Below are 141077 nucleotides of genomic sequence, written 5' to 3'. Positions count from 1 at the left end.
AGGGGATGATAGGATCTAAAACGATAAATATTGTGGGAGCCACAGGGAAGGAGGAAAACCGGCCATTCTCAAAACCGTTGAATTTACAAATTGGAAATAAAATCATAACACATGAATTTCTGTACATTCCAGAATGTCCGGTACCCTTAATGGGAAGAGATTTTCTATCCAAATTAAATGCCTAGATAGTTTTTGAAAATGGAGAATTGTTGTTAAAAATACTGGAATCAAAAGCAGGGGAAATTCTGATGATACAGGAAAAAATAAAGATACAAGAAATCCCCCCAGAAGTGAGTTATGCAGTAGTCCCCGTGGTAGGGGAAACTGATGTCCCTGGAAAATCCAAATTGGCACAGCCAGTGAAAATTGAATTAAAGGAAGGAGCAAAACCAGTTAGGATCAAACAATACCCAATTAAACCTGAGGCAAAACAGGGAATTAAAAAGCTGATTGACAAATTCTTGAAATATAAGATTTTAGAAGAATGTGAGTCAGAATATAATACCCCTATTTTACCAGTCCGAAAGCCCACAGGAGAGTATAGATTGGTACAGGAATTGAGAGCTATAAATCAAATTGTAAAAGACATTCACCCAGTAGTGGCAAATCCATATACCTTATTGACAGCCCTTAAAGAAAAATATCAGTGGTTTACAGTGCTTGATTTGAAAGATGCTTTCTTTTGCATACCCCTGGAACAGGAAAGTCGTAAGCTGTTTGCTTTTGAGTGGGAAAACCCACAAATAGGGCATAAAGTACAATTAACCTGGACACGACTACCCCAAGGATTTAAGAACAGCCCAACAGTCTTTGGTAGCCAACTTGCCAAAGAACTAGAGATATGGACAAATGAAAAGGCAGTGACTCCGCGACGAGAACATCTACTCTTACAATACGTGGATGACATCTTAATAGCTAAAAAAGAAAAGACAGCCTGTATACAGATAACCACTGAACTTTTAAATATTTTTGGACTTAATGGGTATAAGGTGTCTAAGAAAGCCCAAATAGCAAGCCAAACAGTGATATATTTGGGCTTTGAAATTTCAAAGGGGCAAAGAAGATTGGAGACTGATCGAAAGGAAGCAATCTGTGCTATTCCGGAACTTCGGACTGTACAGGTATTAAGAGCTTTCTTGGGAATGGCTGGGTGGTGTCATCTTTGGATTATGGATTATGGTCTCTTGGCCAAGCCATGATACGAGGCCCAAAAGTCCAGCCCCTTTCATATGGGGTCAACAACAACAACAGGAGGTCTTACAAAAGCTTAAGCGAGCTTTAATGACAGCACCAGCTCTAGGATTACCTGATTTAACTAAAGATTTCCAGTTGTTTGTTCATGAAAGGCAGAACCTTGCCCTGGGAGTCCTGACCCAGAGGATGGAAGCTGGAAGAGACCTGTCAGTACTTTTCTAAACAACTGGACACGGTGAGCAAAGGATGGCCTTCCTGCTTGCAGGCAGTACCGGCAACAGTAATATTGATACAAGAAGCCAGAAAACTCACCTTGGGAAGAACCATCACAGTCTATGTTCCACATATGGTTGCTACAGTGTTGGAACAAAAAGGGGGGTATTGGCTGTCCCCTAACAGAATGATGAAATATCAGGTAATCCTTACGGAGCAAGATGACGTGATTCTGAAAACAACTAATCTTGTAAATCCTGCAGTTTTTCTGAGTGCTTCACAGGAGAAAGAACAACCTGAACATGATTGTATAAAGACTACTGAACATACATACTCTCGTCAAGAAGATTTGAAGGATGTCCCTCTCGAAGATCCTGAATGGGAGCTGTTTACAGATGGCAGTAGCTTTGTACAGAATGGAACTTGCTACGCAGGATATGCAGTAACAACTGAAAGTACTGTGGTAGAGACAAAAGCACTGCCCAACACTACATCAACACAGAAAGCAGAATTAATTGCCTTAACACGAGCATTGGAATTAAGTAAGGGAAAGAAAGTGAACATCTGGACAGATTCAAAATATGCTTTTGGAGTGGGTCATGTCCATGGAGCATTATGGAAAGAACGAGGACTATTGTCTTCCCAGGGGGCAAATATTAAGCATCAGAAGGAAATTTTACAGTTGTTATTGGCAGTTCAGGAACCGGCCCAAACAGCGATCATGCACTGTAAAGCACATCAATCTGGAAATACAAAAATAGCAGGAGGGAACAGGTTAGCAGATCAAGCTGCCAAGGAAGCAGCTCAACGGCGAATGTTACAAATGGCAATAATTCCTACTAGAACTGTAACTCTCCCAAAGGAACCACCAGAATACTCAAAGGAAGATGAGAAATTAGGCCAATTTTTAAATGCAAAGAAAAATTTAGAAGGATGGTGGAAAACCTCTGAAGGCCAGGTGGTTGTGCCCCCATTAATTATGAGGGAAATACTACAAGGAAAACATCAGGAATGCCATTGGGGTGTAGAAGCCCTGGTGACATTCCTAAAGAGGCACATAGTATCAGTAAGGATGTTAGAGATGGTTAAATCAGTTGCTGCAAAATGCAATGTATGTTTAAAGAATAATCCAGTGGTACAGAAGAGAGTTCAAATGGGCAAATTGAAAGTAGGAGTAGAACCTGGTGACTATCGGCAAATTGATTTTACAGAATTACCCAAATGTAAAGGATATCGGTATGTTCTGGTTGGGGTTGATCCCTTTTCTGGATGGCTAGAAGCCCTTCCCTGTCGCACAAATCAAGCCAAAGAAACAGTTAAATGGCTTTTACAAGAGATAATTCCAAGATTTGGAGTGCCTACTGGAATATCATCAGATAGAGGTCCACATTTTGTAGCCACTGTGGTGCAGGACATAAGCAAAGCCCTAAGGATATCCTGGGATTTGCACGCTTCCTGGAGACCACAGTCCAGTGGAAAAGTATAAAAGATGAATCAGACTTTAAAAAGACAAATTAGAAAAATATGTCAAGAGACTAAATTGAAGTGGCCTCAGGCACTCCCATTAGCATTGTTGCACATTAGGGTAAAGCCCCGAAGTGGGATGTTAGTCAGCCCCTGTGAATTGATGTATGGAAAACCATATGAGACACCTGAACCTAATCCAAGTATGCATATAACAGGAAAACAAGATGTGTATAATTATTTGCTTTCTCTTGGAAAAACTTTAGCTAAACTCCGGAGTGCAGTAGTGTGGAATCGACACCTGGCTCTGGAAAAATCCAGTACATGACTTCCAACCTGGAGACTATGTCTACATAAAGACCTGGAAAACGGAACCCTTACAAGAGAAGTGGAAGGGACCCTACCAAGTTCTCCTAACCACATTCACTGCAAATAAGATTGCTGAATCAGATGCTTGGATCCATTACACCAGAGTGAAGAAAGCACATCTACAAAGTGGAGAGTGATCGGAAATCCAGAGACTTTAAAATTGACTTTGAAGCATGAATAATTGTCTGAAACTTGTCTTTCTGTTAGTCTTGCAGTCTGAGATGGTGGAAAAGTGGACAAAGGAAAAATCGTTGTCAGGCCAAGCACAGGTGACTAACGATACTCAGACTCAAATCCATAACATGAATGACTGGTGGGTAGGAATGGACAGACAGGTACAGGTAAGAGATGAAATTTTAATAAGAAAAGAACGGGCTGCAGAGGAAGAAAGGGACACGGAACAAGTAGTATCGGTAGCAGGTAAAACTCAGGAGGAGAATTCGATGATAGGTTTGATTAAGGAATTTGCAAATTTACAAAATGTATCACAAATTACTGCCTGTCTACCAATACCACGGGCAGCTGGAGAATCTATCCCATGGGAAATTTTGACACTGAACATGACTACTGTAGAAAAAAGGAATGAGACTACCCATTGTAGGCGGAAGCCTATAGTGGTATGGCAGGAGAAGGTAGAGACCGTTAAGAAACAGTGGAAATCCCCAGGGAACAAAGCAGATTGTGTAAAACTGTTGAATTATCAATACATTCCAGTAGGGAGATTTAAAAGTGTTGGGTGGTGCAGCTATGATGAGTCTGTAAAGTGAAATGTATCAAAAATGACCATGAAATGGGAATGTGAACAGGCAAAACAACTACCAAAGAAATAACAGGAATGGGATTCTACATGGTCTATGAGTATACTCCTACAGTTTCAATATATGGCAAAGGCCTCATGGTGTTTTGCATGGGAGGGATTAGAATTCACAGTAGATCCAACTGTAGTGGATAGAAGCACCACTACCAGAGAAAAAGAGGAAGTAGTCCCTTGGTGGCAGTGTGAGCAGATATACAATTGTAGTACAGTAAGCCAAGCGATCCAGCGTATACCTCCTTTGGCAGCAGCTTTAAAATTCAGTTGTTTATGCCGGGGATTGACAAATGTCTTAAATGTAACCAGACTTTGGAAAGTTAGCTGCCAAAGGTACGTGATCCCAAGTCCTGGACATTTAGTCTGGGCAATGAGTGACGGTACCTGGACATCTCATCTACCAATAGATGGAAAAGTTAAACAAATTACTCTAGGAGTGCCTACATTATGCCCAATTTGGAAGAAATCTCCTTTTAGAGGAAGTCAGGAAAATTTGCACTTGGCACGAGTGAAAAGATCGGAACTGGATGATGATGATGCTTGGAATGATCCAGGGATGGGAGTAAAAATTGGTTGGGTGCTGGAATCCCTCCTAAATCCCATAGCCTCCTACAGAAATAGAGCATGGTTATACCGATTGACTGGACAGATTGAACGACTGGCAAATGTGACACGTAGAGGATTTAGACAACTGAATATATAGCTGCAGGCTACATCAAGGATGGCCATACAGAACAGAATGACACTAGATATGTTATTGTTAAAAGAGCATGGTGTATGTGGAGTTCTGGAAGGCAAAGTAGATCATTGCTGTATACATATTCCAAATGTCACTGAAGATGTAGAGCATGATTTGGATTTGTTGGGAAAGATAGAAAAGGAAACACATAAAATTAGAGAAGATAGGTCGGAAAATTGGATAGGCAAAATTATCAGTGGAATGGGATTGAATCTGAGTTCATGGATAAAGTCACTAATTGAAACTTTACTCATTTTGACATTGGTTTTCATAGTGCTTGGTTTAACTTATCATTGTTTGAAACGAGAACTAACCGGGAAAACAGAGTTTAATCAAATGATTATGCAAGCAGAAGCAAGACAACGAAACAAGTCATTGAAGGATCCACCATCATATGACAATTTGGCATTCAATGAGACTACAATTTGAATATGTGAAAGTATTGAGTATGATTATCAATACTTTCAAAGGGGGGAAATGTTGCGAATACCTTAATAAAACAGTTTGAAGACCAGAATATTATTTTGATTTTAGTTTAAAAGTATGATTTTGATTTGACATGAAGTTACAGTAGCTATGAGAATATAAAGTACACTAAGGCCCTTAGGATTAAGCAACTAGTATGCTGTGTGCCTTGAACACTATGAGAATCATTATGGACTCTGAATTAACACAATAGGTAATGGTTATGGATTTTGACTTGAAACAATAGGTACCAGAAGAAACTGGTTGGGTTGTGAAGATCGGCCAAAGGAGAAATGAGCATTAGCCAAAGATGGAGTGAGCATGCGCAAGGATGGAGTTCAATCAGCAGACACAGTGAGAAAGACTATTGACAACCACCAGAGGACCCCCGTCCAATATAACCACGTATGCGCTAGAGACATTTGCATGTTATAATAATTTCCAGGAAATAACATGAATATGCTAATCAATGTCCTCCCCCCATTCTATTTAAATCAATCAGTAAAGATGACCAATGATTTCTGTAGACTAGGAATATAGGTAAGGTGAGGTAACTGAAAGCCAATCATTATTAAGGTCAACTTAAACTTTATGAATTTTGTTGATCTTATGTAACTATGATTCAGCTGAAAAAGTGTATAAATATGTTGTGCTTTGTACCTGTCGGCGAACATGTCTTAGGCGGAGTTATCCCCTGTGCTCCCCAGCACTGGAATAAAGAAGTGCCTGCTTATCTGCTGTGTGTAGATAAGTTCTTTCGCGATTGCGACCGCTAACGTGTAGCCCTGCGTTTCTGAGGTTCAGGTACCAAGGCTGTTCCCCATGATCCATTGGCTTCAGGAGAGGAGGGAGGCAGGAGGACACTTGCAGAGCAAGATCCTCTTCCTGTGAGGGGCTGGGGTTAGAAGCCTCATAGAAAAGGAGAAGGTGGTGAGAGAGCTTCTGCCACGGAACTATTCTTCCCCTGCACTCCAGGATTAGATTTCTCTTCCAGGAGCCGCAAAGAGAACGTGGGCTGTTGTGATCTGTTCTCTCTCTCCACATGACCACGGGAGGAACTGTCAGACGCTCATCTGTGTCATCTTGCAGCCCCATGTGAATAACCTATTTTGTCCTGGAGGTGACTCTCTGATGAGGGTTCCGGGGTGTGCAAGATACCTCGGCCCTGACGAACTGTGTAATGAACTACTGGGGCTGCACGGGACACTGTATGGGCGTGACAGAAGAATAGAGGACTTGCCCTATCAATCCTTGACCTTGGATGCGTGCCATGCCCCCTCCTTCTGGGGACGGGTTGGCACGGTGAGGAAGAGGTGGCTCTGGGCTCTAGCCAAGATAATTTCTCCTACCCATGTCAGCCTGGTTCCTCTGAAGACAAAGCGACAGGGTTGAGTCCTTCACTTGTCAACATGGTACATTAATTTCATGTTGTCAGAGATGAACTCATTGTTCCAGAAGGATGCTCAGCTTACTGGGTGTCTCACCATAGTTTATTCTCCCCTGGGCAAAGACATTGGCAGTGTTCTCTCCTCTTCTGAATCACACTTGATGACCTCTCCAACCACGGTCTACATTATTGAGGCAAAAGGGATTGCTTAGTCTGGAGAAAAGGAGGCTCAGGAGAGACCTTGTTGCTCTCAACAGCTACCTGAAAGGAGGTTGTAGCAGGTGGGTGTTGGTCTCTTTTCCCAAGTAACAAGTGATAAGATGAGAAGAACCAGCCTCAAGCTGTGCCGGGGGAGGTTTAGATTGGATATTAGGAAAGATCTCTTCCCTGAAAAGGTGTATTGCAGTCAAGACTAACATATTTTTCAGAGAAAATGGGATACAGCATGGCTAATAGCCTTTTCCTTTCTTAGACTCGATCACTGAGTGAGGCCCATACTGCAGGCAGGGACTGGCAAAGACTGCAGTGCTGGGAAGGGCCTGCATGTGAAGAGCAGTGGTGGTGTGAGCAGGGCTTGGGCTGTCCCTGCCTCAGAGGACTTGCGGAGCAAGGGAAGATGAGTGCAGGCAGGGTCATCCCCAGCGTTTGTGCTGTAGTTGGGTTGGTACCTGTCATGTACCACCGTGTTCTGGGGCCACAAGCGATGCTTGAGCCATGGGGCTGCCTGTAGGGGTCACACACACAGTGGAGAAACGTGGATACTGGCAACTGACCCTGGTGCTTGAGAAGCAGGTTTCGTTAGGAGGTGATGAAGCCTTGGTCCCTGGGCAAAACAAGAATGTGCCCAGTGAGAATTAGGAAGGTGGTGTCTAAGCCCAGAGTTGTGGGCAGAAGGAGCATGGGTGGAACCTCCCGTAGTTCACGGGGTGCTCTGTGTATGGGCCATAATTTTGAGCTCAGAAATGCCTACAGGAGTTCCTTTTCTGCAGCCAAGAGACCACAGACACCCGAGGAATGCCAGGATTTAGAGTATTACCCAGGGCTGAATGCCAAGTTCTAAAAAGAAGTTTTCAAGTATCACTGAAAAGCGTACCTAAATCTTGGCATTAATAGTGAAGCCACGAGTTGATTGCACAGTGAAGATGGACACCTGAAACAAGCCATGGGATTCTTTTGGGGGTATTTCGTTTATGAGGAGTGGGGAGTCCATTGCACAGCCTGAGCATGGCTGATCCCAGTACTAACTTGTGAATTACCTCAGCCCTGTCTGGACAGCAGCTGGTCCCTGCCGGGCGCTGAAGGACTGTATGAGGTACCGGTCTCACCTGCCTGTCCCCATGTGCTCTGCCCATGGAACCCAGATCACGTAATGGAGGGAAAGGGAAGGGGGAGATGAGTTTATGTGCCTGTCCCCAGGTCTGATTTTCTCTACATCTCCACTCCTGCCACCCTTTGGATACATGTTGTCACTCACGGCCATTGGCTATGGATTAGCAATGGATGTCTTCCTCAACTCCATGGAAAAGGGGACTGAAAGTGTCGCCTCAGAAGGAAGGAGGACTCAGAGGCCCAGGATTGGATGCAGCACAACTTTAATGAGTTTAAAGAAAGAAAGGAGGTGTCTCAACGGCAAACCCAGGAGCAGACAACACCGTGTGTTGGAACTTCTGCGGAATGTCTGTCTGCCTGTCCCACAAAAGGAGGGAGGCCAATAGGTCCCCACTAGGCAGGAGTTGGGAGACAGTGACAGCAAAGGAAAGAGCGAGAGAAGAGAGTGCAAGAAGGAAACAATGTCCTGAAGCTCTTAATGCAAGGCGATTGGCTCTCTATTCCAGCAGCATGTTCTGAAGTCTCAGAGGGTCGTGCCCAAGGACGCTGCCAGCAGCTTTAGCAGGGGGGGCACCTTCTGCCACAGTAGCGGCTGGTGATGCAGGAGAGGTCAAAGCCCCCCGAGTTGATGGGGACTCCGTCACAACTGAGGATGCTGCCAACGGCGGCGGAGGTGGAGGAGCCCACAACGGTGTTCTGTGGGAAGGAGCTGAGGATGGGGCCGGGCAGGGTCACCACCACGGGGGAGGGCTGGATGGCGACGATGGAGCTCTGGCACTGCCTGACACAGGGCTCATTGCAGCTGTTGGCCAGCGGGGTCGGGCCGCAGGGCTGGCAGCAGGGCACGCAGGGCTGGCACGGGCTGCAGCAGGACATGTCTCGGGGCCGGAGGTGCACCTGGGGGACAGGGCAGCGGGGAGCAGAAAACGGAGGCACGTGAGAAGCAGCAACGCACCCAACCACAGTGGAGCCGAGGCACCCCCGAGCTCAGCGTACGCTGCCCAGCTCAAAACCCCGGAGCCACCCCCACTCAGTCCCAGGCTCTCTCTGCAGAAGAATTTCTCCCCCCTTCCATGTCCCATGAGAAGCAGCTCCCAGCTCTGGCCTAGGACAGCCCGTGTCACCTGAGACATACACGGAGGAAAGACCTGATCTTGAAGGAGGAGCAGAAGAGGCTTCACACTCACCTGGTTCCCAAGGAGAAGGAGGCGAGAGAAGTGGATGAGAGAAGAGAGAGCTGGGCTGTCTTTTATAGTCGTCCTGCACCGCCTCGTGCCCAGAGGCACCCTGTGTGGAAGTAATAATTTTCTGAGAAGTTCATGCCAAATGCAAACCATCCCAGCTAATGGCATGGGCTGTGTCCTGGCTTCCTGCACTGCTGCCTTTTCATTTCCTGGCTTCTGTCACGCGCTTTCCCATATGAAGGCTTCTGTAAGTGCCGGGATGAGAGGCCCAATGGTTTCCGGGGCCTCAGCGCAGGCGGAAGACTCGACTCAAGTGCTAGTAGCATGCTGTGAAGTCAGGTGATATGCACCTGTGTCATTCGTGTGCTCTTGTTTGTGGCAAAGTTGTCAGGAAATGGGCACTGCTCTTGTGCTCCTTGTCGGAGTGTGCCCAAGGACCGCCATGAGAGAGGACACACTAAATGCTTTTTATCCTCCTGCTCCCATCCCTCTCTTAAGGTCTATCACTGTTGTACACAGGTGGGCTTCTGCTGGGTGGCTTTGACACTGTTGCAACACTAACAGTACACTGAGGAAAAATTTTCTGCACTCGTGTCCACCAGGAGCATGAGTGGGGCCTGCTCTCTTCCCGGGGTACTTGAGTCATGTTCTGCCAGTGTGGTCCCCAGCGTCTCCCCAACACGTTCCACAGCTGCCAATGGTTTCCTGGCTTTATTTGTGCATACAAATTTTTGCATGGCTCCATGCAGGCATGTGTGAGCACACGTGTGTCCCTCTGTACTTGTGTGACCCTCATCGTGAGGGCATGTGCAGGTCATAGCCTGGGCACTCTCCCTTGTTGTGTCCATGAGCACCGCAGAGTAGCAGGTTGCCTATGCCAGGGGGAGTCCATCTGCAGTTGGAGAGCGGCGCCTTCGATCTGGCAGAGAGGTGCCCAGAGAACTGAAGTGCAGTCTCTGCCTCCTGTGCCCGCCAGTTCTTGCTCTACATAGATGGAGGAAGGCCAAGAAAGCCTGCCCGCTTACGCAGGCTATTGTCCCTGAATCAATGCCCTTATGATGTAGTGTTGCTGGTGACTGGGACGGGGCACAGGCTTCTCATGTACCTGACAATGCCAATGCACTTCTGCATGTCTCCAGTTCCGTGCAGAGCGAGGCAGTGGACGAGACTTTGCACCAAAGGGATATTGGTCCAAAGGCACTGGGCTCCAGGTGTTGCTCGGTGGTGAGATATAGGACTGACCCTGGGTGCCACAGGGTGAGTCAAACAGCACTGTGTCAAGCTTCTTTGCTGTTCATGCAAGAGGACTTATGTAGCCCCCATAAAATCAGAAATTCTGACGGCCTAGCAACTGTGTCTGGGAAGGGAGGGACCTGTGATTTAGGAGTAACCACCTACACCTTGATGCTTGTTTAGGTTCAGCTCAGGCAAAGTCCATCTTTGTGCAGAAAGAGACTTGTGTACTGACCGCAACCCCACAATGCACATCCCCTGTGCTGTTTAATGTTGGAGGAAATAGAAGAACTTAAGTTGGAGGAAATAGAGGGAGTTACGAAGGAAGTTGTGTATGTGAAGAAGCTTTGGAGGTGGAGTGAAGGTATTTTGGAATCAGTCCAGTCTTCATTAAGGAACAGATGTAACTTTGGAAAATCGTATAATTTGTTGCATTTAAAGAGTTGGAATAAATCTTCCAAAAATACAGCCATCTAAAGTCCTTGGTAGATTCTTTTGGCAGTGAAATGGATTGAATTAATTATTGTGATTTCCTTAGTGTTATTATCATCATATCTTAACTGCTGTATTTCATGATCTCCCTAGGCCCCTTTGAACCCTCAGGGCACTTTCCCAAAGGAATCTGCCTCGTAGTTTCCTGAGGGGCAAAAACCTGCTCTTATGGAGTGCTTCTCTATTTTTCATTGGTAATAGGTTAAAGGAAATTTCCCCAAGTCTAGCCTGTTTTTCCTGTGTTGGTAACTGTTAAGTTATCCCCCTGTCTTTACATCGACCCATTATCTTTTTCAACTTATGTCCTGGGTTGAGTGAGTGGTGGAGTATTTTTGGTGGCAGGAGAGGGGGCTATGTGGGAGGGCCCCTGTGAGAAGCTTCTCGAAGATCTCCCAGCTCCAAGCCAACTCCAATTCTGTTTGGAAACCTGAGCCAATCATCTGAGCCTCTACAATAACGTATTTAAGAAGGGACATGGTGACGTGCCATCAGACTTGTGAGGAGGAGCTGCAGCAGCTGCGTGAACACCAAGTTCAGTGGAGGAACGGAGGAAGAAAGGAGGTGGGAGGTGTGCCAGAGCAGAGACCCCCCTGTATCCTGTGGTGAGACGACAGGGCGGCCCTGCCTGCCACCCGTGAAGTTCTACGGTAGAGCAGACACTGATTTATGGCCCGTGGCATCTGCCTGGAATAATCAATGTGCTGTGCCAAAAGAAGGACGGGGTCTTGTGGGAAAAGTTAGACCCCGCTTCTGTAATTCAGCACTGGGAGGATTGTAGCATGCGGGGGTGTCCCACGCCGGAGCAGCTCGGGAAGGGCTGCAGCCGTGGGAGAGGATCCAGTCGGAGAAAGTTAGTGACCCACGATGGAGCAGTGTGGGGAACGCTGCAGCCCATGGGAGTAACTCATGTTGGAGAAAGTTTGTGGAGGACCGTCTGCTGTGAGAGAGGGACCACGATGTAGCAGGGGGAAGAAGTTCCAGAAACTCCCATCACCGAAGATAAAGGAAGTGGCAGCACTGACTGCAACCCACATTCCCTGCCCCTGCGCTGCTGGGGGAGGTGGTAGAGATACCGGGAGCAGAACTGAGCCCAGGGAAAAAGGGAGGGGCGGGGGGAAGGTGTTATCAAGATGTGACAATGCTTCTCACTGTCCTACTCTGTTACGTGTTGTGTCTGTATTAAATGTATGTACTATTTTTTCTTCCCCTAACGAGTCTGCCTTTTGCTTGTGACCATAAAGGGGGGATTTTTTCCCTATTCCAATTCTGTCTTGAACCCCAAGTCTGGCTTTCTGTCCCTTCTCATTGCCAGAAGAGAAGGGAGAGAGAAAGCTGCTGTGTGGTGGTTGGCTGCCGACCAAGCCCAAACCACGACACCTTACTTTCTCCTACCGTCCTGTTGAGGAGGGAGAGGGAGTGAGCAAGCAGCTGGCTGGGTGTCTGGAAGTCAGGCAAAGTCTCTTTGCTTTTGCAAAACTATGGCAATCAGGAGCGCCATGAGTGTTTGTCATTTACACGCTTTTTTCCTGCTTTCTATCTGCGCCATCAGGAGCAGTCTCCTTCTCCCACTACTTTTCCCCTCTGAGGATGGTGGGCAATGATGTCAAATGGCTTTTGTGCTTGTGTACGTGGTGAGGTGGATGTACTCAATGCCCCATCACCAAACTAGCAGAAGGTTGGTACAGGCTCCAAAGGAGGTCAAGGCCTGAGCTATGGCCAGGACTTGTAATTTCCTGAGGGTAAAAAATCTGCTCTTATGGAGTGTAGGGCTGCAACTTTGCCTTCTGTTTTGCAGAGCTACGACACACTCCAGACATGAGAGTTGTCCCAGCTTTTCCAAAATGCCAATACAATCATAGGTCTGCAAGTGTGCACAGAGGTTTTAAGTTGTCCTGCTTCTGTTCTGGCTCAGGCTCTTGTCTTTCAGATGTCTGGGGTCAAGCTGGAAAGGGAAGTCAGTGAGTGTACTGGTTTTGCCTGGGATAGAGTTAAGTTCTTCCTAGTAGTCTGTATGGGGCTGTGTTTTGATTTGTGCTGAAAATAGTGTTGATAATATAGGGATATTTTAGTTGTTGCTGATCAGTGCTTACCCGGCATCATGGCCTTTTCTGCTCCTTAGACTGCCCGCCAGCAAGTAGGCCAAGGGTGCCGAAGAAACTGGGAAGGGTCAGAGCTGGGACAGCTGTCCCCAGCTGACTAAAGGGGATTCCATACCATATTGACGTCAGACTCTGCAATAAAACTGGGGGGTGAAGTTGGTGGGGGCTGCATTGCTTGCAGACTGGCTGAGCATCAATCAGTTGGTGGTGAGCAACTGATTTCTTTTGCATCACTTATTTTTGCTTGCTTCATTTTCCTTTCTGAGAAAAGGTCACATTTGTGCTTGTCGTGGTTGGAGCCTGGTCAACAGCCAAGCACCCCGCAGCCGCTCACCCACCCTCCCTACCACCTGGCAAAGGGGGAGGGAATTGGAGGGGTAAAGGGAGACTCACAGGTTGAGGTAGAAACAGTTTAATAATGGTAACGAAATGAAAACAATGACAGCAACAGAAAATATAAATGGGCAACGCCCAATGCAAATGCTCACCACCTGCTGACCAATACCCAGCCTGTTCCCAGCTAGCAATCCCAAAATACCAAGATCCCACAATCGCAGTCCCGGAAGAGAGAGTCCGCCCACCCCGCTTGCCGATCACCCCCTCCTCTATATAGTGAGCATGACGTTACATGATATGGAATATTTCATTGGCCAATTTGGGTCTGGTGCTCTGGCCGTGCTCCCTCCCTGCTTCTTGTGCACTTGCACATGGGAGGGGCATGGGGTGTTGGAGAGCCCTTGAAATCTCAGCAGCAGCTGAAAACATCAGTGTGCTATCAGCATTCTTCTCATACCACACCCAATGCTGAATCCAAAACACAGCACTACTCTAGTTACCTAAAAGAAACATTAACTCTATTCCAGCCCAAACCAGGACAATGCTATACATTATAAGGACAGTTTACACCACCTGTGTGCATTAATGATGGTTTTGGGATGTGTAAAAAATGACCCACGGTGTGTGGATGGAGCAGAACTTCCTCTCTTATGGGGATTACAAGATACTGTACACATGTATGCTATGTCAAAATGGAGGGGGCTTAGTCTGCGCAGCATCAATTCTGATGTCCCAGAATCAGCAATTGGAGGCGGTGGGGAGTCTGCTTGTCCCAGAAACACAGGCCTCTGCATTTGTGCGAGTACAGCAGTGAGGCATTGCTCCATAGAGAGGGGATAAGGCTGGTCCAAGAACGCCTAGGAAGATGACCACGCTACTAGAGAGCTTTAAGCATTTTGTAATTCTTGTTAATGTATGTGAGGACATCTCTAGCTGAGAAGGAGTTGTCAAATGCCCTCTCAAGGAGGATGTCTAACCCTTGAGAGACAGGGAAAATCACACCACTATGGCTGTAGAAATGGTGGTTTAGCCACACCCTGCCCCTACTCAGCTCACCTGACTCTCCAAGTGCTCTCAGCTCTGCTCACGCCACCACTGCAGTCCCTGGCTGCTGGAGATCTCTCCTTGCCCCTTGCCTGCTCCCCAAGGCTTCCTGTGATCAGAGAGCCTCTGTCCTCTTAGCAGCAGCTCTTTCAATAGCGGACTACTGTGCTGAGGTTCCCCTGAGCCTTTTGCTCTCCAGGGAGAAAAGACTTAACTCCGTCAGTCTTTCCTCATAGGAAAGGTACTCCAGCCCTTTGATCACCCTTGACGCGTGCAAGGAGGTGGCAGCAGGCAGCAGTTCAGGATCGGTGGAGGTTGAGTCTGGGCACTCACATCCCAGCAGTGGAAGCCCCTGTGGGATCGTTTTTGGAGGACAATGGACACATCAGACAAGAGCAAGACTTCAGGTACATCGCAAAAGGGATGTGAAAAGAGGAAGAAGAAAAGAAGAAGAGAGTGCTGTACAGCTGGTGAATGATGAGAACATTTTGACTTTCTTTGGCCAGAAGCCTTGGGAGCAGTAAGCGGGAATGCAGAAAAACAAGATAAGGATGCTGAGATCTGCCTGAAGAAAACATGCCAGGCTACGGTTGATGGGAAACATCTGGCCATTTCTTAAACAGTGGAAAGTTTTCTACCTTGAGCTAAAAGTGTATAGAAGATTGTGTTTGTACTTGTAAGATTTAATTAACCAATAGGCTTTTGGATAGCAGTAACTAAATTGCAGCCAATGAGTTGTCGGAAGTATTATGGACAGGGGGTAATAAACAATCAAAGGTTAGTCTTAGGCACGTAAACAGTGTGTGAAGAATGCATGTAACCAATCAAGCCTTCTGTTTATGAGTGATCAGTTGCTAGGAAGACTTATGAATGCACTTGTATCGGCAATAAGGGGATTTTGATTTCTGACTCATAGAGTTGCCAGAGTCCGTGATACTGCTCAAGCCCCCACCACCAGAACATCAGCAACCAGGTTTTCCCAGGCAATTTAGCCTTGGAATCTAATCCATCTGATCATCCCAGAGCGAGCACCATTTTCCTGCGCAAGTCTCCAGAAGAAGCGCCTAGAGAAGAGCCGGACTAACAACTGTGTTTCTCATGGGCAGCTTGCAAAAATATAGAGCTCGTGCTCAACAACATTCACAGATGATTGCGCAGTCACTCCACCTAATCCCAGAAGCACAATCAAATGCCACATTAGCAACATGCTACCACATCGAAAACAGGCACTCAGATGGTTGGGTATTTTTGAGGAAAAACCTCATCCTCGCACAAAGGAAGTAGACGGGATGTTTTGGCCACACTGGATCCAAATTACCTCCCCTTCCTGACAGGGGAGGTGGAGAAGCTGGACGGCAAGAGAAATTTAGAGGAACAGAAATGGGAGGTGGAGTGCCACCAGAGGGGCTCCAGTCCAAGAAACGTCAGGAGAAGGACAAGAGGGAGTGCCCGGGAAGTGCCTGGGAAAGAGAAGAGGAAGGGCTCAAAAGTAAAAATGACCCCAACAAAAAGGGCAGAAGGGCCTTGTTTGTAGACCACAGTGGGGCAAGCTCAAAGCGCAGGAGCCAAGGTAGTCAGCAGCTCTGAGGAGCAGCTCAGCAGTGACTGGAACGTAGACCCTTGGTGGGAAAATTCCCACCATGTCAGAGCCTTCTTATGCTCCTCACAGTGCGGCACTTTCAGCATGTCAACCAATGTGTTCTCAGCAAGCCAGACAAAGGGCCAGCCCTCAGCTACGCTAGCTCTAAGTTGGGTTGGTCCAACTATCCTACACCTCACAGCAGAGCAACGTCTGGACCCGTGTCCCTATAGTCCAATGCAGATTTATTGTGAGGTCCTTGCATTCTCTCTCTCTGTGCACACAAAGCAAGAAATGGAGGGTGCAGCAGGCAGAGAATGCATTTCAGTGCTCGCTTTCCAGGCACCTCTCTGCCAGGTCAAAGCTAGCACCATGCGGCTGTAACTTCCAGTCCAGCCACCGTACTTATATCAAAGGGAACCCGCTACTCTGTGCAGCTCGTGAATACACCGAGCAAGAGTCCCCTTGCACACACCCTCATGAGGGTCACACAAGCACAGAAGGACACACGGTTTCCCATGCACACCTGCATGGAATCTTGCCAAAATCTCTGTGCTCACCTCAGGCCAGCATACAGTCAAGCACAAACAACAAAGCATGTGCGGGAAACCATCAGCAGCTGGGGACTCTGTTGAGGAGACACTGGGGACCACCTCGGCAGAACCGTACTCAAGCACCCTGGGAAAGGACCGGGCCCCAAACGTGCTCCTGGTCTTGCCTGAGGACCTGCAGTGACTGCACCAAGAGGAGAGGAGCCAAATGAGCCCAGCAAACTTGTCCTCCGAACACTGCTAGTGTTGCAACGGGCTCAAAGCCTCCCAGCAGAAGCCCGCCTGTGTGAAACAGTGAGCGACCATCAGAGAGGGATGGGTCAGCAAGACAGAAGGCATGTGGCGTGTCCTCTCTCATGCGAGTCCTTGGGCACACTCGGACAAGGAGCACAAGAGCGGTGCACATTTCCTGACAACTTTGTCACAAACAAGCCCACAGGATGACCCAGGTGCAAAGCCCCGGCCTGCACGGGATGCCACCAGCACTTGAGTCGAGTCTTCCTCCTGCGCTGACGTATTTCTGCCCCCGAAACTCTTGGGCCTCTCATCCCGGTACTTGCAGAAGCCTTCATATGGGAAAGCGCGTGACATAAGCCAGGAAATGAAAAGGCAGCAGTGCAGGAAGCCAGGACACAGCCCATGCCATTAGCTGGGATGGTTTGCATTTGGCATGAGCTCGCCAGGAAATTATTACTTCCACAGAGGGTGCCTCTGGGCCCGAGGCAGTGCTGGACGACTATAAAAGACAGCCCAGCTCTCTCCTCTCTCATCCACTTCTCTCACCTCCTTCTCCTTGGGAACCAGGTGAATGTGAAGCCTCTTCTCCTTCTCCTTTAAGATCAGGTCTTTCCTCCGTGTATGTCTCAGGTGACACGGGCTGTCCTAGGCCAGAGCTGGGAGCTGCTTCTCATGAGAGATGGAAGGGGGGAGAAGTTCTTCTGCAGAGAGAGCCTGGGACTGAGTGGAGGTGGATCCGGGGCTTTAAGCTGGGCAGTGTATGCTGGGCTCAGGGGTGCCTCAGCTCCACTGTGGTTGGGTGCGTTGCTTCTTCTCACGTGCCTCTGTTTTCTGCTCCCCGCTGCCCTGTCCCCCAGGTGCACCTCCGGCCCCGAGACATGTCCTGCTGCAGCCCATGCCAGCCCTGCGTGCCCTGCTGCCAGCCCTGCGGCCCGACCCCGCTGGCCAACAGCTGCAATGAGCCCTGTGTCAGGCAGTGCCAGAGCTCCACCGTTGTCATCCAGCCCTCCCCCGTGGTGGTGACCCTGCCCGGCCCCATCCTCAGCTCCTTCCCACAGAACACCGTTGTGGGCTCCTCCACCTCCGCCGCCGTTGGCAGCATCCTCAGCTGTGAGGGAGTCCCCATCAACTCGGGGGGCTTTGACCTCTCCTGCATCACCAGCCGCTACTGTGGCAGAAGGTGCCCCCCCTGCTAAAGCTGCTGGCAGCGTCCTTGGGCACGACCCTCTGAGACTTCAGAATATGGTGCTGGACAGAAGATAGAGCTTTGGACCTGGCTTCTCCTGTGGAGGGTGGCAGGGAGTGGCCAGCCTGCGCTGGCTAGAAGCGTGCTCTATGTTTATTTTTCTTCTTGCACTCTCTCTCTCTCTCTTTCTTTTGCTGTAACTATCTCCTAACACCAGCCTACCGGGAACCTGTTGGCCTCCCTCCCTCTGCAAGGCAGGCAGACGGACACCCTGCCAGAGCTTCACTGCATTGTAGTGCCTGGCCCTGTTGCCCCCTGGGAGCCACCTCCTTTTCTTCTTCAGACTCATTAAAGTTGTGCTGCATCCAAGCCCACGCCTCCGAGTCCTCCTTCCTTCTGGGGCAACTCTTCCAGTCTGCTCAGGAACAAAAAGGGGCTTTTTGGAGAGGATGCGTTTGGGCGCAAAAGAGCACCCTTCCTCATTCCCAGGGGAAGGAGAGGGTAGGACTCACTGCACCGGGTTGTCTTTTGTGCCCTGTGCCCTGGAGCTGAAGGAAGACATCTCTGGCTGCGCCACAGCCAGTGGCTATCAGTCTCTGCAGCCTTGCTGCCTCCCTTCCCAGGTGGGCCTGGAGCACTGGGCCCTGGACCACGTTCTGTGAATGAGGAGCCCAGCAACTGCTGCCCTTGAGTGAGGAGCCCACGGCTGCTGAAGGCCAATGGATGAGGTCAGCAGCCCCTCCGGCTCGCGGAGAACAGCCCTCCTCACGCCCCGGATGCACCTCTGCTGGGGAAGGAGGTTCAAATAGATGTAGTCTCCAAGGGGCAGCAGGAGTTGCACTGGGAGAACAGTGTTGCCTGGGGACAGCCCACAGTCTCATCTCCCCCCTTTCCCTCCCCTCCATCACGCGATCTGTGTTCCATGGCCAGTGCACACTGGCACAGGCACATGAGATCGGTACCTCATACAGTCCTTCAACACCCGGCAGGGCCCAGCTGCTGTCCAGACATGCAGGGCTGAGGTAATTCACAAGTTAGTACTGGTATCAGCCACAGATTGGAGTCCCTGCTGACAGCCCCATAGGCCACTGCAGCTCCAGCAGAGCACCCACTGCCCAAAGACCCATGGCTGCTCTCTGCTACTTTGTCTCCTCCAAGTCTCGGGCAGCTTTTCTGGGCCCCTAAGGCTGCACCACTGTCAGGTCCCAGCTGTGCTCTGGAATGGCTCTGTGCAAGAGCTGTGGCCCCTCCATCCCCACTGGGCCATCGTGGCAACTCTGGGACACGCTTCTGTGCTCAGCATCTTCTCTGATCTGCCTCTGCTGGGCTATTCCCAGCCCTCCCGCGTTGGCTGGTGTTCTCAGTCACTGGCTGGACCAAAACACTTGGCATATTAGAAGCCTTGGTCAGGAGGAGGTGCCGAGGCAGGAGGACAGCCTTGCACATCTAGAACTCTGGAGACTGCCTTCGCCAGAGGAAGAAGGTGAAATCCAGGCAGAGGTTCTTTCTGCCTGGAGGCTCGGTTAGGAGAGCCTTCATCTGCTTCCTGGCCAACCAACTGCAAAGTGGGGTGAGGAAGGTGTCGAGGCACTGACCCCATCTTCCCTGCTGTCAGGGTCCCTGAAAGCCCAGCTCTGCAGGCCACAAGTGGCACGTAGCATCAGCTCCTTGAATATCCCTGCAGGAAATCCCCACTTTATGGCCATCGTCCCACCATTTACAGGCAGGAGGTGACTGGGTGGGCAGACAGCAGCAGTGCCCAGGGCATCCCCACAGCAACTTGGGCTCTCTGCAGCCCAGTGGACACCTGCCTTCTCATGGCTTGTTTCATGGGTCCGTCTTCCCCGAGTTTGTGCGAACAACTTGGGGCTTTGCTATTAATGCCAACATCCAGGTATGCTTTTCAGTCGTACTTGAAAATTTCCTTTTAGATGCCAGCCTGCCTTCAGCCCTGGGTAATGCTCCAAATCCTGGCATGCCCTGGTTATATGTGGTCTCCTGGGTGGAGAAAAAGAACTCCCAAAGGCACCGCTGCTCTCCAAAGAATGGCTCAGGCATGCAGTACCCAACGGAACACTTGTGGTCCCGCTCACACTCCTCCTGCCTGCAGTTCGGGCCAGAGACACTGTCTTTGTTCATCTCACTAAGCGCTGGGCAGCTTCTTGCTTTCTCCAGAGACCAAGGCTTCACCTCCTCCTCATAATGAGCCCTGCTGCCCAAGCACTGGGGTCAGCTGCCAGCACACATGCATCTCCAGTCCCTCTTCACTGTGTGCGAGACCCCCTATGGGCAGCCCTATGGGTCAAGCATTGGTTGTGTCCCAAGGAAATGGCGGTACACGACAGGTACCAACCCAACTGCAGCACAAACTCTGGGGATGACCCTGCCCCTACTCAGCTCACCTGACTCTCCAAGTGCTCTCAGCTCTGCTCACGCCACCACTGCTGCTCACACGCAGGCCAGGGTCTTCACAGCACTGCAGTCCCTGGCTGCTGGAGATCTCTCCTTGCCCCTTGCCTGCTCCCCAAGGCTTCCTGTGATCAGAGAGCCTCTGTCCTCTTTGCAGCAGATCTTTCAATAGGGGACCACTGTGCTGAGGTCCCCCTGAGCCTTTTGTTCTCCAGGGAGAAAAGACTTAACTCCGTCAGTCTTTCCTCATAGGACAGGTACTCCAGCCCTTCAATCATCTTTGACGCAAGGGGGTGGCAGCAGGCAGAAGTTCAGGGTCGGCGGAGCCCAAGTCGGGGCACTCACATCACAGCAATGGCAGCCCCCACCTACAGAACATCAGCAAACATAAACGGGCCATAAATCAGTGTCTGCTCTACCGTAGAACTTCATGGGTGGCAGGCAGGGCCGCCCTGTCGTCTCACCACAGGATACAGGGGGGTCTCTGCTCTGGCACACCTCCCACCTCCTTTCTATCTCCGTTCCTCCACTGAACTTGGTGTTCACGCAGCTGCTGCAGCTCCTCCTCACAAGTCTGATGGCACGTCACCATGTCCCTTCTTAAATACGTTATTGTAGAGGCTCAGATGATTGGCTCAGGTTTCCAAACAGAATTGGAGTTGGCTTGGAGCTGGGAGATCTTCGAGAAGCTTCTCACAGGGGGCCTCCCACATAGCCCCCTCTCCTGCCACCAAAAATACTCCACCGCTCACTCAACCCAGGACATAAGTTGAAAAAGATAATGGGTCGATGTAAAGACAGGGGGATAACTTAACAGTTACCAACACAGGAAAAACAGGCTAGACTTGGGGAAATTTCCTTTAACCTATTACCAATGAAAAATAGAGAAGCACTCCATAAGAGCAGGTTTTTGCCCCTCAGGAAACTACGAGGCAGATTCCTTTGGGAAAGTGCCCTGAGGGTTCAAAGGGGCCTAGGGAGATCATGAAATACAGCAGTTAAGATATGATGATAATAACACTAAGGAAATCACAATAATTAATTCAAACCATTTCACTGCCAAAAGAATCTACCAAGGACTTTAGATGGCTGTATTTTTGGAAGATTTTTTCCAACTCTTTAAATGCAACAAATTATACGATTTTCCAAAGTTACATCTGTTCCTTAATGAAGACTGGACTGATTCCAAAATACCTTCACTCCACCTCCAAAGCTTCTTCACATACACAACTTCCTTCGTAACTCCCTCTATTTCCTCCAACATTAAGCAGCACAGGGGATGTGCATTGTGGGGTTGCGGTCAGTACACAAGTCTCTTTCTGCACAAAGATGGACTTTGCCTGAGTTGATCCTGAACAAATATCAAGGTGTAGGTGGTTTCTTCTAAATCACAAGTCCCTGCCTTCCCAGACACAGTTGCTAGGCCATCAGAATTTGTGATTTTATGGGGGCTACATAAGTCCTTGTACTTGAAAATCAAAGAAGATTGACACAGTGCTGTTTGACTCACCCTGTGGCACCCAGGGTCAGTCCTATATCTCACCGCCGAGCAACACCTGGAGCCCAGTGCCTTTGGACCAATATCCCTTTGGTGCAAAGTCTCGTCCACTGCCTCGCTCTGCACGGGGCTGGAGACATGCAGAAGTGCATCTGGCATTGTCAGCTAAATGAGAAGCCTGTGCCCCGTCCCAGTCACCAGCAACACTACATCATAAGGGCATTGATTCAGGGACAATAGCCTGCGTAAGCGGGCAGGCTTTCTTGGCCTTCCTCCATCTATGTAGAGCAAGAACTGGCGGGCACAGGAGGCAGAGACTGCACTTCAGTTCTCTGGGCACCTCTCTGCCAGATCGAAGGCACCGCTCTCCAACTGCAGATGGATTCCCCTGGCATAGGCAACCTGCTACTCTGCGGTGCTCATGGACACAACAAGGGAGAGTGCCCAGGCTATGACCTGCACATGCCCTCACGATGAGGGTCACACAAGTACAGAGGGACACACGTGTGCTCACACATGCCTGCATGGAGCCATGAAAAACTTTGGGCGCTCACATAAAGCCAGGAAACCACCGGCAGCTGCAGACCCTGTTGTTGAGATGCTGGGGACCACACTGGCAGAACACAATTCGAGAACCCTGGGAAGAGAGCAGGCCCCACTCATGATCCTGGTGGACACGAGTGCAGCAAATTTGTCTTCAGAGTACTGTTAGTGTTGCAATAGTGCAATAGAGAGATGGGAGCAGGAGGTCAAAAAGCATTTGGCGTGTCATCTCTCATGGGCGTCCTTGGGAACACTCGGACAAGGAGCTCGAGAGCGGTGCCCATTTCCTGACAACTTTGCCACAAGCAATCCCACAGAAATGACGCAGGTGCATATCACCTGACTGCACATGATGCCAGAAGCACTTGAGTCGAGTCTTCCTCCTGAGCTGACGTATTTCTGCCCCGGAAACCATTGGGCCTCTCATCCCGGCACTTACAGAAGCCTTCATATGGGAAAGCGCGTGACAGAAGCCAGGAAATGAAAAGGCAGCAGTGCAGGAAGCCAGGACACAGCCCATGCCATTAGCTGGGATGGTTTGCATTTGGCATGAGCTCGCCAGGAAATTATTACTTCCACAGAGCGTGCGAGGCAGTTCAGGACGACTATAAAAGACAGCCCAGCTCTCTCCTCTCTCATCCACTTCTCTCGCCTCCTTCTCCTTGGGAACCAGGTGAGTGTGAAGACTCTTCTGCTCCTCCTTCAAGATCAGGTCTTTCCTCCGTGTATGTCTCAGGTGACACGGGCTGTCCTAGGCCAGAGCTGGGAGCTGCTTCTCATGGGATATGGAAGGGGGGAGAAATTCTTCTGCAGAGAGAGCCTGGGACTGAGTGGGGGTGGCTCCGGGGCTCTGAGCTGGGCAGCGTATGCTGGGCTCGGGGGTGCCTCGGCTCCACTGTGGTTGGGAGCGTTACTGCTTCTCACGTGCCTCCGTTTTCTGCTCACTGCTGCCCTCTCGCCAAGGTGCACCTCCGGCCCCAAAACATGTCCTGCTGCAGCCCGTGCCAGCCCTGCGTGCCCTGCTGCCAGCCCTGCGGCCCAACCCCGCTGGCCAACAGCTGCAATGAGCCCTGTGTCAGGCAGTGCCAGAGCTCCACCGTCGCCATCCAGCCCTCACCCGTGGTGGTGACCCTGCCCGGCCCCATCCTCAGCTCCTTCCCACAGAACACCGTTGTGGGCTCCTCCACCTCCGCCGCCGTTGGCAGCATCCTCAGCTGTGACGGAGTCCCCATCAACTCGGGGGGCTTTGACCTCTCCTGCATCACCAGCCGCTACTGTGGCAGAAGGTGCCCCCCCTGCTAAAGCTGCTGGCAGCGTCCTTGGGCAAGACCCTCTGAGACCTCAGAATATGGTGCTGCAATAGAGAGCCAATCGCCTTGCATTAAGAGCTTCAGGACATTGTTTCCTTCTTGCACTCTCTTCTCTCTCTCATTCCTTTGCTGTCACTATCTCCTAACACCAACCTAGCGGGGACCTGTTGGCCTCCCTCTCTCTGCAAGGCAGGCAGATGGACACCCTGCCTGAGCTTCACTGCATCTTAGTGCCTGGCACTGGTGCCCCCTGGGAGCCACCTCCTTTTCTTCTTCAGACTCATTAAAGTTGTGCTGCATCCAAGCCCACGCCTCCAAGTCCTCCTTCCTTCTGGGACAACTCTTCCAGTCTGCTCAGGAACAAAAAGGGCCTTTTGGAGGGGATGCATTTGAGCGCAAAAGAGGACCCTTCCTCATTCCCAGGGGAAGGAGAGGGTAGGACTCACTGCACTGGGTTGTCTTTTGTGCCCTGTGCCCTGGAGCTGAAGGAAGACATCTCTGGCTGCGTCACAGCCAGTGGTCATCAGTCTCTGCAACCTTGCTGCCTCCCTTCCCAGGTGGGCCTGGAGCACTGGGCCCTGGACCATGTTCTGTGAATGAGGAGCCCAGCAACTGCTGCCCTTGAGAGAGGAGCCCACGGCTGTGGGAGGCCAATGGATGAGGTCAGCAGCCCCTCCGGCTCTTGGAGAACAGCCCTCCTCTCGCCCTGGATGCACCTCTGCTGGGAAAGGAGGTTCAAATAGATGTTGGCTCCAAGGCGCAGCAGGAGTGGTGCTGGGGAAAGAGTGATGCCTGAGGACAGGCCACAGTCTTAGCTCCCCCCATTCCCTCCACTCCATTACTTGATCTGTGTTCCATGGCCAGCGCACACGGGCACAGGCAGGTGAGGCCAGTACCTCATACAGTCCTTCAACACCTGGCAGGGCCCAGCTGCTGTCCAGACATGCAGGGCTGAGGTAATTCACAAGTTAGTACTGGTATCAAACAGATAGGAGTCCCTGCTCCCTGGAAACACAACAGCCCCATAGGCCACTGCAGCTCCAGCAGAGCACGGTGAGGAAGAAGTGGCTCTGGGCTCTAGCCAAGATAATTTCTCCTACCCATGTCAACCTGGTTCCTCTGAAGACAAAGCGACAGGGTTGAGTCCTTCACTTGTCAACATGGTACATTAATTTCATGTTGTCAGAGATGAACTCATTGCTCCAGAAGGATGCTCAGCTTACTGGGTGTCTCACCATAGTTTATTCTCCCCTGGGCAAAGACACTGGCAGTGTTCTCTCCTCTTCTGAATCACACTTGATGACCTCTCCAACCACGGTCTACATTATTGAGGCAAAAGGGATTGCTTAGTCTGGAGAAAAGGAGGCTCAGGAGAGACCTTGTTGATCTCTACAGCTACCTGAAAAGAGGTTGTAGCAGGTGGGTGTTGGTCTCTTTTCCCAAGTAACAAGTGATAAGATGAGAAGAACCAGCCTCAAGCTGTGCCAGGGGAGGTTTAGATTGGATGTTAGGAAAGATCTCTTCCCTGAAAAGGTGTATTGCAGAGAAGACTAACATATTTTTCAGAGAAAATGTGATACAGCATGGCTAATAGCCTTTTTCTTTCTTAGACTCGATCACTGAGTGAGGCCCATACTGCAGGCAGGGACTGGCAAAGACTGCAGTGCTGGGAAGGGCCTGCATGTGAAGAGCAGTGGTGGTGTGAGCAGGGCTTGGGTTGTCCCTGCCTCAGAGGACTTGCGGAGCAAGGGAAGATGAGTGCAGGCAGGGTCATCCCCAGCGTTTGTGCTGTAGTTGGGTTGGTACCTGTCATGTACCACCGTGTTCTGGGGCCACAAGCGATGCTTGAGCCATGGGGCTGCCTGTAGGGGTCACGCACACAGTGGAGAAACGTGGATACTGGCAACTGACCCTGGTGCTTGAGAAGCAGGTTTCGTTAGGAGGTGATGAAGCCTTGGTCCCTGGGCAAAACAAGAATGTGCCCAGTGAGAATTAGGAAGGTGGTGTCTAAGCCCAGAGTTGTGGGCAGAAGGAGCATGGGTGGAACCTCCCATAGTTCACGGGGTGCTCTGTGTATGGGCCATAATTTTGAGCTCAGAAATGCCTACAGGAGTTCCTTTTCTGCAGCCAAGAGACCACGGACACTCGAGGAATGCCAGGATTTAGAGTATTACCCAGGGCTGAATGCCAAGATCTAAAAAGAAGATTTCAAGTATCACTGAAAAGCGTACCTAAATCTTGGCATTAATACTGAAGCCAAAAGTTGATAGCACAGGGAAGATGGACACCTGAAACAAGCCATGGGATTCTTTTGGGGGTGTTTCGTTTATGGGGAGTGGGGAGTCCATTGCACAGCCTGAGCATGGCTGATCCCAGTACTAACTTGTGAATTACCTCAACCCTGTCTGGACAGCGGCTGGTCCCTTCCAGGCGCTGAAGGACTGTATGAGGTACCGGTCTCACCTGCCTGTCCCCATGTGCTCTGCCCATGGAATCCAGATCACGTAATGGAGGGAAAGGGAAGGGGGAGATGAGTTTATGTGCCTGTCCCCAGGTCTGATTTTCTCTACATCTCCACTCCTGCCACCCTTTGGAGACATGTTGTCACTCACGGCCATTGGCTATGGAGTAGCTATGGATGTCTTCCTCAACTCCATGGAAAAGGGGACTGAAAGTGTCGCCTCAGAAGGAAGGAGGACTCGGAGGCCCAGGATTGGATGCAGCACAACTTTAATGAGTCTAAAGAAAGAAAGGAGGTTTCTCAACGGCAAACCCAGGAGCAGACAACACCGTGTGTTGGAACTTCTGCGGAATGTCTGTCTGCCTGTCCCACAAAAGGAGTGAGGACAATAGGTCCCCACTAGGCAGGAGTTGGGAGACAGTGACAGCAAAGGAAAGAGCGAGAGAAGAGAGTGCAAGAATGAAACAATGTCCTGAAGCTCTTAATGCAAGGCGATTGGCTCTCTATTCCAGCAGCATGTTCTGAAGTCTCAGAGGGTCGTGCCCAAGGACGCTGCCAGCAGCTTTAGCAGGGGGGGCATCTTCTGCCACAGTAGCGGCTGGTGATGCAGGAGAGGTCAAAGCCCCCCGAGTTGATGGGGACTCCGTCACAGCTGAGGATGCTGCCAACGGCGGCGGAGGTAGAGGAACCCACAACAGTGTTCTGTGGGAAGGAGCTGAGGATGGGGCCGGGCAGGGTCACCACCACGGGGGAGGGCTCGATGATGACGGTAGAGTCCTGGCACTGCCTGACACAGGGCTCATTGCAGCTATTGGCCAGCGGGGTCGGGCCGCAGGGCTGGCAGCAGGGCACGCAGGGCTGGCACGGGCTGCAGCAGGACATGTTTCGGGGCCGGAGGTGCACCTGGGGGAGAGGGCAGCAGGGGAGCAGAAAACAGAGGCATGTGAGAAGCAGCAACGCACCCAACCACAGTGGAGCCGAGGCACCCCTGATCCCAGCGTACGCTGCCCAGCTCAAAGCCCCGGAGCCACCCCCACTCAGTCCCAGGCTCTCTCTGCAGAAGAATTTCTCCCCCCTTCCATCTCCCATGAGAAGCAGCTCCCAGCTCTGGCCTAGGACAGCCCGTGTCACCTGAGACATACACGGAGGAAAGACCTGATCTTGAAGGAGGAGCAGAAGAGGCTTCACACTCACCTGGTTCCCAAGGAGAAGGAGGCGAGAGAAGTGGATGAGAGAGGAGAGAGCTGGGCTGTCTTTTATAGTCGTCCAGCACTGCCTCGGGCCCAGAGGCACCCTCTGTGGAAGTAATAATTTTCTGACGAGCTCATGCCAAATGCAAAACATCCCAGCTAATGGCATGGGCTGTGTCCTGGCTTCCTGCACTGCTGCCTTTTCATTTCCTGGCTTCTGTCACGCGCTTTCCCATATGAAGGTTTCTGTAAGTACCAGGATGAGAAGCCCAATGGTTTTCCGGGGCAGAAATACGTCAGCACAAGTGGAAGACTCAACTCAAGTGCTAGTAACACCCTTTGCAGTGTGTCATTCCTGTGGGCTTGTTTGTGGCAAAGTTGTCAGGAAATGGGCACCACTCATGTGCTCCTTGTCTGATTGTGTCCAAGGACCCACATGAGAGAGGACACCCCAAATGCTTTTTGTCCTCCTGCTCCCATTACTCTCATAAGGTCCATCACTGTTGCACACACGTGGTCTTCTGCTGGAAGGATTTGACACTATTGCAACACTAACAGTACTCTGAGGATAAATTTGCTGCACTCGTTTCCACCAGGAGCATGAGTAGGGCCCGCTCTCTTCCTGGGGTACTGTGTTGTGTTCTGCCAGTGTGGTCCCCAGCATCTCCCCAACACGTTCTACAGCTGCCGATGGATTCCTGGCTTTATATGTATGCTCAAATATTTGCATGGCTCCATGCAGGCTGTTGTGGTTTGGGCCTGGTTGGCAGCCAACCACAATGCAGCATCTCTCTCTCCGTTCCCCTCCGGCAATGAGAAGGGACAGAGAGAAGGCTTGGGGTTCAAGATAGGACTGGGATGGGGAAAAATTCCCCTTTATGATCACGAGCAAAAGGCAGACTCGTTAGTGGAAGAAAAAAACCCATACATTTGTTACAGACACTAACAACACATAACAGAGTAGGACAGTGAGAAGCATTGCCACATCTTGATAACACCTTCCCCCCACCCCTCCCTTTTTCCAGGGCTCAGTTCTGGTCCCGATATTTCTACCTACTCCCCCAGTGGCGCAGGGGCAAGGAATGGGGGGTGCAGTCAGCGCTGACACTTCCTTCATCTTCGGTGAGGGGATTGTCTGGAACTTGTTCCTCCTGCTCCATTGTGGTCACCCTCTCAAAGGAGGCAGTCCTCCACAAACTTTCTCCAACATTAATTCCTCCCACGGGCCGCAGCATTCCCCACACTGCTCCGTCATGGGTCACTAACTTCCTCCGACTGGGTTCCCTCCCACGGCTGCAGCCCTTCCCGAGCTGCTCCGGTGTGGGACTCCCCCGCATGCTGCAATCCTCCCAGCACTGAATTACAGCAGCAGGGCTACCTTTTCCCATGAGACCCCGGCCTTCTTCGGGCACAGAACCTTGATCAACTAGGTGATAAAAACAGGCCATAAATCAGTGTCTGCTCCACCGTAGATCTTCATGGGTGGCAGAGGGGGCCGCCCTGCCGTTTCACCACAGGATACAGGGGGGTCTCTGCTACAGCACACCTCACCCCTCCTTTCTTCCTTCTTTCCTCCACTGACCTTGGTGTTCATGCAGCTGTATCAACTGCTCCTCAGAAATCCGACTGCCCATCACCATCTCCCTTCTTAAATACGTTATCGCAGAGGCGCAGCTGATTGGCTCAATTTCCCAAACAGAACTAGAGCTGACTTGGAGCTGGGGGATCTTCGAGAAGTTTCTCACAGGGGCCACCTTGATAGCCCCGTCCCCTGCCACCAAAAAACTCCACCACTCACTCAAACCAGAACACAGGCAGGTGTGTGTGAGCACACGTGTGTCCCTCTGTACTTGTGTGACCCTCATCGTGAGGGCATGTGCAGGTCATAGCCTGGGCACTCTCCCTTGTGTTTGTGAGCACCGCAGAGTAACAGGTTGCCCATGCCGGGGGAGTCCATCTGCAACTGGATAGCAGTGCCTTCGATCTGGCAGAGAGGTGCCCAGAGAACTGAAGTGCAGTCTCTGCCTCCTGTGCCCGCCAGTTCTTGCTCTACATAGATGGAGGAAGGCCAAGAAAGCCTGCCCACTTACGCAGGCTATTGTCCCTGAATCAATGCCCTTATGATGTAGTGTTGCTGGTGACTGGGACGGGGCACAGGATTCCCATGTACCTGACAATGCCAGATGCACTTCTGCATGTCTCCAGCCCCGTGCAGAGCGAGGCAGTGGACGAGACCTTGCACCAAAGGGATATTGGTCCAAAGGCACTGGGCTCCAGGTGTTGCTTGGCAGTGAGATATAGGACAGACCCTGGGTGCCACAGGGTGAGTCAAAAAGCACTGTGTCAATCTTCTTTACTGTTCATGCACGAGGACTTCTGTAGCCCCCATAAAAACACAGAGTCTGATGGCCTAGCAACTGTGTCTGGAAAGGCAGAGACCTATGATTTTGTGGAAACCACCTACACCTTGCTGCCTGTTCAGAAGCAGGTCTGGCAAGGTCCATCTTTGCACAGAAAGAAACATGTGGACTGACCACAACCCCTCATTCCATATCCTACTGTGCTGATTAAGGATGGAGGAAATAGAAGAAAACAGAGTCTGTGAAAAAACGGTGGGGATGGAGTGAAGGTGTTTTTCCTTTTTTCCTGTTTCCCAGAATGCTGCTCTATTTTTCATTGGTAATAAGCTAAAGGAATATTCTCCAAGTCTAGCCTGTTTTGCCTGTGTTGGTAACTGTTAAGTAATCCCCCTGTCTTTACGTTGACCCGTAACCTTTTTCACCTTACTTTCTCCTCCCGTCCTGTTGAGGAGGGAGAGGGAGTGAGCAAGCATCTGGCTGGGTGTCTGGAAGTCAGGCAAAGTCTATGTGCTTTTCTAAAACGATGGTAATCAGGAGCGTCGTGAGTGTTTGTCATTTACACGCTTTTTTCCTGCTTTCTATCTGCGCCATCAGGAGCAGTCTCCTTCTCCCACTACTTTTCCCCTCTGAGGATATTGGGCAACGATGTCAAATGGCTTTTGTGCTTGTGTACCTGGTGTGGTGGATGCACTCGATGCCCCATCACCAAACTAGCAGGAGGTTGGTACAGGCTCCAAAGGAGGTCAAGGCCTGAGCTGTGGCCAGGCCAAGAACTCCTCTAGGAAACCCACAAAGGAGCAGAGGACAGTGAGTACCAGTGCATATGAGCCTGGCACACCCTGAATAGCGGGTGGATTTTCCAAGACTCATTTATCAAGGAACAAAGAAAGTTGTGGGTACAAGGAGTCTCCTGCATACCTTTCCCACTGTATGCAATTTGACTAGGAGCCAACCACTTTATCCCAGAAATATGACAGCCTAAGGGAGCCTTCGTTGAGCTCTCCCTGCTAGGCAGCATGGCTGCATGGCGGGCATCCCCCCTCGAGCTAGGATGCCTCTCAAGTTTGCTCCTCGAAGCAATGAGATCTTCCTCCAACAACAGATCATTGCATGAGCCCGATGTGATCTCTCCCTGTATGGCAACTGGACTGCACGCCAGGCAACTCTCCCCCTAAGCAGGGGTGCCTCTCACTGTGGAGAGATACTAGTCAATTAGCTTAAATAGCTAAGATTTAAATAGAATGAATCAGTTATGAAGTTGTTTGATTTAGTCTGCTGTTTGCTTAGCTTTTGTCACTTTGCATGAGTAGCTAGATTTGCCAAAGCCTCGGGCCACAAGCTGTAAACTTTCACCTAGATTTACTGAACGTGCACCTACCGAAGCAAAACAAGGCCTCCAGAGCCAGCGCAAACCAGAAGGAAAGGAGGCTACAACCGTCAACAACAGCTGCAGCTAGACAAGGAAGTGGCCTGTCTGGAGACAGTCAAGGAGTCCAATAAGGAGTCACAAGATCTCAGACCAGAATCACTATGGGACCAAAGGGAGGGCAAGTAGTCTGTAAGGGTATAAGTGCCCAGGGATTTTTTGTTCAGGGTCCCGCTCTGGCGGCACCCAGTTCAAGCTAATTCCGCTCCTGTACCACTCTACTATATTATTTAATTTTATAGGATTCGATGCCTGAGACTTTGCTTTGGAAAGCCTAGGGTTTGAACTACGGAGCGAAATAACACCGGACGCCTGGATGGCAGGTGCCTTCTTTAACATCAAGGTTTGAGATTTCTTACCTGAGACTGAGGGATCTTTCCTTCTCCAAGGCAGGGAGACCCTTTACTTGCAACAGATCCTCGGTAAGTGACTGATAGCATGTCAGATGAATGTCTGTTGAAATCCAGGTAGCTAGTTCCATTAGCCATAAAATGTTGACCAAGTCTGCGACTATCTCTGCATCCAGCCCCACCAAGACTCCTCTCTGAGAAGGAGTTAAAAAAACAAGGGAGACCATTCTGAAACTCCAGACTTAATGGGAGGGTCTCCCTTACTCTTTGGCATCTCCGGCCTCTCTGTAAACCATTCTAAACAGATTCTAACTCGATTTGTCTTTGTATCTTTGTTCCATGCAGTAAGTAATAGAGTGAATCTTGCCATCGAACTCTGTTAAGTTGCACTTCTACAGATTCAGGTTAAAATCACTGTTGCTAATACCTTTGATGGTGATGCCTGAAGCGGTTTAAAACACTTATCTGCAACACCTGGGAAGAAGGTTTAAAACCATGGGCAGCTTTAAAGCCTGCCTAAAGCTAGTAGCAGGTTTCAAGCCATGGGCAGAGCACAGCCCACCAACGTTCTTTACCTAGCCTCCAACGTAAAGTAGACCCTGAACGCCATGTGGGAGGAAAGCTGTGAATAGAAGTTTCTGTGCTGATGGCATCTTTTCTTCAGCTCTTTCTGAGCCTGCTAGCAAAGGTCCTGCATCAGAACTGATGACAGAGAAGAAACACCTGTTCCCTTGGTCATCTCAGACTCCCTTAACCTGTTTTTTTTTTTTTTTCCTCAACCGTCCATCCCTCTTTGCCTCTCTTTTCCAGCCCGTTCACTCTCAAGGTTTCACTTATAAGTCAGGGCAGAAGATCTTGGCTGTCTTTGTAGCCCTGAGTTTCTGAGGTTCAGGTACCAAGGCTGTTCCCCGTGATCCATTGGCTTCATGAGAGGAGGGAGGCCAGAGGACACGTGCAGACCAAGACCCTCTTCCTGTGAGGGGCTGGGGTTAGAAGCCTCATAGAAAAGGAGAAGGTGGTGAGAGAGCTTCTGCCACGGAACTATTCTTCCCCTGCACTCCAGGATGAGATTTCTCTTCCAGGAGCTGCAAAGAGAGCATGGGCTGTTGTGATCTGTGCTTTCTCTCCACATGACCATGGGAGGAACTGTCAGACGCTCATCTGTGTCATCTTGCAGCCCCATGTGAATAACCTTTGTTGTCCTGGAGGTGACTCTCTGATGAGAGTTGGGGGTGTGCAATCTGCAAGATACCTCGGCCCTGTCAAACTGTGTAATGAATGGCTGGGTCTGCATGGGGCACTGTATGGGTGTGACAGAAGAACAGAGGACTAGCCCTAGCAATCCTTGCTCTTGGATCAATGCCATACTCTTTCTTTCTGGAGATGGGTGGGATGGTGAGGAGGAGGTGGTTCTTGGCTCTAGCCGTGCCATCCTCCGTCCTTGTGGCCATCTTCTCTCTCAGCCTTCTCCCACAGCACAGCTCCATCCAGAGCAAGGGGAATTGCCTTGAGTGCTTGTGGGGCTGCTGATCTCCCAGGGCCTCCTGCAGCACTTTGGTCCACCCACAAAGACAGCACAAATTGGAACCACGATGCGCAGGGCATGCTCAGAGGAGAAGGGGAATATTTCTGGGCAGAGATGCAGCAAGGGAAGGGCTGATGGTCACTGGCTGTGGAGGAGCCCGAGATCTTGTCCTCAGCTGCAAGGGAGAGTGGCTGAAGGAGTCCAACAGACAGTGTGTCCTGCCCTCCGGGTCCTGTAAGAATGCGAAAGGATCCACTTGCTCACGCATTTGTTCCCTCCCAGCCTATCTCCTTTCTCCTTAGGCAGCTTTGAAGAACATCCAGAGAGGGAAGACCACACAGAGACAGATGCTGGGATGCAGCAGAGTTTAATGAGACCAGAGAGGGAAACTAGATGTCTCTGAGGGGAGGCCACAGCAAACAGTTCACCATGGGCATCCAAGAGTCAGTGCCCCATGATCAAGAGGGAGTTTCCACAGGGCACTCCTCTGGCTGCCCCACAGAGGGAGAGGGGCAGGCAAGTCCCCCCTAGGCTGGGTTTGGTGGTCCTCATTGCCCAGGGGAACAGAAAACAACAAAGGAAAAAGAGGGAAAGGAGGCAACGGAGAAAGGGAACAAGAGGCGTTGGCCATGTTTTCAGAGAGCCCCGGCTGGCTCCTTCCAAAGACCCGACACCCTTTGCAGGAGAAGCGGGGCATGCCCAGACCTTCTCAAAGCAATGGTGATGATCTCTGTCATTCAGTGTGGCATCATCTTCTGGGCTGCCGAGGCTCCTTGTCTGGGCTGTCACCAGTGTCTTTAGCAGGGGGGGCACCTTCTGCCGCAGTAGCGGCTGGTGATGCAGGAGAGGTCAAAGCCCCCCGAGTTGATGGGGACTCCGTCACAGCTGAGGATGCTGCCAACGGCGGCGGAGGTGGAGGAGCCCACAACGGTGTTCTGTGGGAAGGAGCTGAGGATGGGGCCGGGCAGGGTCACCACCACTGGGGAGGGCTGGATGGCGACGGTGGAGCTCTGGCACTGCCTGACACAGGGCTCATTGCAGCTGTTGGCCAGCGGGGTCGGGCCGCAGGGCTGGCAGCAGGGCACGCAGGGCTCACACGGTTGACACTTGTCGGAGCAGGACATGTCTCAGGGCTGGCAATTCACCTGGGAGAGAGAGCATGGAGGAAGCAGAGCACAAGGACAAATGCAGAACAGCCTGCAACCCCACCAAAAGGAAGCCAAGGCACCTGCTCGGTGGGGAGGTAGAGGCTGTTTGGGGGGGAACAAGAGGCTCTTTTCCTGAGCCCAGCGAGGTCCTTCAGATAGCAACCAGGCGTAGGGATTCCCCTGCCTAGAGTGTCGCAACGAGGCACCTCAGCCCAGCCTCAACCCTTGTCCATGACAAACCGTCTCTCCTCTGCCCTCTTGAATTACCATGGTCTCAGAGCACTAACAGGAGACCATGGAGCAGGTGTCAGCTGAGTTGTCCTTGAAGCAAGACCCTGTCCTATAGGAGGAGGTGGAGGAGCAAAGGGGGTCCCGACTCACCTGGTTCCCAAGGAGAAGGAGGTGACAGAAGTGGCTGAGAGAGCGGTGAGTTGAACTGGCTTTTATATTGTCTTCACACTGCCTCAGGCCCAAAGGCAGCCGCTGCGTAAGCAACAATTTTCCTGCATGCTCCTGATGAACAGAAGCATGCCAGGTAATGACATGGAATGTGTTGCTGTTTACCTCTACACTGGCTTTGCACTTCCTGGTTTATGTCATGCCCACTCCTTCACGGACACTTCTTTTGAGTGCTGGGATGGGGGGTCCCAGGGTTCCCGGGGACAAAGGTGAGTCAGTACATGCAGAAGACACGTACTAAGTGCCAGAGGGGTCCGGTGGAGGCAAATGATGTCAGCCTGGAGCAATCTGGTTGGGGCTTTGTTTTTTATGATCCCGCTGACAGGAAGGGCTCCAGCTTCTCCCAACACTGCAAACCTCTGTTTGACCCCCAGGGGCTCTGGGAGTATGTGGCCCATCCTCCTCTTTCCTTCCCTCCCTGCTCACTATAAGAGTCAGCGGCTGCTCTCTTCCCAGACAGGCTGCGCTTCAGGTTTTCAGCTCTCTTTCACCTTAAGCTTCCCTCAGGAGGAAATTGCCAACCTCTTTGGTCTCCTCCTCTCTCCGGACAGTCCCCGAGACTCGTCTATCAAGTCTGCCTGCGCATCTGTCCTGCTTAGAGTCCCCTTTCCCTGCTCTGGCAGGGACGGCCCCAGCAGCTCCTCAGTCATGTCCCTTCTTACCACCTCTGCCCTCCATGTGTTCATCTGCCATAATGCGCATGGGAGCGTGACTGTGTACCAATCTGTGCACTTACTTCTGTGTGCTTGTTTGCTTCTGTGTACACATACCTGTGTGCCTCTGGTGAGATCATGTTTCCATGTGCCCGTGTTGGTTTTTTGCACAGGTGTGAGTACTTGTATGCAGGTACACGTGTCTATGTGCTGGTGCACATTTGCTTGTCTCTGCGCATCTGCGTCTATGTCTGTGCACATGTGTGCATGTTGGGTATGTGTTCATGCATGAGTGTGTGTACGTCGTTCTGCCTGACCTCAAGCCTGCACCCAACCATTCCAATTCTTGTAGTGACATCCCTCCACAACAGTGCTGGGCACTGACACGGTCTCAGCCCCTCGTTATGTGAGGGGACACAGACAGGGCCACAGCAGTCTATCTCACTGAGGAGATCCCTGAACCCTGACCAACTCTTTTCATTCTGCCTTCAGGCCACCTCAAGGGACTGTTTCTCAGGATCCTCGCTCCTGACTCATGTAAAAGCTCTGAGGTTACAGGATTTTTCTGACTCTGTGGGCATGTGGGAGCCCTTTGCCTCTGTTGGCCCTTGCCCAAAGCCAGAAGCTATGGGAAGAGGAATGAGAGCCTGGGGAAGCTGGGAGCAAGGTGTGGAACATCAGCCTGGTGCTAAGCCAGGCAGCAGCAGAGACCTCACACAAAACTGGTATTGGGCTAAAAACACTGGTCTCCTGTTGTTGGTCTGCTGTGAGATGTAAGATATTTGCACTGAACTAACTTAGATGTAGCATAGCTGAAGGCTGATTCCTTCCCTTTTTTTTTGCGCTTGCTGAGATCATTCCCACATGCTGCTGCTGGAAGTTTCAGGCGGAGCTGACGCCCCTTCTTATGGGAGCAGCTTTTAAGGTTAATTTATAGTTCTTGACAACATGAAATTAATGTACCATTTTCTCAAGCTGTTGTGGTTTGAGCTTGGTCGGCAGCCAAACACCACTCAGCTACTCTCTCTCCTTTCTCTTCTAGCAATAAGAAGGGATGGAGAAACAGACTTGGGATTCGAGATAGAACCAGGAGTTGCAGATCACCCATTCTGGTATCGAGCAAATGGCAGTCTCGTTAGGGGAAGAAAAAAAAGTACATACATTTATTACAGACACTAACAACACGTAACAGAGTACGACAGTTAGAAGCATTGCCACATCTTGAGAACACCTTCCCCCTATCCCTCCCTTCTTCCTGGGCTCAGTTCTGCTCCCGATATCTCTACCACCTCCCCTCAGTGGTGCAGGGGTAGGAAATGGGGGCTGCAGTCAGTGCTGCCTGTTCTTCCATCTTTGGTGAGGGAAGCTTCTGGAACTTGATCCCCCTGCTCCATCGTGGTTCCTCTCCCAGAGAAGACAATCCTCCACAAACTTTCTCCGACATGAGTTCATCCCACAGACTGCAACATTCCCCAAACTACTCCATCGTGGGTCACCAACATGCTCTAACTGGAGTCTATCACACGGGCTGCAGCCCTTGCTGACCTGCTACGGTGTGGGACACTCCCGCATGCTGCAATCCTCCCAGAACTGAATTACAACATCAGGGCTGACTTTTCCCACAAGACCCTGTCCTTCTTCGGGCACAGCTCCTTGATCAACTAGGTGAAAAAAACAGGCCATAAATCAGTGTCTGCTCCACCGTAGATCTTCATGGGTGGCAGATGGTGGCCACCCTGCCATCTCACCAGAGGATACAGGGGAGTCTCTGGTCTGGTACACCTCCCCCCTCCTTTCTTCCTCCTTTCCTCCACTGACCTTGGTGTTCACGCAGCTGCCACAACTCCTTCTTAAAAGTCCGACTGCTTGTCACCACGTCCCTTCTAAATGCGTTATCGCAGAGATGCAGCTGATTGGCTCATTTTTTGAGCATAGGTGGAGCTGCCTTGGAGCTGGTGAAGCTTCAAGAAGCTTCTTACAGGGGGACGCCCTTATAGTCCCCTCCCCTACTACCAAAAAACCCCACCACCTCAAACCAAGGACACAAGTGAAGGACTCAACCCTGTCTCTTTGTCTTCAGATGAACCAGGCTGACATGGGTAGGAGAAATTATCTTGGCTAGAGCCCAGAGCCACCTTTTCCTCACCGTGCCAACCCGTCTCCAGAAGGAGGGGGCATGGCACGCATCCAAGGGCAACGATTGCTAGGGCAAGTCCTCTGTTATTCTGTCACGCCCATACAGTGTCCCGTGCATCCCCAGCAGTTCATTACACAGTTTGTCAGGGCCGCGGTGTCTCGCAGAGTGCACACCCCCCACATCCCCCATCAGAGAGTCACCTGTAGGGCATCCCACAGATACCCTTCACTCGGACAAGGACTTCTCTAAAAGAACTGTCTCCCATGCAGGACCCATGTTACAGCAATGGAAACAAGTAAGAAGGGAAGAGAAGCAGTAGAGAATCACAAGGAAGAGAGAGAGTACAAAAGGAAGAAGGTGTTATGGCTTATGAAATGTCTTTTTCTAAGTGTGTTAAAAGTTTGTCATCTTTGTTTCCCAACACCGAAATCAGCATTTCAATTTTTAAAATTAAAGTCCCCAAGGGAAGTCTGTTTTGACTGCAACAGTAGCAGCTGAGTGATTTCCCTGTCTTCATAGTGACCCACAAGTGTTCTTGCTCTTGTTCGTCCTGTTTTCTGCCCCACCACTCTGAGGCAGGGGGAACTAATGAGCAGATGTGTGAGTGATGGACTGCTAGCTGGGGCCAGCCCAGCACTAGCACTGGGTGATATTCCCCAGGAGGGCACACTTGGCCGCAGGGCCCGTGAGCCCACCATGCATCTGCTGCCTTGAGCCCTCTGAGCAGGCACCTCAGCACACTGGTGAGGCTGCCTTAGTGCTCAGCAGCTCTGACATTTCAGGCTGGGAAGCATGGGGAAGGCACCTTCTGGAGTCTTTTTGTCACTTGCCTGAAGATATTGCAGACCTTTTGGCAAAGAAAGATGGTGGATTATCATGATGAGAGTGGAGCTGGACTAACAACCGTGTTTCTCATGGGAAGCTTACAAAAATATACAGCTAGTGCTCAACAACATTCACAGATGATTGAGCAGTCACTCCACCTAATCCCAGAACCACAATCAAATGCCACATTAGCAACATGTCACCACATCGAGAACAGGCATTCAGAGAGATGGTTGTGTATTTTTGAGGAAAAACTTCATCCTCGCACACAGGAAATTGGACAGGATGTTTTGGCCACACTGGATCCAAATTACCTCCCCTTCCTGACCGGGGAGGTGGAGAGGCTGGAGGGCATTGTGGTGGACTCACATCCGGCTCACTGCAAGAGCAATTTGGAGGAACAGGAATGGGAGGTGGAGTGCCACCAGAGGGGCTGCAGTCCAAGAAATGTCAGGAGAAGGACAAGAGGGAGTGCCCGGGAAGTGCCTGGGGAAGAGAAGAGGAAGGGCTCAAAAGTAAAAATGAGCCCAACAAAAAGGGAAGAAGGGCCTTGTTTGTAGAGCACGGTGGGGCAATTCCTTTTTGGGCAAGCTCAAAGCGCGGGTGCTAAATTCATCAGCAGCTCTGAGGAGCCGCTCAGCAGTGACTGGAACGTAGACCCCAGGTGTTGTGAAGGACATATACAAGGTTGAAGGAGATAACGAAGTTGGAGCTGTGAGAAACTGCCTGTGTTGCAAAGAAGTAAGAAGGTTGGAATGTAAATTCAAGATAACAAGATGCAGAAACAGAATCTAGGTATGGCAGAGCAAGACATGTGTACACCTCACCGAGACCAATCACTAGAAGGCAGAAGGTGCATGAACAAGCAGCTTTAACTTATTAGCAACCAAAATGTAACACATGTGCTTTGTGCTAGTGTATAAATTGCTGTGTATCATTCAATAAAGTGGCATTAACTTGATCACATTCATCATGTATGTTGTTACCAAGTGTTCCGTGTCAAGTGGCGCCCGAACAGGGACTCTGTTGTCGATGCTTGCCAGTGCAGAAGAGATGGCACAGAGGGTGTGGAAGCCATCTGTAGCAGGCACTGACCTGGTGCCTGGAAGACGCTAGTGCAATCGTTCTAATCTCGCCCTGATCAGGTGAGTGACTGGGGTGTAGATGGGGTCCACGCTAAGCAAAGAAGAAGAGGCAGTGTTTAGCTACTCCAACATATGACCTCTAAGAGAGGATTATCTTATGATGAAGGAAGCCTGAGGAAGTTGTTGTCATGGGCTCGACAGCGTGGATTAATCTCCGCAGTGACTGCGGCTTCCGAGCTGGCGACTTGGGACAAGATTGGTGCGGTACTTTGGGAGGACATTAGCTCAGTCTCCAAAGAGAGTGTGAAATTCTCCACATTGTGGAGGCTGATACTAGAAACTCTGAAAGAAATGAAAGTGGAACAGCAGGCCACCGCCTCCGCTTTTGCTGCCCTGTCAGTGGAGGCAGAAAGTTCTAAAGAATCTGCCACATCGATGATGTTTGCAGGGCCTATATTTCCAAAAGCATCCCCAGAAAAAGGGAGTGGGGCTGCTCTGCGTGCAGCGCCAGTGCTGTCACCTTCATCTAGAAAGGAGGACTGGGAGCAGGCATCCATGGCAGATCCTTCAAACCCCACCCCCCAAAGCCCCCAGTGAATTCACCACCACGCGAGTCCCCAATACCAAGCCCAGGGAACCTGTCACCAGAACGAATGGATCCGCCTCTACTCCCATCTTCGCCACCGTCACCCCGACCGCTGCATGAAAAACACTGTCATGGCTCAAGAGACCCACAGCAGAGAGAAATAACGAAAAAATTGACACAGATTGAACTGATAATGCAGAAACTGGCTCAGCCTGTTCCTACGGTGCCGCCGCCTCCTCCTCTTCCTACTAATCCCTTTTTCCGAGGCAGTGCGGGGGCGGTGGTCAAGCAGAAACATTAGCAATCGTGCCACCGCTGCCGGAGTGGGTAGTGGGAGGCACGGTTGGTAATGGCAATCCAGAACATCCATGGCGGGGAGTCATTCGGGATGCAATAATTGAGGGGCAATTTAATCACCTTGGGCCAATAGCATTCCCAGTGGTAATGACACCACAGGGCAATGCATGAGATGCCTTAGACTGGAAAATGATAAAGGAAGCAAAATTAGCGGTTACCCAGTATGGTTTGAAGTCGCCGTATACTAATTCTGTGATTCAGCATATCTTTACAGCAAACTTACTAACCCCGTGTAATGTGCACATGATTACACAGACGCTGTTAGCAGCATCTCAGCAATTACAATTTGTTCAACACTGGTAAGCGGCCTGTGAAGCTGCAGCAGCTACGGCCTGTCAGCAAGGAGATCCCTTATATGGGGTACAGTCCCAGATGTTGCTGGGGTCAGGTCTGTTTGCCAACCCTGATTGGCAAATAGCGTTAAGCATGCTACATTGTAGACTAGAGTGGCTATTGATTTTTTGCTTTTAGCACAAGGACATGGTTGTGATGAGTTTGAAGGGATGTGTTGTATGAATCTATCTGATCATTCGGAGTCCATTTTTAAAAGCATTCAACAGTTAAAGGATGGAGTTAAACGTTTGACAGAAAGTGATGCCCTGGATTGGTTGACGAAAAATATTTAAAAGATGGGGACAGTCGGGATGGTTAATCTCAGTGATCAAAACCGTAGGGGTGGTTTTCTTGATGGTAATATTTATGCTTTTAATGTTGCCATGTCTCATCAGTCTCCTGTAAAGGGCCCTGCAGAAGACTCTCAGTGAAATATTCTTAGCACAAATACAAAACAGGGTCTGGATCGCTAAAAACAGAAAGGGGAATTTGTGGAGTGGCTGGAAGAAAATGGGCATATTATGAGCGATCCAGACCGAGGGGACTCACAACTGCAGCTGTTGTGAAGGACATATGCAAGGTCAAAAGAGATAAGGAAGTTGGGGTCTTGAGAAACTGCCTGTGTTGCAAAGAGGTAAGGAGGTTGGAACGTAAAAAACAAGAAAACAAGATGCAGAAACAGAATGTAGGTATGGCAGAACAAGAAGTGTGTACGCCTCAGCGAGAACAATCACTAGAAGGCAGAAGGCACATGAACAAGAAGATTTAACCTATTAGCAACCAAAACGTGTGCTTTGTGCTAGTGTATAAATTGCTGTGTATCATTCAATAAAGTGGCATTAACTTGATCACATTGATCATGTATGTTGTGTCCGAGACATCCGCGTCATACCCGTGTCCCTATAGTCCAATGCAGATTTGGTGCGAGGTCCCGGCTCCTGCCTGGCTGATGAGCTGTAGAAGTGCGCTGGTCATTGGCATGTAGGTGGGAAGCCCGTGTCCCATCCCAGTCACCAGAAAAAGCGCATCACAAGGGGATCCACTCGGTGATAATGGCCTGCATGAGGTGGGACGTCTTGCCTGCCCTTTCTTCGTGCACACAAAGCAAGAAATGGAGGGCACAGGAGGCAGAAAATGCATTTCAGTGCTAGCTTTCCAGGCAACTCTATTCATCTGACAGGTTGAAGATACCAATATGCAGCTGCACGTTCCAGTCCAGCCACTGTTTCTTATGTCAAAGGGAACCCGCTACTCTGTTCATCTTGTGAAAACACTGAGCAAGAGTCCCCTTGCTATGACCTGCACACGCCCTCGTGAGGGTCACACAAGCACAGACAGGCACACAGATGATCAATGGACACCTGCATGGAATCAAGCAAAATTCTCTATACACAACTGAGGCCAGCATACAGTCAGGCACAAACAGTCAAGCATGTGCAGGAAACCAACAGCAGCTGAAGACTATACTGAGGGGATGGTGGGGACCACAGTGGAAGAACTGGTCACATGTAAATGCTTCCCGAGGCTTGGAGGAGTCAAATCAGAAGGGAGCAGCCATGGGTCTTTGGGCACCGGGTGCTCTGCTGGAGCTGAAGTGGCCTATGAGGCTGTTGTGTTTCCAGGGAGCAGGGACTCCAATCTGTGGCTGATACCAGTATTAACTTGTGAATTACCTCAGCCCTGCCTGTATGGACAGCAGCTGGGCCCTGCTGGCTGTTGAAGGACTATATGAGGTACCGGCCTCACCTGCCTGTGCCCGTGTGTGCTGGCCATGGAACACGGATCGTGTAGTGGAGGGGAGGGAAAGGGGGGAGATGAGACTGTGGGCTGTCCCCAGGCATCACTCTTCCCCCAGCGCCACTCCTGCCGCCTTTGGAGCCAACATCTATTTGAACCTCCTTCCCCAGCAGAGGTGCATCCGGGGCGAGAGGAGGGCTGTTCTCCGAGAGCCGGAGGGGCTGCTGACCTCATCCATTGGCCTCCCACAGCCGTGGGCTCCTCACTCAAGGGCAGCAGTTGCTGGGCTCCTCATTCACAGAACGTGGTCCAGGGCCCAGTGCTCCAGGCCCACCTGGGAAGGGAGGCAGCAAGGCTGCAGAGACTGATGGCCACTGGCTATGGCACAGCCAGAGATGTCTTCCTTCAGCTCCAGGGCACGGGGCACAAAAGACAACCCGGTGCAGTGAGTCCTACCCTCTCCTCGCCCTGGGAATGAGGAAGGGTCCTCCTTTGCGCCCAAACGCATCCTCTCCAAAAAGCCCCTTTTTGTTCCTGAGCAGACTGGAAGAGTTGTCCCAGAAGGAAGGAAGACTCGGAGGCGCGGGCTTGGATGCAGCACAACTTTAATGAGTCTGAAGAAAAAAAGGAGGTGGCTCCCAGGGAGAACCAGGGCCAGGCACTAAGATGCAGTGAAGCTCCGGCAGGATGTCCGTCTGCCTGCCTTGCAGAGAGAGGGAGGCCAACAGGTCCCCGCTAGGCTGGTGTTAGGAGATAGTGAGAGCAAAGGAATGAGAGAGAGAAGAGAGTGCAAGAACAGAACAATATCCTGAAGCTCTTAATGCAAGGCGATTGGCTCTCTATTCCAGCAGCATGTTCTGAGGTCTCAGAGGGTCGTGCCCAAGGACGCTGCCAGCAGCTTTAGCAGGGGGGGCACCTTCTGCCACAGTAGCGGCTGGTGATGCAGGAGAGGTCAAAGCCCCCCGCGTTGATGGGGACTTCATCACAGCTGAGGATGCTGCCAACGGCAGCGGAGGTGGAGGAGCCCACAACGGTGTTCTGTGGGAAGGAGCTGAGGATGGGGCCGGGCAGGGTCACCACCACGGGGGAGGGCTGGATGGCGACGGTGGAGCTCTGGCACTGCCTGACACAGGGCTCATTGCAGCTGTTGGCCAGCGGGGTCGGGCCGCAGGGCTGGCAGCAGGGCACGCAGGGCTGGCCCACCATGCATCTGTGAGCCCACCATGCATCTGCTGCCTTGAGCCCTCTGAGCAGGCACCTCAGCACACTGGTGAGGCTGCCTTAGTGCTCAGCAGCTCTGACATTTCAGGCTGGGAAGCATGGGGAAGGCACCTTCTGGAGTCTTTTTGTCACTTGCCTGAAGATATTGCAGACTTTTTGGCAAAGAAAGATGACGGATTAACATGATGAGAGTAGTATGTTGAAGAAAATATGAGGAGAATTTTGTTATACCAGTCAAGCTAGAATTTATATAACTGGCAGATATATTATGTATATCTTAATCTGTGTTTTTTTGCCGTTCTTCTTGACCTATGTCTTGAGTCTTCCCAGACCTCCTAGAACATTGCATCAGCACAGCAGATAACTTTCAATTATAGTCCTGAACTGTCTTTGTCTTTAGTGGGGTAGAACACTCAGAAGAATGAGTGAACCCTCTTCACTCACATACATTGATAACTCTGTCAATCTTAGCCTTGCTTTTGCTCTCTTGTCCTTTGTTTTATTGTCAGGCATATAAATATGGGAAGGAAAAAGTAAGGCATCTTCTCCTTAGATCAGCTGCCACAGAAAGTCAGAGGAAAGAGAGAAATAACATATTGAAATTAGCCAGTTTTCGTTGGTCTCCTTCTTCAGACAAAGAAACCCAGTTTGACCCACTTAGGGTTGATAGGTGTCCTTTTATTAACACTGATCACGATGAACACAAGACAAATTACAATGCAAATGTCTGTGTATATGTATACACAGTGTAAGTGTCTGTGTATATGTATGTGTATATATTAGCAAAGCATAATATTTTAAAAGCTACAAGGAACAAAAGCGATCTGATAAAGTCTCAAAACATTTCTGACACACAGTACCACATGCATTAGTAGATTTCACAGCCTTCAATTCACAATTCAATGCTGGAATTGAGAAATGGTCACCTTCGTGCTTGTTGTGGTTGGAGCCTGGTCAGCAGCGAACCACCCTGCAGCTGCTCACCCACCATCCCTACCACCTGGCAAAGGGGGAGGGAATTGGAGGGGTAAAGGGAGACTCACAGGTTGAGGTAGAAACAGTTTAATAATGGTAACGAAATGAAAACAATGACAGCAACAGAAAATATAAATGGGCAACGCCCAATGCAAATGCTCACCACCTGCTGACCAATACCCAGCCTGTTCCCAGCTAGCAATCCCAAAATACCAAGATCCCGCAATCGCAGTCCCGGAAGAGAGAGTCCGCCCACCCCCCGCTTGCCGATCACCCCTCCTCTATATAGTGAACATGACGTTACATGATATGGAATATTTCATTGGCCAATTTGGGTCTGGTGCTCTGGCCGTGCTCCCTCCCTGCTTCTCGTGCACTTGCACACGAGCGGGACATGGGGAGTCGAAGAGTCCCTGAAATCTCAGCAGCAGCTGAAAACATCAGTGTGCTATCAGCATTCTTCTCATACCACACCCAATGCTGAATCCAAAACACAGCACTACTCTAGTTACCAAAAAGAAACATTAACTCTATTCCAGCCCAAACCAGGACAATGCTATACATTATAAGGACAGTTTACACCACCTGTGTGCATTAATGATGGTTTTGGGATGTGTAAAAAATGACCCACGGTGTGTGGATGGAGCAGAACTTCCTCTCTTATGGGGATTACAAGATACTGTACACATGTATGCTATGTCAAAATGGAGGGGGCTTAGTCTGCACAGCATCAATTCTGATGTCCCAGAATCAGCAATTGGAGGCGGTGGGGAGTCTGCTTGTCCCAGAAGCACAGGTCTCTGCATTTGTGGGAGTACAGCAGTGAGGCATTGCTCCATAGAGAGGGGACAAGGCTGGTCCAAGAATGCCTAGGAAGATGACCAGGCTACTAGAGAGCTTTAAGCATTTTGTAATTCTTGCTAATGTATGTGAGAACATCTCTAGCTGAGAAGGAGTTGTCAAATGCCCTCTCAAGGAGGATGTCTAACCTTTGAGGGATAGGGAAAATCAGACCACTGTGGCAGTAGAAATGGTGGTTTAGCCACACCCTGCCCCTACTCAGACCACGTGGTTCTCCAAGTGCTCTCAGCTCTACTCACACCAGCACTGCATTCCCTGGCTGCTGGAGATCTCTCCTTTCCTCTTGCCTGCTCCCCGTGGCTTGTTGTGATCAGAGAGCCTCTGTCCTCTGCAGCAGCTCTTTCAATAGCGGACTACTGTGCTGAGGTCCCCCTGAGCCTTTTGCTCTCCAGGGAGAAAAGACATAACTCCGTCAGTCTTTCCTCATGGGACAGGTACTCCAGCCCTTCGATCACCCTTGATGTGTGCAAGGAGGTGGCAGCAGGCAGCAGTTCAGGATTGGCATAGCCCGAGTCAAGGCACTCACATCCCAGCAGTGGCAGCCCCCACCTCCAGCACATCAGCAACCAGGTTTCCCAGGCAATTTAGCCTTGCAGTCTAATCCATCTGATCATCCCAGAGCGAGCACCATTTTCCTGCACAAGTCTCCAGCAGAGGCGCATGAGAAGAGCAGGACTAACAACCGTGATTCTCCTAGGCAGCTTGCAAAAATATACAGCTAGTGCTCAACAACATTCACAGATGATTGAGCAGTTCCTCCACCTAATCCCAGAAGCACAATCAAATGCCACATTAGCAACATGTCACCACATCGAGAACAGGCATTCAGAGAGATGGTTGTGTATTTTTGAGGAAAAACTTCATCCTCGCACACAGGAAATTGGACAGGATGTTTTGGCCACACTGGATCCAAATTACCTCCTCCTTTCTGACAGGGGAGGTGAAGAGGCTGGAGGACATTGTGGTGGACTCGCATCCGGCTCACTGCAAGAGCAATTTGGAGGAACAGGAATGAGAGGTGGAGTGCCACCAGAGGGGCTGCAGTCCAAGAAATGTCAGGAGAAGGACAAGAGGGAGTGCCCGGGAAGTGCCTGGGGAAGAGAAGAGGAAGGGCTCAAAAGTAAAAATGAGCCCAAAAAAAAGGGGAGAAGGGCCTTGTTTGTAGAGCACGGGGTGGCAATTCCTTTTTGGGCAAGCTCAAAGCGTGGGTGCCAAGTTTGTCAGCAGCTCTGAGGAGCAGCTCAGCAGTGACTGGAACATAGACCCTTGGTGGGAAAATTCCCACCATGTCAGAGCCTTCTTATGCGCCTCACCGTGCGGCACTCTCAGCATGTCAACCCGATGTGTTCTCGGCAAGCCAGACCAAAGGGCCAGCCCTCAGCTACACTAGCTCTAAGTTGGGTTAGTCCAAGTATCCTACACCTCACCGCAGAGCAATGTCTGGACCCCTGTGGAGTGGCTGGAAGAAAATGGGCACATTATGAGCGATCCAGACCGAGAGGCCTCACAACTGCAGCTGTTGTGAAGGACATATGCAAGGTCAAAAGAGATAAGGAAGTTGGGGTCTTGAGAAACTGCCTGTGTTGCAAAGAGGTAAGGAGGTTGGAACATAAAAACAAGATAACAAGATGCAGAAACAGAATGTAGTTATGGCAGAGCAAGAAGTGTGTACGCCTCAGCGAGACCAATCACTAGAAGGCAGAAGGTGCATGAACAAGAAGCTTTTACCTATTAGCAACCAAAACGTGCGCTTTGTGCTAGTGTATAAATTGCTGTGTATCATTCAATAAAGTGGCATTAACTTGATCACATTGATCATGTATGTTGTGTCCGAGACTTCCGCGTCAGACCCGCGTCCCTATAGTCCAATATAGATTTGGTGCGTGGTCCTGGCTCCTGCCTGGCTGATGAGCTGTAGAAGTGCGCTGGTCATTGGCATGTAGGTGGGAAGCCCGTGTCCCATCCCAGTCACCATTAACACTGCATCACAAGGGGATCCACTCGGTGATAATGGCCTGCATGAGGTGTGACGTCTTGCCTGCCCTTTCTCCGTGCACACAAAGCAAGAAATGGAGGGCTCAGGAGGCAGAGACTGCATTTCAATGCTTGCTTTCCAGGGACCTCTCTGCCAGGTTGTAGCTACCACCATGCGGCTGTTGCTTCCAGTCCAGACACCATTCCTTATGTCAAAGGGAACCTGCTACTCTGTGCAGCTCGTGAGCACAGCGAGCAAGAGTCCCCTTGATATGACCTGCACACACCCTCATGAGGGTCACACAAGCACAGAAGGACACACGGTTGCCCGTGTACACCTGCATGCAATCTTGCCAAAATCTCTGTGGTCACCTCAGTCCAGCATACAGTCAAGCACAAACAACAAAGCATGTGCGGGAAACCATCAGCAGTTGGGGACACTGTTGAGGAGACACTGGGGACCACCCTGGCAGAACCGTACTCTAGCACCCTGGGAAAGGACCGGGCCCCAAACGTGCTCCTGGTCTTGCCTGAGGACCTGCAGAGTCTGCACCAAGAGGAGAGGAGTCAAATGACCCCAGCAAACTTGTCCTCCGAACACTGCTAGTGTTGCAACAGGGTCAAAGCCTCCCAGCAGAAGCCCGCCTGCATGCAACAGTGAGCGACCATCAGAGAGGGATGGGGGCAGCAAGACAGAAAGCACGTGGTGTGTCTTCTCTCATGTGAGTCCTGGGGCATACTTGGACAAGGAGCACAAGAGCGGTGCCCGTTTCCTGACAACTTTGCCACAAACAAGCCCACAGGATGACCCAGGTGCACAGAACCGGCCTGCACGGGATGCTACCAGCACTTGAGTCGAGTCTTCTGCCTGCGCTGACGTATTTCTGCCCCGGAAAACCTTGGGCCTCTCATCCCGGCACTTACAGAAGCCTTCATATGGGAAAGCGCGTGACAGAAGCCAGGAAATGAAAAGGCAGCAGTGCAGGAAGCCAGGACACAGCCCATGCCATTAGCTGGGATGGTTTGCATTTGGCATGAACTTCTCAGAAAATTATTACTTCCACACAGGGTGCCTCTGGGCACGAGGCGGTGCAGGACGACTATAAAAGACAGCCCAGCTCTCTCTTCTCTCATCCACTTCTCTCGCCTCCTTCTCCTTGGGAACCAGGTGAGTGTGAAGCCTCTTCTGCTCCTCCTTCAAGATCAGGTCTTTCCTCCGTGTATGTCTCAGGTGACACGGGCTGTCCTAGAACAGAGCTGGGAGCTGCTTCTCATGGGACATGGAAGGGGGGAGAAATTCTTCTGCAGAGAGAGCCTGGGACTGAGTGGGGGTGGCTCCGGGGTTTTGAGCTGGGCAGCGTACGCTGAGCTCGGGGGTGCCTCGGCTCCACTGTGGTTGGGTGCGTTGCTGCTTCTCACGTGCCTCCGTTTTCTGCTCCCCGCTGCCCTCTCCCCCAGGTGCACCTCCAGCCCCGAGACATGTCCTGCTGCAGCCCGTGCCAGCCCTGCGTGCCCTGCTGCCAGCCCTGCGGCCCGACCCCGCTGGCCAACAGCTGCAATGAGCCCTGTGTCAGGCAGTGCCAGAGCTCCATCGTCGCCATCCAGCCCTCCCCCGTGGTGGTGACCCTGCCCGGCCCCATCCTCAGCTCCTTCCCACAGAACACCGTTGTGGGCTCCTCCACCTCCGCTGCCGTTGGCAGCATCCTCAGTTGTGACGGAGTCCCCATCAACTCGGGGGGCTTTGACCTCTCCTGCATCACCAGCCGCTACTGTGGCAGAAGGTGCCCCCCCTGCTAAAGCTGCTGGCAGCGTCCTTGGGCACGACCCTCTGAGACTTCAGAACATGCTGCTGGAATAGAGAGCCAATCGCCTTGCATTAAGAGCTTCAGGACATTGTTTCCTTCTTGCACTCTCTTCTCTCGCTCTTTCCTTTGCTGTCACTGTCTCCCAACTCCTGCCTAGTGGGGACCTATTGGCCTCCCTCCTTTTGTGGGACAGGCAGACAGACATTCCGCAGAAGTTCCAACACACGGTGTTGGCTGCTCCTGGGTTTGCCGTTGAGACACCTCCTTTCTTTCTTTAGACTCATTAAAGTTGTGCTGCATCCAATCCTGGGCCTCTGAGTCCTCCTTCCTTCTGAGGCGACACTTTCAGTCCCCTTTTCCATGGAGTTGAGGAAGACATCCATTGCTAATCCATAGCCAATGGCCGTGAGTGACAACATGTATCCAAAGGGTGGCAGGAGTGGAGATGTAGAGAAAATCAGACCTGGGGACAGGCACATAAACTCATCTCCCCCTTCCCTTTCCCTCCATTACGTGATCTGGGTTCCATGGGCAGAGCACATGGGGACAGGCAGGTGAGACCGGTACCTCATACAGTCCTTCAGCGCCCGGCAGGGACCAGCTGCTGTCCAGACAGGGCTGAGGTAATTCACAAGTTAGTACTGGGATCAGCCATGCTCAGGCTGTGCAATGGACTCCCCACTCCTCATAAACGAAATACCCCCAAAAGAATCCCATGGCTTGTTTCAGGTGTCCATCTTCACTGTGCAATCAACTCGTGGCTTCACTATTAATGCCAAGATTTAGGTACGCTTTTCAGTGATACTTGAAAACTTCTTTTTAGAACTTGGCATTCAGCCCTGGGTAATACTCTAAATCCTGGCATTCCTCGGGTGTCTGTGGTCTCTTGGCTGCAGAAAAGGAACTCCTGTAGGCATTTCTGAGCTCAAAATTATGGCCCATACACAGAGCACCCCGTGAACTACGGGAGGTTCCACCCATGCTCCTTCTGCCCACAACTCTGGGCTTAGACACCACCTTCCTAATTCTCACTGGGCACATTCTTGTTTTGCCCAGGGACCAAGGCTTCATCACCTCCTAACGAAACCTGCTTCTCAAGCACCAGGGTCAGTTGCCAGTATCCACGTTTCTCCACTGTGTGTGTGACCCCTACAGGCAGCCCCATGGCTCAAGCATCGCTTGTGGCCCCAGAACACGGTGGTACATGACAGGTACCAACCCAACTACAGCACAAACGCTGGGGATGACCCTGCCTGCACTCATCTTCCCTTGCTCCGCAAGTCCTCTGAGGCAGGGACAGCCCAAGCCCTGCTCACACCACCACTGCTCTTCACATGCAGGCCCTTCCCAGCACTGCAGTCTTTGCCAGTCCCTGCCTGCAGTATGGGCCTCACTCAGTGATCGAGTCTAAGAAAGGAAAAGGCTATTAGCCATGCTGTATCCCATTTTCTCTGAAAAATATGTTAGTCTTGACTGCAATACACCTTTTCAGGGAAGAGATCTTTCCTAATATCCAATCTAAACCTCCCCCGGCACAGCTTGAGGCTGGTTCTTCTCATCTTATCACTTGTTACTTGGGAAAAGAGACCAACACCCACCTGCTACAACCTCCTTTCAGGTAGCTGTTGAGAGCAACAAGGTCTCTCCTGAGCCTCCTTTTCTCCAGACTAAGCAATCCCTTTTGCCTCAATAATGTAGACCGTGGTTGGAGAGGTCATCAAGTGTGATTCAGAAGAGGAGAGAACACTGCCAATGTCTTTGCCCAGGGGAGAATAAACTATGGTGAGACACCCAGTAAGCTGAGCATCCTTCTGGAACAATGAGTTCATCTCTGACAACATGAAATTAATGTACCATGTTGACAAGTGAAGGACTCAACCCTGTCGCTTTGTCTTCAGAGGAACCAGGCTGACATGGGTAGGAGAAATTATCTTGGCTAGAGCCCAGAGCCACCTCTTCCTCACCGTGCCAACCCGTCCCCAGAAGGAGGGGGCATGGCACGCATCCAAGGTCAAGGATTGATAGGGCAAGTCCTCTATTCTTCTGTCACGCCCATACAGTGTCCCGTGCAGCCCCAGTAGTTCATTACACAGTTCGTCAGGGCCGAGGTATCTTGCACACCCCGGAACCCTCATCAGAGAGTCACCTCCAGGACAAAATAGGTTATTCACATGGGGCTGCAAGATGACACAGATGAGCGTCTGACAGTTCCTCCCGTGGTCATGTGGAGAGAGAGAACAGATCACAACAGCCCACGTTCTCTTTGCGGCTCCTGGAAGAGAAATCTAATCCTGGAGTGCAGGGGAAGAATAGTTCCGTGGCAGAAGCTCTCTCACCACCTTCTCCTTTTCTATGAGGCTTCTAACCCCAGCCCCTCACAGGAAGAGGATCTTGCTCTGCAAGTGTCCTCCTGCCTCCCTCCTCTCCTGAAGCCAATGGATCATGGGGAACAGCCTTGGTACCTGAACCTCAGAAACGCAGGGCTACACGTTAGCGGTCGCAATCGCGAAAGAACTTATCTACACACAGCAGATAAGCAGGCACTTCTTTATTCCAGTGCTGGGGAGCACAGGGGATAACTCCGCCTAAGACATGTTCGCCGACAGGTACAAAGCACAACATATTTATACACTTTTTCAGCTGAATCATAGTTACATAAGATCAACAAAATTCATAAAGTTTAAGTTGACCTTAATAATGATTGGCTTTCAGTTACCTCACCTTACCTATATTCCTAGTCTACAGAAATCATTGGTCATCTTTACTGATTGATTTAAATAGAATGGGGGGAGGACATTGATTAGCATATTCATGTTATTTCCTGGAAATTATTATAACATGCAAATGTCTCTAGCGCATACGTGGTTATATTGGACGGGGGTCCTCTGGTGGTTGTCAATAGTCTTTCTCACTGTGTCTGCTGATTGAACTCCATCCTTGCGCATGCTCACTCCATCTTTGGCTAATGCTCATTTCTCCTTTGGCCGATCTTCACAACCCAACCAGTTTCTTCTGGTACCTATTGTTTCAAGTCAAAATCCATAACCATTACCTATTGTGTTAATTCAGAGTCCATAATGATTCTCATAGTGTTCAAGGCACACAGCATACTAGTTGCTTAATCCTAAGGGCCTTAGTGTACTTTATATTCTCATAGCTACTGTAACTTCATGTCAAATCAAAATCATACTTTTAAACTAAAATCAAAATAATATTCTGGTCTTCAAACTGTTTTATTAAGGTATTCGCAACATTTCCCCCCTTTGAAAGTATTGATAATCATACTCAATACTTTCACATATTCAAATTGTAGTCTCATTGAATGCCAAATTGTCATATGATGGTGGATCCTTCAATGACTTGTTTCGTTGTCTTGCTTCTGCTTGCATAATCATTTGATTAAACTCTGTTTTCCCGGTTAGTTCTCGTTTCAAACAATGATAAGTTAAACCAAGCACTATGAACACCAATGTCAAAATGAGTAAAGTTTCAATTAGTGACTTTATCCATGAACTCAGATTCAATCCCATTCCACTGATAATTTTGCCTATCCAATTTTCCGACCTATCTTCTCTAATTTTATGTGTTTCCTTTTCTATCTTTCCCAACAAATCCAAATCATGCTCTACATCTTCAGTGACATTTGGAATATGTATACAGCAATGATCTACTTTGCCTTCCAGAACTCCACATACACCATGCTCTTTTAACAATAACATATCTAGTGTCATTCTGTTCTGTATGGCCATCCTTGATGTAGCCTGCAGCTGTATATTCAGTTGTCTAAATCCTCTACGTGTCACATTTGCCAGTCGTTCAATCTGTCCAGTCAATCGGTATAACCATGCTCTATTTCTGTAGGAGGCTATGGGATTTAGGAGGGATTCCAGCACCCAACCAATTTTTACTCCCATCCCTGGATCATTCCAAGCATCATCATCATCCAGTTCCGATCTTTTCACTCGTGCCAAGTGCAAATTTTCCTGACTTCCTCTAAAAGGAGATTTCTTCCAAATTGGGCATAATGTAGGCACTCCTAGAGTAATTTGTTTAACTTTTCCATCTATTGGTAGATGAGATGTCCAGGTACCGTCACTCATTGCCCAGACTAAATGTCCAGGACTTGGGATCACGTACCTTTGGCAGCTAACTTTCCAAAGTCTGGTTACATTTAAGACATTTGTCAATCCCCGGCATAAACAACTGAATTTTAAAGCTGCTGCCAAAGGAGGTATACGCTGGATCGCTTGGCTTACTGTACTACAATTGTATATCTGCTCACACTGCCACCAAGGGACTACTTCCTCTTTTTCTCTGGTAGTGGTGCTTCTATCCACTACAGTTGGATCTACTGTGAATTCTAATCCCTCCCATGCAAAACACCATGAGGCCTTTGCCATATATTGAAACTGTAGGAGTATACTCATAGACCATGTAGAATCCCATTCCTGTTATTTCTTTGGTAGTTGTTTTGCCTGTTCACATTCCCATTTCATGGTCATTTTTGATACATTTCACTTTACAGACTCATCATAGCTGCACCACCCAACACTTTTAAATCTCCCTACTGGAATGTATTGATAATTCAACAGTTTTACACAATCTGCTTTGTTCCCTGGGGATTTCCACTGTTTCTTAACGGTCTCTACCTTCTCCTGCCATACCACTATAGGCTTCCGCCTACAATGGGTAGTCTCATTCCTTTTTTCTACAGTAGTCATGTTCAGTGTCAAAATTTCCCATGGGATAGATTCTCCAGCTGCCCGTGGTATTGGTAGACAGGCAGTAATTTGTGATACATTTTGTAAATTTGCAAATTCCTTAATCAAACCTATCATCGAATTCTCCTCCTGAGTTTTACCTGCTACCGATACTACTTGTTCCGTGTCCCTTTCTTCCTCTGCAGCCCGTTCTTTTCTTATTAAAATTTCATCTCTTACCTGTACCTGTCTGTCCATTCCTACCCACCAGTCATTCATGTTATGGATTTGAGTCTGAGTATCGTTAGTCACCTGTGCTTGGCCTGACAACGATTTTTCCTTTGTCCACTTTTCCACCATCTCAGACTGCAAGACTAACAGAAAGACAAGTTTCAGACAATTATTCATGCTTCAAAGTCAATTTTAAAGTCTCTGGATTTCCGATCACTCTCCACTTTGTAGATGTGCTTTCTTCACTCTGGTGTAATGGATCCAAGCATCTGATTCAGCAATCTTATTTGCAGTGAATGTGGTTAGGAGAACTTGGTAGGGTCCCTTCCACTTCTCTTGTAAGGGTTCCGTTTTCCAGGTCTTTATGTAGACATAGTCTCCAGGTTGGAAGTCATGTACTGGATTTTTCCAGAGCCAGGTGTCGATTCCACACTACTGCACTCCGGAGTTTAGCTAAAGTTTTTCCAAGAGAAAGCAAATAATTATACACATCTTGTTTTCCTGTTATATGCATACTTGGATTAGGTTCAGGTGTCTCATATGGTTTTCCATACATCAATTCACAGGGGCTGACTAACATCCCACTTCGGGGCTTTACCCTAATGTGCAACAATGCTAATGGGAGTGCCTGAGGCCACTTCAATTTAGTCTCTTGACATATTTTTCTAATTTGTCTTTTTAAAGTCTGATTCATCTTTTATACTTTTCCACTGGACTGTGGTCTCCAGGAAGCGTGCAAATCCCAGGATATCCTTAGGGCTTTGCTTATGTCCTGCACCACAGTGGCTACAAAATGTGGACCTCTATCTGATGATATTCCAGTAGGCACTCCAAATCTTGGAATTATCTCTTGTAAAAGCCATTTAACTGTTTCTTTGGCTTGATTTGTGCGACAGGGAAGGGCTTCTAGCCATCCAGAAAAGGGATCAACCCCAACCAGAACATACCGATATCCTTTACATTTGGGTAATTCTGTAAAATCAATTTGCCGATAGTCACCAGGTTCTACTCCTACTTTCAATTTGCCCATTTGAACTCTCTTCTGTACCACTGGATTATTCTTTAAACATACATTGCATTTTGCAGCAACTGATTTAACCATCTCTAACATCCTTACTGATACTAAGTGCCTCTTTAGGAATGTCACCAGGGCTTCTACACCCCAATGGCATTCCTGATGTTTTCCTTGTAGTATTTCCCTCATAATTAATGGGGGCACAACCACCTGGCCTTCAGAGGTTTTCCACCATCCTTCTAAATTTTTCTTTGCATTTAAAAATTGGCCTAATTTCTCATCTTCCTTTGAGTATTCTGGTGGTTCCTTTGGGAGAGTTACAGTTCTAGTAGGAATTATTGCCATTTGTAACATTCGCCGTTGAGCTGCTTCCTTGGCAGCTTGATCTGCTAACCTGTTCCCTCCTGCTATTTTTGTATTTCCAGATTGATGTGCTTTACAGTGCATGATCGCTGTTTGGGCCGGTTCCTGAACTGCCAATAACAACTGTAAAATTTCCTTCTGATGCTTAATATTTGCCCCCTGGGAAGACAATAGTCCTCGTTCTTTCCATAATGCTCCATGGACATGACCCACTCCAAAAGCATATTTTGAATCTGTCCAGATGTTCACTTTCTTTCCCTTACTTAATTCCAATGCTCGTGTTAAGGCAATTAATTCTGCTTTCTGTGTTGATGTAGTGTTGGGCAGTGCTTTTGTCTCTACCACAGTACTTTCAGTTGTTACTGCATATCCTGCGTAGCAAGTTCCATTCTGTACAAAGCTACTGCCATCTGTAAACAGCTCCCATTCAGGATCTTCGAGAGGGACATCCTTCAAATCTTCTTGACGAGAGTATGTATGTTCAGTAGTCTTTATACAATCATGTTCAGGTTGTTCTTTCTCCTGTGAAGCACTCAGAAAAACTGCAGGATTTACAAGATTAGTTGTTTTCAGAATCACGTCATCTTGCTCCGTAAGGATTACCTGATATTTCATCATTCTGTTAGGGGACAGCCAATACCCCCCTTTTTGTTCCAACACTGTAGCAACCATATGTGGAACATAGACTGTGATGGTTCTTCCCAAGGTGAGTTTTCTGGCTTCTTGTATCAATATTACTGTTGCCGGTACTGCCTGCAAGCAGGAAGGCCATCCTTTGCTCACCGTGTCCAGTTGTTTAGAAAAGTACTGACAGGTCTCTTCCAGCTTCCATCCTCTGGGTCAGGACTCCCAGGGCAAGGTTCTGCCTTTCATGAACAAACAACTGGAAATCTTTAGTTAAATCAGGTAATCCTAGAGCTGGTGCTGTCATTAAAGCTCGCTTAAGCTTTTGTAAGACCTCCTGTTGTTGTTGTTGACCCCATATGAAAGGGGCTGGACTTTTGGGCCTCGTATCATGGCTTGGCCAAGAGACCATAATCCATAATCCAAAGATGACACCACCCAGCCATTCCCAAGAAAGCTCTTAATACCTGTACAGTCCGAAGTTCCGGAATAGCACAGATTGCTTCCTTTCGATCAGTCTCCAATCTTCTTTGCCCCTTTGAAATTTCAAAGCCCAAATATATCACTGTTTGGCTTGCTATTTGGGCTTTCTTAGACACCTTATACCCATTAAGTCCAAAAATATTTAAAAGTTCAGTGGTTATCTGTATACAGGCTGTCTTTTCTTTTTTAGCTATTAAGATGTCATCCACGTATTGTAAGAGTAGATGTTCTCGTCGCGGAGTCACTGCCTTTTCATTTGTCCATATCTCTAGTTCTTTGGCAAGTTGGCTACCAAAGACTGTTGGGCTGTTCTTAAATCCTTGGGGTAGTCGTGTCCAGGTTAATTGTACTTTATGCCCTATTTGTGGGTTTTCCCACTCAAAAGCAAACAGCTTACGACTTTCCTGTTCCAGGGGTATGCAAAAGAAAGCATCTTTCAAATCAAGCACTGTAAACCACTGATATTTTTCTTTAAGGGCTGTCAATAAGGTATATGGATTTGCCACTACTGGGTGAATGTCTTTTACAATTTGATTTATAGCTCTCAATTCCTGTACCAATCTATACTCTCCTGTGGGCTTTCGGACTGGTAAAATAGGGGTATTATATTCTGACTCACATTCTTCTAAAATCTTATATTTCAAGAATTTGTCAATCAGCTTTTTAATTCCCTGTTTTGCCTCAGGTTTAATTGGGTATTGTTTGATCCTAACTGGTTTTGCTCCTTCCTTTAATTCAATTTTCACTGGCTGTGCCAATTTGGATTTTCCAGGGACATCAGTTTCCCCTACCACGGGGACTACTGCATAACTCACTTCTGGGGGGATTTCTTGTATCTTTATTTTTTCCTGTATCATCAGAATTTCCCCTGCTTTTGATTCCAGTATTTTTAACAACAATTCTCCATTTTCAAAAACTATCTAGGCATTTAATTTGGATAGAAAATCTCTTCCCATTAAGGGTACCGGACATTCTGGAATGTACAGAAATTCATGTGTTATGATTTTATTTCCAATTTGTAAATTCAACGGTTTTGAGAATGGCCGGTTTTCCTCCTTCCCTGTGGCTCCCACAATATTTATCGTTTTAGATCCTATCATCCCCTTCTGTTTGTTCAGAACTGAGAACGTTGCTCCAGTGTCCACCAAAAATGTAACCTCCTTTTCTCCCAGCTTAATTGTAACCAGAGGCTCAGCTGGGTTTACCTCCAGTCCCCGTCAATCTGCATACTCTTCTAGAATCATCACATTAGCTGCTGTTTGCTGACTATTTAATTTCCTTGGATAATCCTTTTTCCAGTGCCCCTCCTTCTTACAAAAGGCACATTGATTTATTCCGAGAGGGGTTCTGTCAGTCAATCTTCCTCTTCCCCCTTGTATTCCTCTCCTTAAAGGACCTCTTCCCCTTCCTCGGTTAGTAAAATTCTGTCTCTGTCACCATTGCAAGCAATTGTTTTTGTTTCCTAACTTCATTTTCTTTTTCTCGACTATTGTAAATTTTCCATGCTACGTCTAATACTCTGTCCAAATTCCGCAGCTCCCTCCCCTCCAGCTTCTGAAGCTTTCTCCTTATGTCTTCCTGAGATTGTCCCAAAAAAATCAATGCCAACTGTGCTTTCGTCTCTTCTGCCTCAGGCTGCATATCTGTATATTTACAGATTGCTTCCTTTAATCTTTCTAAAAATGCTGTGGGGGATTCCTTTTTCTCTTGTCTAATATCATACAATTTGGACCAATTTATAGCTTTAGGCATAGCATTTTGGACCCCATATACGATCCACTGTTGGTATCGTTTTATTTTTTGCATATGATCATCCCAATTCGGATCCCACTGGGGGTTACCGACGGGAAAATTTTGATCTAAGGTACCATCTACTGTTCTGATGCGAATGTCTTCTTCTGCTCGCATTCTTGCAGTCCTTCAGACCATCTGCTTCTCTGTGGAATCCATAAGGGTGTCCAAAATTACTTGTATATCCTCCCAATCTGGATTTTGGGTTTTAATTATCATTCCCCTTACTCTTCCAACTTTACCAGGATCTTCCTCATAAGGGCCAGCTGATTCTTTCCAGATAATTAAATCAGAAGGTGAAAAAGGTACCTTTACATATACTGGCCCATTTTGCCCAGCTCCTTGCCTCAGAGGGGCAATCATATTTCTTCCTACTTCTGATCTTAAGGGGGTTATCACACGAGTACAATATCAAGTCCTCCTGGAGACTGGTGGAGAGGGCTCTAATTCAATCTCCTCATCCTCCAATCCACTACTATCTGTATGAGGCTGGAGCCCTTCTCTTAAATCAGCACCCTGGGCTGATTGCCCAGTCGGATGCCTAGGTCCGGAATCAGGTCCATGTTCAGAGAAAGGCAGTGGAATGTGGGGGGTATATAGGAACTGCGGGAATTATTGGGGCAGTAGGAGCAATATCTAATTCAGGACCTGTTTCTATATGTCCCCTTCCCTTCAGTGCCAAATGTTTAAAGCACATTTTGGTGGAAGTACATGTGAGGCAACGTTCCTGAACCTTTTTATCCTTTACCATAAGAGACATCACTTGATTAATCAGCCCACATTCTTTTTGCCACTCCGTTTTTTCTCACAGATAAAAGAACAGATCTACATTTGGAAACCCATCCCTTTTTCTTCCCTCTTACAAAATAACATTAATTGCAAAATAGTATTATGACTGAAGGTCTCATTCAGGGGCCACATTTCTTCATCTTCTAATTTATACAATGGCCATTCATGATTACAAAATTCAGTAAGTTGACTTTTGCTTAATTCATCATGCATCTCTTTCCAGTGAGCTAAATGGCAACCTAAGGGAGTGCTTCTTGGTATAGAACTCTTACTCCCTCTCCCTCCTTTAAACAGGTTTGAAAATTTAAATGCCATAGCAAACCGACAGTATACTTTTTTTTTTTTTTTTTTTTTTTTTTTTCCTTCCGTCCTTTCACTTCACTTATCTCTGGCTGCACCCCTCATGGGATAACAGAACCACGGATCAAACTCCACACTCACTTCATGCGTAATTGCACGTCTCATTCACTCATTCACGCATAAAACCTCAACAATATTTCAACAGTGTTTCATTGTTTCCTATATTACCAAAGTTACAAATTTACAAGATTCAGAAGCACAGAAACAAATTACAGAATACGAAAAATACAATTTCCCGTATCAAGACCAGACAGTACCTATGTGAACACTGAAGTGTTCCTGACCAGATGTATACCAGTGAGGTGCTAACAACCCCGGTATACGCTGTTCCATGCAAGATCCCACGTCTCACGATTTATGAACAGCCCAGACCCTCTTCAAATAATCCTTGCTTTATTCCTCGCAGTGAGTCAACTGAGATAAGGAGTCCCTCCGGGAAAGTTCCCAGGAGCGCCCAAGAGAGTCCTATTCTCAAGAAGTCCCGCAGGCCCCGCTCCTTTAATTCCCTTTCACCACTGACACTGATGCCAACCCCACGAAACTTTCATATTCACCTTATGGTCAGCGCCGAGGCTTCCACTGCTTGGGAATTCCCTAGACCCAACCACGCGGAACTTTCGCTCCGTCTGACAGGCAGATTCCGAAGAAGTACCTTACCTTTCCAGGGGACGTTGCGAGGAGCTTTATGGGTCGAGAACGATGGCTCTCCCCGAGAATTCCTCGGTGTCGGCTGGAGTTCAATCAGCACTCGATCCCGTCCAGTCTCACTCGCAAGGTCCCATCTGGGTCACCAAAACTGTTACCGGTCGCAATCGCAAAAGAGCTTATCTACACACAGCAGATAAGCAGGCACTTCTTTATTCCAGCGCTGGGGAACACGGGGGATAACTCCGCCAAAGACATGTTCGCCGACAGGTACAAAGCACAACATATTTATACACTTTTTCATCTGAGTCATAGTTACATAAAATCAACAAAATTCATAAAGTTTAAGTTGACCTTAATAATGATTGGCTTTCAGTTACCTCACCTTACCTATATTCCTAGTCTACAGAAATCATTGGTCATCTTTACTGATTGATTTAAATAGAATGAGGGGAGGACAATGATTAGCATATTCATGTTATTTCCTGGAAATTATTATAACATGCAAATGTCTCTAGCGCATACGTGGTTATATTGGACGGGGGTCCTCTGGTGGTCGTCGATAGTCTTCATCACTGTGTCCGCTGATTGAAATCCATCCTTGCGCATGCTCACTCCATCTTCGGCTAATGCTCATTTCTCCGTTGGCCGATCTTCCCAACCCAAACCAGTTTTCCTCTGGTACCTATTGTTTCAAGTCAAGATCCATAACCATTACCTATTGTGTTAATTCAGAGTCCATAATGATTCTCATAGTGTTCAAGGCACACAGCATACTAGTTGCTTAATCCTAAGGGCCTTAGTGTACTTTATATTCTCATAGATCCTGTAGCTTCATGTCAAATCAAAATCATACTTTTAAACTAAAATCAAAATAATATTCTAGTATTCAAACTGTTTTAATAAGGTATTTGCAAAACAAACACAGCCAGGATCTTCTGCAATGACTTACCTGTGAAACATTGAGAGTGAATGGGCTGGAAAAGAGAGGCAAAGAGGGATGGACGGTTGAGGAAAAAAAAAAAAAAAACAGGTTAAGGGAGTCTGAGATGACCAAGGGAACAGGTGTTTCTTCTCTGTCATCAGTTCTGATGCAGGACCTTTGCTAGCAGGCTCAGAAAGAGCTGAAGAAAAGATGCCATCAGCACAGCAACTTCTATTCACAGCTTTCCTCCCACATGGCATTCAGGGTCTACTTTACATTGGAGGCTAGGTAAAGAACGTTGGTGGGCTGTGCTCTGCCCATGGCTTGAAACCTGCTACTAGCTTTTAAGCAAAGTACCAGCAGGCTTTAAAGCTGCCCATGGTTTTGAAACTTCTTCTCAGGTGTTGCAGATAAGTGTTTGATGTCAAGATTCACTCTATTAATTACTGCATGGAACAAAGATACAAAGGCAAATCGAGTTAGAATCAGTTTAGAATGGTTTACAGAGAGACCAGAGATGCCAAAGAGTAAGGGAGACCCTCCCATTAAGTCTGGAGTTTCAGAATGGTCTCCCTTGTTTTTTTAACTCCTTCTCAGAGAGGAGTCTTGGTGGGGCTGGATGCAGAGATAGTCGCAGACATGGTCAACATTTTATGGCTAATGGAACTAGCTACCTGGATTTCAACAGACATTCATCTGACATGCTATCAGTCACTTACCGAGGATCTGTTGCAAGTAAGGGGTCTCCCTGCCTTGGGGAAGGAAAGATCCCTCAGCCTCAGGTAAGAAATCTCAAACCTTGATGTTAAAGAAAGCACCTGCGATCTAGGCATCCGGTGTTATTTCGCTCCATAGTTCAAACCCTAGGCTTTCCAAAGCAAAGTCTCAGGCATCGAATCCTATAAAATTAAATAACTTAGTAGAGTGGTACAGGGGCGGAATTAGCTTGAACTGGGTGCCGCCAGAGCGGGACCCTGAACAAAAAATCCCTGGGCACTTATACCCTTACAGACTACTTGCCCTCCCTTTGGTCCAATAGTGATTCTGGTTTGAGATCTTGTGACTCCTTATTGGACTCCTTGATTGTCTCCAGACAGGCCGCTTCCTTGTCTAGCTGCAGCTGCTGTTGACGGTTGTAGCCTCCTATCCTTCTGGTTTACGCTGGCTCTGGAGGCCTTGTTTTGCTTCGGTAGGTGCACGTTCAGTAAATCTAGGTGAAAGTTTACAGCTTGTGGCCCGAGGCTTTGGCAAATCTAGCTACTCATGCAAAGTGACTAAAGCTAAGCAAACAGCAGACTAAATCAAACAACTTCATAACTGATTCATTCTATTTAAATCTTAGCTATTTAAGCTAATTGACTAGTATCTCTTCACAGTGAGAGGCACCCCTGCTTAGGGGGAGAGTTGCCTGGCGTGCAGTCCAGTTGCCATACAGGGAGAGATCACATCGGGCTCATGCAATGATCTGTTGTTGGAGGAAGATCTCATTGCTTCGAGGAGCAAACTTGAGAGGCATCCTAGATCAAGGGGGGATGCCCGCCATGCAGCCATGCTGCCTAGCAGGGAGAGCTCAACGAAGGCTCCCTTAGGCTGTCATATTTCTGGGATAAAGTGGTTGGCTCCTAGTCAAATTGCATACAGTGGGAAAGGTATGCAGGAGACTCCTTGTACCCACAACTTTCTTTGTTCCTTGATAAATGAGTCTTGGAAAATCCACCCGCTATTCAGGGTGTGCCAGGCTCATATGCACTGGTACTCACTGTCCTCTGCTCCTTTGTGGGTTTCCTAGAGGAGTTCTTGGCCTGGCCACAGCTCAGGCCTTGACCTCCTTTGGAGCCTGTACCAACCTCCTGCTAGTTTGGTGATGGGGCATCGAGTGCATCCACCACATCAGGTACACAAGCACAAAAGCCATTTGACATCGTTGCCCACCATCCTCAGAGGGGAAAAGTAGTGGGAGAAAGAGAATACTTCTGATGGAGCAGATAGAAGGCAGGAAAAAAGCGTGTACATGACAAATACTCATGGCGCTCCTGACTGCCATAGTTTTGTAAAAGCAAAGAGACTTTGCCTGACTTCCAGACACCCAGCCAGATGCTTGCTCACTCCCTCTTCCTCCTCAACAGGATGGGAGGAGAAAGTAAGGTGAAAAAGGTCACGGGTCAACGTAAAGACAGGGGGATTACTTAACAGTTACCAACACAGGCAAAACAGGCTAGACTTGGAGAATATTCCTTTAGCTTATTACCAACGAAAAATAGAGCAGCATTCTGAGAAACAGGAAAAAAAAGGAGAAACACCTTCACTCCATCCCCACCGTTTTTTCACAGGCTCAACTTCCCTGGTCAATCCCTTTTCTTCTATTTCTTCCATCCTTAAGCAGCACAGTAGGATGTGGAATGAAGGGTTACGGTCAGTCCACAAGTTTCTTTCTGTGCAAAGATGGACTTTGCCAGACCTGCCTCTGAACAGGCAGCAAGGCATAGGTGGTTTCCACAAAATCACAGGTCCCTACCTTTCCAGACACAGTTACAAGGCCATCAGACTCTGTGTTTTTATGGGGGCTACAGAAGTCCTCATGCATGAACAGCAAAGAAAATTCACACAGTGCTGTTTGACACACCCTGTGGCACAAAGGTCTGAAGACATGCAGAAGTGCATCTGGCATTGTCAGGTACATGAGAAGCTTGTGCCCCGTCCCAGTCACCAGCAACACTACATCATAAGGGCATTGATGCAGGAACAACAGCCTGCAGAAGCGGGCAGGCTTTCTTGGCCTTCCTCCATCTATGTAGAGCAAGAACTGGCGGGCACTGGAGGCAGAGACTGCACTTCAGTTCTCTGGGCACCTCTCTGCCAGATCGAAGGCACTGCTATCCAGTTGCAGATGGACTCCTCCTGGCATGGGCAACCTGCTACTCTGCGGTGCTCACGGACACAACAAAGGAGAGTGCCCAGGCTATGACCTGCACATGCCCTCACAATGAGGGTCACACAAGTACAGAGGGACACATGTGTGCTCACACATGCCTGCATGGAGCCATGCAAAACTATGGATGCTCACATAAAGCCAGGAAACCATTGGCAGCTGCGGACCCTTTTGGGGATATGCTGGGGACCACACTGGCAGAACATGACTCAAGTACCCCGGGAAGAGAGCGGGCCCCACTCATGCTCCTGGTGGACACGAGTGCAGCAAATTTGTCCTCAGAGTACTGTTAGTGTTGCAATAGTGTCAAAGCCTTCCAGCAGAAGCCCACGTGCGTGCAACAGTGATGGACCTTCAGAGAGGGATGGGAGCAGGAGGACAAAAATCATGTGGCATGTCCTCTCTCATGCGAGTCCTTGGGCATACTCAGACAAGGAGCACAAGAGCGGTACCCATTTCCTGACAACTTTGCCACAAAGAAGAGCACACGAATGACACAGGTGCATATCACCTGACTTCACAGCATGCTACTAGCACTTGAGTCGAGTCTTCCGCCTGCGCTGATGTATTTCTGCCCCGGAAACCATTGGGCCTCTCATCCCGGCACTTACAGAAGCCTTCATATGGGAAAGCGCGTGACAGAAGCCAGGAAATGAAAAGGCCGCAGTACAGGAAGCCATAACACAACCCATGCCATTAGCTGGGATGGTTTGCATTTGGCATGAGCTTGTCAGAAAACTATTACTACCACAGAGCATGCCTCTGGGCCTGAGGCAGTGCAGGGCAACTATAAAAGACAGCCCAGCTCTCTCTTCTCTCACAGCTGCGGGAGGCCAATGGATGAGGTCAGCAGCCCCTCCGGCTCTTGGAGAACAGCCTTCCTCTCGCTCCGGATGCACCTCTGCTGGGGAAGGAGGTTCAAATAGATGTTGGCTCCAAGGGGCAGCAGGAGTGGTGCTGGGGAAAGAGTGATGCCTGAGGACAGCCCACAGTCTTAACTCCCCCCATTCACTCCACTCCATTACTTGATCTGTGTTCCATGGCCAGTGCACACGGGCACAGGCAGGTGAGGCCGGTACCTCACACAGTCCTTCAACACCCGGCAGGGCCCAGCTGCTGTCCAGACATGCAAGGCTGAGGTAATTCCCAAGTTAGTACTGGTATCAAACAGATTGAGTCCCTGCTCCCTGGAAACACAACAGCCCCATAGGCCACTGCAGCTTCAGCAGAGCACAGTGAGGAAGAGGTGGCTCTGGGCTCTAGCCAAGATAATTTCTCCTACCCATGTCAACCTGGTTCCCCTGAAGACAAAGCGACAGGGTTGAGTCCTTTACTTGACAACATGGTACATTAATTTCATGTTGTCAGAGATGAACTCATTGCTCCAGAAGGATGCTCAGCTTACTGGGTGTCTCACCATAGTTTAGCTCCCCTGGGCAAAGACATTGGCAGTGTTCTCTCCTCTTCCGAATCACACTTGATGACCTCTCCAACCACGGTCTACATTATTGAGGCAAAAGGGATTGCTTAGTCTGGAGAAAAGGAGGCTCAGGGGAGACCTTGTTGCTCTCAACAGCTACCTGAAAGGAGGTTGTAGCAGGTGGGTGTTGGTCTCTTTTCCCAAGTAACAAGTGATAAGATGAGAAGAACCAGCCTCAAGCTGTGACAGGGGAGGTTTGGATTGGATATTAGGAAAGATCTCTTCCCTGAAAAGGTGTATTGCAGTCAAGACTAACATATTTTTCAGAGAAAATGGGATACAGCATGGCTAATAGCCTTTTCCTTTCTTAGACTCGATCACTGAGTGAGGCCTATACTGCAGGCAGGGACTGGCAAAGACTGCAGTGCTGGGAAGGGCCTGCATGTGAAGAGCAGTGGTGGTGTGAGCAGGGCTTGGGCTGTCCCTGCCTCAGAGGACTTGCGGAGCAAAGGAAGATGAGTGCAGGCAGGGTCATCCCCAGCGTTTGTGCTGTAGTTGGGTTGGTACCTGTCATGTACCACCGTGTCTTGGGACCACAAGCGATGCTTGAGCCATGGGGCTGCCCGTAGGGGTCACGCACACAGTGAAGAGGGACTGGAGAAACGTGGATACTGGCAACTGACCCTGGTGCTTGAGAAGCAGGTTTCGTTAGGAGGTGATGAAGCCTTGGTCCCTGGGCAAAACAAGAATGTGCCCAGTGAGAATTAGGAAGGTGGTGTCTAAGCCCAGAGTTGTGGGCGGAAGGAGCATGGGTGGAACCTCCCATAGTTCACGGGGTGCTCTGTGCCTGGGCCATAATTTTGAGCTCAGAAATGCCTACAGGAGTTCCTTTTCTGCAGCCAAGAGACCACAGACACCCGAGGAATGCCAGGATTTAGAGTATTACCCAGGGCTGAATGCCAAGATCTAAAAAGAAGTTTTCAAGTATCACTGAAAAGAGTACCTAAATCTTGGCATTAATAGTGAAGCCACGAGTTGATTGCACAGGGAAGATGGACACCTGAAACAAGCCATGGGATTCTTTTGGGGGTATTTCGTTTATGGGGAGTGGGGAGTCCATTGCACAGCCTGAGCATGGCTGATCCCAGTACTAACTTGTGAATTACCTCAGCCCTGTCTGGACAGCAGCTGGTCCCTGCCGGGCGCTGAAGGACTGTATGAGGTACCGGTCTCACCTGCCTGTCCCCATGTGCTCTGCCCATGGAACCCAGATCACGTAATGGAGGGAAAGGGAAGGGGGAGATGAGTTTATGTGCCTGTCCCCAGGTCTGATTTTCTCTACATCTCCACTCCTGCCACCCTTTGGATACATGTTGTCACTCACGGCCATTGGCTATGGATTAGCAATGGATGTCTTCCTCAACTCCATGGAAAAGGGGACTGAAATTGTCGCCTCAGAAGGAAGGAGGACTCAGAGGCCCAGGATTGGATGCAGCACAACTTTAATGAGTCTAAAGAAAGAAAGGAGGTTTCTCAATGGCAAACCGAGGAGCAGCCAACACGATGTGTTGGAACTTCTGCGGAATGTCTGTCTGCCTGTCCCACAAAAGGAGGGAGGCCAATAGGTCCCCGCTGGGCAGGAGTTGGGAGACAGTGACAGCAAAGGAAAGAGCGAGAGAAGAGAGTGCAAGAAGGAAACAATGTCCTGAAGCTCTTAATGCAAGGCGATTGGCTCTCTATTCCAGCAGCATGTTCTGAAGTCTCAGAGGGTCGTGCCCAAGGACGCTGCCAGCAGCTTTAGCAGGGGGGGCACCTTCTGCCACAGTAGCGGCTGGTGATGCAGGAGAGGTCAAAGCCCCCCGAGTTGATGGGGACTCCGTCACAGCTGAGGATGCTGCCAACAGCGGCGGAGGTGGAGGAACCCACAACGGTGTTCTGTGGGAAGGAGCTGAGGATGGGGCCGGGCAGGGTCACCACCACGGGGGAGGGCTGGATGACGACGGTGGAGCTCTGGCACTGCCTGACACAGGGCTCATTGCAGCTGTTGGCCAGCGGGGTTGGGCCGCAGGGCTGGCAGCAGGGCACGCAGGGCTGGCACGGGCTGCAGCAGGACATGTCTCGGGGCCGGAGGTGCACCTGGGGGAGAGGGCAGCGGGGACCAGAAAACGGAGGCACGTGAGAAGCAGCAACGCACCCAACCGCAGTGGAGCCGAGGCACCCCCGAGCCCAGTGTACGCTGCCCAGCTCAAAACCCCGGAGCCACCCCGACTCAGTCCCAGGCTCTCTCTGCAGAACAACTTCTCACCGTTTCCCTCCCCCATGAGAAGCAGCTCCCAGCTCTGGCCTCGGACAGCCCGTGTCACCTGAGACATACACGGAGGAAAGACCTGATCTTGAAGGAGGAGCAGAAGAGGCTTCACACTCACCTGGTTCCCAAGGAGAAGGAGGTGAGAGAAGTGGATGAGAGAGGAGAGAGCTGGGCTGTCTTTTATAGTCGTCCTGCACTGCCTCAGGCCCAGAGGCACGCTCTGTGGTAGTAATAGTTTTCAGACAACTCATGCCAAATGCAAACCATCCCAGCTAATGGCATGGGCTGTGTTCTGGCTTCCTGCACTGCGGTCTTTTCATTTCCTGGCTTCTGTCACTCGCTTTCCCTTATGAAGGCTTCTGTAAGTGCCGGGATGAGAGGCCTAAGGATTTCCGGGGCCTCAGCGCAGGCGGAAGACTCGACTCAAGTGCTAGTAGCATGCTGTGAAGTCAGGTGATATGCACCTGTGTCATTTCTGTTGTCTTGTTTGTGGCAAAGTTGTCAGGAAATGGGCACCACTCTTGTGATGCATGTCGGAGTGTGCCCAAGGACCGCCATGAAAGAGGACACCCCAAATGCTTTTTATCCTCCTGCTCCCATCCCTCACTTAAGGTCTATCACTGTTGTACACAGGTGGGCTTCTGCTGGAAGGGTTTGACACTATTGCAACACTAACAGTACACTGAGGACAAATTTGCTGCACTCGTGTCCACCAGGAGCATGAGTGGGGCCTGCTCTCTTCCCGGGGTTCTTGAATTGTGTTCTGCCAGTGTGGTCCCCAGCATCTCAACAACAGGGTCTGCAGCTGCCGGTGGTTTCCTGGCTTTATGTGAGCATCCTTAGTTTTGCATGGCTCCATGCAGGCATGTGTGAGCACACGTGTGTCCCTCTGTACTTGTGTGACCCTCATCGTGAGGGCATGTGCAGGTCATAGCCTGGGCACTCTCTCTTGTTGTGTCCATGAGCACCGCAGAGTAGCAGGTTGCCTATGCCAGGGGAATCCATCTGCAACTGGATAGCGGTGCCTTCGATCTGGCAGAGAGGTGCCCAGAGAACTGAAGTGCAGTATCTGCCTCCTGTGCCCGCCAGTTCTTGATCTACATAGATGGAGGAAGGCCAAGAAAGCCTGCCCGCTTACGCAGGCTTTTGTCCCTGTATCAATGCCCTTATGATGTAGTGCTGCTGGTGACTGGGATGGGGCACAGGCTTCTCATTTAGCTGACAATGCCAGATGCACTTCTGCATGTCTCCAGCCCCGTGCAGAGCGAGGCAGTGGACGAGACTTTGCACCAAAGGGATATTGGTCCAAAGGCACTGGGCTCCAGGTGTTGCTCGGCAGTGAGATATAGGACAGACCCTGGGTGCCACAGGGTGAGTCAAACAGCATTGTGTCAATCTTCTTTGATGTTCAAGTACAAGGACTTATGTAGCCCCCATAAAATCACAAATTCTGATGGCCTAGCAACTCTGTCTGGGAAGGCAGGGACTTGTGATTTAGAAGAGACCACCTACACCTTGATGCTTGTTCAGGATCAACTCAGGCAAAGTCCATCTTTGTGCAGAAAGAGACTTGTGTACTGACCGCAACCCCACAATGCACATCCCCTGTGCTGCTTAATGTTGGAGGAAATAGAAGAGCTTAAGTTGGAGGTAATAGAGGGAGTTACGAAGGAAGTTGTGTATGTGAAGAAGCTTTGGAGGTGGAGTGAAGGTATTTTGGAATCAGTCCAGTCTTCATTAAGGAACAGATGTAACTTTGGAAAATCGTATAATTTGTTGCATTTAAAGAGTTGGAATAAATCTTCCAAAAATACAGCCATCTAAAGTCCTTGGTAGATTCTTTAGGCAGTGAAATGGATTGAATTAATTATTGTGATTTCCTTAGTGTTATTATCATCATATCTTAACTGCTGTATTTCATGATCTCCCTAGGCCACTTTGAACCCTCAGGGCACTTTCCCAAAGGAATCTGCCTCGTAGTTTCCTGAGGGGCAAAAACCTGCTCTTATGAAGTGCTTCTCTATTTTTCACTGGTAATAGGTTAAAGGAAATTTCCCAAGTCTAGCCTGTTTTTCCTGTGTTGGTAACTGTTAAGTTATCCCCCTGTCTTTACATCGACCCATTATCTTTTTCAACTTATGTCCTGGGTTGAGTGAGCGGTGGAGTATTTTTGGTGGCAGGAGAGGGGGCTATGTGGGAGGCCCCCTGTGAGAAGCTTCTCGAAGATCTCCCAGCTCCAAGCCAGCTCCACTTCTGTTTGGAAACCTGAGCCAATCATCTGAGCCTCTACGATAACGTATTTAAGAAGGGACGTGGTGACGTGCCATCAGACTTGTGAGGAGGAGCTGCAGCAGCTGCGTGAACACCAAGTTCAGTGGAGGAACGGAGGAAGAAAGGAGGTGGGAGGTGTGCCAGAGCAGAGACCCCCCTGTATCCTGTGGTGAGAAGGCAGGGCGGCCCTGCCTGCCACCCGTGAAGTTCTATGGTAGAGCAGACACTGATTTATGGCCCGTGGCATCTGCCTGGAATAATCAAGGTGCTGTGTCAAAAGAAGGATGGGGTCTTGTGGGAAAAGTTAGACCCCACTTCTGTAATTCAGCACTGGGAGGATTGTAGCATGCGGGGGTGTCCCACGCCGAAGCAGCTCGGGAAGTGCTGCAGCCGTGGGAGAGGATCCAGTTGGAGAAAGTTAGTGACCCACGATGGAGCAGTGTGGGGAACGCTGCAGCCCATGGGAGTAACTCATGTTGGAGAAAGTTTGTGGAGGACCGTCTGCTGTGAGAGAGGGACCACGATGTAGCAGGGGGAAGAAGTTCCAGAAACTCCCATCACCGAAGATAAAGGAAGTGGCAGCACTGACTGCAACCCACATTCCCTGCCCCTGCGCTGCTGGGGGAGGTGGTAGAGATACCGGGAGCAGAACTGAGCCCAGGGAAAAAGGGAGGGGCGGGGGGAAGGTGTTATCAAGATGTGACAATGCTTCTCACTGTCCTACTCTGTTACGTGTTGTGTCTGTATTAAATGTATGTACTATTTTTTCTTCCCCTAACGAGTCTGCCTTTTGCTTGTGACCATAAAGGGGGGATTTTTTCCCCATTCCAATCCTATCTTGAACCCCAAGCCTGGCTTTCTGTCCCTTCTCATTGCCAGAAGAGAAGGGAGAGAGAAAGCTGCTGTGTGGTGGTTGGCTGCCGACCAAGCCCAAACCACGACACCTTACTTTCTCCTACCGTCCTGTTGAGGAGGGAGAGGGAGTGAGCAAGCAGCTGGCTGGGTGTCTGGAAGCCAGGCAAAGTCTATGTGCTTTTGTAAAGCGATGGTAATCAGGAGCGCCATGAGTGTTTGTCATTTACACGCTTTTTTCCTGCTTTCTATCTGCGCCATCAGGAGCAGTCTCCTTCTCCCACTACTTTTCCCCTCCGAGGATGGTGGGCAATGATGTCAAATGGCTTTTGTGCTTGTGTACGTGGTGAGGTGGATGTACTCAATGCCCCATCACCAAACTAGCAGAAGGTTGGTACAGGCTCCAAAGGAGGTCAAGGCCTGAGCTATGGCCAGGACTTGTAATTTCCTGAGGGTAAAAAATCTGCTCTTATGGAGTGTAGGGCTGCAACTTTGCCTTCTGTTTTGCAGAGCTACGACACACTCCAGACATGAGAGTTGTCCCAGCTTTTCCAAAATGCCAATACAATCATAGGTCTGCAAGTGTGCACAGAGGTTTTAAGTTGTCCTGCTTCTGTTCTGGCTCAGGCTCTTGTCTTTCAGATGTCTGGGGTCAAGCTGGAAAGGGAAGTCAGTGAGTGTACTGGTTTTGCCTGGGATAGAGTTAAGTTCTTCCTAGTAGTCTGTATGGGGCTGTGTTTTGATTTGTGCTGAAAATAGTGTTGATAATATAGGGATATTTTAGTTGTTGCTGATCAGTGCTTACCCGGCATCATGGCCTTTTCTGCTCCTTAGACTGCCCGCCAGCAAGTAGGCCAAGGGTGCCGAAGAAACTGGGAAGGGTCAGAGCTGGGACAGCTGTCCCCAGCTGACTAAAGGGGATTCCATACCATATTGACGTCAGACTCTGCAATAAAACTGGGGGGTGAAGTTGGTGGGGGCTGGATTGCTTGCAGACTGGCTGAGCATCAATCAGTTGGTGGTGAGCAACTGATTTCTTTTGCATCACTTATTTTTGCTTGCTTCATTTTCCTTTCTGAGAAAAGGTCACATTTGTGCTTGTCGTGGTTGGAGCCTGGTCAGCAGCCAACCACCCCGCAGCCGCTCACCCACCCTCCCTACCACCTGGCAAAGGGGGAGGGAATTGGAGGGGTAAAGGGAGACTCACAGGTTGAGGTAGAAACAGTTTAATAATGGTAACAAAATGAAAACAATGACAGCAACAGAAAATATAAATGGGCAACGCCCAATGCAAATGCTCACCACCTGCTGACCAATACCCAGCCTGTTCCCAGCTAGCAATCCCAAAATACCAAGATCCTGCAATCGCAGTCCCGGAAGCGAGAGTCCGCCCCCCCCCCCCCCCGCTTGCCGATCACCCCCTCCTCTATATAGTGAGCATGACGTTACATGATATGGAATATTTCATTGGCCAATTTGGGTCTGGTGCTCTGGCCGTGCTCCCTCCCTGCTTCTCGTGCACTTGCACACGAGCGGGACATGGGGAGTCGAAGAGTCCCTGAAATCTCAGCAGCAGCTGAAAACATCAGTGTGCTATCAGCATTCTTCTCATACCACACCCAATGCTGAATCCAAAACACAGCACTACTCTAGTTACCAAAAAGAAACATTAACTCTATTCCAGCCCAAACCAGGACAATGCTTTACATTATAAGGACAGTTTACACCACCTGTGTGCATTAATGATGGTTTTGGGATGTGTAAAAAATGACCCACGGTGTGTGGATGGAGCAGAACTTCCTCTCTTATGGGGATTACAAGATACTGTACACATGTATGCTATGTCAAAATGGAGGGGGCTTAGTCTGCACAGCATCAATTCTGATGTCCCAGAATCAGCAATTGGAGGCGGTGGGGAGTCTGCTTATCCCAGAAACACAGGTCTCTGCATTTGTGGGAGTACAGCAGTGAGGCATTGCTCCATAGAGAGGGGATAAGGCTGGTCCAAGAACGCCTAGGAAGATGACCACGCTACTAGAGAGTTTTAAGCATTTTGTAATTCTTGTTAATGTATGTGAGGACATCTCTAGCTGAGAAGGAGTTGTCAAATGCCCTCTCAAGGAGGATGTCTAACCCTTGAGAGACAGGGAAAATCACACCACTATGGCTGTAGAAATGGTGGTTTAGCCACACCCTGCCCCTACTCAGCTCACCTGACTCTCCAAGTGGTCTCACCTCTGCTCACGCCACCACTGCTGCTCACACGCAGGCCAGGGTCTTCACAGCACTGCAGTCCCTGGCTGCTGGAGATCTCTCCTTGCCCCTTGCCTGCTCCCCAAGGCTTCCTGTGATCAGAGAGCCTCTGTCCTCTTTGCAGCAGATCTTTCAATAGGGGACCACTGTGCTGAGGTCCCCCTGAGCCTTTTGTTCTCCAGGGAGAAAAGACTTAACTCCGTCAGTCTTTCCTCATAGGACAGGTACTCCAGCCCTTCAATCATCTTTGACGCAAGGGGGTGGCAGCAGGCAGAAGTTCAGGGTCGGCGGAGCCCAAGTCGGGGCACTCACATCACAGCAATGGCAGCCCCCACCTACAGAACATCAGCAAACATAAATGGGCCATAAATCAGTGTCTGCTCTACCGTAGAACTTCACGGGTGGCAGGCAGGGCCGCCCTGCCTTCTCACCACAGGATACAGGGGGGTCTCTGCTCTGGCACACCTCCCACCTCCTTTCTTCCTCCGTTCCTCCACTGAACTTGGTGTTCACGCAGCTGCTGCAGCTCCTCCTCACAAGTCTGATGGCACGTCACCATGTCCCTTCTTAAATACGTTATTGTAGAGGCTCAGATGATTGGCTCAGGTTTCCAAACAGAATTGGAGTTGGCTTGGAGCTGGGAGATCTTCGAGAAGCTTCTCACAGGGGGCCTCCCACATAGCCCCCTCTCCTGCCACCAAAAATACTCCACCGCTCACTCAACCCAGGACATAAGTTGAAAAAGATAATGGGTCGATGTAAAGACAGGGGGATAACTTAACAGTTACCAACACAGGAAAAACAGGCTAGACTTGGGAAATTTCCTTTAACCTATTACCAGTGAAAAATAGAGAAGCACTTCATAAGAGCAGGTTTTTGCCCCTCAGGAAACTACGAGGCAGATTCCTTTGGGAAAGTGCCCTGAGGGTTCAAAGGGGCCTAGGGAGATCATGAAATACAGCAGTTAAGATATGATGATAATAACACTAAGGAAATCACAATAATTAATTCAATCCATTTCACTGCCTAAAGAATCTACCAAGGACTTTAGATGGCTGTATTTTTGGAAGATTTATTCCAACTCTTTAAATGCAACAAATTATACGATTTTCCAAAGTTACATCTGTTCCTTAATGAAGACTGGACTGATTCCAAAATACCTTCACTCCACCTCCAAAGCTTCTTCACATACACAACTTCCTTCGTAACTCCCTCTATTACCTCCAACTTAAGCTCTTCTATTTCCTCCAACATTAAGCAGCACAGGGGATGTGCATTGTGGGGTTGCGGTCAGTACACAAGTCTCTTTCTGCACAAAGATGGACTTTGCCTGAGTTGATCCTGAACAAGCATCAAGGTGTAGGTGGTCTCTTCTAAATCACAAGTCCCTGCCTTCCCAGACAGAGTTGCTAGGCCATCAGAATTTGTGATTTTATGGGGGCTACATAAGTCCTTGTACTTGAACATCAAAGAAGATTGACACAATGCTGTTTGACTCACCCTGTGGCACCCAGGGTCTGTCCTATATCTCACTGCCAAGCAACACCTGGAGCCCAGTGCCTTTGGACCAATATCCCTTTGGTGCAAAGTCTCGTCCACTGCCTCGCTCTGCACGGGGCTGGAGACATGCAGAAGTGCATCTGGCATTGTCAGCTAAATGAGAAGCCTGTGCCCCGTCCCAGTCACCAGCAACACTACATCATAAGGGCATTGATACAGGGACAACAGCCTGCGTAAGCGGGCAGGCTTTCTTGGCTTTCCTCCATCTATGTAGAGCAAGAACTGGTGGGCACAGGAGGCAGAGAATGTGCTTCATTTCTCTGGGCACCTCTCTGCCAGATCGAAGGCACCGCTTCCAACTGCAGATGGATTCCCCTGGCATAGGCAACCTGCTACTCTGCGGTGCTCATGGACACAACAAGAGAGAATGCCCAGGCTATGACCTGCACATGCCCTCACGATGAGGGTCACACAAGTACAGAGGGACACACGTGTGCTCACACATGCCTGCATGGAGCCATGCAAAACTAAGGATGCTCACATAAAGCCAGGAAACCACCGGCAGCTGCAGACCCTGTTGTTGAGATGCTGGGGACCACACTGGCAGAACACAATTCAAGAACCCCGGGAAGAGAGCAGGCCCCACTCATGCTCCTGGTGGACACGAGTGCAGCAAATTTGTCTTCAGAGTACTGTTAATGTTCCAATAGTGCAATAGAGGGATGGGAGCAGGAGGACAAAAAGCATTTGGCGTGTCATCTCTCATGGGCGTCCTTCGGAACACTCGGACAAGGAGCACAAGAGCGGTGCCCATTTCCTGACAACTTTGCCACGAGCAATCCCACAGAAATGACGCAGGTGCATATCACCTGACTGCACATGATGCCACAAGCACTTGAGTCGAGTCTTCTGCCTGCGCTGACGTATTTCTGCCCCGGAAAACCTTAGGCCTCTCATCCCGGCACTTACAGAAGCCTTCATATGGGAAAGCGCGTGACAGAAGCCAGGAAATGAAAAGGCAGCAGTGCAGGAAGCCAGGACACAACCCATGCCATTAGCTGGGATGTTTTGCATTTGGCATGAGCTCGCCAGAAAATTATTACTTCCACAGAGCGTGCGAGGCAGTTCAGGAGGACTATAAAAGAGAGCCCAGCTCTCTCCTCTCTCATCCACTTCTCTCGCCCCCTTCTCCTTGGGAACCAGGTGAGTGTGAAGCCTCTTCTGCTCCTCCTTCAAGATCAGGTCTTTCCTCCGTGTATGTCTCAGGTGACACGGGCTGTCCAAGGCCAGAGCTGGGAGCTTCTTCTCATGGGACATGGAAGGGGGGAGAAATTCTTCTGCAGAGACACCCTGGGACTGAGTGGGGGTGGCTCCGGGGCTTTGAGCTGGGCAGCGTACACTGGGCTCGGGGGTGCCTCGGCTCCACTGTGGTTGGGTGCGTTGCTGCTTCTCACATGACTCCGTTTTCTGGTCCCCGCTGCCCTCTCCCCCAGGTGCACCTCCGGCCCCGAGACATGTCCTGCTGCAGCCCGTGCCAGCCCTGCGTGCCCTGCTGCCAGCCCTGTGGCCCGACCCCGCTGGCCAACAGCTGCAATGAGCCCTGTGTCAGGCAGTGCCAGAGCTCCACCGTCGTCATCGAGCCCTCCCCCGTGGTGGTGACCCTGCCTGGCCCCATCCTCAGCTCCTTCCCACAGAACACCGTTGTGGGCTCCTCCACCTCCGCCGCCGTCGGCAGCATCCTCAGCTGTGACGGAGTCCCCATCAACTCGGGGGGCTTTGACCTCTCCTGCATCACCAGCCGCTACTGTGGCAGAAGGTGCCCCCCCTGCTAAAGCTGCTGGCAGCGTCCTTGGGCAAGACCCTCTGAGACCTCTGAATATGGTGCTGCAATAGAGAGCCAATGGCATTGCATTAAGAGCTTCAGGACATTGTTTCTTTCTTGCACTCTCTTCTCTCTCTCATTCCTTTGCTCTCACTATCTCCTAACACCAGCCTAGCGGGGACCTGTTGGCCTCCCTCTCTCTGCAAGGCAGGCAGACGGACACCCTGCCGGAGCTTCACTGCATCTTAGTGCCTGGCCCTGGTGCCCCCTGGGAGCCACCTCCTTTTCTTCTTCAGACTCATTAAAATTGTGCTGCTTCCAAGCCCGCGCCTCCGAGTCCTCCTTCCTTCTGGGGTAACTCTTCCAGTCTGCTCAGGAACAAAAAGGGGGTTTTTGGAGAGGATGCGTTTGGGCGCAAAAGAGGACCCTTCCTCATTCCCAGGGGAAGGAGAGGGTAGGACTCACTGCACCGGGTTGTCTTTTGTGCCCCGTGCCCTGGAGCTGAAGGAAGACATCTCTGGCTGTGCCACAGCCAGTGGCTATCAGTCTCTGCAGCCTTGCTGCCTCCCTTCCCAGGTGGGCCTGGAGCACTGGGCCCTGGACCAATTTCTGTGAATGAGGAGCCCAGCAACTGCTGCCCTTGAGTGAGGAGCCCACGGCTGTGGGAGGCCAATGGATGAGGTTAGCAGCCCCTCCGGCTCTTGGAGAACAGCCTTCCTCTCGCCCCGGATGCACCTCTGCTGGGGAAGGAGGTTCAAATAGATGTTGGCTCCAAGGGGCAGCAGGAGTGGTGCTGGGGAAAGAGTGATGCCTGAGGACAGCCCACAGTCTTAGCTCCCCCCATTCCCTCTCCTCCTTTACTTGACCTGTGTTCCATGGCCAGTGCACACGGGCACAGGCAGGTGAGGCCGGTACATCATACAGTTCTTCAACACCCGGCAGGGCCCAGCTGCTGTCCAGACATGCAAGGCTGAGGTAATTCCCAAGTTAGTACTGGTATCAAACAGATTGGAGTCCCTGCTCCCTGGAAACACAACGGCCCCATAGGCCACTGCAGCTCCAGCAGAGCATGGTGAGGAAGAGGTGGCTCTGGGCTCTAGCCAAGATAATTTCTCCTACCCATGTCAGCCTGGTTCCTCTGAAGACAAAGCGATAGGGTTGAGTCCTTCACTTGAAAACATGGTACATTAATTTCATGTTGTCAGAGATGAACTCATTGCTCCAGAAGGATGCTCAGCTTACTGGGTGTCTCACCATAGTTTATCCTCCCCTGGGCAAAGACATTGGCAGTGTTCTCTCCTCTTCCGAATCACACTTGATGACCTCTCCAACAATGGTCTACATTACTGAGGTAAAAGGGATTGCTTAGTCTGGAGAAAAGGAGGCTCAGGAGAGACCTTGTTGCTCTCTACAGCTACCTGAAAGGAGGTTGTAGCAGGTGGGTGTTGGTCTCTTTTCCCAAGTAACAAGTGATAAGATGAGAAGAACCAGCCTCAAGCTGTGCCGGGGGAGGTTTAGATTGGATATTAGGAAAGATCTCTTCCCTGAAAAGGTGTATTGCAGTCAAGACTAACATATTTTTCAGAGAAAATGGGATACAGCATGGCTAATAGCCTTTTCCTTTCTTAGACTCGATCACTGAGTGAGGCCTATACTGCAGGCAGGGACTGGCAAAGACTGCAGTGCTGGGAAGGGCCTGCATGTGAAGAGCAGTGGTGGTGTGAGCAGGGCTTGGGCTGCCCCTGCCTCAAAGGACTTGCGGAGCAAGGGAAGATGAGTGCAGGCAGGGTCATCCCCAGCGTTTGTGCTGTAGTTGGGTTGGTACCTGTCATGTACCACCGTGTTCTGGGGCCACAAGCGATGCTTGAGCCATGGGGCTGCCTGTAGGGGTCACACACACAGTGGAGAAACGTGGATACTGGCAACTGACCCTGGTGCTTGAGAAGCAGATTTCGTTAGGAGGTGATGAAGCCTTGGTCCCTGGGCAAAACAAGAATGTGCCCAGTGAGAATTAGGAAGGGTGTGTCTAAGCCCAGAGATGTGGGCAGAAGGAGCATGGGTGGAACCTCCCATAGTTCACGGGGTGCTCTGTGCCTGGGCCATAATTTTGAGCTCAGAGATGCCTACAGGAGTTCCTTTTCTGCAGCCAAGAGACCACAGACACCCGAGGAATGCCAGGATTTAGAGTATTACCCGGGGCTGAATGCCAAGGTCTAAAAAGAAGTTTTCAAGTATCACTGAAAAGCGTACCTAAATCTTGGCATTAATAGTGAAGCCACGAGTTGATTGCACAGGGAAGATGGACACCTGAAACAAGCCATGGGATTCTTTTGGGGGTCTTTCTTTTATGGGGAGTGGGGAGTCCATTGCACAGCCTGAGCATGGCTGATCCCAGTACTAACTTGTGAATTACCTCAGCCCTGTCTGGACAGCAGCTGGTCCCTGCCGGGCGCTGAAGGACTGTATGAGGTACCGGTCTCACCTGCCTGTCCCCATGTGCTCTGCCCATGGAACCCAGATCACGTAATGGAGGGAAAGGGAAGGGGGAGATGAGTTTATGTGCCTGTCCCCAGGTCTGATTTTCTCTGCATCCCCACTCCTGCCAGCCTTTGGAAACATGTTGTCACTCACGGCCATTGGCTATGGAGTAGCTATGGATGTCTTCCTCAACTCCATGGAAAAGGGGACTGAAATTGTTGCCTCAGAAGGAAGGAGGACTCGGAGGACCAGGTCTGGATGCAGCACAACTTTAATGAGTCTAAAGAAAGAAAGGAGGTTTCTCAATGGCAAACCGAGGAGCAGCCAACATGGTGTGTTGGAACTTCTGCGGAATGTCTGTCTGCCTGTCCCACAAAAGGAGGGAGGAGAATAGGTACCAGCTAGGCAGGCGTTGGGAGACAGTGACAGCAAAGGAAAGAGAGAGAGAAGAGAGTGCAAGAAGGAAACAATGTCCTGAAGCTCTTAATGCAAGGCGATTGGCTCTCTATTCCAGCAGCATGTTCTGAAGTCTCAGAGGGTTGTGCCCAAGGACGCTGCCAGCAGCTTTAGCAGGGGGGGCACCTTCTGCCGCAGTAGCGGCTGGTGATGCAGGAGAGGTCAAAGCCCCCCGAGTTGATGGGGACTCCGTCACAGCTGAGGATGCTGCCAACGGCGGCGGAGGTGGAGGAGCCCACAACGGTGTTCTGTGGGAAGGAGCTGAGGATGGGGCCGGGCAGGGTCACCACCACGGGGGAGGGCTCGATGACAACGGTAGAGTCCTGGCACTGCCTGACACAGGGCTCATTGCAGCTGTTGGCCAGCGGGGTCGGGCCGCAGGGCTGGCAGCAGGGCACGCAGGGCTGGCACGGGCTGCAGCAGGACATGTCTCGGGGCCGGAGGTGCACCTGGGGGAGAAGGCAGCAGGGGAGCAGAAAACGGAGTTATGTGAGAAGCAGCAACGCACCCAACCACAGTGGAGCCGAGGCACCCCTGAGCCCAGTGTACGCTGCCCAGCTCAAAGCCCCAGAGCCACCTCCACTCAGACCCAAGCTCTCTCTGCAGAACAACTTCTCCCCCCTTTCATGTCCCATGAGAAGCAGCTCCCAGCTCTGGCCTAGGACAACCCGTGTCACCTGAGACATACACGGAGGAAAGACCTGATCTTGAAGGAGGAGCAGAAGAGGCTTCACACTCACCTGGTTCCCAAGGAGAAGGAGGTGAGAGAAGTGGATGAGAGAGGAGAGAGCTGGGCTGTCTTTTATAGTCGTCCTGCACTGCCTCGGGCCCAGAGGCACCCTCTGTGGAAGTAATAATTTTCTGACGAGCTCATGCCAAATGCAAAACATCCCAGCTAATGGCATGGGCTGTGTCCTGGCTTCCTGCACTGCTGCCTTTTCATCTCCTGGCTTCTGTCACGCGCTTTCCCATATGAAGGTTTCTGTAAGTACCAGGATGAGAGGCCTAAGGTTTTCCGGGACAGAAATACGTCAGCGCAGAAGGAAGACTCAACTCAAGTGCTAGTAACACCCTTTGCAGTGTGTCATTCCTGTGGGCTTGTTTGTGGCAAAGTTGTCAGGAAATGGGCACCACTCATGTGCTCCTTGTCCGATTGTGTCCAAGGACCCACATGAGAGAGGACACCCCAAATGCTTTTTGTCCTCCTGCTCCCATCACTCTCATAAGGTCCATCACTGTTGCACACATGTGGGCTTCTGCTGGAAGGATATGACACTATTGCAACACTAACAGTACTCTGAGGATAAATTTGCTGCACTCGTTTCCACCAGGAGCATGAGTGGGGCCCGCTCTCTTCCCGGGGTACTGTGTCGTGTTCTGCCAGTGTGGTCCCCATCGTCTCCCCAACAGGGTCCGCAGCTGCCGATGGATTCCTGGCTTTATATGTATGCTCAAATATTTGCATGGCTCCATGCAGGCTGTTGTGGTTTGGGCCTGGTTGGCAGCAAACCACAATGCAGCATCTCTCTCTCCGTTCCCCTCCGGCAATGAGAAGGGACAGAGAGAAGGCTTGGGGTTTGAGATAGGACTGGGATGGGGAAAAATTCCCCTTTATGATCACGAACAAAAGGCAGACTCGTTAGTGGAAGAAAAAAACCCATACATTTATTACAGACACTAACAACACATAACAGAGTAGGACAGTGAGAAGCATTGCCACACCTTGAGAACACCATCCCCCCACCCCTCCCTTTTTCCAGGGCTCAGTTCTGGTCCCGATATTTCTACCTACTCCCCCAGTGGCGCAGGGGCAAGGAATGGGGGGTGCAGTCAGCGCTGACACTTCCTTCATCTTCAGTGAGGGGATTGTCTGGAACTTGTTCCTCCTGCTCCATCGTGGTCACCCTCTCAAAGGAGGCAGTCCTCCACAAACTTTCTCCAACATGAATTCCTCCCACGGGCCGCAGCGTTCCCCACACTGCTCCGTCAATGGTCACTAACTTCCTCCGACTGGATTCTCTACCACGGCTGTAGCCCTTCCCGAGCTGCTCCGGTGTGGGACACCCCCGCATGCTGCAATCCTCCCAGCACTGAATTACAGCAGCAGGGCTACCTTTTCCCATGAGACCCCGGCCTTCTTCGGGAACAGAACCTTGATCAACTAGGTGATAAAAACAGGCCATAAATCAGTGTCTGCTCCACCGTAGATCTTCATGGGTGGCAGAGGGGGCCGCCCTGCCGTTTCACCACAGGATACAGGGGGGTCTCTGCTCCAGCACACCTCACCCCTCCTTTCCTCCTCCTTTCCTCCACTGACCTTGGTGTTCATGCAGCTGTATCAACTGCTCCTCAGAAGTCCGACTGCCCATCACCATCCCCCTTCTTAAATACGTTATCGCAGAGGCGCAGCTGATTGGCTCAATTTCCCAAACAGAACTGGAGCTGACTTGGAGCTGGGGGATCTTTGAGAAGTTTCTCACAGGGGCCACCACGATAGCCCCGTCCCCTGCCACCAAAAAACTCCACCACTCACTCAACCCAGAACACAGGCAGGTGTGAGCACACATGTGTCCCTCTGTACTTGTGTGACCCTCATCGTGAGGGCATGTGCAGGTCATAGCCTGGGCATTCTCCCTTGTGTTTGTGAGCACCGCAGAGTAGCAGGTTGCCCATGCCAGGAGGAGTCCATCTGCAACTGGATAGCGGTGCCTTCGATCTGGCAGAGAGGTGCCCAGAGAACTGAAGCGCATTCTCTGCCTCCTGTGCCCACCAGTTCTTGCTCTACATAGATGGAGGAAGGTTAAGAAAGCCTGCCCGCTTACGCAGGCTATTGTCCCTGAATCAATGCCCTTATGATGTAGTCTTGCTGGTGACTGGGATGGGGCACAGGCTTCTCATGTACCTGACAATGCCAGATGCACTTCTGCATGTCTTCAGCCCCGTGCAGAGTGAGGCAGTGGACGAGACCTTGCACCAAAGGGATATTGGTCCAAAGGCACTGGGCTCCAGGTGTTGCTTGGCAGTGAGATATAGGACAGACCCCGGGTGCCACAGGGTGAGTCAAACAGCATTGTGTCAATCTTCTTTACTGTTCATTCACAAGCACTTCTGTAGCCCCCATGAAAACACAGAGTCTGATGGCCTAGCAACTGTGTCTGGAAAGGCAGAGACCTATGATTTTGTGGAAACCACCTACACCTTGCTGCCTGTTCAGAGGCAGGTCTGGCAAAGTCCATCTTTGCACAGAAAGAAACATGTGGACTGACCACAACCCCTCATTCCACATCCTACTGTGCTGATTAAGGATGGAGGAAATAGAAGAAAACGGAGTCTGTGAAAAAACGGTGGGGATGGAGTGAAGGTGTTTTTCCTTTTTTCCTGTTTCCCAGAATGCTGCTCTATTTTTCATTGGTAATAAGCTAAAGGAATATTCTCCAAGTCTAGCCTGTTTTACCTGTGTTGGTAACTGTTAAGTAATCCCCCTGTCTTTACGTTGACCCGTGACCTTTTTCACCTTACTTTCTCCTCCCGTCCTGTTGAGGAGGGAGAGGGAGTGAGCAGGCAGCTGGCTGGGTGTCTGGAAGTCAGGCAAAGTCTATGTGCTTTTCTAAAACGATGGTAATCAGGAGCGCCGTGAGTGTTTGTCATTTGCACGCTTTTTTCCTGCTTTCTATCTGCGCCATCAGGAGCAGTCTCTTTCTCCCACTACTTTTCCCCTCTGAGGATATTGGGCAACGATGTCAAATGGCTTTTGTGCTTGTGTACCTGGTGTGGTGGATGCACTCGATGCCCCATCACCAAACTAGCAGGAGGTTGGTACAGGCTCCAAAGGAGGTCAAGGCCTGAGCTGTGGCCAGGCCAAGAACTCCTCTAGGAAACCCACAAAGGAGCAGAGGACAGTGAGTACCAGTGCATATGAGCCTGGCACACCCTGAATAGCGGGTGGATTTTCCAAGACTCATTTATCAAGGAACAAAGAAAGTTGTGGGTACAAGGAGTCTCCTGCATACCTTTCCCACTGTATGCAATTTGACTAGGAGCCAACCACTTTATCCCAGAAATATGACAGCCTAAGGGAGCCTTCATTGAGCTCTCCCTGCTAGGCAGCATGGCTGCATGGCGGGCATCCCCCCTCGAGCTAGGATGCCTCTCAAGTTTGCTCCTCGAAGCAATGAGATCTTCCTCCAACAACAGATCATTGCATGAGCCCGATGTGATCTCTCCCTGTATGGCAACTGGACTGCACGCCAGGCAACTCTCCCCCTAAGCAGGGGTGCCTCTCACTGTAGAGAGATACTAGTCAATTAGCTTAAATAGCTAAGATTTAAATAGAATGAATCAGTTATGAAGTTGTTTGATTTAGTCTGCTGTTTGCTTAGCTTTTGTCACTTTGCATGAGTAGCTAGATTTGCCAAAGCCTCGGGCCACAAGCTGTAAACTTTCACCTAGATTTACTGAATGTGCACCTAGCGAAGCAAAACAAGGCCTCCAGAGCCAGCGCAAACCAGAAGGAAAGGAGGCTACAACCGTCAACAACAGCTGCAGCTAGACAAGGAAGTGGCCTGTCTGGAGACAGTCAAGGAGTCCAATAAGGAGTCACAAGATCTCAGACCAGAATCACTATTGGACCAAAGGGAGGGCAAGTAGTCTGTAAGGGTATAAGTGCCCAGGGATTTTTTGTTCAGGGTCCCGCTCTGGAGGCACCCAGTTCAAGCTAATTCCGCCCCTGTACCACTCTACTAAGTTATTTAATTTTATAGGATTCGATGCCTGAGACTTTGCTTTGGAAAGCCTAGGGTTTGAACTACGGAGCGAAATAACACCGGACGCCTGGATGGCAGGTGCCTTCTTTAACATCAAGGTTTGAGATTTCTTACCTGAGGCTGAGGGATCTTTCCTTCCCCAAGGCAGGGAGACCCCTTACTTGCAACAGATCCTCGGTAAGTGACTGATAGCATGTCAGATGAATGTCTGTTGAAATCCAGGTAGCTAGTTCCATTAGCCATAAAGTGTTGACCAAGTCTGCGACTAACTCTGCATCCAGCCCCACCAAGACTCCTCTCTGAGAAGGAGTTAAAAAAACAAGGGAGACCATTCTGAAACTCCAGACTTAATGGGAGGGTCTCCCTTACTCTTTGGCATCTCTGGTCTCTCTGTAAACCATTCTAAACTGATTCTAACTCGATTTGCCTTTGTATCTTTGTTCCATGCAGTAAGTAATAGAGTGAATCTTGCCATTGAACTCTGTTAAGTTGCACTTCTACAGATTCAGGTTAAAATCACTGTTGCTAATACCTTTGATGGTGATGCTTGAAGCGGTTTAAAACACTTATCTGCAACAGCTGGGAAGAAGGTTTAAAACCATGGGCAGCTTTAAAGCCTGCCTAAAGCTAGTAGCAGGTTTCAAGCCATGGGCAGAGCACAGCCCACCAACTTTCTTTACCTAGCCTCCAAAGTAAAGTAGACCCTGAACGCCATGTGGGAGGAAAGCTGTGAATAGAAGTTGCTGTGCTGATGGCATCTTTTCTTCAGCTCTTTCTGAGCCTGCTAGCAAAGGTCCTGCATCAGAACTGATGACAGAGAAGAAACACCTGTTCCCTTGGTCATCTCAGACTCCCTTAACCTGTTTTTTTTTTTTTTCCTCAACCGTCCATCCCTCTTTGCCTCTCTTTTCCAGCCCATTCACTCTCAAGGTTTCACTGATAAGTCAGGGCAGAAGATCTTGGCTGTCTTTGTAGCCCTGAGTTTCTGAGGTTCAGGTACCAAGGCTGTTCCCCGTGATCCATTGGCTTCAGGAGAGGAGGGAGGCCAGAGGACATGTGCAGACCAAGATCCTCTTCCTGTGAGGGGCTGGGGTTAGAAGCCTCATAGAAAAGGAGAAGGTGGTGAGAGAGCTTCTGTCACGGAACTATTCTTCCCCTGCACTCCAGGATGAGATTTCTCTTCCAGGAGCTGCAAAGAGAGCATGGGCTGTTGTGATCTGTGCTCTCTCTCCACATGACCACGGGAGGAACTGTCAGATGCTCATCTGTGTCATCTTGCAGCCCCATGTGAATAACCTTTGTTGTCCTGGAGGTGACTCTCTGATGAGAGTTTGGGGTGTGCAATCTGCAAGATACCTCGGCCCTGTCAAACTGTGTAATGAACAGCTGGGTCTGCATGGGGCACTGTATGGGTGTGACAGAAGAACAGAGGACTAGCCCTAGCAATCCTTGCTCTTGGATCAATGCCATACTCTTTCTTTCTGGAGATGGGTGGGATGGTGAGGAGGAGGTGGTTCTTGGCTCTAGCCGTGCCATCCTCCGTCCTTGTGGCCATCTTCTCTCTCAGCCTTCTCCCACAGCACAGCTCCATCCAGAGCAAGGGGAATTGCCTTGAGTGCTTGTGGGGCTGCTGATCTCCCAGGGCCTCCTGCAGCACTTTGGTCCACCCACAAAGACAGCACAAATTGGAACCACCATGCGCAGGGCATGCTCAGAGGAGAAGGGGAATATTTCTGGGCAGACATGCAGCAAGGGAAGGGCTGATGGTCACTGGCTGTGGAGGAGCCCGAGATCTTGTCCTCAGCTGAAAGGGACAGTGACTGAAGGAGTCCAACAGACAGTGTTTCCTGCCCTCCTAGTCCTGTAAGAATGAGAAAGGATCCACTTGCTCACGCATTTGTTCCCTCCCAGCCTATCTCCTTTCTCCTTAGGCAGCTTTGAAGAGCATCCAGAGAGGAAAGACCACACAGAGACAGAGACTGGGATGCAGCAGAGTTTAATGAGACCAGAGAGGGAAACTAGATGTCTCTGAGGGGAGGCCACAACAAACAGGTCACCATGGGCATCCAAGAGTCAGTGCCCCATGATCAAGATGGAGGTTCCACAGGGCACTCCTCTGGCTGCCCCACAGAGGGAGAGGGGCAGGCAGGTCCTCCCTAGGCTGGCTTTGGTCAGCCTCATTGCCCAGGGGAACAGAAAACAACAAAGGAAAAAGAGGGAAAGGAGGCAACAGAGAAAGGGAGCAAGAGTCATTGGCCATGTTTTCAGAGAGCCCCGGCTGGCTCCTTCCAAAGACCGAACACCCTTTGCAGGAGAAGCAGGGCATGCCCAGCCCTTCTCAAAGCAAAGGCGATGATCTCTGTCATTCAGTGTGGCATCATCTTCTGGGCTGCCGAGGCTCCTTGTCTGGGCTGTCACCAGTGTCTTTAGCAGGGGGGGCACCTTCTGCCACAGTAGCGGCTGGTGATGCAGGAGAGGTCAAAGCCCCCCGAGTTGATGGGGACTCCGTCACAGCTGAGGATGCTGCCAACGGCGGCGGAGGTGGAGGAGCCCACAACGGTGTTCTGTGGGAAGGAGCTGAGGATGGGGCCGGGCAGGGTCACCACCACGGGGGAGGGTTCGATGACGACGGTGGAGCTCTGGCACTGCCTGACACAGGGCTCATTGCAGCTGTTGGCCAGCGGGGTCGGGCCGCAGGGCTGGCAGCAGGGATCGCAGGGCTCACACGGTTGACACTTGTCAGAGCAGGACATGTCTCGGGGCTGGCAATTCACCTGGGAGAGAGAGCATGGAGGAAGCAGAGCACAAGGACACCTGCAGAACAGCTTGCAACCCCACCAAAAGGAAGACAAGGCACCTGCTCGGTGGGGAGGTAGAGGCTGTTCAGGGGGGAACAAGAGGCTCTTTTCCTGAGCCCAGCGAGGTCCTTCAGATAGCAGCCAGGCATAGGGATTCCCCTGCCTAGAGTGTCGCAATGAGGCACCTCAGCCCAGCCTCAACCCTTGTCCATGACAAACCGTCTCTCCTCTGCCCTCTTGAATTACCATGGTCTCAGAGCACTAACAGAAGACCATGGAGCAGGTGTCAGCTGAGCTGTCCTTGAAGCAAGACCCTGTCCTATAGGAGGAGGCGGAGGAGCAAAGGGGGTCCCGACTCACCTGGTTCCCAAGGAGAAGGAGGTGACAGAAGTGGGTGAGAGAGCGGTGAGTTGAACTGGCTTTTATATTGTCTTCACACTGCCTCAGGCCCAAAGGCAGCCGCTGCGTAAGCAACAATTTTCCTGCATGCTCCTGATGAACAGAAGCATGCCAGGTAATGACATGGAATGTGTTGCTGTTTACCTCTATACTGACTTTGCAATTCCTGGTTTATGTCATGCCCACTCCTTCACGGACACTTCTTTTGAGTGCTGGGATGGGGGGTCCCAGAGTTCCCGGGGATGAAGGTGAGTCAGTACGTGCAGAAGACACGTACTAAGTGCCAGAGGGGTCCGGTGGAGGCAAATGATGTCAGCCTGGAGCACTCTGGTTGGGGCTTTGTTTTTTATGATCCCGCTGACAGGAAGGGCTCCAGCTTCTCCCAACACTGCAATCCTCTGTTTGACCCCCAGGGGCTCTGGGAGTATGTGGCCCATCCTCCTCTCTCTTTCCCTCCCTGCTCACTATAAGAGTCAGTGGCTGCTCTCTTCCCAGACAGGCTGCGCTTCAGGTTTTCAACTCCCTTTCACCTTAAGCTGCCCTCAGGAGGAAATTGCCAACCTCTTTGGTCTCCTCCTCTCTCCGGACAGTCCCCGAGACTCGTCTATCAAGTCTGCCTGCGCATCTGTCCTGCTTAGAGTCCCCTTTCCCTGCTCTGGCAGGGACGGCCCCAGCAGCTCCTCAGTCACGTCCCTTCTTACCACCTCTGCCCTCCATGTGTTCATCTGCCATAATGCGCATGGGAGCGTGACTGTGTACCAGTCTGTGCACTTACATCTGTGTGCTTGTTTGCTTCTGTGTACACATAACTGTGTGCCTCTGGTGAGATCATGTTTCCATGTGCCCGTGTTAGTTTTTTGCACAAGTGTGAGGACTTGTATGCAGGTACACATGTCTATGTGCTGGTGCACATTTGCTTGTCTCTGCGCATCTGCGTCTATGTCTGTGCACACGTGTGCGTGTTGGGTATGTGTTCATGCATGAGTGTGTGTACGTCGTTCTGCCTGACCTCAAGCCTGCACCCAACCATTCCAAGTCTTGTAGTGACATCCCTCCACAACAGTGCCGGGCACTGACACGGTCTCAGCCCCTTGCTATGTGAGGGGACACAGACAGGGCCACAGCAGTCTGATCTCACTGAGGAGATCCCTGAACCCTGACCAACTCTTTTCATTCTGCCTTCAGGCCACCTCAGGGGACTGTTTCTCAGGATCCTCGCTCCTGACTCATGTAAAAGCTCTGAGGCTACGGGATTTTTCTGGCTCTGTGGGCATGTGGGAGCCCTTTGCCTCTGTTGGCCCTTGCCCAAAGCCAGAAGCTATGGGAAGAGGAATGAGAGCCTGGGGAAGCTGGGAGCAGGAAGGTGTGGAACATCAGCCTGGTGCTGAGCCAGGCAGCAGCAAAGACCTCACACAAAACTGGTATTGGGCTAAAAACACTGGTCTCCTGTTGCTGGTCTGCTGATATGTAAGATATTTGCACTAAACTAACTTAGATGTAGCATAGCTGAAGGCTGACTCCTTCCCTTTTTTGCGCTTGCTGAGATCATTCCCACATGCTGCTGCTGGAATTTTCAGGCGGAGATGACGCCACTTATGGGAGCAGCTTTTAAGGTTAATTTATAGTTCTTGACAACATGAAATTAATGTACCATTTTCTCAAGCTGTTGTGGTTTGAGCTTGGTCGGCAGCCAAACACCACTCAGCTACTCTCTCTCCTTTCTCTTCTAGCAATAAGAAGGGATGGAGAAACAGACTTGGGATTCGAGATAGAACCAGGAGTTGCAGATCACCCATTCTGGTATCGAGCAAATGGCAGTCTCGTTAGGGGAAGAAAAAAAAGTACATACATTTATTACAGACACTAACAACACGTAACAGAGTACGACAGTTAGAAGCATTGCCACATCTTGAGAACACCTTCCCCCTATCCCTCCCTTCTTCCTGGGCTCAGTTCTGCTCCCGATATCTCTACCACCTCCCCTCAGTGGTGCAGGGGTAGGAAATGGGGGCTGCAGTCAGTGCTGCCTATTCTTCCATCTTTGGTGAGGGGAGCTTCTGGAACTTGATCCCCCTGCTCCATCGTGGTCCCTCTCCCAGAGAAGACAATCCTCCACAAACTTTCTCCGACATGAGTTCATCCCACAGACTGCAACATTCTCCAAACTACTCCATCGTGCGTCACCAACATGCTCTAACTGGAGTCTATCACACGGGCTGCAGCCCTTGCTGACCTGCTACGGTGTGGGACACTCCCGCATGCTGCAATCCTCCCAGCACTGAATTGCAACAGCAGGGCTGACTTTTCCCACAAGACCCCTGTCCTTCTTCGGGCACAGCCCCTTGATCAACTAGGTGATAAAAACAGGCCATAAATCAGTGTCTGCTCCACTGTAGATCTTCATGGGTGGCAGGCGGGGACGCCCTGCCATCTCACCAGAGGATACAGGGGAGTTTCTGGTCTGGCACACCTCCCCCCCTCCTTTCTTCCTCCTTTCCTCCACTGACCTTGGTGTTCACGCAGCTGCCGCAACTCCTCCTTACAAGTCCGACTGCTCGTCACCACATCCCTTCTTAAATATGTTATCGCAGAGATGCAGCTGATTGGCTCATTTTTTGAGCATAGGTAGAGCTGCCTTGGAGGTGGTGAAGCTTCAAGAAGCTTCTCACAGGGGGATGCCCTTATAGTCCCCTCCCCTACTACCAAAAAACCCCACCACCTCAAACCAAGGACACAAGTGAAGGACTCAACCCTGTCGCTTTGTCTTCAGAGGAACCAGGCTGACATGGGTAGGAGAAATTATCTTGGCTAGAGCCCAGAGCCACCTTTTCCTCACCGTGCCAACCCGTCTCCAGAAGGAGGGGACATGGCACGCATCCAAGGGCAACGATTGCTAGGGCAAGTCCTCTGTTATTCTGTCACACCCATACCGTGTCCCGTGCATCCCCAGCAGTTCATTACACAGTTTGTCAGGGCCGCGGTGTCTCGCAGAGTGCACACCCCCAATCCCCATCAGAGAGTCACCTGTAGGGCATCCCACAGATACCCTTCACTTGGACAAGGACTTCTCTAAAAGAACTGTGTCCCATGCAGGACCCATGTTACAGCAATGGAAACAAGTAAGAAGGGAAGAGAAGCAGTAGAGAATAACAAGGAACAGAGAGAGTACACAAGGAAGAAGGTGTTATGGCTTATGAAATGTGTTTTCCTAAGTCTGTTAAAAGTTTGTCATCTTTGTTTCCCAACACCCAAATCAGCATTTCAATTTTTAAAATTAAAGTCCCCAAGGGAAATCTGTTTTGACTGCAACAGTAGCAGCTGAGTGATTTCCCTGTCTTCATAGTGACCCGCAAGTGTTCTTGCTCTTGTTCGTCCTATTTTCTCCCCCACCACTCTGAGGCAGGGGGAACTAATGAGCAGATGTGTGGGTGATGGACTGCTAGCTGGGGCCAGCCCAGCACAAGAACTGGGTGATATTCCCCAGGAGGGCACACTTGGCCGCAGGGCCCGTGAGCCCACCATGCATCTGCTGCCTTGAGCCCTCTGATCAGGCACCTCAGCACACTGGTGAGGCTGCCTTAGTGCTCAGCAGTTCTGACATTTCAGGCTGGGAAGCATGGGGAAGGCACCTTCTGGAGTCTTTTTGTCACTTGCCTGAAGATATTGCAGATCTTTTGGCAAAGAAAAATGATGGATTAACATGGTGAGAGCAGTATGTTGAAGAAAATATGAGGAGAATTTTGTTATACCAGTCAAGCTAGAATTTATATAACTGGCAGATATATTATGTAGATCTTAATCTGTGTATTTTTGCCGTTCTTCTTGACCTATGTCTTGAGTCTTCCCAGACCTCCTAGAACATTGCATCAGCACATCAGATAACTTTCAATTATATTCCTGAACTGTCTTTGTCTTTAGTGGGGTAGAACACTCAGAAGAATGAGTGAACACTCTCCACTCACATACATTGATAACTCTGTCACTCTTAGCCTTGCTTTTGCTCTCTCGTCCTTTGTTTTATTGTCAGGCATATAAATATGGGAAGGAAAAAGTAAGGCATCTTCTCCTCAGATCAGCTGCCACAGACAAAGTCAGAGGAAAGAGAGAAATACCATATTGAAATTAGCCAGTTTTCAGTGGTCTCCTGCTTCAGACAAGAGAAACCCAGTTTGACCCACTTAGGATGATAAGTGTCCTATTATTAACACTGATCACGATGAACACAAGACAAATTACAATGCAATGGCAATGTAAGTGTCTGTGTATATGTATGTGTATATATTGGCAAAGCATAATACTTTAAAAGCTACAAGGAACAAAAGCGATCTGATAAAGTCTCAAAACATTTCTGACACACAGTACCACATGCATTAGTAGATTTCACAGCCTTCAATTCAAAATTCAATGCTGGAATTGAGAAAAGGTCACCTTCGTGCTTGTCGTGGTTGGAGCCTGGTCAGCAGCCAACCACCCTGCAGCTGCTCACCCACCATCCCTACCACCTGGCAAAGGGGGAGGGAATTGGAGAGGTAAAGGGAGACTCACAGGTTGAGGTAGAAACAGTTTTAATAATGGTAACAAAATGAAAACAATGACAGCAACAGAAAATATAAATGGGCAATGCCCAATGCAATTGCTCACCACCTGCTGACCAATACCCAGCCTGTTCCCAGCTAGCAATCCCAAAATACCAAGATCCCACAATCGCAGTCCCGGAAGAGAGAGTCCGCCCCCCCCCCCCCCGCTTGCCGATCACCCCCTCCTCTATATAGTGAGCATGACGTTACATGATATGGAATATTTCATTGGCCAATTTGGGTCTGGTGCTCTGGCCGTGCTCCCTCCCTGCTTCTCGTGCACTTGCACACGAGCGGGACATGGGGAGTCGAAGAGTCCCTGAAATCTCAGCAGCAGCTGAAAACATCAGTGTGCTATCAGCATTCTTCTCATACCACACCCAATGCTGAATCCAAAACACAGCACTACTCTAGTTACCAAAAAGAAACATTAACTCTATTCCAGCCCAAACCAGGACAATGCTATACATTATAAGGACAGTTTGCACCACCTGTGTGCATTAATGATGGTTTTGGGATGTGTAAAAATGACCCACGGTGTGTGGATGGAGCAGAACTTCCTCTCTTATGGGGATTACAAGATACTGTACACATGTATGCTATGTCAAAATGGAGGGGGATTAGTCTGCACAGCATCAATTCTGATGTCCCAGAATCAGCAATTGGAAGCGGTGGGGAGTCTGCTTGTCCCAGAAGCACAGGCCTCTGCATTTGTAGGAGTACAGCAGTGAGGCATTGCTCCAGAGAGAGGGGACAAGGCTGGTCCAAGAACGCCTAGGAAGATGACCAGGCTACTAGAAAGCTTTAAGCATTTTGTATTCTTGCTAATGTATGTGAGGACATCTCTAGCTGAGAAGGAGTTGTCAAATGCCCTCTCAAGGAGGATGTCTAACCCTTGAGCGATAGGGAAAATCACACCACTATGGCTGTAGAAATGGTGGTTTAGCCACACCCTGCCCCTACTCAGACCACGTGGTTCTCCAAGTGCTCTCAGCTCTACTCACACCAGCACTGCATTCGCTGGCTGCTGGAGATCTCTCCTTGCCTCTTGCCTGCTCCCCGTGGCTTCCTGTGATCAGAGAGCCTCTGTCCTCTTTGAAGCAGATCTTTCAATAGCGGACTACTGTGCTGAGGTTCCCCTGAGCCTTTTGTTCTCCAGGGAGAAAAGACTTAACTCCGTCAATCTTTCCTCATAGGACAGGTACTCCAGCCCTTCAATCACCCTTTACGCGTGCAAGGATGTGGCAGCAGGCAGCAGTTCAGGATTGGTGGAGGTTGAGTCTGGGCACTCACATCCCAGCAGTGGCATCCCCCACCTCCAGCACATCAGCAACCAGGTTTTCCCAGGCAATTTAGCCTTGCAGTCTAATCCATCTGATCATCCCAGAGCGAGCACCATTTTCCTGCGCAAGTCTCCAGAAGAAGCGCAAGAGAAGAGGAGGACTAACCACAACAACCGTGATTCTCCTAGGCAGCTTACAAGAATATACAGTTCATACTCAGCAACATTCAGAGATAATTGCGCAGTCGCTCCACCTCATCCCAGAAGCACAATCAAATGCCACATTAGCAACATGCCACTACATCAAGAACAGGCATACAGAGACATGGTTGGGTATTTTTGAGGGAAAACCTCATCCTCGCACACAGGAAATTGGACAGGATGTTTTGGACACACTGGATCCAAATTACCTCCCCTTCCTGACAGGGGAGGTGGAGAAGCTGGAAGGCATTGTGGTGGACTCACATCCGGCTCACTGTAAGAGAAATTTGGAGGAACAGAAATGGGAGGTGGATTGCCACCAGAGGGGCTCCAGTCCAAGAAACGTCAGGAGAATCACAAGAGGGAGTGCCCGGGAAGTGCCTGGGGAAGAGAAGAGGAAGGGCTCAAAAGTAAAAATGACCCCAACAAAAAGGGCAGAAGGGCCTTGTTTGTAGAGCACAGTGGGGCAATTCCTTCCTGGGCAAGCTTAAAGCGCGGGTGCCAAGATCATCAGCAGCTCTGAGGAGCATATCAGAAGTGATTGGAATGTAGACCCTTGGCGGGAAAATTCCCACGATGTCAAAGCCTTCTTATGCACCTCACCATGCAGCACTCTCGGGATGTCAACCGATGTGTTCTCGGCAAGCTAGACAAAGGGACAGCCCTCAGCTACACTAGCTCTAAGTTGAATCAGTCCAACTATCCTACACCTCACAGCAGAGCAACGTCTGGACCCGTGTCCCTATAGTCCAATGCAGATTTGGTGCGAGGTCCCGGCTCCTGCCTGGCTGATGAGCTGCAGAAGTGCGTTGGCCATTGGCATGTAGGTGGGAAGCCCGTGTCCCATCCCAGTCACCATTAACACTGCATCACAAGGGGATCCACTCGGTGATAAAGGCCAGTATGAGGTGGGACGTCTTGCTTGCCCTTTCTCCGTGCACACAAAGCAAGAAATGGAGGGTGCAGGAGGCAGAGAATGCATTTTAGTGCTCGCTTTCCAGGCACCTCTCTGCCAGGTCGAAGCTACCACCATGAGGCTGTAGCTTCCAGTCCAGCCACCGTTCCTTATGTCAAAGGGAACCCGCTACTCTGTGCAGCTTGTGAACACACCGAGCAAGAGTCCCCTTGCCATGACCCGCACACGCCCTCATGACGGTCACACAAACACAGGCAGACACACGGGTGCTCCTGCACACCTGCATGGAATCTTGCCAAAATCTCTGTGCTCACCTCAGGCCAGCATAGTCAAGCACAAACAACAAAGCATGTGCGGGAAACGATCAGCAGCTGGGGACTCTGTTGAGGAGACACTGGGGACCACCCCGGCAGAACCGTACTCAAGCACCCTGGGAAAGGACCAGGCCCCAGATGTGCTCCTGGTCTTGCCTGAGGACCTGCAGAGTCTGCACCAAGAGAAGAGGAGTCAAATAACCCCAGCAAACTTGTCCTCCGAACACTGCTAGTGTTGCAACAGGCTCAAAGCCTCCCAGCAGAAGCCTGCCTGCGTGCAACTGTGAGCGACCATCAGAGAGGGATGGGGGCAGCAAGACAGAAGGCATGTGGCGTGTCCTCTCTCATGCGAGTCCTTGGGCACACTCGGACAAGGAGCACAAGAGCGGTGTCTGTTTCCTACCAAATTAGCCACAAACAAGCCCACAGGATGACCCAGGTGCAAAACACCAGCCGGCATGGGATGCCACCAGCACTTGAGTTGAGTCTTCCTCCTGCACTGACGTATTTCTGTCCCGGAAAACCTTGGGGCTCTCATCCCGGCACTTACAGAAGCCTTCATATGGGAAAGCGCGTGACAGAAGCCAGGAAATGAAAAGGCAGCAGTGCAGGAAAGCAGGACACAGCCCATGCCATTAGCAGGGATGTTTTGCATTTGGCATGAGCTTGTCAGAAAATTATTACTTCCACAGAAGGTGCCTCTGGGCCCGAGGCGGTGCAGGACGACTATAAAAGAAAGCCCAGCTCTCTCCTCTCTCATCCACTTCTCTCGCCTCCTTCTCCTTGGGAACCAGGTGAGTGTGAAGCCTCTTCTGCTCCTCCTTCAAGATCAGGTCTTTCCTCCGTGTATGTCTCAGGTGACACGGGCTGTCCTAGGCCAGAGCTGAGAGCTGCTTCTCATGGGGGAGGGAAGCAGTGAGAAGTTCTTCTGCAGAGAGAGCCTGGGACTGAGTGGAGGTGGCTCCGGGGTTTTGAGCTGGGCAGCGTATGCTGAGCTCGGGGGTGCCTCGGCTCCACTGTGGTTGGGTGCGTTGCTGCTTCTCACGTGCCTCCGTTTTCTGGTCCCCGCTGCCCTCTCCCCCAGGTGCACCTCCGGCCCCGAGACATGTCCTGCTGCAGCCCGTGCCAGCCCTGCGTGCCCTGCTGCCAGCCCTGTGGCCCGACCCCGCTGGCCAACAGCTGCAATGAGCCCTGTGTCAGGCAGTGCCAGAGCTCCACCGTCGTCATCGAGCCCTCCCCCGTGGTGGTGACCCTGCCCGGCCCCATCCTCAGCTCCTTCCCACAGAACACCGTTGTGGGCTCCTCCACCTCCGCCGCCGTTGGCAGCATCCTCAGCTGTGACGGAGTCCCCATCAACTCGGGGGGCTTTGACCTCTCCTGCATCACCAGCCGCTACTGCGGCAGAAGGTGCCCCCCCTGCTAAAGCTGCTGGCAGCGTCTTTGGGCAAGACCCTCTGAGACTTCAGAACATGCTGCTGGAATAGAGAGCCAATGGCCTTGCATTAAGAGCTTTAGGACATTGTTTCCTTCTTGCACTCTCTTCTCTCTCTCTTTCCTTTGCTGTCACGGTCTCCTAACACCAGCCTAGCGGGGACTTGTTGGCCTCCCTCTCTCTGCAAGGCAGGCAGACGGACACCCTGCCGGAGCTTCACTGCATCTTAGTGCCTGGCCCTGGTGCTCCCTGGGAGCCACCTCCTTTTCTTCTTCAGACTCATTAAAATTGTGCTGCATCCAAGCCCACGCCTCCGAGTCCTCCTTCCTTCTGGGACAACTCTTCCAGTCTGTTCAGGAACAAAAAGGGGCTTTTTGGAGAGGATGCGTTTGGGCACAAAAGAGGACCCTTCCTCATTCCCAGGGGAAGGAGAGGGTAGGACTCATTGCACCGGGTTGTCTTTTCTGCCCTGTGCCCTGGAGCTGAAGGAAGACATCTCTGGCTGAGCCACAGCCAGTGGCTATCAGTCTCTGCAGCCTTGCTGCCTCCCTTCCCAGGTGGGCCTGGAGCACTGGGCCCTGGACCACGTTCTGTGAATGAGGAGCCCAGCAACTGCTGCCCTTGAGTGAGGAGCCCACGGCTGTGGGAGGCCAATGGATGAGGTCAGCAACCCCTCCAGCACTCGGAGAACAGCCTTCCTCTCGCCCCGGATGCACTTCTGCTGGGAAAGGAGGTTCAAATATATGTTGGCTCCAAGGGGCAGCAGAAGTGGCGCTGGGGGAAGATTGATGCCTGGGGACAGCCCACAGTCTCATCTCCCCCCTTTCCCTCCCCTCTATCACACGATCTGTGTTCCATGGCCAGCACACACGGGCACAGGCAGGTGAGGCCGGTACCTCATACAGTCCTTCAACACCCGGCAGGGCCCAGCTGTTGTCCAGACATGCAGGGCTGAGGTAATTCACAAGTTAGTACTAGTATCAGCCACAGATTGGAGTCCCTGCTCCCTGGGAACACAACAGCCTCATAGGCCACTTCAGCTCCAGCAGAGCACCCGGTGCCCAAAGACCCATGGCTGCTCCCTTCTGCTTTGACTCCTCCAAGCCTCAGGAAGCATTTACTTGTGACCAGTTCTTCCACTTTGGTCCCCACCATCCCCTCAGAAGAGTCTTCAGCTGCTGTTGGTTTCCTGCACATGCTTGACTGTTTGTGCCTGACTGTATGCTGGCCTCAGATGAGCATAGAGAATTTTGCTTGATTCTATTCAGGTGGCCATTGAGCATTTCTGTGTCTCCCTGTGCTTCTTTGACCCTCATGAGGGCATGTGCAGGTCATAGCAAGGGGACTCTTGCTCGCTGTGCTCACGAGCTGCACAGAGTAGTGGGTTCCCTTTGACATAAGGAACAGTGGCTGGACTGGAAGCTACAGCCACATGGTGGTACCTTCAACCTGGCAGAGAGGTGCCTGGAAAGCGAGCACTGAAATGCAGTCTCTGCCTCCTGAGCCCTCCATTTCTTGCTTTCTGTGCACGGAGAAAGGGCAAGGAAGACGTCCCACCTCATACTGGCCTTTATCACCGAGTGGATCCCCTTGTGATGCAGTGTTAATGGTGACTGGGATGGGACACGGGCTTCCCACCTACATGCCAATGACCAGCGCACTTCTGCAGCTCATCAGCCAGGCAGGAGCCGGGACCTCGCACCAAATCTGCATTGGACTATAGGGACACGGGTCTGACGCGGAAGTCTCAGACACAACATACATGATCAATTTGATCAAGTTAATGCCACTTTATTAAACGATACACAGCAATTTATACACTAGCACAAAGCGCACGTTTTGGTTGCTAATAGGTAAAAGCTTCTTGTTCATGCACCTTCTGCCTTCTAGTGATTGGTCTCACTGAGGCGTACACACGTCTTGCTCTGCTATACCTACATTCTGTTTCTGCACCTTGTTATCTTGTATTTTACGTTCCAACCTCCTTACCTCTTTGCAACACAGGCAGTTTCTCAAAACCCCAACTTCCTTATCTCTTTCAATGTTGCATATGTTCTTCACAACAACTGCAGTTGTGAGGCCTCTCGGTCTGGATCGCTCATAATGTGCCCATTTTCTTCCAGCCACTCCACAGAGGTCCAGACATTGCTCTGCTGTGAGGTGTAGGATAGTTGGACCAATCCAACTTAGAGCTAGTGTAGCTGAGGGCTGGCCATTTGTCTGGCTTGCTGAGAACACACCGGTTGACATCCCGACAGAGCCGCACGGTGAGGCACATAAGAAGGCTCTGACATGGTGGGAATTTTTTCGCCAAGGGTCTACGTTCCAATCACTACTGAGCTGCTCCTCAGAGCTGCTGATGAACTTAGCACCCGTGCTTTGAGCTTGCCCAGGAAGGAATTGCCACCCCCGTGCTCTACAAACAAGGCCCTTCTCCCCTTTTTGTTCGGGTCATTTTTACTTTTGAGCCCTTCCTCTTCTCTTCCCCAGGCACTTCCCGGGCACTCCCTCTTGTGATTCTCCTGACGTTTCTTGGACTGGAGCCCCTCTGGTGGCAATCCACCTCCCATTTCTGTTCCTCCAAATTTCTGTTACAGGGAGCCGGATGTGAGTCCACCTCAATGTCATCCAGCTTCACCTCCTCCCCTGTCAGAAAGGAGGAGGTAATTTGGATCCAGTGTGTCCAAAACATCCTGTCCAATTTCCTGTGTGCGAGGATGAGGTTTTTCCTCAAAAATACCCAACCAGCTCTTTGAATGCCTGTTCTCGATGTGGTGGCATGTTGGTTATGTGACACTTGATTGTGCTTCTGGGATGAGGTGGAGTGACTGCTCAATCATCTGTGAATGTTGTTGAGCACGAACTGTATATTTTTGTAAGCTGCCCATGAGAAAAACGTTTGTTAATCCACCTCCAGTCTCATCATGATAATCCACCATCTTCCTTTGCCAAAAATCTGCAATATCTTCAGGCAAGTGACAAAAAGACTCCAGAAGGTGCCTTCCCCATGCTTCCCAGCCTGAAATGTCAGAACTGCTGAGCACTAAGGCAGCCTCACCAGTGTGCTGAGGTGCCTGCTCAGAGGGCTCAAGGCAGCAGTTGCATGGTGGGCTCACGGGCCCTGCGGCCAAGTGTGCCCTCCTGGGGAATATCACCCAGTTCTTGTGCTGGGCTGGCCCCAGCTAGCAGTCCGTCACCCACACATCTTCTCATTAGTTCCCCCTGCCTCAGAGTGGTGGGGCAGAAAATAGGACGAACAAGAGCAAGAACACTTGCGGGTCACTATGAAGACAGGGAAATCACTCAGCTGCTACTGTTGCAGTCAAAACAGACTTCCCTTGGGGACTTTAATTTTAAAAATTGAAATGCTGATTTGGGTGTTGGGAAACAAAGATGACAAACTTTTAACAGACTTAGGAAAACACATTTCATAAGCCATAACACCTTCTTCCTTGTGTACTCTCTCTGTTCCTTGTTATTCTCTACTGCTTCTCTTCCCTTCTTACTTGTTTCCATTGCTGTAACATGGGTCCTGCATGGGACACAGTTCTTTTAGAGAAGTCCTTGTCCGAGTGAAGGGTATCGGTGGGATGCCCTACAGGTGACTCTCTGATGGGGGTTGGGGCTGTGCACTCTGCGAGACACCTCAGCCCTGACAAACTGTGTAATGAACTGCTGGGGATGCACGGGACACGGTATGGGCGTGACAGAAGAACAGAGGACTTGCCCTAGCAATCGTTGCCCTTGGATGCATGCCATGCCCCCTCCTTCTGGAGACGGGTTGGCACGGTGAGGAAGAGGTGGCTCTGGGCTCTAGCCAAGATAATTTCTCCTACCCATGTCAGCCTGGTTCCTCTGAAGACAAAGCGACAGGGTTGAGTCCTTCACTTGAAAACATGGTACATTAATTTCATGTTGTCAGAGATGAACTCATTGCTCCAGAAGGATGCTCAGCTTACTGGGTGTCTCACCATAGTTTAGCTCCCCTGGGTAAAGACATTGGCAGTGTTCTCTCCTCTTCCAAATCACACTTGATGACCTCTCCAACCACGGTCTACATTACTGAGGCAAAAGGGATTGCTTAGTCTGGAGAAAAGGAGGCTCAGGAGAGACCTTGTTGTTCTCTACAGCTACCTGAAAGGAGGTTGTAGCAGGTGGGTGTTGGTCTCTTTTCCCAAGTAACAAGTGATAAGATGAGAAGAACCAGCCTCAAGCTGTGCCAGGGGAGGTTTGGATTGGATATTAGGAAAGATCTCTTCCCTGAAAAGGTGTATTGCAGTCAAGACTAACATATTTTTCAGAGAAAATGGGATACAGCATGGCTAATAGCCTTTTCCTTTCTTAGACTCGATCACTGAGTGAGGCCTATACTGCAGGCAGGGACTGGCAAAGACTGCAGTGCTGGGAAGGGCCTGCATGTGAAGAGCAGTGGTGGTGTGAGCAGGGCTTGGGCTGTCCCTGCCTCAGAGGACTTGCGGAGCAAGGGAAGATGAGTGCAGGCAGGGTCATCCCCAGCGTTTGTGCTGTAGTTGGGTTGGTACCTGTCATGTACCACCGTGTCTTGGGACCACAAGCGATACTTGAGCCATGGGGCTGCCCATAGGGGTCACACACACAGTGAAGAGGGACTGGAGAAACGTGGATACTGGCAACTGACCCTGGTGCTTGAGAAGCAGGTTTTGTTAGGAGGTGATGAAGCCTTGGTCCCTGGGCAAAACAAGAATGTGCCCAGTGAGAATTAGGAAGGTGGTGTCTAAGCCCAGAGTTGTGGGCAGAAGGAGCATGGGTGGAACCTCCCATAGTTCATGGGGTGCTCTGTGTATGGGCCATAATTTTGAGCTCAGAAATGCCTACAGGAGTTCCTTTTCTGCACTCAAGAGACCACAGACACCCAAGGAAGGCCAGGATTTAGAGTATTACCCAGGGCTGAATGTCAAGATCTAAAAAGAAGTTTTCAAGTATCACTGAAAAACATACCTAATCCTTGGCATTAATACTGAAGCCGCGAGTTGATTGCACAGGGAAGATGGACACCTGAAACAAGCCATGGGATTCCTTTGGGGGTGTTCCATTTATGGGGAGTGGGGAGTCCATTGCACAGCCTGAGCATGGCTGATCCCAGTACTAACTTGTGAATTACCTCAGCCCTGTCTGGACAGCAGCTGGTCCCTGCCGGGCGCTGAAGGACTGTATGAGGTACCGGTCTCACCTGCCTGTCCCCATGTGCTCTGCCCATGGAACCCAGATCACGTAATGGAGGGAAAGGGAAGGGGGAGATGAGTTTATGTGCCTGTCCCCAGGTCTGATTTTCTCTGCATCCCCACTCCTGCCACCCTTTGGATACATGTTGTCACTCACGGCCATTGGCTATGGATTAGCAATGGATGTCTTCCTCAACTCCATGGAAAAGGGGACTGAAATTGTCACCTCAGAAGGAAGGAGGACTCAGAGGCCCAGGCTTCGATGCAGCACGACTTTAATGAGTCTAAAGAAAGAAAGGAATTATCCCAACGGCAAACCCAATAGCAGCCAACACGGTGTGTTGGAACTTCTGCGGAATGTCTCTGACTATCCCACAAAAGGAGGGAGGCCAATAGGTCCCTGCTAGGCAGGCTTTGGGAGACAGTGACAGCAAAGGAGAGAGAGAAGAGAGTGCAAGAAGGAAACAATGTCCTAAAGACCTTAATGCAAGGCCATTGGCTCTCTATTCCAGCAGCATGTTCTGAGGTCTCAAAGGGTCGTGCCCAAGGACGCTGCCAGCAGCTTTAGCAGGGGGGGCACCTTCTGCCGCAGTAGCGGCTGGTGATGCAGGAGAGGTCAAAGCCCCCCGAGTTGATGGGGACTCCCTCACAGCTGAGGATGCTGCCAACGGCGGCGGAGGTGGAGGAGCCCACAACGGTGTTCTGTGGGAAGGAGCTGAGGATGGGGCCGGGCAGGGTCACCACCACGGGGGAGGGCTCGATGACAACGGTAGAGTCCTGGCACTGCCTGACACAGGGCTCATTGCAGCTGTTGGCCAGTGGGGTCGGGCCGCAGGGCTGGCATGGCACGCAGGGCTGGCACGGGCTGCAGCAGGACATGTCTCGGGGCCGGAGGTGCACCTGGGGGAGAGGGCAGCAGGGAGCAGAAAACGGAGGCACGTGAGAAGCAGTAACGCACCCAACCACAGTGGAGCCGAGGCACCCCTGAGCCCAGCGTACGCTGCCCAGCTCAAAACCCCGGAGCCGCCCCCACTCAGTCCCAGGCTCTCTCTGCAGAAGAACTTCTCCCCCCTTCCCTCTCCCATGAGAAGCAGCTCCCAGCTCTGGCCTAGGACAGCCCGTGTCACCTGAGACATACACGGAGGAAAGACCTGATCTTGAAGGAGGAGCAGAAGAGGCTTCACACTCACCTGGTTCCCAAGGAGAAGGAGGCGAGAGAAGTGGATGAGAGAGGAGAGAGCTGGGCTGTCTTTTATAGTCGTCCTGCACTGCCTCGGGCCCAGAGGCACCCTCTGTGGAAGTAATAATTTTCTGACAAGCTCATGCCAAATGCAAACCATCCCAGCTAATGGCATGGGCTGTGTCCTGGCTTCCTGTACTGCTGCCTTTTCATTTCCTGGCATATGTCACGCGCTTTCCCATATGAAGGTTTCTGTAAGTACCGGGATGAGAGGCCCAAGGTTGTCTGGGGCAGAAATACGTCAGCACAGGTGGAAGACTCAACTCAAGTGCTAGTAGCATCCTGTGCAGTGTGTCATTCCTGTAGGCTTGTTTGTGGCAAAGTTGTCATGAAATGGGCACCGCTCCTGTGCTCCTTGTCCGATTGTGCCCAAGGACTCGCATGAGAGAGGACACCCCAAATGCTTTTTGTCCTCCTGCTCCCATCCCTCTCTGGAGGTCCATCACTGTTGCACACACGTGGGCTTCTGCTGGAAGGTTTTGACACTATTGCGACACTAACAGTACTCTGAGGATAAATTTGCTGCACTCTTGTCCAACAGGAGCATGAGTGGGGCCTGCTCTCTTCCCGGGGTACTTGCGTCGTGTTCTACCATTGTGGTCCAGAGCGTCTCCCCAACACGTTCCACAGCTGCCAATGGTTTCCTGGCTTTATGTGAGCATCCAAAGTTTTGCATGGCTCCATGCAGGCATGTGTGAGCACACGTATGTCCCTCTGTACTTGTGTGACCCTCATCGTGAGGGCATGTGCAGGTCATAGCCTGGGCACTCTCCCTTGTGTTTGTGAGCACCGCAGAGTAGCAGGTTGCCCATGCGAGGGGGAGTCCATCTGCAGTTGGAGAGCGGTGCCTTCGATCTGGCAGAGAGGTGCCCAGAGAACTGAAGCGCATTCTCTGCCTCCTGTGCCCGCCAGTTCTTGCTCTACATAGATGGAGGAAGGTTAAGAAAGCCTGCCCGCTTACGCAGGCTTTTGTCCCTGAATCAATGCCCTTATGATGTAGTCTTGCTGGTGACTGGGATGGGGCACAGGCTTCTCATGTACCTGACAATGCCAGATGCACTTCTGCATGTCTTCAGCCCCGTGCAGAGTGAGGCAGTGGACGAGACCTTGCACCAAAGGGATATTGGTCCAAAGGCACTGGGCTCCAGGTGTTGCTTGGCAGTGAGATATAGGACAGACCCCGGGTGCCACAGGGTGAGTCAAACAGCATTGTGTCAATCTTCTTTACTGTTCATTCACAAGCACTTCTGTAGCCCCCATAAAAACACAGAGTCTGATGGCCTAGCAACTGTGTCTGGAAAGGCAGAGACCTATGATTTTGTGGAAACCACCTACACCTTGCTGCCTGTTCAGAGGCAGGTCTGGCAAAGTCCATCTTTGCACAGAAAGAAACATGTGGACTGACCACAACCCCTCATTCCACATCCTACTGTGCTGATTAAGGATGGAGGAAATAGAAGAAAACGGAGTCTGTGAAAAAACGGTGGGGATGGAGTGAAGGTGTTTCTCCTTTTTTTCCTGTTTCTCAGAATGCTGCTCTATTTTTCATTGGTAATAAGCTAAAGGAATATTCTCCAAGTCTAGCCTGTTTTGTTTGTGTTGGTAACTGTTAAGTAATCCCCCTGTCTTTACGTTGACCCGTGACCTTTTTCACCTTACTTTCTCCTCCCGTCCTGTTGAGGAGGGAGAGGGAGTGAGCAAGCAGCTGGCTGGGTGTCTGGAAGTCAGGCAAAGTCTATGTGCTTTTCTAAAACGATGGTAATCAGGAGCGTCGTGAGTGTTTGTCATTTGCACGCTTTTTTCCTGCTTTCTATCTGCGCCATCAGGAGCAGTCTCTTTCTCCCACTACTTTTCCCCTCTGAGGATATTGGGCAACGATGTCAAATGGCTTTTGTGCTTGTGTACCTGGTGTGGTGGATGCACTCGATGCCCCATCACCAAACTAGCAGGAGGTTGGTACAGGCTCCAAAGGAGGTCAAGGCCTGAGCTGTGGCCAGGCCAAGAACTCCTCTAGGAAACCCACAAAGGAGCAGAGGACAGTGAGTACCAGTGCATATGAGCCTGGCACACCCTGAATAGCGGGTGGATTTTCCAAGATTCATTTATCAAGGAACAAAGAAAGTTGTGGGTACAAGGAGTCTCCTGCATACCTTTCCCACTGTATGCAATTTGACTAGGAGCCAACCACTTTATCCCAGAAATATGACAGCCTAAGGGAGCCTTCGTTGAGCTCTCCCTGCTAGGCAGCATGGCTGCATGGCGGGCATCCCCCCTCGAGCTAGGATGCCTCTCAAGTTTGCTCCTCGAAGCAATGAGATCTTCCTCCAACAACAGATCATTGCATGAGCCCGATGTGATCTCTCCCTGTATGGCAACTGGACTGCACGCCAGGCAACTCTCCCCCTAAGCAGGGGTGCCTCTCACTGTGAAGAGATACTAGTCAATTAGCTTAAATAGCTAAGATTTAAATAGAATGAATCAGTTATGAAGTTGTTTGATTTAGTCTGCTGTTTGCTTAGCTTTAGTCACTTTGCATGAGTAGCTAGATTTGCCAAAGCCTCGGGCCACAAGCTGTAAACTTTCACCTAGATTTACTGAATGTGCACCTAGCGAAGCAAAACAAGGCCTCCAGAGCCAGCGCAAACCAGAAGGAAAGGAGGCTACAACCGTCAACAACAGCTGCAGCTAGACAAGGAAGTGGCCTGTCTGAAGATAGTCAAGGAGTCCAATAAGGAGTCACAAGATCTCAGACCAGAATCACTATTGGACCAAAGGGAGGGCAAGTAGTCTGTAAGGGTATAAGTGCCCAGGGATTTTTTGTTCAGGGTCCCGCTCTGGAGGCACCCAGTTCAAGCTAATTCCGCCCCTGTACCACTCTACTAAGTAATTTTATAGGATTCGATGCCTGAGACTTTGCTTTGGAAAGCCTAGGGTTTGAACTACGGAGCGAAATAACACCGGACGCCTGGATGGCAGGTGCCTTCTTTAACATCAAGGTTTGAGATTTCTTACCTGAGGCTGAGGGATCTTTCCTTCCCCAAGGCAGGGAGACCCCTTACTTGCAACAGATCCTCGGTAAGTGACTGATAGCATGTCAGATGAATGTCTGTTGAAATCCAGGTAGCTAGTTCCATTAGCCATAAAGTGTTGACCAAGTCTGCGACTAACTCTGGATCCAGCCCCACCAAGACACCTCTCTGAGAAGGAGTTAAAAAAACAAGGGAGACCATTCTGAAACTCCAGACTTAATGGGAGGGTCTCCCTTACTCTTTGGCATCTCCGGCCTCTCTGTAAACCATTCTAAACTGATTCTAAATCGATTTGCCTTTGTATCTTTGTTCCATGCAGTAAGTAATAGAGTGAATCTTGCCATTGAACTCTGTTAAGTTGCACTTCTACAGATTCAGGTTAAAATCACTGTTGCTAATACCTTTGATGGTGATGCTTGAAGCGGTTTAAAACACTTATCTGCAACAGCTGGGAAGAAGGTTTAAAACCATGGGCAGCTTTAAAGCCCATGGTGAGCACAGAGATTTTGGCAAGATTCCATGCAGGTGTGCATGGGCAACCGTGTGTCTGCCTGTGCTTGTGTGACCCTCAGGAGGGCATGTGCAGGTCATAGCAAGGGGACTCTTGCTCGGTGTGTTCACAAGCTGCACAGAGTAGCGGGTTCACGTTGACATAAGGAACAGTGGCTGGAACTGGAAGCTACAGCCGCATGGTGCTAGCTTTGACCTGGCAGAGAGGTGCCTGGAAAGCGAGCACTGAAATGCATTCTCTGCCTCCTGCACCCTCCATTTCTTGCTTTGTGTGCACAGAGAGAGAGAATGCAAGGACCTCACAATAAATCTGCATTGGACTATAGGGACACGGGTCCAGACGTTGCTCTGCTGTGAGGTGTAGGATAGTTGGACCAACCCAACTTAGAGCTAGCGTAGCTGAGGGCTGGCCCTTTGTCTGGCTTGCTGAGAACACATTGGTTGACATTCTGAGTGTGCCGCACTGTGAGGAGCATAAGAAGGCTCTGACATGGTGGGAATTTTCCAGCCAAGGGTCTACGTTCCAGTCTCAGCTGAGCTGCTCCTCAGAGCTGCTGACTACCTTGGCTCCTGCGCTTTGAGCTTGCCCAGGAAGGAATTGCCCCACTGTGCTCTACAAACAAGGCCCTTCTGCCCTTTTTGTTGGGGTCATTTTTACTTTTGAGCCCTTCCTCTTCTCTTCCCCAGGCACTTCCTGGGCACTCCCTCTTGTGATTCTCCTGACGTTTCTTGGACTGGAGCCCCTCTGGTGGCAATCCACCTCCCATTTCTGTTCCTCCAAATTGCTCTTACAGTGAGCCGGATGTGAGTCCACCACAATGCCATCCAGCTTCTCCACCTCCCCTGTCAGGAAGGGGAGGTAATTTGGATCCAGTGTGTCCAAAACATCCTGTCCAATTTCCTGTGTGCGAGGATGAGGTTTTTCCTCAAAAATACACAACCATCTGTTTGAGTGCCTGTTCTCGATGTGGTAGCATGTTGCTAATGTGGCATTTGATTGTGCTTCTGGGATTAGGTGGAGTGACTGCTCAATCATCTGTGAATGTTGTTGAGCACGAGCTCTATATTTTTGCAAGCTGCCTAGGAGAAACACGGTTGTTAGTCCGGCTTTTCTCTTGCGCTTCTTCTGGAGACTTGCGCAGGAAAATGGTGCTCGCTCTGGGATGATCAGATGGATTAGATTCCAAGGCTAAATTGCCTGGGAAAACCTGGTTGCTGATATGCTGGTGGTGGGGGCTTGAGCAGTATCACGGACTCTGGCAACTCTATCAGGCAGAAATCGAAACCCCCTTATTGCCGATACAATAGCATTTATAATTCTTCCTAGCAACTGATCACTCATAAACAGAAGGCTTGATTGGTTACATGCATTCTTCACACACTGTTCACGCGCTTAAGACTAACCTTTGATTATTTATTACCCCCTGTCCATAATACTTCCAACAACTCATTGACTACAAATTAGTTACTGCTATCCTAAAGCCTATTGGTTAATTAATCTTACAAGTACAAACACAATCTTCTATACACTTTTAGCTCAAGGTAGAAAACTTTCCACTGTTTAAGAAATGGCCAGATGTTTCCCATCAACCGTAGCCTGGCATGTTTTCTTCAGGCAGATCTCAGCATCCTTATCTTGTTTTTCTACATTCCCGCTTACTGCTCCCAAGGCTTCTGGCCAAAGAAAGTCAAAATGTTCTCATCATTCACCAGCTGTACAGCACTCTCTTCTTCTTTTCTTCTTCCTCTTTTCACATCCCTTTTGCGATGTACCTGAAGTGTTGCTCTTGTCCGATGTGTCCATTGTCCTCCAAAAACGATCCCACAGGGACTTCCACTGCTGGGATGTGAGTGCCCAGACTCAACCTCCACCAATCCTGAACAGCTGCCTGCTGCCACCTCCTTGCACGCGTCAAGGGTGATCGAAGGGCTGGAGTACCTGTCCTATGAGGAAAGACTGATGGAGTTAAGTCCTTTCTCCCTGGAGAACAAAAGGCTCAGGGGAACCTCAGCACAGTGGTCCCCTATTGAAAGATCTGCTGCAAAGAGGACGGAGGCTCTCTGATCACAGGAAGCCTTGGGGAGCAGGCAAGGGGCAAGGAGAGATCTCCAGCAGCCAGGGACTGCAGTGCTGCGAAGGACCTGGCCTGCGTGTGAGAAGCAGTGGTGGCATGAGCAGAGCTGAGAGAACTTGGAGAGTCAGGTGAGCTGAGTAGGGGCAGGATGTGGCTAAACCACCATTTCTACAGCCATAGTGGTGTGATTTTCCCTATCGCTCAAGGGTTAGACATCCTCCTTGAGAGGGCATTTGACAACTCCTTCTCAGCTAGAGATGTCCTCACATACATTAGCAAGAATTACAAAATGCTTAAAGCTCTCTAGTAGCCTGGTCATCTTCCTAGGCGTTCTTGGACCAGCCTTGTCCCCTCTCTATGGAGCAATGCCTCACTGCTGTACTCCCACAAATGCAGAGACCTGAGCTTCTGGGACAAGCAGACTCCCCACCGCCTCCAATTGCTGATTCTGGGACATCAGAATTGATGCTGTGCAGACTAAGCCCCCTCCATTTTGACATAGCATACATGTGTACAGTATCTTGTAATCCCCATAAGAGAGGAAGTTCTGCTCCATCCACACACCGTGGGTCATTTTTTACACATCCCAAAACCATCATTAATGCACACAGGTGGTGCAAACTGTCCTTATAATGTATAGCATTGTCCTGGTTTGGGCTGGAATAGAGTTAATGTTTCTTTTTGGTAACTAGAGTAGTGCTGTGTTTTGGATTCAGCATTGGGTGTGGTATGAGAAGAATGCTGATAGCACACTGATGTTTTCAGCTGCTGCTGAGATTTCAGGGACTCTTCGACTCCCCATGTCCCGCTCGTGTGCAAGTGCACGAGAAGCAGGGAGGGAGCACGGCCAGAGCACCAGACCCAAATTGGCCAATGAAATATTCCATATCATGTAACGTCATGCTCACTATATAGAGGAGGGGGTGATCGGCAAGCAGGGGGGGGCGGACTCTCGCTTCCGGGACTGCGATTGCGGGATCTTGGTATTTTGGGATTGCTGGCTGCGAACAGGCTGGGTATTGGTCAGCAGGTGGTGAGCAATTGCATTGGGCGTTGCCCATTTATATTTTCTGTTGCTGTCATTGTTTTCTTTTCGTCACCATTATTAAACTGTTTCTACCTCAACCTGTGAGTCTCCCTTTACCCCTCCAATTCCCTCCCCCTTTGCCAGGTGGTAGGGAGGGTGGGTGAGCGGCTGCGGGGTGGTTGGCTGCTGACCAGGCTCCAACCACGACAAGCACAAATGTGACCTTTTCTCAGAAAGGAAAATGAAGCAAGCAAAAATAAGTGATGCAAAAGAAATCAGTTGCTCACCACCAACTGACTGATGCTCAGCCAGTCTGCAAGCAATGGCAGCCCCCACCAACTTCACCCCCCAGTTTTATTGCAGAGTCTGACGTCAATATGGTATGGAATCCCCTTTGGTCAGCTGGGGACAGCTGTCCCAGCTCTGACCCTTCCCAGTTTCTTCTGCACCCTTGGCCTACTTGCTGGCGGGCAGTCTAAGGAGCAGAAAAGGCCATGATGCCGGGTAAGCACTGATCAGCAACAACTAAAATATCCCTATATTATCAACACTATTTTCAGCACAAATCAAAACACAGCCCCACACAGACTACTAGGAAGAACTTAACTCTATCCCAGGCAAAACCAGTACACTCACTGACTTCCCTTTCCAGCTTGACCCCAGACATCTGAAAGACAAGAGCCTGAGCCAGAACAGAAGCAGGACAACTTAAAACTTCTGTGAACACTTGCAGACCTATGATTGTATTGGCATTTTGGAAAAGCTGGGACAACTCTCATGTCTGGAGTGTGTCGTAGCTCTGCAAAACAGAAGGCAAAGTTGCAGCCCTACACTCCATAAGAGCAGATTTTTTCCCCGCAGGAAATTACAAGTCCTGGCCATAACTCAGGCCTTGACCTCCTTTGGAGCCTGTACCAACCTTCTGCTAGTTTGGTGATGGGGCATTGAGTACATCCACCTCACCACGTACACAAGCACAAAAGCCATTTGACATCATTGCCCACCATCCTCGGAGGGGAAAAGTAGTGGGAGAAGGAGACTGCTCCTGATGGCGCAGATAGAAAGCAGGAAAAAAGCGTGTAAATGACAAACACTCATGGCGCTCCTGATTACCATAGTTTTGCAAAAGCAAAGAGACTTTGCCTGACTTCCAGACACCCAGCCAGCTGCTTGCTCACTCCCTCTCCCTCCTCAACAGGACGGTAGGAGAAAGTAAGGTGTCGTGGTTTGGGCCTGGTCGGCAGCCAACCACCACACAGCAGCTTTCTCTCTCCCTTCTCTTCTGGCAATGAGAAGGGACAGAAAGCCAGGCTTGGGGTTCAAGATAGGATTGGGATGGGGAAAAAATCCCCCCCTTTATGGTCACAAGCAAAAGGCAGACTCGTTAGGGGAAGAAAAAATAGTACATACATTTAATGCAGACACTAACAACACGTAACAGAGTAGGACAGTGAGAAGCATTGTCACATCTTGATAACACCTTCCCCCCGCCCCTCCCTTCTTCCCTGGGCTCAGTTCTGCTCCCGGTATCTCTACCACCTCCCCCAGCAGCGCAGGGTCAGGGAATGTGGGTTGCAGTCAGTGCTGCCACTTCCTTTATCTTCGGTGAGGGAGTTTCTGGAACTTCTTCCCCCTGCTACATCGTGGTCCCTCTCCCACAGCAGATGGTCCTCCACAAACTTTCCCCAACATGAGTTACTCCCATGGGCTGCAGTGTTCCCCACACTGCTCCATCGTGGGTCACTAACTTTCTCCGACTGGATCCTCTCCCACGGCTGCAGCCCTTCCCGAGCTGCTTCGGCGTGGGACACCCCCGCATGCTACAATCCTCCCAGTGCTGAATTACAGAAGTGGGGTCTAACTTTTCCCACAAGACCCCATCCTTCTTTTGGCACAGCACCTTGATTATTCCAGGCAGATGCCACGGGCCATAAATCAGTGTCTGCTCTACCATAGAACTTCATGGGTGGCAGATGGGGGCCGCCCTGCCGTCTCACCACAGGATACAGGGGGGTCTCTGCTCTGGCACACCTCCCACCTCCTTTCTATCTCCGTTCCTCCACTGAACTTGGTGTTCACGCAGCTGCTGCAGCTCCTCCTCACAAGTCTGATGGCACGTCACCACGTCCCTTCTTAAATACGTTATCGTAGAGGCTCAGATGATTGGCTCAGGTTTCCAAACAGAAGTGGAGCTGGCTTGGAGCTGGGAGATCTTCGAGAAGCTTCTCACAGGGGGCCTCCCACATAGCCCCTTCTCCTGCCACCAAAAATACTCCACCGCTCACTCAACCCAGGACATAAGTTGAAAAAGATAATGGGTCAATGTAAAGACAGGGGGATAACTTAACAGTTACCAACACAGGAAAAACAGGCTAGACTTGGGGAAATTTCCTTTAACCTATTACCAATGAAAAATAGAGAAGCACTTCATAAGAGCAGGTTTTTGCCCCTCAGGAAACTACGAGGCAGATTCCTTTGGGAAAGTGCCCTGAGGGTTCAAAGTGGCCTAGGGAGATCATGAAATACAGCAGTTAAGATATGATGATAATAACACTAAGGAAATCACAATAATTAATTCAATCCATTTCACTGCCTAAAGAATCTACCAAGGACTTTAGATGGCTGTATTTTTGGAAGATTTATTCCAACTCTTTAAATGCAACAAATTATACGATTTTCCAAAGTTACATCTGTTCCTTAATGAAGACTGGACTGATTCCAAAATACCTTCACTCCACCTCCAAAGCTTCTTCACATACACAACTTCCTTCGTAACTCCCTCTATTTCCTCCAACTTAAGCTCTTCTATTTCCTCCAACATTAAGCAGCACAGGGGATGTGCATTGTGGGGTTGCGGTCAGTACACAAGTCTCTTTCTGCACAAAGATGGACTTTGCCTGAGTTGATCCTGAACAAGCATCAAGGTGTAGGTGGTCTCTTCTAAATCACAAGTCCCTGCCTTCCCAGACAGAGTTGCTAGGCCATCAGAATTTGTGATTTTATGGGGGCTACATAAGTCCTCTTGCATGAACATCAAAGAAGATTGACACAGTGCTGTTTGACTCACCCTGTGGCACCCAGGGTCTGTCCTATATCTCACCGCCGAGCAACACCTGGAACCCAGTGCGTTTGGACCAATATCCTTTTGGTGCAAAGTCTCGTCCACTGCCTCGCTCTGCATGGGGCTGGAGACATGCAGAAGTGCATCTGGCATTGTCAAGTACATGAGAAGCCTGTGCCCCGTCCCAGTCACCAGCAACACTACATCATAAGGGCATTGATTCAGGGACAACATCCTGCGTAAGCGGGCATACTTTCTTGGCCTTCCTCCATCTATGTAGAGCAAGAACTGGCGGACACAGGAGGCAGAGAATGTGCTTCAGTTCTCTGGGCACCTCTCTGCCAGATCGAAGGCGCCGCTCTCCAACTGCAGATGGACTCCCCCTGGCATAGGCAACCTGCTACTCTGCGGTGCTCAGGGACACAACAAGGGAGAGTGCCCAGGCTATGACCTGCACATGCCCTCACGATGAGGGTCACACAAGTACAGAGGGACATACGTGTGCTCACACATGCCTGCATGGAGCCATGCAAAACTTTGGATGCTCACATAAAGCCAGGAAACCATTGGCAGCTGCGGAACGTGTTGGGGAGACGCTGGGGACCACACTGGCAGAACATGACTCAATTACCCCGGGAAGAGAGCGGGCCCCACTCATGCTCCTGCTGGACTTAAGTGCAGCAAATTTTTCCTCAGTGTACTGTTAGTGTTGCAACAGTGTCAAAGCAATCCAGCAGAAGCCCACCTGTGTACAAGAGTGATAGACCTTAAGAGAGGGATGGGAGCAGGAGGACAAAAATCATTTAGTGTGTCCTCTCTCATGGCGGTCCTTGGGCACACTCCGACATGGAGCACAAGAGTGGTGCCCATTTCCTGACAACTTTGCCACAAACAAGAGCACACGAATGACACAGGTGCATATCACCTGACTGCACAGCATGCTACTAGCACTTGAGTCGAGTCTTCCGCCTGCGCTGAGGCCCCGGAAACCATTGGGCCTCTCATCCCAGCACTTACAGAAGCCTTCATATGGGAAAGCGCATGACAGAAGCCAGGAAATGAAAAGGCCGCAGTGCAGGAAGCCAGAACACAGCCCATGCCATTAGCTGGGATGGTTTGCATTTGGCATGAGCTTGTCTGAAAATTATTACTTCCACAGAGCGTGCCTCTGGGCCTGAGGCAGTGCAGGACGACTATAAAAGACAGCCCAGCTCTCTCCTCTCTCATCCACTTCTCTCACCTCCTTCTCCTTGGGAACCAGGTGAGTGTGAAGCCTCTTCTGCTCCTCCTTCAAGATCAGGTCTTTCCTCCGTGTATGTCTCAGGTGACACAGGCTGTCCTAGGCCAGAGCTGGGAGCTGCTTCTCATGGGGGAGGGAAGCGGTGAGAAGTTGTTCTGCAGAGAGAGCCTGGGACTGAGTGGAGGTGGCTCCGGGGTTTTGAGCTGGGCAGCGTACGCTGGGCTCGGGGGTGCTTCGGCTCCACTGTGGTTGGGTGCGTTGCTGCTTCTCACGTGCCTCTGTTTTCTGCTCCCCACTGCCCTGTCCCCCAGGTGCACCTCCGGCCCCAAGACATGTCCTGCTGCAGCCCGTGCCTGCCCTGCGTGCCCTGCTGCCAGCCCTGCGGCCCGACCCCGCTGGCCAACAGCTGCAATGAGCCCTGTGTCAGGCAGTGCCAGAGCTCCACTGTCGCCATCCAGCCCTCCGCCGTGGTGGTGACCCTGCCTGGCCCCATCCTCAGCTCCTTCCCACAGAACACCGTTGTGGGCTCCTCCACCTCCGCCGCCGTTGGCAGCATCCTCAGCTGTGACGGAGTCCCCATCAACTCGGGGGGCTTTGACCTCTCCTGCATCACCAGCCGCTACTGTGGCAGAAGGTGCCCCCCCTGCTAAAGCTGCTGGCAGCGTCCTTGGGCACAACCCTCTGAGACTTCAGAACATGCTGCTGGAATAGAGAGCCAATGGCCTTGCATTAAGAGCTTTAGGACATTGTTTCCTTCTTGCACTCTCTTCTCTCTCTCTTTCCTTTGCTGTCACTGTCTCCCAACGCCTGCCTAGTGGGGACCTATTGGCCTCCCTCCTTTTGTGGGACAGGCAGACAGACATTCCGCAGAAGTTCCAACACACCATGTTGGCTGGTATTGGGTTTGCCGTTGAGAAACCTCCTTTATTTCTTTAGACTCATTAAAGTTGTGCTGCATCCAAACCTGGGCCTCCGAGTCCTCTTTCCATCTGAGGTGACGCTTTCAATCCTCTTTTCCATGGAGTTGAGGAAGACATCCATAGCTACTCCATAGCCAATGGCCTTGAGTGACAACATGTCTCCAAAGGGTGGCAGGAGTGGGGATGTAGAGAAAATCAGACCTGGGGAAAGGCACATAAACTCATCTCCCCCTTCCCTTTCCCTCCATTACGTGATCTGGGTTCCCTGGCCAGAGTACATGAGCAGAGGCAGGTGAGACCGGTACCTCATACAGTCCTTCAGCGCCCAGCAGGGACCAGCTGCTGTCCAGACAGGGTTGAGGTAATTCACAAGTTAGTACTGGGATCAGCCATGCTCAGGCTGTGCAATGGACTCCCCACTCCCCATAAATGAAAGACCCCCAAAAGAATCCCGTGGCTTGTTTCAGGTGTCCATCTTCCCTGTGCAATCAACTCGTGGCTTCACTATTAATGCCAAGATTTAGGTACGCTTTTCAGTGATACTTGAAAACTTCTTTTTAGACCTTGGCATTCAGCCCCGGGTAATACTCTAAATCCTGGCCTTCCTTGGGTGTCTGTGGTCTCTTGAGTGCAGAAAAGGAACTCCTGTAGGCATTTCTGAGCTCAAAATTATGGCCCATACACAAAGCACCCCGTGAACTATGGGAAGTTCCACCCATGCTCCTTCTGCCCACATCTCTGGGCTTAGACACCACCTTCCTAATTCTCACTGGGCACATTCTTGTTTTGCCCAGGGACCAAGGCTTCATCACCTCCTAACGAAACCTGCTTCTCAAGCACCAGGGTCAGTTGCCAGTATCCACGTTTCTCCACTGTGTGTGTGACCCCTACAGGCAGCCCCATGGCTCAAGCATCGCTTGTGGCCCCAGAACACGGTGGTACATGACAGGTACCAACCCAACTACAGCACAAACGCTGGGGATGACCCTGCCTGCACTCATCTTCCCTTGCTCCGCAAGTCCTCTGAGGCAGGGACAGCCCAAGCCCTGCTCACACCACCACTGCTCTTCACATGCAGGCCCTTCCCAGCACTGCAGTCTTTGCCAGTCCCTGCCTGCAGTATAGGCCTCACTCAGTGATCGAGTCTAAGAAAGGAAAAGGCTATTAGCCATGCTGTATCCCATTTTCTCTGAAAAATATGTTAGTCTTGACTGCAATACACCTTTTCAGGGAAGAGATCTTTCCTAATATCCAATCTAAACCTCCCCTGGCACAGCTTGAGGCTGGTTCTTCTCATCTTATCACTTGTTACTTGGGAAAAGAGACCAACACCCACCTGCTACAACCTCCTTTCAGGTAGCTGTAGAGAGCAACAAGGTCTCCCCTGAGCCTCCTTTCCTCCAGACTAAGCAATCCCTTTTGCCTCAATAATGTAGACCGTGGTTGGAGAGGTCATCAAGTGTGATTCGGAAGAGGAGAGAACACTGCCAATGTCTTTGCCCAGGGGAGATAAAGTATGGTGAGACACCCAGTAAGCTGAGCATCCTTCTAGAGCAATGAGTTCATCTCTGACAACATGAAATTAATGTACCATATTGTCAAGTAAAGGACTCAACCCTGTCGCTTTGTCTTCAGAGGAACCAGGCTGACATGGGTAGGAGAAATTATCTTGGCTAGAACCCAGAACCACCTCTTCCTCACCATGCTCTGATGGAGCTGCAGTAGCCTATGGGGCTGTTGTGTTTCCAGGGAGCAGGGACTCCAATCTGTTTGATACCAGTACTAACTTGTGAATTACCTCAGCCCTGTTGTCTGGACAGCAGCTGGGCCCTGCCGGGTGTTGAAGGACTGTATGAGGTACCGGCCTCACCTGCTTGTGCCCGTGTGCGCTGGCCATGGAACACAGATCAAGTAATGGAGTGGAGGGATTGGGGGGAGCTAAGACTGTGGGCTGTCCTCAGGCATCACTCTTTCCCCAGCACCACTCCTGCCGCCCCTTGGAGCCAACATCTATTTGAACCTCCTTTCCCAGCAGAAGTGCATCCGGGGCGAGAGGAAGGCTGTTCTCCGAGAGCCGGAGGGGCTGCTGACCTCATCCATTGGCCTCCCGCAGCTGTGAGAGAAAAGAGAGCTGGGCTGTCTTTATATTTGCCCTGCACTGCCTCAAGCCCAGAGGCATGCTCTGTGGAAGTAATAATTTTCAGACAAGCTCATGCCAAATGCAGCCCATCCCAGCTAATGGCATGGGCTGTGTCCTGGCTTCCTGCACTGCTGCCTTTTCATTTCCTGGCTTCTGTCACGCGCTTTCCCATATGAAGTCTTCTGTAAGAGCTGGGATGAGAGGCCCAATGGTTTCCGGGGCAGAAATACATCAGCGCAGGCGGAAGACTCGACTCAAGTGCTAGTAGCATGCTGTGAAGTCAGGTGATATGCACCTGTGTCATTCGTGTGCTCTTCTTTGTGGCAAAGTTGTCAGGAAATCGGTACCTCTCTTTTTGCTCCTTGTCTGAGTGTGCCCAAGGACTCGCATGAGAAAGGACATGCCACATGATTTTTGTCCTCCTGCTCCCATCCCTCTCTGAAGGTCCATCACTGTTGCACGCACATGGGCTTCTGCTGGAAGGCTTTGACACTATTGCAACACTAACAGTACTCTGAGGATAAATTTTCTGCACTCGTGTCCACCAGGAGCATGAGTGGGGCCAGCTCTCTTCCTGGGGTAATTGAGTCATGTTCTGCCAGTGTGGTCCCCAGCATATCCCCAAAAGGGTCCGCAGCTGCCAATGGTTTCCTGGCTTTATGTGAGCATCCAAAGTTTTGCATGGCTCCATGCAGGCATGTGTGAGCACACATCTGTCCCTCTGTACTTGTGTGACCCTCATCATGAGGGCATGTGCAGGTCATAGCCTGGGCACTCTCCCTTGTTGTGTCAGTGAGCACCGCAGAGTAGCAGGTTGCCCATGCCAGGGGGAGTCCATCTGCAACTGGATAGCAGTGCCTTCGATCTGGCAGAGGTGCCCAGAGAACTGAAGTGCAGTCTCTGCCTCCTGTGCCCACCAGTTCTTGCTCTACATAGATGGAGGAAGGCCAAGAAAGCCTGCCCGCTTACGCAGGCTATTGTCCCTGTATCAATGCCCTTATGTTGTAGTGTTGCTGGTAACTGGGACGGGGCACAGGATTCTCATGTACCTGACAATTCCAGATGCACTTCTGCATGTCTTTAGACCTGTGTGCCACAGGGGGTGTCAAACAGCACTGTGTGAATTTTCTTTGCTGTTCATGCATGAGGACTTCTGTAGCCCCCATAAAAACACAGAGTCTGATGGCCTTGTAACTGTGTCTGGAAAGTCATGGACCTGTGATTTTGTGGAAACCACACACACCTTGCTGCCTGTTCAGAGGCAGGTCCGGCAAAGTCCATCTTTGCACAGAAAGAAACATGTGGACTGACTGCAACCCTTCATTCCACATCCTACTGTGCTGCTTAAGGATGGAGGAAATAGAAGAAAAGGGATTGACCAGGGAAGTTGAGCCTGTGAAAAAACGGTGGGGATGGAGTGAAGGTGTTTTTCCTTTTTTCCTGTTTCCCAGAATGCTGCTCTATTTTTCATTGGTAATAAGCTAAAGGAATATTCTCCAAGTCTAGCCTGTTTTGCCTGTGTTGGTAACTGTTAAGTAATCCCCCTGTCTTTACGTTGACCCGTAACCTTTTTCACCTTACTTTCTCATCCCATCCTGTTGAGGAGGAAGAGGGAGTGAGCAAGCAGCTGGCTGGGTGTCTGGAAGTCAGGCAAAGTCTCTTTGCTTTTACAAAATTATGGTAATCAGGAGCGCCATGAGTGTTTGTCATGTACACTCTTTTTCCTGCTTTCTATCTGAGCCATCAGAAGTAGTCTCTTTCTCCCACTACTTTTCCCCTCCGAGGATGGTGGGAGATGATGTCAAATGGCTTTTGTGCTTGTGTACGTGGTGTGGTGGATGCACTCGATGCCCCATCACCAAACTAGCAGGAGGTTGGTACAGGCTCCAAAGGAGGTCAAGGCCTGAGCTGTGGCCAGGCCAAGAACTCCTCTAGGAAACCCACAAAGGAGCAGAGGACAGTGAGTACCAGTGCATATGAGCCTGGCACACCCTGAATAGCGGGTGGATTTTCCAAGATTCATTTATCAAGGAACAAAGAAAGTTGTGGGTACAAGGAGTCTCCTGCATACCTTTCCCACTGTATGCAATTTGACTAGGAGCCAACCACTTTATCCCAGAAATGTGACAGCCTAAGGGAGCCTTCATTGAGCTCTCCCTGCTAGGCAGCATGGCTGCATGGCGGGCATCCCCCCTCGAGCTAGGATGCCTCTCACGTTTGCTCCTCGAAGCAATGAGATCTTCCTCCAACAACAGATCATTGCATGAGCCCGATGTGATCTCTCCCTGTATGGCAACTGGACTGCACGCCAGGCAACTCTCCCCCTAAGCAGGGGTGCCTCTCACTGTGAAGAGATACTAGTCAATTAGCTTAAATAGCTAAGATTTAAATAGAATGAATCAGTTATGAAGTTGTTTGATTTAGTCTGCTGTTTGCTTAGCTTTAGTCACTTTGCATGAGTAGCTAGATTTGCCAAAGCCTCGGGCCACAAGCTGTAAACTTTCACCTAGATTTACTGAATGTGCACCTAGCGAAGCAAAACAAGGCCTTCAGAGCCAGCGCAAACCAGAAGGAAAGGAGGCTACAACCGTCAACAACAGCTGCAGTTAGACAAGGAAGCGGCCTGTCTGGAGACAGTCAAGGAGTCCAATAAGGAGTCACAAGATCTCAGACCAGAATCACTATGGGACCAAAGGGAGGGCAAGTAGTCTGTAAGGGTATAAGTGCCCAGGGATTTTTTGTTCAGGGTCCCGCTCTGGAGGCACCCAGTTCAAGCTAATTCCGCTCCTGTACCACTCTACTAAATTATTTAATTTTATAGGATTCGATGCCTGAGACTTTGCTTTGGAAAGCCTAGGGATTGAACTATGGAGCGAAATAACACCGGACGCCTGGATGGCAGGTGCTTTCTTTAACACCAAGGTTTGAGATTTCTTACCTGAGGCTGAGGGATCTTTCCTTCCCCAGGGCAGGGAGACCCCTTACTTGCAACAGATCCTCGGAAAGTGACTGATAGCATGTCAGATGAATGTCTGTTGAAATCCAGGTAGCTAGTTCCATTAGCCATAAAATGTTGACCAAGTCTGCGACTATCTCTGCATCCAGCCCCACCAAGACTCCTCTCTGAGAAGGAGTTAAAAAAACAAGGGAGACCATTCTGAAACTCCAGACTTAATGGGAGGGTCTCCCTTACTCTTTGGCATCTCCGGTCTCTCTGTGAACCATTCTAAACTGATTCTAACTCGATTTGCCTTTGTATCTTTGTTCCATGCAGTAAGTAATAGAGTGAATCTTGCCATCGAACTCTGTTAAGTTGCACTTCTACAGATTCAGGTTAAAATCACTGTTGCTAATACCTTTGATGATGATGCTTGAAGCGGTTTAAAACACTTATCTGCAACAGCTGGGAAGAAGGTTTAAAACCATGGCTAGCTTTAAAGCCTGCCTAAAGCTAGTAGCAGGTTTCAAGCCATGGGCAGAGCACAGCCCACCAACGTTCTTTACCTAGCCTCCAACGTAAAGTAGACCCTGAACGCCATGTGGGAGGAAAGCTGTGAATAGAAGTTGCTGTGCTGATGGCATCTTTTCTTCAGCTCTTTCTGAGCCTGCTAGCAAAGGTCCTGCATCAGAACTGATGACAGAGAAGAAACACCTGTTCCCTTGGTCATCTCAGACTCCCTTAACATGTTTTTTTTTTTCCTCAACCATCCAGCATTCTTTGCCTCTCTTTTCCAGCCCATTCACTCTCAAGGTTTCACTGATAAGTCAGGGCAGAAGATCTTGGCTGTCTTTGTAGCCCTGAGTTTCTGAGGTTCAGGTACCAAGGCTGTTCCCCATGATCCATTGGCTTCAGGAGAGGAGGGAGGCCAGAGGACACGTGCAGACCAAGATCCTCTTCCTGTGAGGGGCTGGGGTTAGAAGCCTCATAGAAAAGGAGAAGGAGATGAGAGAGCTTCTGCCATGGCACTATTCTTCCCCTGCACTCCAGGATGAGACTTCTCTTCCAGGAGCTGCAAAGAGAGCAAGGGCTGTTGTGATATGCGCTCTCTCTCCACATGACCACGGGAGGAACTCTCAGACGCTCATCTGTGTCATCTTGCAGGCCCATGTGAATAACCTTTGTTGTCCTGGAGGTGACTCTCTGATGAGAGTTGGGGGTGTGCAATCTGCAAGATACCTCGGCCCTGTCAAACTGTGTAATGAACGGCTGGGGCTGCATGGGGCACTGTATGGGTGTGACAGAAGAACAGAGGACTAGCCCTAGCAATCCTTGCTCTTGGATCAATGCCATACTCTTTCTTTCTGGAGATGGGTGGGATGGTGAGGAGGAGGTGGTTCTTGGCTCTAGCCGTGCCATCCTCCGTCCTTGTGGCCATCTTCTCTCTCAGCCTTCTCCCACAGCACAGCTCCATCCAGAGCAAGGGGAACTGCCTTGAGTGCTTGTGGGGCTGCTGATCTCCCAGGGCCTCCTGCAGCACTTTGGTCCACCCACAAAGACAGCACAAATTGGAACCACGATGCGCAGGGCATGCTCAGAGGAGAAGGGGAATATTTCTGGGCAGAGATGCAGCAAGGGAAGGGCTGATGGTCACTGGCTGTGGAGGAGCCCGAGATCTTGTCCTCAGCTGCAAGGGACAGTGACTGAAGGAGTCCAATAGACAGTGTGTCCTGCCCTCCGGGTCCTGTAAGAATGCGAAAGGATCCACTTGCTCACGCATTTGTTCCCTCCCAGCCTATCTCCTTTCTCCTTAGGCAGCTTTGAAGAGCATCCAGAGAGGAAAGACCACACAGAGACAGAGGCTGGGATGCAGCAGAGTTTAATGAGACCAGAGAGGGAAACTAGATGTCTCTGAGGGGAGGCCACAGCAAATAGGTCACCATGGGCATCCAAGAGTCAGTGCCCCATGATCAAGAGGCAGTTTCCACAGGGCACTCCTCTGTCTGCCCCACAGAGGGAGAGGGGCAGGCAGGTCCCCCCTAGGCTGGGTTTGGTGGTCCTCATTGCCCACGGGAACAGAAAACAACAAAGGAAAAAGAGGGAAAGGAGGCAACAGAGAAAGGGAGCAAGAGGCGTTGGCCATGTTTTCAGAGAGCCCCGGCTGGCTGCTTCCAAAGACCCGACACCCATTGCAGGAGAAGCGGGGCATGCCCCAGCCCTTCTCAAAGCAATGGCGATGATCTCTGTCATTCAGTGTGGCATCATCTTCTGGGTTGCTGAGGCTCCTTGTCTGAGCTGTCACCAGTGTCTTTAGCAGGGTGGGCACCTTCTGCCGCAGTAGCGGCTGGTGATGCAGGAGAGGTCAAAGCCCCCCGAGTTGATGGGGACTCCGTCACAGCTGAGGATGCTGCCAACGGCGGCGGAGGTGGAGGAGCCCACAACGGTGTTCTGTGGGAAGGAGCTGAGGATGGGGCCGGGCAGGGTCACCACCACGGGGGAGGGCTGGATGGCGACAGTGGAGCTCTGGCACTGCCTGACACAGGGCTCATTGCAGCTGTTGGCCAGCGGGGTCGGGCCGCAGGGCCGGCATGGCAGGCACTGGTCGGAGCAGGACATGTCTCGAGGGTGGAGGTGCACCTGGGGGAGAAGCAGGAAGGAAGCACAGGGCGTCTTTATCGCTCTATGAAGAGCAGCCTGGCACAGGGACGCTCTCTCCTCACTCGTAAACCAAGAGACCCCTCAGCCCACTCTCTAAGCACACTGTCTCCCCACTTGCCTCTGTCACAACAAGAAGATCCAAACCCCACGAAAGCACAGAGCAATATCAGCTGGGGTGACTATCAAGCGGAGGTCTTGCTTTGGAAGAGGAGGAGAAGGAACTCACCTGGTTGCCAAGGAGAAGGAGGCAAGAGAAGTGGATGAGAGAGCAGGGACTGGGGCTGCCTTTTATACCTGCCCTTCCTTGCCGCAGGCCCAGAGGCACCCTTTGCAGAGGGAACAATTTTCTGACAAGCTCGTCTTGAATGCAAACCATCACAGCTAATAATATGGGCTGTGCTTTCATTTCCTGCACTGCTGCCTTTTCATTTCCAGGTTTGTGGCAAGCCCATTTCCCAGCGAAGGCTTGTTCTGAGCACTGGGATGAAAGGCCCCAGGATTTCCTGGGTAGGAATGCAGCAGTGCGGGTGAACACTCAGCTCAAGTGCTGGCTATTTCCAGAGCAGGCAGGAGATGTCAGTCGGGATGACTCCAGCGGGTCTGTTTGAAGTGCTGCTCTTTGGAAGAAGGCCCAGCCACCCTCGGCTGGATACCGTGGGCTCCCGTGCATGAGGTCGTGCCACGTCCTGGTCTGTCCCAGAGTCCTTCCTCAGCTCACCCCAATGGTCACTTGTTGTTGCCTCACAGGTCTCTGTGTGGTGCTGCAGGGTTTTGGCCCCAGCCTGCCTAACGCTGCCCAGTCCCCAGGGGTCCTCAGCAGAGTCCATGGTCCGTTGTGTTCCTATGTGTGTTCTTTTCTTCTGGGTACTTTTGAGCAGTTTTGTTTCTGTGGATGCTTGTGGGACCACAACTTTGTGAATACTTCCACGCCAGTGAGCATGACCCTGCTTGTGTGTCCTTCATCACGAGGGAATGTGCTGCTTGTGGCAGGGCCACTCTCCTCTGCTCTGCCCACGAGCACCGCAGAGCAGCGGGTTCCCAGGCTCAGAAGGAGCCTGAGTGCAGCTCAACGGTGATGGCACCAGCCTGCTAGAGATGTGTCCAGGGAAGAGGCACTGACACGCAGCCCCTGTCTCCTCAGCCCTCCTTTTCCTGCCCCTCCAAAGCTCACGCTCTGCTGCTGCCAGCTTCAGGCCACAACAAGGATGCATTCACACCAATTTGGAACGGAATTTAAGTCAGTGTCACAATGCTGGGAGTGCCTCAGCATGGCTGGCAGTGCCCCCCTCCCTGCCTCTCCAGGCCAGGACTCGGCTGCTCTGCCCAGCTCGAGAGATTTCAGAAGGATGGGGATTGCTTTATGGGCAAGGAGAAGGGCTGAGGAATCCTGCTGAGCATGTGCTGGCCATCCTTGAGGGGTTCTGCTTCCACTCTTATGTCAGTGGTGTCTGGGCTGGGACAAAGCCCCCTCTCGTCTCCAGTCCTACGCCAGATGTATTTCTGCAGATCATTGGCCTGGTGCTGTGTGAGGCAGGGGCTGAGACCTCGGGTTAAGCTGGGACTGAATGGCAGGAACGTGAAGCTTGAGACTGCTTTGCTTTGAGTAGCATGACAGACCCTGGGGCTTTCACAAGGAAAGCCAAGAGCTGATGACTGCCTTGGGCTTCAGCGCACGAGGCCCTTCATGCCCCAGCCGGGAATGTCAGTCTGAGTGCCCAGCAGCTGGCCCCGGGGGGAAGGGATGCTGCGTTCAAGCCCGCATCCCCCAAAGCCTGCTGCTGTCCCACAGGGGTGTCCAGAAGAGACTCTGCCTCCACCCGGGGCTGTCCAGGGTGTGTAAAGCTCCTGAGCCCATCTCCCCTCCTGACCGCTTCTCCACCTGGGCTCAGGTCCCACTTGGACACAGGGCAGCCAAGGCTTCCCTCCTTCGCTTGAGCGACCTTTGGGGAGCTCAGTGCCAGGGAGCTCTGCTGGGAGAGCTCAGCCAGGGCTGACTCCCCTCTCCGTGGAGCTGCTTCTCAGATGACGCTCTCGGAGGTGTCTCCGAGGGAAACTTGCTGATTTCTCAGGAGGGAGCGGGCACTGCGGCCAAAGAAAGGGCAGGGCAGGCGCGTAGCTGGAGTTTAGCCAGATCTTTCCAGCCTCTCTTGTACTGCCTTGGTGACCGAACTGGAGGCGAAGGGCTTCAGAAAGAGGAGGATAAGGTGGGTGGAAAAGGGGCTGGGCTACCGGGCTCCAGGAGTTGTGAGGGGTGGGGCAAAGCCCAGCCAGCAGACCCTGGGATGGATTTCCGTGGGAGTTTCGGCAATCGCCCCCCGGGAGCGGCCCGATGGAGTGGGAACTGCTGAGAGCGGGGGCTGCTGTCGAGGAGCTCTGGAGGTCCCTTCTCGCGACACTGGGACGCTGCCGTTCCTCTTGGGCCCCTGCCCCCCGCGCACGCCCACGGGCACACTTGTCCGGAGCCCCGCTTTGCCTGCAGAGCCCGTAGGCATTGTGCTGGGAGTGCAGAGAGGCAGCTGAAGGGAGGCTCTCCGCCTCCTCCCTGCCAGCGGCAGGAAAGCAGTGGCTGCTCTTTGCAGCCCCTGAGCTCGGGAGAGCTCTGGGAAGCTGCTCCATCTCCTGGGCCCAGGCCCTGCTGCTGGCCCAGGCTGCAGCTGGCGCTGTGCAGGCTGGTTCTTGCTGGGAGCCCTTGCTGGAGGAGGGAGAGAGTGGCATTGCCAGGAGACCAAGTGGTGGCCGTGCAGAGCCGCTGAGCACTCGGAGCCCGGGCGAGCCCCCGAGCGGCGCCGGCGCAGGGCTCAGCCCCGGGGCGGAGCTGGCGGCGGCGGAGAGGAGCGGAGGCGGCGGAGAGGAGGCGCGGCGGGCGGAGCAGAGAGCCGGGGCTGGCGGGGGGCAGCGAGGCGCGGGCGGCGGAGCGGCGGGATGCGGCGGGGCCGGGGCGCAGGGCTGGCGGGGCTGGCCGCGGTGCTCCTGGGTGCGCGGGGATGGGGGCGCCGGGGGGGCTGGGGCTGGGGCCGGGCTGCTCCCAGAGAGCCCAGCGGTAACTCTTCCCTCTCCTTATTCATCGCCTATTTCCCCCTCTGCCATCCCTCGGCCCCCTCTCCAACCCCCCCAATCCCCTCTTCTCAGCCTCCCTCTTTTACCCCCATCTCTGCTGTTACAAGCACGCTTTTCCAGGCACCCGCTCCTTCTCTCGTGCATTCTGCATTCGTCTTCTGAATACAACCGATTCTCCTTCGCTGTATTAGCCTCTCTCTCCCCCTGGGTCATCTTCAGCCATCTACACACTCATTTTTTGACGCATCTCTCCGTGCCTCTAGCATCCCTCACCCCTTCCTCTACTCCGAGACTCTCTCTCATCTCTCCCTCTGCTTCCTTCATTGCTGTAGGCACAAGTTTCCTTTCCTGCATCAGAGTATACATGGGCTCATCACCCTGCTCTTCAGCATTCATTCTTCTGAATTCAACCCTTCACCTTTCACTGTAACACCTGAACTTTCTTGTCTCCTCTGCCTCTCACCATCCATCCATCCATGCACCTTGCCTTCATTCCATCTCTCCATGCATCTGCCTCAGTTTCCCTGCCCACCCTCCACACGCCCATACCGGGGTTGCCCTCCATCCCTGCCGATGAGCACATTGTCCCCGTATGTTCTGGTCCAGCTCTGTCTCACAGACACTCTTACCAACGAGTTCTCCCTCTAAGGAGAGGGTGAAGGAGCCATCAGAGCTGGGTGATCTTTGGAGACCTTTACACTTTCCTTCTGTTTTCTCGGCAGTGGCTGTGGCAGAGCCCGGTGCAGCAGGAGCCGTCGGCAGAGACCACCGAGGGCACCGGCATCAGCATCAACTGCTCGCACCCCAACATGCAGACTGCCGAGTTCATCCAATGGTACCGTCAGCTCCCGGGCCGGGGCCCAGCACTCCTCGTGTTCGGCCTTAAAGGCAGCAAGGATGTGCGGGAGCCGCCGGGGCGGCTGTCGGTGGCGGCAGACCGCCGGTCCAGCGCCCTGTGGCTCGCCCGGCCCCGGCGCAGGGACGCGGCGGTGTATTACTGCGCCCGAGGAGACACGGGGAGAGGAGCCGGGGCTGCGGCCGGGCACGAACCGCCGCGGGCGGCCGGGCGGGGGGGGGCGGGGGCGGGGCCGGGGGCGGGGACAGCCCCGGCGGGGCCGCCAGGGGGGCTGCCGCTCCACCCGCCGGGCCGCGCCCCCGCCCGCCCCCCCGGCCCCGCCCGGCCCCGCCCGGCCCCCCCCCCGCCCGGCCCCGCCGGCCCCGCCCGGCCCCGGGCCCCGGCAATTCGGGCCCATCAAATCCGAGCGGGAGAAGGGGAGCTGAACCCCAAACCTTGCGAGCCCTTCCCCCCCCTGCCCTTCTTCTCAGGCCCAGCTCCGCTCCCCAATTCTCTGCCTCCTCCCAACGAGTGGCCCAGGGGGATGGCAAAGCGGGGTTGGCTCCCGTTCCTCCCCCGTTGTCTCTGCGGCTCCTTCCTCCTCACGCCCTTCCCCTGCTGCGCCCTGGGGTCCCTCCCATGGGAGACAGTCCTCGTGGAACATTTGGGAGCCGGCAGGTCCCACCTCTACCCGACATTGGCACAGCTTCTGGCATTTTCTCACAGCAGCCACACCTGCAGCCCCTCTTCTACCAAAACCTTTCCCTATAAGCCCGATAGAGCACCCTGACCACAGCCTCAAGGGATGCCAGGTTCCTCCCTCATTAGTGAGTCGGCAACAGATTTGCTGCGTTGCCCAAGGAGCTGGAAGGAGGCCTCTGGGAAGGGACTGTGGGCTCCGGCCGCTCCCCAGGGAGCCCTGTGTGGCTCGAGGAGCTGCCAGAGCAGTTCCAAGCCCATGGTCAGGGGCTTCCGAGGCACAGAGGGAAGGCTCAGCCGCGCTCCCTGCCCCAGCTGGACTTCATCACTGGGTTTGCAGGGAACTGCTGGCAGGTGCACAAACAAGGCAGAGCCACAGGCGTGGCCAGGCCAGCACACGGATCAGACACGTGTTCACACGCAATCAGCTGCTCTCATCCCTGCCATCTGTCTTCCCATACTCGCTCCCAAACAAGCTGCCTTGATCCTTCCCTCTGCTTGTCTGTGCTCCTTCCCCTCAGCATCCCATGTCTCGCACAACCCCCAGATACTTTTCCAGTGGAGCATGTAAGAAGTCTAAACCTCATGCAGGCAGAAACAAGTTCATAATGTGATATTCTGCTCTCACCCTACAGGGTTCAGTCATTCCACAAAGAGGATGACTGTGATGCCTGAAGGGATGGGGAGGAGATGTCTGTGAAGCAGAGGGTTGTGCTGGATGTCTTCGTGCCCAACAGGGGTGACTCTGGGTGGATGTTCACTGCAGGAGCTCTTCCCACTGCTGGTTCCCTTGAAGAGCATCAGCCATGGCCCCAGAGAAGGGAGAGAGAAATGCCTCTGGATAGGGAGTCAGACTCCTGCTTCCTGGTGCCTTTGCATGTTCCTGGTTCTGCATCCCTTCAGACTCTACCAGGGAACAAGGAGTACATTGGGGGCTGCAGAGGGTCTGTCTCCAACCCCGAGAGAGGCGGGTGCAGGTCCCTGTCTCTGGCTGGGCACTGGATGGCAGAAGTTCACCATGGACACTCCTGCCTTTCTTCTTGGGCTGGTTGTGATCCCCAGGAGGAAGAAAAATCAGGAAAACAGCCTGCAGGCTCCTATTCCCTGACCAAAGTCCCTTTGATCTCCTCCTTCAGGCTCCTGCCTGAACTTTCAGGTTCCCCATGGCCCCTTTGGCAATGAGACCTGGAGCTGAGAGGCAGCACTTCTATACCAGGATATGTGTGTCTGAGGGGGTGCTCCAGCACCTTCTGACTTGGAGGGCTGTCAGAAACCCAGCTGTGGCCTGGCCACCCAAAGATGAAAATCCCAATTCTAAAAAACCTTCCTGTGGTACTCGCAAGTCTGGAACACAGTACGTGTCAGAATTTTAGGTCTTTCCTTGGGCTGGGCATTTCAACAACCTCAACTTCTCTTCCTCCAGAGCCTCCTCATGGCAGAGGGGTGCAGTCCCAAGGGTGCCTGACTGAGCAGAGTCTCTTCTTCATTCCGTACTGTCAGGTATTTACACACGCTGGCAAGTTCCCCCTCGAGCCTTCTCTTCCCCAGGCTGACCACTGCCAGCCCTCTCAGCCTGTCCTCATAGGAACGATGCTGCGGTCCGCAGCATTTTGCTGGGCTCATTCAGATCTCTTTCTTGGACTGAGGAGCCCAGAACTGGAGCCAGCACTCCAGAGGTGGCCTCAGCAGCGCTGAGTAGAGAGGAAGAGTCAGGTCCCTTGTCGTGCCGGTGATGTTCCTCCTGCTGCGGCCCAGGATGCTGTTGGCCTTCCTTGCCACGAGGCTTCATTGCCACAGCCGACTCGGGAACAATCCTGAGCTGCTGCAACTGAGCGGGACCCAGCCGGGAGTGTTCAGGAGAAGGATCCCAGGTGCTTGTCGTGCTCTTCCTCTTCCCTCGGTGGCCACCAACAATCCCTGTTGGAGGAGGGGGCTCTTGGCAGGAGACATGGCTGTTCCCGTGGCTTTCCCTGCTGGCCAAGAGACACCCAAGGGAGGCAAATGTCCTCCTAGCCCTGCCTCTGGGGATCAGTGACAGCCTCAACTTGTGAGCGGGACCCATCAACCAGACCCCGGACCAGATTCCCTGTTGAATCTCTCGAGCTGTCCCTCTGCTTCTCAGGTCTCTCCTCCAGCTCTGGGCACTCACCAGTGCTTGGCCGTGGGGGTGCCCCTGTGTCCCTGAGTCCCTGGGGGTTCTGTGCCCAACAGAAACCTGCTAGTGGCTGCAGTTCTGGGCTGGGCATTTCTGGGATCTAGTTTGTCCCTCTGTGCACACGTCTCTTGCTATGCTCGGTCTGTCTTGGAAAGCAAAGAGCTGTCCCTGGAGTGGGGAAGCTGTGGGGGAGGCTGACAAGAGCAGCCATGGTGGCAGGCCAACATGTTCCAATTCCTGGAGTGGTGTCAGCTCAGTAAGCCGTGACAGTGGCTGTTGGCAGTGAGGTCTTCTGAGGTGAGAAAGAAAGCTCAGCCTCTGGCCCTGGGGAAAAATACCTCTGCGAGGTACTGAAAGGTGGATGAGAAGTCCATTTCGTGCTGGATGGGGAAAGAATGATAAGATTTGGATCCCACCTGGAGGTGGCCTTCAGGTCTGTCCTCATGCTCAGCTGTACACAAAGGCCTGTGAGGGTGTATGCAGGACCTGGTAGGAAATGCAGGACATCAGGGAGAGCAAAGAATAAATATGTTGGAATAGGGAGCGTGGACGAGCTCCTTCCAGAATGACATTTCAAGTGACCTGAGTGTATTTTTACACTCACCTTCCATCGGAAACTGAGCACGCATTCAACCTGTCTTTCCCGTTTCCTTCATTTTGTAACTTCTCAGGCGTCCTGGAAAGTGAAAGCCATGGCTTAGTGTTGCTGCAGGTGTCGCAGGGAGACACTTCAAAGACTGAGCTCACCATGGGGTTTCCCCCCAGAGCCTGGACTCCAGGGACCCAGTGTTCTCTGGGGACAGGAGCCTTTCAGCATGGTGAGGAACTGGCTCACCTGAGGAACTTCACCAGAGGTCACTGTCAGGGCGGGTGGAAGGTCAGAGCGGATGGTTCACTGAGGCTGTCTGACCAAGTGCCCTCTGCTTGCACAGGGGAGGACGGGCAAAAGGGAAAGTGATAAAGGAGGCACCCGGTGAGCCCAGTCTCTGCGTAAGTGATGAGGGAGAGGAGGAGGGAGGGCAGAGCTCTTCAGCCTCTGCTCGATGGGCCATCAGGGAACTGCAGGTGAAGCTTTGAAGCGGGTCAGCCTGAGTTTTAGAAAGGAAAAGATATGACAAGTGTGAGAGGAGGATTTGGGATGTTTGAGGCAGGTTCTGAAGTTCTGTGGGACACACAGAAATGTACTTGCTCACACACACCAGCAGACACTGACGCTCACAAGTGCATTTGCAAAAGCACACACAAATGCAAACACCCGGGAAACAAATCCTCCCACGGGCGCAGACAGAGGCAGATGCACAGGAGGAAGCAGAGCCTCTCCCCGTGCTCTGAGAACCAGGACTCCAGCAGCCAGCTCTCTGCCTCGGTGCCCCCGACAGCTTCAGGCAAGCCCTTGGCAGCCCGGTGCTGAGAAGGGAAATGAGGCGCCGGCCATCCCTGTTAGACTGGACGGCAGCAGAGGGCTTTCGGGCCTTTGTGGCTTGGACAGAAGTAGTTCAACGGTTTGTGTTCTGATGACAGGAGAGTGAGAAGGTGTGCCGGGGCCAAGCTGCATGGTCTTTTTTGGAAATTCAGTCTGTTCTTGAGAGACAAAGTCAAAGCTAGAGCCCATCCCTAGCGCTGCCGCCCCAGGGCTTCTCCACCTTCAAATCAAAATAATCCCCGAGTGAGTCTGACAAGAGCCAGCCCGTCCCTGGGGATGAGCGTAGGGCGGTTGTGGAGGTCTGGGACCAGTTCCAGTTCAGCAGAGGGAGAGGTGCCGCCCTGCCACGCTCACATGGCAGCAAAGGGTTGTGTGTCTGGGCTGCGCCAGATGCCCTGCAGCTGCAAATGCTGAGGCTGGGACACCGGAGAGGAAGCTGGCCCTAGAAAGTTGCCTGAAGAAATCAACACCCGCTCTTCAACAGACAACGAATATTAATTAGCAGGTGGCATCAGTAGGAGATTTCAAGCTGCTTGAGTGCAGGCCTATCCCCCTTACAGCCCTCACCCTGGAATGGCAGAAGGTGTTTTTTGCAGGAGCAACCCGTGTCACTGCTGGAGGAGAGAAGAGCAGAGCACAGGCATTTCGGGCGTGCTAAGAACAAGCGTTTTCTCCTCCCCGGTTCATTCTTTGTTCCCCTTGCAGAGTCATTTCCGGCAGCTCGGCTCTCTCGCGGCTCTTGGTGGGGACGTGGAGGGGGTTTGTTTCTCTCCCACTTGCAGGAGGATGGGTCTCAGCACGCACCTCGAGTATCTCATCCTGGCTGCATGCCTGGGGAAACCACTGGGTAAGCATTGGCTTTGACTGTCCCCAGGCCTCCTCTTCTCCCCCGGACACCCTCCCCCCTGCACAGCTCTCTGCAGGGAGCTGCTCTTCAACTCTGGGCAAACGTTGGGAAGCATCAGATCACAAGGGTGGCTTTGCACCGGCTTTCTCAAGGTGCTCTTACTGCTGGCAAGCACAGGCTGAGACCGAGAAGAAACAGCTGCTCTCCCGATCATCTCGGACCCCTGCCCTTCCTTTCTCTTGCCAGCTGCCCAGCTCTCTGCCTCTCTCTGCTGACCTGGCTGGGCTCAGTGTTTCACAGACGGATCACTGCAGAAGCTCTCCTCTCTCTGCACTACACATTGTCTGCCTTTGCAGCCCAAGGGCGCAGGACTTTTGAAAGCTGATGCAGGGACATGAAAGCTCCCTCATCCCACTCCTGTTCTCAGGATGTCCCAGTCTCTCTCCTGGCTGGCACATGCCAGGCAGCATGCCCTGGCTATCCATTCCTCCTGCGTGTCTGCGCTGCCAGGGCTTCCTTTTCCCTTCCTGGACCACGGAGCCTTTTGAGAGGACAGGCAATGGGGAAGAGGATGCAACATCTTGCAGGAGTTCCCTGGTGCCTCACCCTGCTGGGGGTGTTTTGGACCCAGCACAGGAGGGCCAGGCACTACAGGCTCTTCCCTGGAGACTCGGGCAGCAGGAGAGTCAGGATGGAAGACCGGGGTGAAAGCACAGCTCTCTCTGGGGGTATCCCTGTGGGAAGTAATGGGCATTATTGTGCTGTGGAATCCACGCTGAGCTGAGGTCTCAGACCTCCTGCCCAAAGACCCTCAAGAGTTTGCTGTTCCCACCCACGGGGCTCTGGCTGGAGAGAAGGCCACGAGGAGCCTTCTCATCTGACACTTTGCATCCCCTCTCGTTTTGCATTTGGGAGACTTTCCCTGCACAGTCACTGACCTTTGATTTCTTCCAGGCACCGTGGGGCAGACCACCGTCACCCAGCAAGAAGGGCAAGTCACGCTGAAGCAGAGAGACACCTTCCAAACCACCTGCACATACCAGGTCTCTACTTTATGCCCTGCTCTGGTACCAGCAGAGGAAAGGCCAAGGCCCCCAGCTGGTCTCCTACCAGGCAGCAGCTGGCTCCAAGCAGAGCGGCCGTTTCACCACGTTGCTGAACACCGCAGGGAAATCCAGTGTCCTGAAGCTGGAGGAAGTTGAGGTCTCTGACAGTGCCTTGTACCTCTGTGCTGTGCAAGACACTCCGGTGCAGGGAGCTTCCTTGGCTGTGCAAGAACCCAGGGGAGGGAGGGGATGTGTCTGCAAGGCTGAGTTAGATTATTTTACGTCCTTTAACAAGTGAAGGCAAACTGAGGCTCATCCTCATCTTTTAAGGGAATCATAACCCCCCCCCCCTATATTTTTAACTTCAAAAGCAGGCACCCACACATTAGCAGCTGCCTGTATTGCTGTTATTATTGATGCTCTATTCAGGACAGTAGCTGTTAAAGGGGGGATATTGCTTTTCAATCTCCAGTAATCAACAGTTAGCTACCACCAACCATCCATCTTACGGTCCGGCCAAACTAGAAAATTATAAATGTAATAGATGCAATTTAGGATCTCTTTTCTCAAGATCACTAATTACCACTAAATACCCCATTTAAAATTGTTAGCTATGAATATTGAGAAACACGTCTTATCTTAAATTATAATAATAAAAGAACAACCTGAAAAAAACTTGCATAACACCCTTGTCCCAGCACCTTCAAAACTCCACCCACCACCATCCTGTAAACACCGCTGTTTCCCTAATAACACAAACCCCAATATATTTCCCTTATAAGGTCTTAATGCCACCTCCACAGCTCTCATCCTCCTTTTCCCCTGATAACCAAACCTACGCTTGCACTATGGGATATTTTTCCATAACCCCATCGCACCTTATATTTATAAACTTCCTTGATAATCTCAATCTTAACTCAGTAGTTTATTGACTATTTAAAACACTAATTTCGGCCCCTGAAACAATTCAAAATTAGAAACTTATCTGTCTGGGACCCACAAGAATATGTCTATAAAGCTCCTTACCAACAAACCATCAATAAAAACTCATGCGAAGTGGGCGGCCCAAACCCCAAACAGCAGCTTCTAGTTTTTAACTCTCTTAGTTCCCCCCTCATGTCACAAAAGGGTTACAGTTCCCTTCCCCAGGGAGGGAGCAGGATTCCTGCCATTTCCCTTTGTCCTCCAATTTCCCCTCCAGCAATTCCACCAGTTTCTGAATGTTATCTCTGGATTGCCCAGGTAACATTGCTGGGGTGCCCCCAATGCCAACCCTCCTGCCAAGGACCATTCCTTCCTATCCCGGGCAGGTCAGGCCCCCTACCAGGAGGCTGCTCGGGGTGGACTTTCCCACTACATTTCTGAAACTTCCCATTTCTGACCACGCCAGCACCCGGCTCAGTCCATCCCGTCTCACAGACCCCAAAACCCCATCACAGAGCATTTCTGCCCACATTAGTACACATACACGGGGGTCGGAGGGCTTGGCTGGTCAGACCAACAGCTCTTTGCACCCTTTCCCTCAGGGACTGCACAGGTGCCTTTAAAACATGCGGGACCCTCTAATAAGAGGTCTGTGGTGGCTGGGGTCCACCGGCGCGGCAAGCGATATTCCGTACCGCCGCCTCTCTCTTTCTGGAACAATTCTACCCTCAAGCAATCAATTGCCAGTTCTTTCCCAAAGTTCTCTTTCTTCACCACTACAAAATAATCTCCTGCCTGAATCCAACAGTACCTAAGGTGGCGCACATATGCCCTTTACTTCCACCATCCCCAAAACTACCATGCCGCGATTGAGAGACGGGACGCAGCTTGATGCAAGCAAAGTGTCCCCCAGATGAGAGCTTTCCACTCCTCCTCTGCTCAGTTATTTGACTGGTCTATAGAGATGCTTACAGGTAAGAAGAAAAAAAAATTGCTGCCTCTTAAAAAATAAATCTATCGGCATTGTGCTCTAGAAGAGACAAGGTCAATGTACTCTGATCCTCTGTATTCACAGGACTCATAACTAGGAGCCCCTTACCACAGAATAATCTCAGACCCGAACCTCTAAGCAGGGCAGGAATTCTCAGCAGCAAATAAGGAAAGAGTAGTTATTGACAGACTGCTTCCCTAATGTGGCAATAGACAGAAGATGAGCTCTCAGTTGCTGGAAAAAAATCTTTTCCCCCATCTTCCTGTCAGAAGAACAGCTTTCTGAGCTAGTATCTTGTAAAATTCCTATTTCCTAGAGATTAGAGAATTTAGAAAAGTGCTGCTGGTTATTTTAGGTACAGCTGCAATCAACGTGTTTCTGAGCTCTAGGCTCTTGTTCAGAAAAGTTCTCCTATAACTTGTGCCTACGACCAGTCCCAGTCTGATCTGCTAAACCTGAGCAGCAAAGGAGGTATATGAACTTTAAGTAGAATCAGCATCATCCATGAAAACACAGAAGCCAAGAACCTTCACCGAGACAAATACCTTATCAAAAAAGACACTCAGCACTAGAGAACTAGTATCTTCTCACTAATGCTAAACAGTTAAAGTGTAAAATCTGTAAGAAAACACCTGAAGTTTACTTCTTGCCTTTTTTCCTATCTTGAAGTGCTGGGGGAGGGGTGGGGGAGGGCACGCAGCAGAGAACGGAATTAATCACTTCACTCTTTCAGTAGTAAGCCATTATATGAAGGCAGTATTGGAGAAAAATTTAAAACCAGGAAAAAAATCTGAAAACTTAAGTGATTCTGAAAGCTTTCCTCAGCTTCCCAAACTGTAAAACGCCTAAACAGCGACATTTGTCCACACCTCAAGGTGTATTTCCAGTCTGTTCCCAGCTGTTCAGCTTCTAGTCACAGACACACAACAGAGGGAAGGATCATGGGAAGCAGGCAAACCCACACATAGGGTAGGCTTCTCATATAGCTCCTACTGCAGTATACTCACACAGCATGAACAAATCAATCAGGAATTGTTACATCTTGTACATGGAGAGGCGATAACTAAAGTGCAACAAGATGAAACTAAAGGAAGATTTTGAATTAAGGAAACATCTCCTGTGCAACCTGTTTTCCTGAAGACTCCATACCCCTCAAAGAAGTGATTCATAATAAACCACTTGGGAAATGGGGTAGACATGAGCAACAATCCATCCTTGGCTTCAGGTGACAAGCTAAGAGTGTTCTTTCTCCTCTAGTATTACAAAACTTACTCATGTAAAAAACCTGTCTTGCCCTGCCCACTACTGGCGATACAGTATGCTAACAGAGCAAAAGTAGAGAAATTTGGTCAACAGTTAAAAGCTGCCTTCTCCATCAGCACAGAGACAAGTGATACGTTACTTCTAGTTGATGCAGTTATGCAAAAAACCCCCAAAATAAGGTAGCACAAACCTTAGAATTCTAACATATCCTTGTGGATAAACACCACCACTAGACTGTGAGGTACAAGTGTGTGAGGAACCAGCAACTGCAGCTGCAAGTTATTGCTACCTGCTGTCTCCCAGTGCAAGTTTTTCCTATTTCTGCATTCTCTTGCCATCTCCGAGTTACGAAGGGACTCCATGGTGAACTATTCTGAAGCCTCACAAACACGGTGGCCACCAGAACACATTTGACGACATTTTAACCCTTCCAAATTATTTACACGGCTGGCTTTGAGACTTACTTTCAACTTCAGGTCTAGTCCCGGTCTAGTATCGCACAGACAAAACTCTGTAGGGTCAAGAACTAGCAATGCCTGTGCTGCGTCTGTTCTCACAGGAAACCTGAATTAAAACAAGCGAAGTAATATACAGAGCTCAGCCTAGGCTGCATTCCACCAAGGGCATAATAAAGACATTAGTCACAACTTCTCCAATTCACTAATGCTTTTCTAATATTCCCCATGGCTACTTAGAGACATTCAGACAAATGAAACTTAAGCTGCAAGTCACAACTGAAAAGTGTGCACTGAAGGCCAGTGTTAGGAACACTGAGGGCCATCCCTGATCAGGCAGCTCCACTTCTATTCTCAAGTGCACAAGGACAGTTCCCTTTCACAGACAACCGAGGCAGATATACTGAAAAACTCATTTGTTAAACCAAGTATTTCTGAGGGGAGGCAAGGTCACTGCTGCCCTGCCTCAGAGAAGGAGAAAGATTCACTGAGAGATTAAAACAAAAGGGTTACAAAATAAAGGCAAGAGCTGAAGTTTGCCGGTAATGAAATGCATTCTCCCGTCCTGTATGAACAGGAAACAGTCTCTGTCGGGTGTTAAAGAAGGTCCTAGGAGGAGATACCCCCCTGCTTTTTTCTGCTGCCAGAGGAGAGAAAGATGCTGCTATTGGTCAGCAGGAATCTCTCTGTCTGCATCCAGTTTGCTCGTGTCTCCTGGGGAAGGGGTACGCGGTGCATGGTGAGAAACAGGAGGGATCCCATGAGCTACGATCCCTTCCACTACTGGCGGTTCTGGTAGCCCAGGCGTGGCTACTCCCACTACTCCTGGAGGAAACCTGTAAGCTGCAGCTCCACTGAGTTCTGGGTGGACAGTTGCAGGATCAATACTGGACCACTGAGCTGCTAACAGCAGGTACTCCTTATTAACACAGTTCCTCAAAGCATCAGGTATGTGACCTGTAATAGCTCTGCGGATCTCTTTAGCTGCACCTGCTCTGGATTCAATGGAAGCCTGCTCACTGTACCAGGCGGTGTGAGGGGTACAGATCCCATTGGGTGCATCTTTTAAGGGCCCCTGAGCAAAGCTGAAAGGCTCAGACTCATGTACGGCCAATGCTGTTCCTCTGATTCTCCCCTCTTTCAAGGCTTGTGCTGAGGCTTTCTCATCTACCAGCCCTCCGCGGGCTGTGTTCACTAAGAAGCAGCCCTGGCGCATCTGTTTAATAGTGAAGTCATTGATGAGGTGATGGTTATGTTCGTTCAGGCTGCGGTGCAATGTGATGCAATCGCTGTGCATTAGTAGATCCTGCAGGGTTCCTACTCGTTGTAAACCCAAGGATCGCTCCACTCCATCCGGCAGATAGGGATCATAGAAAATCACGTTGAAGCCAAAGGACTTGGCTCGCACAGCCACTGCCTGTCCAACTCGGCCTAGTCCAATGATGCCCAAAGTCTCCCCACGGATACGCACATGGCCTCCAGCCACCTCTCGAATCTGTTCTACACTTGATGCTCAATTCCCTTCCCCCACAGCCTGATGTAGCCAAGTAACACGGCTTGGGACACAGGAGTGGCTACTCGGCAGAAGTAGCCTACCTGCTTCTCTTGCTCCGAGGCTTCCCCGGGCACCCACCAATGGGTGCTGTTAGAGAGAACAGCTCTCGACAAGCAATAGGATTGCTCCTGACATTTCTGACATTTCTTTTCTGGTCCAAGTAGACCAAGGAGGGAAAATCCCTGTTGTCTTTGCATCTAGGAATTGGCTGAACTTGAGCCTGCAATGTCAGACTCTTCAGACACATGAAGCAGCATCTGGTAGCTTACAGAGAGTGAGGTGGAGAATGAGCCCAGGGAGAGAGCTGATGAAGTGAGGCAGATGGACATGGACTCAGGCAAAGCTGAAATACCTTTCTGGCTTTACGGATCACGTGCAGGGGGCGTTTGTGGTGCAGTTGCCACCAGAAACGACCATCGAGGTAGGGCACAAAAACACCCAGGAATTTTCCTCCAAAGGCCTGTGTCAAGAGCAAACAGTCCCCCTGGGGAGAGGCACCTTTCAGCTTCTTGCTGTAGCTTGGACCGTGCTGTAGACAGAAGTTCTAGGTCAGAGAGCTGGGAAGGCAGGGGATGGCTGGTGGCCTTTGGCTGAAGGTGAGTCAGCAGTGGGCGCTCGTGGCAAGGCAGGCCAACTGCTCTCTCACATCTGCTGGCAAAAGGCTAGGCAGCACACCCAGAGAAGGGCTCCTTCTCCTCCAGTTGGCACTGGTGAGACCATGCCTGGGGTGCTGTGCTCAGTGTGGGTCTCCTGGCTATGTAGGAAAGGTATGGCCATGTGGCAGTGGGTCCAGGGGAATCCCCCAATGCTCTCAGATGCACTGAGAGACCCCGAGGGAATGGAGCCGTAGGCAAAGAAGGCTCAAGGGAGGCCTTATGGGTATCTGCAACTACGCGCTCTGGGGATGTGGAAAACATGGAGCCAGGCTCTTCTCAGAAGTGCGCAGCGGCAGGACAAGAGGTAACACAGTTTGGAACCTGCAACATTCTCGTTAGACATTGGAAACATTTTATTTGAAACTTTCTCTTGACCTTGAAAATCCACAGGTACTGGAACGTACTGTCCACAGATGTTGGGCGCGTTCTGGCTTTGGCAGCTTTCAAGACTTGACTGGTCACAGCCCTCACCAGCTTGATCTAAGGAGACCCGTTCTGAATAGGAACTTGGAACGGATGAGCTGCAGAGCTCCTGTCAAGACTAAATTCTGCCACGGAAAGAGAAAAAACTGTCTGGCTGATTTGTTTTTAAATCTAAATATCTTCTTAAGTAAGGAGAGGACACGTGGAGATTCTACTGGTTTTGAGGAAACGGAGAATGGAAGGGTTATGGTCAACTGGAAAGGCTGGTTGATTGCTTTAGGGTGAGCTTTTCAGAAACTGGTTTATGAGTTGGGATTAACAGTATGGCAAGAAACTTCATTTATTGGTTCGGAGATAGCTTTTTGAGATGAAAGAGAAATTCCACCATGCCGGGGGGGTGGAATTAGTGGGACAGTTGGTGTCTGCAGGGTCTGGGCTTGTGACTGTTATGTTCGTGAGAGCTGCAGCCTTGGGGTGTGCTGAGAGGAGGTTGGGGCTAGACCCTGTGCAGGAGCCAGGAGAGGGCAACCCAGGCAAGGGCTTGAGGATGGAAGGAGAGAAGACACGGGATCGGGAAGGAGAGACTGCCAAGATGTTGCACAGGAGGATGTGTCAGAGAGGTTGGTGACCAGGTGCAGGCCTATCCCCCTTACAGCCCTCACCCTGGAATGGCAGAAGGTGTTTTTTGCAGGAGCAACCCGTGTCACTGCTGGAGGAGAGAAGAGCAGAGCACAGGCATTTCGGGCGTGCTAAGAACAAGCGTTTTCTCCTCCCCGGTTCATTCTTTGTTCCCCTTGCAGAGTCATTTCCGGCAGCTCGGCTCTCTCGCGGCTCTTGGTGGGGACGTGGAGGGGGTTTGTTTCTCTCCCACTTGCAGGAGGATGGGTCTCAGCACGCACCTCGAGTATCTCATCCTGGCTGCATGCCTGGGGAAACCACTGGGTAAGCATTGGCTTTGACTGTCCCCAGGCCTCCTCTTCTCCCCCGGACACCCTCCCCCCCTGCACAGCTCTCTGCAGGGAGCTGCTCTTCAACTCTGGGCAAACGTTGGGAAGCATCAGATCACAAGGGTGGCTTTGCACCGGCTTTCTCAAGGTGCTCTTACTGCTGGCAAGCACAGGCTGAGACCGAGAAGAAACAGCTGCTCTCCCGATCATCTCGGACCCCTGCCCTTCCTTTTCTCTTGCCAGCTGCCCAGCTCTCTGCCTCTCTCTGCTGACCTGGCTGGGCTCAGTGTTTCACAGACGGATCACTGCAGAAGCTCTCCTCTCTCTGCACTACACATTGTCTGCCTTTGCAGCCCAAGGGCGCAGGACTTTTGAAAGCTGATGCAGGGACATGAAAGCTCCCTCATCCCACTCCTGTTCTCAGGATGTCCCAGTCTCTCTCCTGGCTGGCACATGCCAGGCAGCATGCCCTGGCTATCCATTCCTCCTGCGTGTCTGCGCTGCCAGGGCTTCCTTTTCCCTTCCTGGACCACGGAGCCTTTTGAGAGGACAGGCAATGGGGAAGAGGATGCAACATCTTGCAGGAGTTCCCTGGTGCCTCACCCTGCTGGGGGTGTTTTGGACCCAGCACAGGAGGGCCAGGCACTACAGGCTCTTCCCTGGAGACTCGGCAGCAGGAGAGTCAGGATGGAAGACCGGGGTGAAAGCACAGCTCTCTCTGGGGGTATCCCTGTGGGAAGTAATGGGCATTATTGTGCTGTGGAATCCACGCTGAGCTGAGGTCTCAGACCTCCTGCCCAAAGACCCTCAACTGTTTGCTGCTCCCACTTTGCATCTGACACTTTGCATCCCCTCTCATTTTGCATTTGGGAGACTTTCCCTGCACAGTCACTGACCTTTGATTTCTTCCAGGCACCGTGGGGCAGACCACAGTCACCCAGCAAGAAGGGCAAGTCACGCTGAAGCAGAGAGACACCTTCCAAACCACCTGCACATACCAGGTCTCTAACTTTAGAGGCTTGTTCTGGTACCAGCAGAGGAAAGGCCAAGGCCCCCAGCTGGTCTCCTACCAGGCACAGCTGGCTCCAAGCAGAGCGGCCGTTTCACCACGTTGCTGAACACCGCAGGGAAATCCAGTGTCCTGAAGCTGGAGGAAGTTGAGGTCTCTGACAGTGCCTTGTACCTCTGTGCTGTGCAAGACACTCCGGTGCAGGGAGCTTCCTTGGCTGTGCAAGAACCCAGGGGAGGGAGGGGATGTGTCTGCAAGGCTGAGTTAGATTATTTACGTCCTTTAACAAGTAAAGGCAAACTGAGGCTCATCCTCATCTTTTAAGGGAATCATAAACCCCCCCCCCCCATATATTTTTGACTTCAAAAGCAGGCACCCACACATTAGCAGCTGCCTGTATTGCTTTTATTATTGATGCTCTATTCAGGACAGTAGCTGTTAAAGGGGGGATATTGCTATTCAATCTCCAGTAATCAACAGTTAGCTACCACCAACCATCCATCTTACGGTCCGGCCAAACTAGAAAATTATAAATGTAATAGATGCAATTTAGGATCTCTTTTCTCAAGATCACTAATTACCACTAAATACCCCATTTAACAATTGTTAGCTATGAATATTGAGAAACACGTCTTATCTTAAAATTATAATAATAAAAGAACAACCTGAAAAAAACTTGCATAACACACCCTAGTCGCAGCACCTTCAAAACTCCA

General features: G+C 50.9%; 6 protein-coding genes and 8 pseudogenes across 8 annotated transcripts in view; 7 read left to right on the top strand and 7 right to left on the bottom strand.

The window, feature by feature from the left end:
- The window catches only part of LOC122152817 (feather keratin Cos1-2-like), a 28575-nt gene extending 10294 nt beyond the window's left edge, over positions 1–18281 (top strand). Inside the window, exons 1-2 of one of the 2 annotated variants that reach the window (XM_042787149.1) lie at positions 17333–17356; positions 17584–18281. In XM_042787149.1, the coding sequence (XP_042643083.1) occupies positions 17348–17356; positions 17584–17922 (348 nt within the window). In that variant the 5' untranslated portion in view covers positions 17333–17347 and the 3' untranslated portion in view covers positions 17923–18281. Of the gene's footprint in view, positions 1–17332; positions 17357–17583 lie in introns of those variants that run through there. The other variant, XM_042787150.1, reaches the window with a different exon arrangement.
- Positions 8218–9292, bottom strand: LOC122152807 (annotated as a pseudogene).
- Positions 18282–22911: 4630 nt separating the features above from the next.
- LOC122152814 lies at positions 22912–23976 on the top strand (annotated as a pseudogene).
- A 2409-nt stretch (positions 23977–26385) lies between these two features.
- On the bottom strand, positions 26386–27476 carry LOC122152808 (annotated as a pseudogene).
- Positions 27477–48369: 20893 nt separating this feature from the next.
- On the top strand, positions 48370–49444 carry LOC122152810 (annotated as a pseudogene).
- Positions 49445–66901: 17457 nt separating this feature from the next.
- Positions 66902–67990, bottom strand: LOC122152792 (annotated as a pseudogene).
- Positions 67991–75059: 7069 nt separating this feature from the next.
- Positions 75060–76743, top strand: LOC116963616 (feather keratin Cos1-1/Cos1-3/Cos2-1-like). Its single transcript, XM_042787095.1, has 3 exons — positions 75060–75074; positions 75692–75802; positions 76093–76743. The coding sequence occupies exons 1-3, from the start codon at positions 75060–75062 to the stop codon at positions 76429–76431; spliced, it is 465 nt and encodes a 154-aa protein (XP_042643029.1). The 3' UTR covers positions 76432–76743.
- A 2409-nt stretch (positions 76744–79152) lies between these two features.
- On the bottom strand, positions 79153–80244 carry LOC116963617 (annotated as a pseudogene).
- A 5854-nt stretch (positions 80245–86098) lies between these two features.
- On the bottom strand, positions 86099–102444 carry LOC122152818 (feather keratin Cos1-1/Cos1-3/Cos2-1-like). 2 transcript variants are annotated; one of them, XM_042787151.1, is made up of 2 exons: positions 102429–102444; positions 86099–86892 (listed from the first exon to the last, which is right to left on the bottom strand). In XM_042787151.1, the coding sequence occupies exon 2, from the start codon at positions 86869–86871 to the stop codon at positions 86545–86547; it is 327 nt and encodes a 108-aa protein (XP_042643085.1). In that variant the 5' UTR covers positions 86872–86892; positions 102429–102444; the 3' UTR covers positions 86099–86544. The 2 variants fall into 2 exon arrangements, with proteins under 2 accessions (XP_042643085.1, XP_042643086.1); XM_042787152.1 differs by lacking the exon at positions 102429–102444 and adding an exon at positions 87277–87295.
- Positions 95257–96340, top strand: LOC122152821 (annotated as a pseudogene).
- On the bottom strand, positions 101497–122467 carry LOC116962323 (feather keratin Cos1-2-like). Its single transcript, XM_042787147.1, has 3 exons — positions 122303–122467; positions 121745–122055; positions 101497–101818 (listed from the first exon to the last, which is right to left on the bottom strand). The coding sequence occupies exons 1-3, from the start codon at positions 122450–122452 to the stop codon at positions 101803–101805; spliced, it is 477 nt and encodes a 158-aa protein (XP_042643081.1). The 5' UTR covers positions 122453–122467; the 3' UTR covers positions 101497–101802.
- LOC122152811 lies at positions 113308–114383 on the top strand (annotated as a pseudogene).
- Positions 122468–136077: 13610 nt separating the features above from the next.
- On the bottom strand, positions 136078–137743 carry LOC122152791 (C-terminal-binding protein 2-like). Its single transcript, XM_042787094.1, is given in 2 exon segments — positions 136078–137327; positions 137700–137743. Coding segments are annotated over 2 exon segments (936 nt in total). The 3' UTR covers positions 136078–136435.
- Positions 137744–139057: 1314 nt separating this feature from the next.
- Positions 139058–140685, top strand: LOC122152790. Its single transcript, XM_042787093.1, is given in 3 exon segments — positions 139058–139347; positions 140265–140426; positions 140429–140685. Coding segments are annotated over 3 exon segments (693 nt in total). The 5' UTR covers positions 139058–139073.
- Positions 140686–141077: the final 392 nt, after the last annotated feature.

The sequence above is a fragment of the Tyto alba genome, unplaced genomic scaffold (genome assembly GCF_018691265.1).
Source record: "Tyto alba isolate M040663 unplaced genomic scaffold, T.alba_DEE_v4.0 Super-Scaffold_12, whole genome shotgun sequence".
In the NCBI taxonomy this organism is placed as follows: domain Eukaryota; kingdom Metazoa; phylum Chordata; class Aves; order Strigiformes; family Tytonidae; genus Tyto; species Tyto alba.
The sequence above is the reverse complement of the archived record's forward strand: the minus strand, read 5'-3'. Positions and strand labels throughout refer to the sequence as shown.

Bases quoted from the DNA above. Each gene is read 5' to 3' on its own strand.
- LOC122152818 (XM_042787151.1), bottom strand. From the start codon at position 86,871: ATGTCCTGCTCTGACAAGTGTCAACCGTGTGAGCCCTGCGATCCCTGC.
- LOC116963616 (XM_042787095.1), top strand. The intron at 75,803-76,092 runs GTGAGTGTGAAG...CCTCTCCCCCAG, and splicing joins CCCTTCTCCTTGGGAACCAG to GTGCACCTCCGGCCCCGAGA.
- LOC116962323 (XM_042787147.1), bottom strand. From the start codon at position 122,452: ATGGTTTGCATTCAAGACGAGCTTGTCAGAAAATTGTTCCCTCTGCAA. The intron at 122,056-122,302 runs GTGAGTTCCTTC...CTTCTCCCCCAG, and splicing joins TCCTTCTCCTTGGCAACCAG to GTGCACCTCCACCCTCGAGA.